The following is a 117,608-nucleotide window of genomic DNA, read 5'->3' as shown; positions in this document are numbered from 1 at the left end:
AAATCCGTTCAGCTTTAGAGTTATAATAGAGTAAATGATATATGGCGTTAGAGAAAGAATACGCAGGACTATCTTGTCCTTTCCATAAAACAAGAGTGAATGTTTAGAGAAAAACAAATTTTGCCTTTGTAACGAGTTGCCTTGATATTGCATTACTTTCGAACAGAGGTCTTCTCCAAAGGTTACTTGGCCATTGTTTATGAAAAATATATCATACATTAGTATAATAGGAGATGTTTCTTCAAAAGTGTATAGTCAAAAGAGGTCTTTAAACCACACTTTAACAGAGTGATGGATGACAAATAAGTATAATGTAAAATGGGATTTAAATAAAGTACACGTATTGTACTTGGAAATCACTTCCTCAGATTTGAACTTCAAAGAAGTTATATCATAATAAATAAAATATAAGTAATAAATAATAAAAAACATAATAAAATAATAAATAAAATATAATAAAGTTTTATTTATTATATTTAAGCATTATTCATGTATTTTGCGTAGTATTCATAAACCATAATTTTATAATTATAATAATCGTATGATTTATTATCCAAGAAGCTTTTCATCCGTGTAATATGCGTTCGATAGATAGTTGCGTTTTTTAATAAATGTACTCACTGACCAAAAAATTAGGACTGCTTTATAATTGGTGCCAACAAATAATTAAAGGTACGATATGCAAATGGCAGTTGTCACGTACCACAAGTTGATATCCCTAACAACGAGAATTTATGAAATGATAAAGGAGGGGTTACCAGATGAATAATTTTTTGTCCAGTGTCTGTGTGTTTTAATTATATGGACTGCTTCAAGAGATAGTTTGTACTAACAAAATAATTACCTCTCCATTAACTTTTTTTTGCTCTCCTTATTCTAGACTACCACATCATAAAAGGAACACAGCTGACCAGAACGAAATAACAAAGATATTTTGCGTTGATTTTGTTCAACCATCAATAAGATAACAATCAGAATATTGAAAAATGTTCATTGTTACGACAAAGGAGAGAGAGATAAATTGCAGAATTCACTTATTAATGGTGTGACGTCATAATAGTAATAGATATATCTGTCGATGGCGCGAGGAACTTTAGTGGGCTTTTTTCACTGAGTGGCTGAGTTAGCCGGTCTCAGGCGTAGATAGCAAGGTTTCCCCCTCAGAAACTAGAGCTTTTCGTCCAGAAAAACTGACAAATCGACCATAGACCACACACAATTAACAGACATAAGACAAAGAGTTTTTTGTAACACGCCGACGGATGTCTTTGTGTGTGGCCCTAGCAACACAAGTCCATGGACCCATCGTGCCTGGTTCCTACTATCTAGGCGGTGGTTGCTTAATATGGGGCATGTTTTGCTGGCAAGAACCTGGACCTGGTGCGAATGGACCAACGTTCTACTGGTGAAGTCCAGTGCCACAGTGGCATAGTATTTAGGATAAGGAGCCACCGTTGGTCACTCACATCTGAGCCATCAGTGCTCCAGGTGAGATCTACTGATAGCGCTTATGCGACCATGTGCATCCTGCCATGTTTCATTTTTCCCTTACAAAAAGCCGGATCTTCCAAGTCGATAATTCGCCGTGTTATCGGGCCTGCATGGGCATGAGTAATTCGAGGAACACTGAAGATATCAACCATCTTGATTGGCCTCCCAATTTGGCTGACCTTAATCCAATTGAACACCGGTAGGGTGTTTTGGAACGGGAAGTGAGGCGAATGGACAGGCAACTTGAGCAGGCAGTATGGCTACAGATCCCTACGGATGTCTTCAGACATGCCATAGAGTCAATGCCTAGTCTTGGCACTGACTCTACTACTCTGGAAACTAGGCACCTCCTTGAAGGTGCCTAGTCTCCAGACGCCGCAATTTACAAACTGAAGCTTTTCCTGGTAAGTTTTTTCTCCTCGCCAATCTTGTTGCTCTTTTCTGCATCCATTCCAGTGGAACCATTCCCTTCCTAAAATAAGGGGAAACTATGGAAAGAGCCCTACTAACCTGTCACGGTGATCGAATCCAAGCACCATTCCTACAGTTTGGAACAATAGAATCGTAGACGCTGGGTTCATAAAAAGCTAAAATAAAATAAATTAAAAATAAAAATTTCAGAATCAAACCTGAATCAAAAGATCCTGACTTACATCGGTAGTTGCCCCATAATTTATTGTAAAATTTGTCGAAAACTTAGGAAAGCCTTCCATCCAAAAATGATTCAGAAATTTTCACCACAGGATTTCCATTTGAACCATCTTTTGATCAGCGTACATTACACCCTCAAAATACATTCACCAAATCCTCGAACTGATCTTATGTTCAAGTGATTATCGGTTCTCAATATCGTTTTATACAATGTATGCAACTCACTTCTAAGTTAAAACTTTTTCCAATTCTTTAAATAAATTTTTATAAATTTAATTTTTTTTCTAAAATTCTCCGTACACATTTCAGTTAGAAGATCCCACATGATGCGTCCATTATGTGGTCCCCTCCAAAAACCAAGATTAATACGTATGAACATTTTTGGTACGAGTAGTTTTAAATCTTCGAATTGCCAGTTCAACGAAGAAGACTGCTGTTCCAGTGATGTACCCAACAACCAACAGGGTAAATGCAATGTGAAGATCATCCAGCGTCAGAACCTGCATGGTATCGACGTACGATTTTCGGAGTAGCTCTTTGACCCTCATCGTAAATCGAAAATCCATGTACCACTTAGTCCATAAACCAGCTTCTCGCAGAAGTTTTAACCTAAAAGATGAGGTAGATGAAACGAAGAAAGAAGTTTAACAATTGCTATAATAACTTCAAGGAATATTAAAATAATATATTTAATATCGATTATATACAGGAATCTTAAACTATACTTATTTCCAAAACTTTCATCATTACATTCTTTCAGTCTTTTTGACAGGACTCGATCCAATAATCTATATAAAGTCTCTGGTATTTTCAAGAGGAATAAAGATATTAGAGGTTTTCAATTTGGAGAATTAAAAAAATCATCTGTATGGTTCTTATTCTGTCAATGAGTGAATCTTTCACGGAGGTGGAAGAGGTAGATGATGATTGTGTTAACAAAAGGATCTAGGAGAAGAAGGAGACTTTTATTCACGACATAATTGGTATCTATATCTTGTGATTCATGTTAGTGCGTAGTTCATGGGATATTGAGTTTATCTTCCAACGTCTGGTTTAGTATCAAAATGTTCTTTGAGATGACTTGAGCTCTCAGGAAATTATTTCAAGAGTTATGACAAGAAGTGGTCTGCAAATGGTTTGGGAGGATGCCATTTTAAAGTTTTCGTAAAGTGGGGTGGACGGAGTTTTTTATATTAATCGCAGACCATTCTGAAGCTTGGTATGAAGTTGAAGATTCTTTGTTGATTATGCTCACTTATTATTGACTGATTTATATTAAACTTCAAGTCATTCGCATGTTCTGAATGGACAACAAAAAGGGGATCTAAAGTAACCACTAATGAAGTGGAGAAGATGTCTCCTGGATCTGCATTCATGGACAAGTCTAAGCTCCTTTTGGGTAAGAGGTCTGTTTTATGCGGTACGATTGCTGAGAAGTGCTTCGAGGACTTCATAATGGTATCCAGTACTGTTCAAATTTTTAGTATTTGAATTGGTGGATAGAGCCCCATGTGCCGTTATAACCTGAAGAAAGATCATAAGTAGTTAGGACTTACAGTTCAGTGTCCTTAACTGTAATTTTGCAGCGAGAGTTGAAGAATATTCTTGAATTTGGTAGTCGTGTGCCTTCAGAAATGCCACTTTCTTCTGTCGAAAGATTCGATTGAAGTAAACCGAAAGATTCAACCGCCAACACTGGACTGTGAAACAGTTCAAAAAGATCGTTAGTCTGAAGGGTCTCTATTTAAACTCTTTTCACCAATGGTGAGAAAAAGTATAGCGTGATCCTTATGAAGTCATGCATCCAGACTGTGATGCGAGCACCACTAAAGCGGATGGAAGCGCTATCATGGGTAATTTTGTGCTGGTACGGACTGGATCTGCTCATACTGTGTTATGTTGCCTCCAATGAGTATCTTTCTGTTGTATTGGACCAACATCACCCTGCAGTTCATTTGTATCCGAATTATGATGATTCGTTTAAGATGAAAACGCAACTGCCCACCTTGAAAAAATGATCTGAATGGTTCAGGGAACATTCCCAAGATTTCCAACTAATGGCCGCCTAATTCTCCAGACTCCGAAGCGAATTGAAAATGTCTGGAATGTGTTGGAAGGTGCTCTTCAGCTTCGCAGTTCTCTGCCGACTACAATACAGTAGATGAAAAATATCTTGATGGAAAAATGGTCAAATCTGGAGCTAGACTCCCTCAGACGCCTACTGGAATCCATGCCACGTTGTGCACGGGTTGTAATTCTATGGTGGGTTCCTAGATACTATTGTTATTGTAAAAAGATAAAAAAACATTTCAACTTTATTTATTTCTTGTTTTTCACTTACGTTTTTTCTACTGGTGCCTTAAGTACGCTTCCCTTTCTGAAAGTAGCTCCAGTTATTGCTTCGTACAAAGTATCTTTGGACAGAGAAAATTTATCTTCATCTCCTTTGACAAACACGGCATAGGTCTGTTCAGGAATGACAAAACAGAAATGTCCCCTTCTGGCCTTTTCCATGCCTTCCGGATAGGAATTCACAAAATTTTGAGTCTTCCAAATGTCAATTCCGATGTTTCTGATTCTTTTAATGTGAGACCGCTGAAAAAATTAACAAGAAAAAATCAAACAGAACTTTATTATTTAAAATAAAAATAATTTAAGATATTTCCGATTTTAATTTTAGAAAATTGATTAAAGTTTCGTTTTCAATCGAATCTTCAATTCAAATCGAAATGAATCTGAGAATTAAAATCACACGATTTTAATTACTTCAAGGAATCTGGCAAAGTTAGTGGCGCCTTTGAAACTTCCACAGACAATCTCACGATTGCTCAATGCTTTGGTCAAACGATCCACAGTGTCAATAGCAGGGATGTAGTGAGGTACCGAAAGCCCCGATGTGACCTTTGAACTGAAAGCAGTCACCAGTATTAACATACAGCAAAGCCACGTGCACACTATAAATCTCGAGACAGCGTACCGGAAAAGCTTTCCTTGTCCACCTGAATTAAAAAGGATATACAAGAGAGTATTAAAACGCTTTATTTTCCTTTACCATTCTGACAACATCAGCATTACTTAAGTGATGGTCCCATTCCGAAATAATTATGTTGATTAATTTAATAAATTAAAAATTTAATGATTTAAAATTCCCTTAAATATAAGAATAAAGCTTACTTAACTTGTATGCAAAAATATCCTGCAAGAAACCAGAAGATGTCACCTCGACGAGGTTTTCTTGATCTAAATATGTCTGCTTCGGCCCTCATAATACTAGTGAACAACAACCAACCCACAAGAAATGTGGCCAGGATACACACCCACACCTGAAATTGGGATGAATAATTGCTATTGGTTGAAGCGTTTTAGTAAAATTAGTTTTTTAGGATCTTTCATTCAATGCCTAGAATTTTGAATTTCCAACTTACCTCTACAGTGAAAGGCATGAATAAAATATCACTATTTGGAGCTCTCTGGGCAGCGCGAGTTACAAATTTAATATGAAGAACTGTGTGTGGTATGGTGAAATCAAGAACTTCCAGCCTGTCTCTTGTGAATCCTAAAGATACGGTAAAATCTAGCTCCTATTAGAGAGAGAGAGAAATTACTAATAATAAATAACATTTCATTTATCTTCAACAACTTGAAAAACAACCTTATTTACCTTTCTGAGGAGTTGATCAACGAGTCCAGTCCAGGATCCATTTTTCAACTTTATTCCATATTCTTTTGCAGGAACATCCACGACTCTATGTAAGACAAAGTGGACAACAAACGGAAGAATAACTGTCATGATTATTCAGGGGAATTCTAAGGAATTCAAGAAATTCTCACGTTCAGAAACTACTAACTTAGAACTGAGCAAAATTTAAGGTAAACCTTTATAGGTCATTATATTCACCCTACAAAAACAACTAACCCTCCAACATGCTCTAATATTATAAAAAACAGGACCGTTTATTCTATTTTCTTACCTCACTTGAAGAAGTTGGCCTATAAGGCATAAAATTGACTGACACCAGTCACTACCAAAACGTAAGTCACACTTTCCATTGTCCCAGTCATATTTAGAACCCTATTAGATAATTACAGTAGATTATTTCATCCAGAAATGGAAAATCTCTCAAGTTTATTAGAACTGTGGCGAATTAGAATAATGTCTTAGTACTCACGATTAAAGAGGCACCTCTTAAGGTTTCTCCTCTAAAAGAAGGCCAGGTTTTCTTTCGATGTGAGAGCATCTTCTTAAAGTTTCCTCTTGGAATTTCCTCTATTTTGCGAACAGTAAAGGTATCATTTATATGCTTCTTCAGAGAATGAACATATACGCTGCCATTCTTGGAATTCTGAAATTGGTATAAAGATAAATAAAAAAGGAGATATAGTAACTGTGGAACCACAGTTGGAATTAAACTAAAGCAATCGTAATTAAGATTAAGATTTACAGAGTGAAGAAATATGGAGTCTTCAGACATGTTCCAAGGAAGATCCTTCTCGATATCATTCGTCGATTCGAAAAACGCTACTAGTTTAGGAAAAGCCAATTCATCGGAAGCAATCTAAAATAAATAAAAACAAAAACAGTTTTCGAATTATGTGTGCTTAGCTTATAAAAGATGTTTGATGGAGTCAAAGTTTATGTATACTTCTCTAACCTTTCTTAAGGTGTTGAATACAGCTTTGACTGTTTCGTTGACACTCACGACTACAAGGGGTTTTGGCTTGGGGGCAATTGCTAGCTGATTTAGTACAGGAAGACGAGAAGCATCACTGGAGAGAAAAACCGTGCGAATTCCTATTTCTTCTAAGGCTTCCTTCAGATCAGAGTTTTCTGCCATTTTCAAGGAGTTAAAATGTTATTTAGATTATAGGAATGATTTATGAGTCACTAAGAAGGTACAGAAATATCTTGCCAATGTAAGATTATGTCAGAAAGTACTCACCACTGACAACAACATCAGGCAGGACAGGAAAACTTATGAGAACATCGGCAATCAGATGAATTGGTTCAACGAGTCTTCGGTTGATCTTCAGTTTTCGCAAACTTGCTGGAAAAATTACACATATTAAAATAATCTTCAATATAACAACGTCGTAAAATATATTGCAATGAAATGTTATAATGAATCCCTTTTGGTAGGCAAGGATATCTGTAGAAACATAAGCGGCTGTAATTGGAGGAACAGTGAAGAGATTCTTCGAGTCTTAAAGGATTAAAATAAAGCAGGTAACTGAGTTAAAGAATTTTGGAATTTTCCACCAGGATAGATCTTACCACGAATCTTATTTTATCCTCCCTTCTCTGTAACTCTAAATCAAGGGAAATCAAAACTTATTCGTCATATCCTGAAATTCCCTATAAATGAATCGACTTAATACTGTTTAATTTTAACTAAAGCTGTGGTCTTTTTGAACTTACTTTTGTCATAATCTTCTGAGAGAACAATGTCCAGGAGTATCACTAAATGTACAATACATTCTGATAAGCAATCGGCTACTTTCATAATTCTGTTTTTCAACACCAATGTCCCGATGAGTTGAAATTAAAAGAACGGTGGTAAATCTTCTTAAATAGCGCGTGCCCGTTATAAAAATACTGCAAGATTTTGTTTGCTGTTATGTTGTCTTGTAGCGATACAAACGAGATGAGACTGGCTTGCTATTTTGCATCAATGGACATTGATTTTCAGTATGAACAAGGTTAAAAAATTATTTTCCATGATACAGAGGGGGAGTGGTAAATGTCCCTATTTCTACATATACTTGAGTTCGCCTGTTTGAATCAGTGTCATGGCAACGGTACTATTGTTCCCTCTTAATGTTTGTAATTTGATTGGAATATCTGGGTCGGTACCGGGGCAACCCTTGGGACAGAGCACAGCGTTTTGTTTGGAGGTTGTTTACATAACGGTTTCATTTGTTGCGGAGAAAATGAAAAATATGCCCTACCTTGGAGTATTGCAGCGCCAAATGACCTTTAATATAAGTTACAAAAACTTCAATTTTAATGGCGTAAGTCTAACCAACTGCTTTTCACATTGAATTTCTTCGAGGCCTGCTCCAATGCAAAATGTCAGAAGCTTTGTTAACAAACTTAGCACATTACAGTCGCTCTTTCGTCTAGCTTAGTTCTATCTTATTTGCAATACGGAAACATGGCTCCTTGAGGTAAAGGAGTTGGAAATTATCGCGCAACCCATGCAGTGCACTGCTCTAATAAACTTGCGGATCTCATAAAGTCTAATAAACAAGTGGATCTCATCACCTATAAAATCGAAGAGCTTCATTTTTAAGACAAAAAAGGATCACAGGAAACTGATTATTGACAGGATGCAACACTCAAAAAGAATACACGCATTTACTCAAAAATAGTCTACAATGGAAGAGAAGACCTCCATGAAATGGACAAAACTGGCCTTCTAGCAGCCCAATGATCAGCATAATCAGTCCATCTTTCCAGTAGTAGGTCCCACTAGCAAACCAGAGTTCACTAATTTCACCATCTCGAGAGATCAACTGATCGAGATTATAAGGAAGGTACCTCTAAAGTCAGTAGAAGGTCTGGACGGGTTTCCGCGCTCCATTTTGCAACTGTGCAGCGTCTACTTTGTTGATATTCTGGTGTATATTTTTAATCAAATCGTCATTAGCACTGATCCTCCAGAAATTTGGAACATAGACATTGTGCGCCCAGTACCAAAATGTAAGCATCCGGACTGATGGACTACAGGTCCATCGCCATCAGCTGTGGATTTCTGCAACTCTTTGGGAAGGCCATTCACCCTGCACTAACGAACACTGCTTGAACCATAGGCCTCCTTACGGTCATCAAAAGCAGGTCGACTAGTAACAACCTTCTTGACACACTTACAAGAATACAAAGAACGCTCAGCAGCTGAGAGTAACTTGATGGCGTCTTTTTCGATATGAAAGCAGCTTATGACCTTGTCAGCATTGATGCATATCTTGAAGAACAATTTCAACGTTACTGGTAATGCTCTGCGAATTATAGAAGCAGTTCTAAAACCTAGACGGCTTCTAGTTATTTATCAAAACTTTCAGATTAGATGTCTGATCACTAGAGGAGTAGGGCAGGGAGGGATCCTTTCCCCCTTACTCATCGCATCAGCTCTTGATTCAAAGGTATAAATATTGGAGAAACTTTTCTGTTCCATTTGGTAAAGGTCTGGGATTGGCTACTGTCTAAGTGTACAAGTGTAGAACAGTTGTATAATCACCGTCCTCCGCACTCTTGGTGAAAAAAAAAGCTGAATTCGAATCCCGTTAAAGATCCGAGTAATTTTTATGGGTCTTTTTCAAACGGGGCCTACTTAGCCAGTCTCAGGTGAGAAACACCCATGTGGGTCGAATTTTAACAGAATAGGATAACTTTCAATAGAATAGTTTTCATAGGATAAGCTTCAATGCATGGGTTATTGGATGGCAAGGTCGGATTTAAGATGTCGACAATTCCACCACTATATTAAGAAAGGCGCTTTTTTTTACTAATACATATTTCAATATATGTTGATACATAATTTCCATTTTTATGGCAAATGTATAAAATACTGTAGGATTTATAACATTTAAACCAAAAAGAACACTCGGAACTTATTTGTGACCTTCAAACTTGGACGCTGACAGCAGTTTATGTAAATCGGGTCTGTTGGTACGATGAATGATTTTAGGTTCCACTGAACACGTGAATCAAGTTACGTTGTAGGATATAAAGAAATCAGTCTACAAATATTCACGTTCGGGGTGTGGTGTTTTAAATCTTTGAATTGTAACGGGTGCTTGTTACACTGAAGGAGCTAACGACAAAGGAAATGTGAAGGTCATCTGGCTCGGGCACCTGCGTGTGGTTGGTAAAGTGATTTGTGAAGTTAACTCTGTCGTGTAGAACAAAAATCCATGTACCGTTTAGCTACAACCTACTCGCAAAAAGTTTAATTTGAAATATAAAATACTTGAAAATGAAATTAAGAGGAGAGGAATGTTTAAGAACGGCCTTTTACCTCAAAGAATTTACATAAGACTCGATTGTGTATGTAGCTAAAAGAAACCTAAGTTTACTACAAAATGTATTGAGAATATTCTGAAGAAGCAAATTACTAAAAGTTGCCTCGGTCTTTCATTTAGAATAAACAGCACTGCTTCTTTTGTAATATGGGGCTATTACAGAGATTGTTCCCTCTTAATCGGTGAGTAAATAGGCAGCATCAATGGGTCATCTAACAACAAAGTGGTAAAACATTTCTGAAACATGAGAGTTGCTAAAATATGTATCTTGCTGTGAATGTACATATAAATACATTGTATATTACTTTATTTTTTTTTTTAGATCATTTTATCTCTGTGTATACATTGAGTTCGCTTTGCATTAGCAGTACCTACCTATTACCTCGAGGAGCCATCTTTTGCCCGAATTATTTTGGTATGGATTCCATAATCTGTTGAGGTGTCCTGTGGTAGTGCTATCATGCGTTGCAGGATGTGTTCAGTAAGGAGGTTGTCAGGAAGATGCAATAGCATTGAATGTTCAATTTCAGTAGTAGATCCCCGACGTGCTCAAATGGATTGAGATCGAGTGGCGAGTTGTCCTTCCATGGGAAGACAGAGAATTCATTGTAATAATTCTGAGACCAAATAGCAACTTTCTGAGTTTTGTGGGATTGCACGTTGTCTTTTAGATAGACGCCGGAGTTCTGTGGATGCACTATCATCATAAAGGGGTGTTCTTGGTCTGCGACGATACAAAGGTAGGAATTCCCTTCGAACTGTCAATTAATGATGACAGAAAATCCAGGGCATGCCATGAAAGCAGTTTCCAAACCATAAGTCCCAGAAAACTTATATAGATGCATCAAGACTATCTCCAGGACCAGCGAGTTGTCTTGTATGCTCCCCACTGCAGTGTCTCCAGACCAGTCTTCAGGGGCTGCCTTCAGGGTCTGTCCTGGGGCCTCTCCTCAGGAATTTGGTACTGGATGATTCCTTGAACACCAAACTCAACAATCCGCAGACCCAGTCCTATGTGGATGACCTCGTCATGCTCTTTTCTGCCAATAACAGAGTCCAACTGGAAGCGACTGCCAACCGGACCATCTCTACTCTAGCTTGGGCAGAGCATAACAACCTAAAGATCTCCCCGGAGAAAACTAATTCCATTCTACTATAAGGTACCCTTGATCTGAGAGACCACTCCAAATCAAGGTTAATGGTGTTCCAGTCAAATTAAAAACAGAGCTTAAATATCTAGGTTTGATCTTAGAAAAAAACCTTTCCTTCACCCCTCATCTAGACAAATCAGGATTAAGATCAGGAAGAAAGCTCCCCAAGTCTTAAGAGGAAGGACTGGAGCTTGAAGAAGAGAACGCTTACCCTCTTCTATAAGGCAGTTTTCATCCCGGTTATCGCCTATGCCTCTGGAGTCTGGTACAAGAAGGCCAATACAGTTGTAAACAGATCGCGCCTAGGAACTATCCAGCGCTTTCTTCTCCTTCTGTCCTCGTGTGCCTGTCGCACTGTCAGCACCCATGTCCTCCAGCTCCTCACTGGATCTCTTCCACTGGACCTGGAGATTGTTCGTCATGGGTTGCTCTACCAATTAGCCAAAGAAAGAGCAGTTATCTGAGCAGGTTTTACCACTGACCCAGCAAATAATAGCAACACCGAAAAGAAGAGACTTAATGAACATCTAACAGACGCTTGGCAAGAAAGATGGCAGACCTCAACTAAAGGCGCTATCACCAAAAGATTTCTCCCGGATGTCAGGGCCTCTTACCCCCTCACACCTGGATGGTTTTAACCAGGATTCTATGCTACCTACCTCCTCACTGGACATGGCTCCTTCCAGAAAAAACTACATGACTTCGGAATTTCAGACTCACCCCGCTGCCACTGTGGAGAGGATCAGAGGTGGGAGCACCTTGCCCACAGCTGTGAAATCTACGAGGACTTCAGGAGGATCCTAATAACGAAACTACGCTTCAACTATCAAAACCAAGAACACCTCACCCTACAGAATGAAGAAATTTACCGAGCTCTGACTCAATTTCCAATGGACCTGTTTAGCAGGCAGAAAGCGCGACCACCACCATAGTAACCGAATCAATAGGTCAAAACACCCATGGCTGCCAATTGTTGCTGCGCATCACTGGGCAATGGATGCTAACGCCTTGGACCAACTTGACCATCGGGAGTACAGAACCCAACTTGACCACTCACATCTGGAGTAGTCAACTGGTCTCCCCACTTGGTTGGGACAACACGTTGTAGAGCGGATACCATCTTTTAAGGGCACAAAAGGTGATATAGTTGTACAGGTTGGCACTAATGGTATTAAGAGTAGGAGACCGGCGGAATTACTTAACAAGTACAGGTCACTGTTGAACAAAAGCCGAGAATTAGGGTTGAATTTGAAAGTGTCTGCAATTCTGCCCAGACACGATAGGAGGGAGTATATGATGAGAGCCTTGTCAATCAATTCGGCCCTGGAAAGATTGTGCAAGGCTCAAGGGAGAGAATTTTTCTCAGCCTGGTCTGTACTTGTTAACAGGAGAGACTGCTTCTACAGGGATGGGATACATTTAAATAGACAGGGTGCAAGAATATTTGCTGATGCTATTGAGGCAGTGGTAGGTGGGTCGGAAAACTGATAGCTTGGGGGGATACAAGGACTAATAGTTTAACAGTAGCCACTGGAAGAGGTGAAAGTGATTCTTGCACTGCTTCTATTGGAATGAGCAGCAGCCTGGAAAACAAGATGTTTCAGAGACTGCTGGGTGTCATTGCGGTAAAAATAAACACATGGGTTGTGTTAGGGTAGCTAATAATAGAAACAGGCGCATGGATACTTGCGTGTACACCAATGCTAGGAGTTTGGTAAATAAATTTGATGAATTTGAGGTATTGCTCAAAACATCAAAGGCAAATATTGTTGGGATATCAGAGACGTGGTGTCACACAGATATAAGTAATGTGGAACTGGAATTTGGGGAATACAATGTGTATAGAAAGGATAGACAGGGTAGGAAGGGAGAAGGGGTTATGCTATTAGTTAAGAAACATATAAAATCGAAGGAAGTGAAGCGAGTCGACATCGCTGGACAGTGCAGTGTCGAGTCAGTTTGGTGTGACTGACATAAGCATTGGGAGATGAAAATTGAGGGTAGGAGTGTCTATAGGCCTAATGACTTTGATGAGTATAATTGAGCAATTGTGCAGAGAAATAGAGTGGGCCAATTAATCAGAATGTCTTATAATGGGGGATTTTAATTTTCCAGATATTGACTGAAACTTTTGGATTGATCACTCACACACTAGCAAGGCTTTTGTGGATTTATTGGATGATTGTTTTCTACATCAGCATGTTCGGGAGGCAACAAGAGGGAGGAATACTCTTGATTTGATTATCAGCAGTGATTCTTCATGCATTAAGAATCTACAGATAAAGGAACCACTAGGTGGCAGTGATCACAGTGTGCTGAAGTGGGATTTACTCAAAGAGGTAACTACCATTAGGGGTAAAGGGAAGGGTTATTGCTTCCGTAAAGGCGACTACGATGGACTGAGACAGTATTTAAATTCTATACAGTGGGACCAACTGATGATGTTACCAACAGCAAATTCAAAATGGGAAGCATTCAAAGAACTTATCTTGGAAGCTACTAGGCTTTACATACCAACTAAGAAATGTTGTTCAAGGTTTAGGCCAAAATGGATGTCAGATGAATTAATGAGGCATATGGCAGAGAAGAAAAATGCATGGAATACTTACAAATTAACACGTGACACAGAAGCCTATGATAGATATAAGTTGGTCTGTAACCAAGTTACAAAGGAGATTAGGCAGGCAAAGACAGATTATGAGAAATCCTTCGCAAAGGATGCAAAGAAAAACAGAAAAGAGTTCTTTACTTATGTAAATTTTAGAGGGAAGGGGATGAATCAAATTGGTCCACTGGATGTTGATGGTTCAACAGTTCAGTATCCTGCTCAGGTGGCCAACAAACTAAACGAGTATTTTGCATCTACATTCACCCATGAGGAGTTATTCAGGGAGGGGAATGCCAGAGGTGAGTTAAACTCTGGCAGTGAGCTGGATGATTTTGTAATAACTGAGAGTAAAGTGGAGGAGAAACTGTTGAAGATAAACACAAGAAAGGCACCCGGGGTGGATGGGATCTATCCAGTTATATTAAAGGAGGCAGCAAAGGAAGTAAGCAAACCCTTAGCCATAATTATGAGAGCTTCCTTGGACTCAGGGGAGGTACCCATAGTCTGGAGATGTGCAAATGTGACCCCAATTCACAAAGGAAGATCAAAGGCTGACACAAGTAAAAAAATTATAGACCTGTGAGTTTAACTTCTGTTCCGTGTAAAATAATGGAGTCACTGGTTAAAGAAACACTGCAGGATCATCTAGACAAGACTTCAGTTATAGCTCGGACACAGCATGGTTTTGTTAAGGGAAAGTCTTTCCTGACCAATTTGATTGGATACTATGATGCAATCACAAAGAACTGGATGCAGGGAATAACTTTGATATTATATATTTGGATCTTAGAAAGGCTTTTGATATTGTTGCACATGGAAGACTGCTGCACAAATTGGAGCAGTGTGGCATTGGAGGCAAATTGCTGCTATGGATTAAGGGGTGGTTGAGGGGGAGAAGACAGAGAGTGGTAATCAATGGACACTGCTCATCGTGGACTAATGTTATTAGTGGAGTCCCTCAGGGTTCAGTATTGGGTCCATTATTGTTTTCTGTATTTATAAATGATATTGATGAGTGTATATCAAGCTTAATGTCCAAGTTTGCAGACGATACGAACGTTGGCAGGTGTCAAGGACACTACTGACACTATGCTACTGCAACAGGATCTGGAAAGGTTGAGCAGATGGGCTGAGAGGTGGCAAATGAAGTTTAACATTGACAAATGTAAAGTACTACACATGGGAAACAGCAACCCCAGAGCAACGTATCAACTCTGTGGTACTACACTGACAGTTGTAGAGAATGAAAGGGACCTGGGGGTGGTTGTGCAGGCAGATATGAAGTTCTCTGAGCAGTGCAGACGGGCTGCAAGAGTAGCTCATGGTGTCTTATCAATGATATACAGGAATGTTTCTAGCAGGGATAAGGAGGTGATTATTCCCTTGTATAAGGCAATGGTCAGGCCACACCTAGAGTACTGGAGGCCTCATTTCAAGAAGGATGTAGAGATGCTGGAACGAGTACAGAGAAGGGCAACAAGATTAGTGAATGGAACAAAGGGGTGCTCTTACGAAGAAAGCCTTAAGTTTTGCAAATTACAGTGTCCGGAGACTAGGCACCGGCGAGGTGATCTGATAGAGCCCTGAATGGTTTGAGCATACTTAATGCTGATGGGAGTTTTCCTCTTGCTCAGAATAATCACCTGAGAGGGCATTAATTCAAATTGAGGAAAGACAGATATAGGTTAGATGTGCGGAAATTTGTCTTTATCCAGCGGGTGGTTGGTTGGTGGAACAGACTTCCATCCCTTGTTGTGGAAGTTGATAGCCTAAATAAATTTAAGGCTCATCTGGACAGGTATTTGGAAAGATCGGAGGGGGAAGTGGAAGTGGTTTTTTTTTTTTTTTTGGCTGATGCTGCATAAGCTTGTTTTTTTGCATCATATGCCTCTACTAACAATATCAAAGACAGGATCCTCACATACCTAAAAAATTCCTCATCATTGACTCCTGGACCAATTTCTACACATCTCATCAAGAAGAGACCTAACATCGGTCCCTGGACTTGACCATCCTATCTTGGACTCCCGGTTTTCATCTTTCCACTATTCATTATCATGGACTAACGGACCAGCCTTCAGTTTGGCTACGACACGGACTCACCAAAAGAAATCCCAATGACGACACCTGGACTAGACCTTCCCAAACATGACCGATCCACCATAGGACTCACTTTGCTGGATCTCCACGAAGTTGTCGGCTCCTACTGACTGGCCGTGCTAGTCGTACCTACTCTGCACTTGCTGGGTATCTTTCTCTCTTTTTTTTTTTTGTTGGTGGTTTTCCGCCCCCCCCCCCCGCCAATCCACTTTTCTCTCTGGTTAGGCATTGGACATGTCAAACTGTCAGCAGTGGACAACTTCCCTAACGGGCTCTTTCTTCTGTTTCCTACCATCCGGCTTTCTACTGCCCCCACCTTATTTTTCTCTTACATAATGCTTTTTTTTTTCTTTTTTATAGTGTGGAGGTGGTTTTTCGTCCCCTGCCACCCCACCGTTCCCTCTGGTGAGGCAGTGGGCATGCCACACTGTCATCAGGAGGCCATCTTCCCTGTCGGCTCCTTTCTTCTGTTTCCTACCCTCCAGTCTTCTGCCTTCCTCCCTTACTTTTCTCTTACACAACTGGTTTATATATATATATATATATGCCCCACAGGTCTAAATCTAAATACATCAAAATTATTGCCCGACCTATTTGGCCCTAGAACAAGTTATCAGCGAAGAACCCTACGCTCTGTTAAAATTACAACCGTTGCTCAAGAAACAGCGATCATTTCATTCTCAAATCTCGTCCTAGCCACTGAAATCCCAGGAAAGTACGTGCCAGAGTACTCTAATATTAGTAGTACACCCGGTCAGCCTCCCCGTGGCACTGTGTGGTAACGTCGGGTCCCACTAGGGGTTTGGTGGCTAATAGACCGAAGGAACAAAGGGCACAACACAATACACAGCACATGACCCCACACACCTTCAAATCTCTGGCCCAATACAATGTACACCCGCGGAGATGGGAGAAATCCCAGGAGCCGTTAGACACTAACATACCTTACACATTACACCATAACATCAGGGCTCCAGCCTGCCGAACATCAAAAGTGCATCCAGGTACCATAGTCTCATGCTGCTCCCTCCAAATGTGGATACGCCCATCAGAATGATGGAGTTTCAAACGGGATTCGTCAGACCAGGAGACAGATTTCTACATGTTATGCGAACTACCATCTTATATCAGGGTTCTCGACTTTGGGTCTTCACCAACGTTACAGAATAGTCCATTCCTACACAAAGGGGAGTTGCTAATGAAAAGCCTACTCATTATCTTTACTAAAACTGTTTTGTCGTTATGTTGTACACGAAATAAAAAAATAAATCGATAATAGCCTTAAAATGTCGCACACCTACAGTCCTTGCACTAGTATTGGGTTCTCCAAAAACTCATTACTACGCTTTTATCCACTTTAAATAACCGTAGGAACTGAATGCGTTAATTACGACAACCTTCTTTACATTCCATAATATATATGGCGATAAAGTCATACATTATCGATTGTCAACTTCCCCGTTGACTTTATAATCGAATTTCATCGGGGTATTATAGAATGTCAAACTTCTACGTGACATTATCGATGACATTCGATAATGTTAATATTATCGAATGTCAGGAAGGAACTATATAATTTAACGCTGGCAGCGCAGGATTTAAAATAGAACTGTTCAATCTTAAGTAACGCTTCGCCATTGACGCAAATCTTCTTAGGTCCCACTGGTAAGACGTTTTTAAGCAAATCTTTATTTAACAGTATTTATTAAGAATTTTTCGAAGATATCTAAATCATTATTTATATTTTTTACAGAGATTAGAGGGAAAATGTGTACCTGCTGCAGTTTCTTCATTTTGTCCTTTTTCTTATCCAGTATAGCAGTTGGAACAGAAGGCGCCTTCTTCAAGATGCCCAAGCTCCGTGTTTTTTGTCCTAAAAGTGTTGGTAAGTTGAATCTAATTCCAACTCGGGCAACTCTGCTGGATTTTAGTTTCCTTTTAGAAATAGTTAAATTATTTAATTTGTCTCAATAGATGTTTCATTATCGTAAGAAATTGCCCTCGTGGGTAGAACAGTTGGTAGGATCGCAGTCCATCCCCCACCGGTTGGAAAAGACTTGAGTTAGAGTCCCATCGATGATGTGAGGAATTTTTATGGGCCTTTTTCACAACGTGGCTCAGTTAGTCGATCTCAAGCGAGGGTAACATGGTTTTTCATCCCAGAAACTTGGGTTTTCGGTTGGTTGGTTGTTGTTGAGTTTTTAGGAGCATCGACAACTAAGGTCATGTTGCTCCGTGTTTATCGACTGTAAATTGCGAGTGTTTTGAGGTCAATTTTCTGTTTTGCTGGACTAAAACCCCGAGTTTCCGGGAGAAAAAACCACGATACCCTCTCCTGAGACCGATTAACACAGCCACGTTTGAAAAATGCCCATTAAAGTTCCTCGGGACTCGAACTCAGGGGAGGACGGCGATCCTATTAACTGTGCTGTTCACGAGGGCACTATATGCAGTAGATGCCTCATTATTAACTATCCAAATTTCTTCTCGAACAGAGAGATATAATAAGACAATTGGTACAAGGTTTCATTGCTTCACAAGAGCCACCCGTAATAAGCCAGTCAGCTATACTTTTGGGGAGAAGCAGTTCACTCTCCTACAATGCAAAGGGACTGGACCAACGTTCATTATAATCCACGGCTTTACTGATCCACCCGACTATGATAATCATTGGACATTGGTAAGTACGTTGAAATGTATCCAAATATAAAATTATATCAACAATTATTGTATAGTATCTTATAGGAAAATATTTAAGTAGACTCAGATGAATTTTATGATAAAAATTAACAATCTTTGGCTCTCTAGAGATTGAAAAATGAGCTTCTCGATCGTGAAGATGGAAGAGCAATTATTGTTGATTGGAGTAAGGGATCTGGAAAGTCTATGTTGTATCCTTACCGACGAGCAGTGATGAAGACAGGATCTGTTGGGAAAGAAATCGCCTGGGTCCTTAACGAAGCTATAGTGAGTGTTTATTTTTATAGATCTGCGCAAGTTTTCAAAACTAGCTAAGACATTTCAAGGTTTAAGCAGGATTTAAAATTGAGTTAAAAGAAAAGTTGTTGGGTATCTTTCTGACCTCATCTTTTTCTCCCTTATTGTAAGCCACTGTGAAACGTGTTCTATAACTAATATTTAAAATTAATTAATGTTTAATCGGTCTCACTAATACTTATAATTATAAGCGGGCATATTTTAGAAATGTATGTTTTTTTTGATGACAGGAAAAAATGTCAGTGAAACCGGAAACGGTTCATTTTATTGGACACAGTTTGGGAGCCCATATATCCGGATTTGCAGGGAAGAATATGAAGGAAAAAGGCCCTTATTCTATAGGTAGAATTACAGGTAAAATATTTTGTAAACCATCATTGGTATTCATGTATAGTTGGAGAATAGTTTTGATTTCGTTTCTCTAAGTCAAGATGGATTTTATGAAATGTGAATAAAATTAAAAATAGATAAACTAAAACTTTTCAAATGATTTCACAGCCCTAGATCCTGCAGGACCCTGTTTCACCCACGTTTCACCAGAATCACGTCTTGATAGAAGAGACGCAAACTTCGTAGATGTAATTCACACAAATGCTATGCAGAACATCAAGGGAGGTGAGTTTCTGATCCTTAATTCTTGACTAATTAACCACACGTCTTATTTCTTAGACGAAAGAAACAGTTGCTTCGTTTCCTTACGATTACAAGCTTTGTCTTTCGTTTATCTCTTCATAATATGTAAACGTCTTCTAGTAACTCTAAATGCAGAAGAATGATACGTCTCATGAACATTCACATCTGGTTAGGATGAAATAGTATGCACTTGAGGTTATGCGGATCAAAAACTTCAAAAAGTTGTGTATGTTCAGTAAACGAGTAGTTTAATAATTTATTTTATTTTTATTTTTTTTACTGGCCTGTAGATCTTGGAATCTTCAACTTACTGAATGGTGCAGGGCTGGACGAGCCGATAGGACACTTGGATTTCTATATAAATGGCGGCTGCACCCAACCTGGATGTGGTAAGTCAAGTTTAGTTCAGAATAATCCTATTTAAAATAACTTTGCGAATGGGAATTTATTTATAACATTTTATTCGCACCAATATTTGAACTATATATTTCCCGATGGACTTGGGAAGACCATTTCATGTTTCAATGGCCAAGAGATGAAATCAATGACAACTGGTCATCAAATTTCTGCCTTGAAGACTATCTGCGGAGATTTTAACTTTCCATTTACGCTGGAACATCGGATCCTTGAAGGATTTATAACTAGCCATCTGGAACCCCTGACCTAGAAATCGCCTTCGACATCAAACTACAGTTCCCTCAACAAATTGATCCACTCCAACAAAAATTCAGCCAGTGCAACCACTGGCTGAATTATTATTATCCACATGGTACAAGGTAGCCTTGAGGCTTATGCTGCACCAGCCAAAAAAAATTTCCCGAGTTACCCTGAGAAATCCAGCTCAGGACTCTGGGTTTCCCAAGCCCCTACTCACCAGATGTGAGCTCCTGGGGCAGTTTTTCATGTTACCAACTGCAATCTTGTATGAAACCACGTACAAACAGTTATATAACTGTAGCCTGTGGGGCAGAAATACAGGCATCAGCAGCCCCAGCCACCACATAGCTGATTTATGCTGCCGAATATTGCCTACTTTTGGCACCAAAATAATAATAATTAAACCATGTTAAATACCCGACTAGTAAGATATAAACTTGTTTCAACAAGTTTTGAGCATTTCCTTAGGTGCCAAGTACACTATCCTCCCAAAAGTAATGGGATATTTGTCTTGAAGTTTGGGAGGATAGTGTGAACCAGGTAAAATGCTACTAATAATTTTCTTGCTTTTTTATTTATTTGGTAGTATGCCATGCAAATTACTGATAATTCGAATTTCTTTTCCAGGTCATGTAAATGTTGTTTGCAGTCACCGACGAGCCATTTATCTAATGGAAGAGTCAATAAACAACGCAAAATGTCGGTTTATTGCAGTGGAATGTGATGATGAGGAATGTTTTAACAGGGGACTATGCAGTTGTAAAAATCACACTGTTTCAGCCATGGGATATGATTCAATACTCTACAAAGACAAGTTTCCTCCTGGCGTTCACAAATTATATCTGAATACCACAGAAGGTATGCCTCTTGCCCCTCATTATTGTAAAAAGAGTAACTGTTAAATTGTGCCTGCCCTTTTAGCACCACAGTTTGGATCGCTTTAATCTTTGTCCCAAAGTGTACACAAGTAATGTACAATGTGTTGTATGATAGAGATATCAAATAACATAAATAAAATCTCTAAAAATATGAATGATGTTCAACTCGATTAGAAAACAGATTGCAATTGAAAGAGTAAAACATAGTCTAGGGTTTAAACAAAAACAGGCCAAGGGAACACATCAGCGTAGAAATATTCAAGCATTTAGACCAGTAGTTTCTCAACTAGGATTTCGTGGAACTCTGGTTGAGAAACACTGGTTTAAAGTATTATTTAAGAAAAACACAACAAAATTAATGGAAACATCTGCCGTACTTGTCTGATCTTGTTCAATGTGACACAATTCTCTTTTGTTCCTAATTTCTATTCCATTAACAAGATTGACAAGTTGATGGAGCTGTGGAAATGATAGTTCATCATGTTTATTGAACAACAATGTGTTCCATTGCAAGAAATTTATGTAGGATATACTTGAAATTAAAAATCTTGGTCCAAACATGCTGCGCAACTATACAACTCTAATCTGGAACACGCTCCACTAACACAACGAGTTGCCTCGGTCGTGTACTACTTCAAATGGCACTTCCTTATATGACAAACGAGTTCTTTTTAAAAGTAATGCAGTACCAAAACAACTCTTCGTGAAGTGGAGTCCTCTGTATTTGAATAAACAGTTCTGCAACTCATTTCTGTGTCTTTAGGGGAATGCTGATTACTTAAAGCAATGCAATATTCATTTGGAGGGAAGAAAGGGTCCGTATTAAAATAAAAAGTATCTCCCCAAGTCAACAGGAAGTGATGTTTAAATAAATGAAAACAAATACTCTTTCTTTGCATCCTCTAGAACGACCACATAAGGTCAGAGGAGTTCGAAAGATAGAGAGAATACAATTTCTCTTACTTCTTTTTACCACCCTCGTATACTGTCTTACCAAAAGAATTGGGACACACATATTGGTATTTGAAAAATGGGCTTTTATTTATTTTTTAAATTTACATTTATCAAGAGTTCAGGATGCACAGTTAACAGATATTTAATGAGAGAGAGCAAAAGGAAGGTTCACCTTCTGTGGTATTCAAGTACATTCGGTGAATACCAGAAGGGAACCAGTTTTTGTAGCGTACAGAGTTAAACCCCATTTCAGCAACTCTACTGCTTTCACACTTGCAGATACCCTGGTAATAGTCTTGCACGTTTTCGCATTCGACTGCAGAAAACTTGCAGTTCTTGTTCCATATGGACTCGACAATTAGAGAGATAGCTCTTCGATGGCTGCAACCAATATTTAGTAATCCTGCAAAGGAAATGCGAATTATCATTAATAGGGCTGTATATGACCTATTAATATTTATTTCTAGTTTAGTGCCCGGATAAAGCTCTCAAATAGACTAGTCTACCAACCACCATTGGTCGACTTATGTATTTGAGAAATGTAGAAAGTAATATAAAACCTCCTACACACGCTGGCCAGAACATTAGGAAACTTTATTCAACATCTAGAAGGACCACCTTTTGCTCGAATTAGATCCCGTAGTATGAATTCTTCTGGATGCCTCAAGGAGTCTAGTTCCAGATTTGATTATTCTTCCATCAGGATATTAACTGACCACAAAACGGCGGCCCTTTCTAACATGTCCCAGACATCTTCAACTGGATTTAAGTCTAGAGAATTAGACGATAGGGTAGATGGAAATTTTGGGAATGTGTCTCGAGCCACTGAGATGCAATTTTTGCACGGTGGATATTTGCGTTGTTGTCTTGCAGAAAGAATCCATCGATTGCAATCCGAGTAAAAATAAAGCATTGCAGGGTGAAGCTGGTCCGATACGTAACATATTCATTGGTGGTAACACGACCTTTTAACGATATGAGTGGTCCCAGCCCGTATCAACAGGACATTTCCATACCAAGGTACCACTTCCAGCCGTTTGAGCGGTGGATAGCAGATAGCCTCGATGCATGATTTCATATTCACGCCACACGCTCATCCTATCATTGGGGAAAAGTGTATATCGAGGCTCATCAGACCACATGATCTTTTTCCACTGTTCTATAGTCTAGCCCTGGCGTTGGAAACAGCAATCCAGAAGAATCTTCCGATACTTAACAGAAAGAAGTGGCTTTCGTACATACACGACTACCAAATCCTAGATTACTCAACTGCCGTTGCATAATTCGGTTGGAAAGTGGTTTTATTTGTCTCAATTGATTTTTCAGTTATTTGCTGCATGTTGGAACTTTTATTCTGAAGTACCATTCTTTAAATTCCTGAGATATCATTTTTTAACACCAAATTTCTGTCGCATTTCTTTCTTTTAGAAAGAAATGCGACAGAAATCTTTCTAAAATCAGAAAGATCGCTGGAATTCCCCTTGGTCGAATCCACTAAGAAGCCCAGCAAAAGTGTACAGTATTCGTCTGATGCGAAAGAACTTGTGATTACACCATATAACATTTACGTACTGTAGGTTTAATTATCCGTTGATGTCAAATGGAAAAGGATTCTAATATTTTGTCCAGCAAGTGTATATGAATGCAATTTTATACAAATATTTCCAAAGTTAGCTTAAATACAGATTTTCTAAAGATTGGGAGCGTTATTTACCACATCCAGGCTGGACACATCCACCATTTACATAGAAATCCAAATGTCCGATTGGATCCAGTAGTCCAGCTCCATTTACCAAGTTAAACACTCCAAGATCTGTAGGTGAGAGATATAAAAGAAGACATATATGCAGTTGCAACAAAAAAAGGTTGAAATGGTCAATCACCATCTATTAAGTATTTTAAAATGATTTTAACCTAAATCATCAACAGCTGCAGGAACTCACCGGAGTTGATATTTTCCATGGCATTTGTGTGAATTACATCTACGAAGCTGGCGTCAGCTCTATCGAGACGAGATGTTGGCGATACTTGGGTGAAACAAGGTCCAGCAGGATCGAGAGCTGTCCAAAAATTGCAGAGACATTCATTTTAGTTTATTGAACATAAATTTTTACAATGAAAGATTTTTCATTATTACTAAATAACTATACCCTTAATAAAAGGGAGGAAAAAAGTTCCTATATCAAGGGTTTGCTATTAGCGCATTAAGTTATATGCTTTCTTTTTTTTATTTGAGCAGCCCTGAGTTTTCATCCAGCAAATGAAAAATCACCACAGAATAGATGCAGTTTACAAATCGGATGAAAAGTGCCTCATAGCCTCAATTGCCTTGGAAGAGAACAGTCTTCATTAACCAGCAGGCTTCATTAAAGTTCGTTATTTGTTAGTGCTAGGTCGATTCTGTATTCCTCGCTATACCTCATGTATATTTTTAATTCTGTTGATACTGATAATTTCCTCCTTAATTCTATCGATGGTGTTCATCTTCCCCTCTACTGAATATTTTTGAACGACTGTTTAGTAATAACCTTTATTTATCATATGTTATTGAAGGCGAGGGCTCAGTTCATATTACTTTGCACATGGCGTCCCACAAGGCTCACCCTTAGGTCCTTTTAATGCTATATCTACCTTTAAGAGTGAGATTATCGTCTTTTCCACTCCACGCAATTATTATTTACAGAATAGAACTGCAATGCAGGTCTCGGCGCCTCATTTTAAGAGGGATGTGGATCTGTTGGAAGGGGTGCGCAGGAGAGCAATGAGATTAGTGATGGGAACAAAAGGACATTCTTACCAAGAAAGACTGGGGATCTGTAAATAAAAAAGAGATTTTTCTGTATCATCTATAAAAAGCACTGATCTTTTACCTGTAATTCTGCCAATGGAGTTTGATCTCATTTCTTTTAGCTTCTTCGCCGCAAATCCTGCAACATGGCATCCCAAACTGTGTGTAATGAAGTGAACGTCTTCCAGTTTCAGTGACATCTTTTCCTGTAGGAACAAAAAATGAGATTAGCTCAGTGCGGGAGAGGTTTTTACGACTCCAGCTAATAGAGAAGTTTTTCTTAAAGTTTTACCATTTTATTTTCTTAATTGGCATATTAATTTATTTTCTGGAAGTAGTTTTAAATTCCTAGTTGCGATACATAGTTTACTTTGAACTTATAACTAGATAGCGTAATACGTAGCACTCTAGTTGGAATCTGTTAGCTTAGTAGAGTATTGGCAATTAATTAATTAAATTTATAAATCCTTTTAAATTCTATTGTTAATTAAATTGTATTTAATCATACCCTAGACTAGAGCAGTAAAGCAACGTGCGAAAAGTAACGAAAGAACTGTGGTTCGCGGGAGTACTGAAAGGGACGATTCTCCAACACATCACAGTCTCAAAACATGTGCGAAATGTGACATGTTTGCGGACGCCCTCGAACAGGAGAGAGAGAGAGAGAGAGAGAGAGGGTGTGTGTGTGCTAGGTGCAGAGAATGTGAAGAAATTAGGCGCCAACTCAGCATTCTGATGGGCGTCTATGAGAGCTTGAAGATGCCCTCTAAGGAATTAAAATAGGGGCTCATCAAGCTCTCAAATGCCCAACTCAACGCTAGAGCACACTCTTATGCACCAAGCAACACAGCGGTAAACCTTCAGGGCAGAATGCGCTAGTCCTCAGGAGCTAGTTATAGTTGGTGACTCTATTGTCAGGGAAACGGGAAATATATTGTGAAAAAGGTGGAATAGGACCAGGGTATGTCTGCCAGGGGCAAAAGTTGATGACGTAGAGCATATATCATCTTTTAAGGGCACAAAAGGTGCCCTTAAAAGATGCCCTTTTTTCTCAGCGTGTTCTGCGCTTGTTAACAGTAGAAGCTACTTCTCCAGGGATGGGATACACTTAAATAGCAGGGGTGCAAGAATATTTGCTGATGCTATCGAGGCAGTGTTAGGTGGGTCGGAAAACTGCTAGCTTGGGGGATACAAGGACTAATAGATTAACAGTAGCCACTGGCAGAGGTGAAAGTGATTCTTGCACTGCTTCTATTGGAATGAGAAGTAGCCCGCAAAGCCAGTTGCTGGGGATTTCAGGAACTGCTTGGGCTCATGAAACAAATATATGCATGGGCTGTGTTGGAGTAGCTAAGAGTAAGAACAGGTGCATCTATACTTGCATTGACACCAATGCTAGGAGTATAGTTAATAAATTTCATGCATTTTGAAATGCTGATTAAGACATCAAAGGCGGATATTGTTGGGATATCGGACACGTGGTCTCACACAGATATAAGGAATGCAGAACTGGAATTTGGGGAGTACAATGTGTACAGGAAGGATAGACAGGATAGGAAGGGAGGAGGGGATATGCTGTTAGTTAAGAAACACATTAAAAATCTAAGGAAGTGCATCCAGTTGACATGGGTGGATAGTGCAATGTTGAGTCTATTTGGTGTAACATAAACACTGGGAAAGGGAAAATGAGTAGGGGTGTGTAATAAACCTAATGACTCTGATGAGTACAACGAACAACTGTACAGAAAAATAGAGTGGGCCAGTAAATCAGATTGTCTTGTAATGGGGAATTTTAACTTTTCAGATATTGACGGGAACTTGTGGTTGATCACTCACACACCAGCAAACTTTTGGGGATTTATTGGTTGATTGTTTTGTACATCAGCATCTTAGAGAGGGAACAAGACGGAGTAACAAACTTGATCTGATTATCACCAGTGATTATTTATGTATCAAGAATTTACAGATAAAGGAACCACTAGGTGGCAGTGATCACAGTGTGCTGAAGTGGGATTTACTTAAAGATGTAACAACCATCAGGAGTAAAGGGAAGGGTTTTTGCCTTCGTAAAGCCGACTACAGTGGTCTTAAAGATTTTTTAAGTTTTATACTGTGGGACCAACTGATGATTTTACCAACAGAAAATTCTAAATGGGAAGGTTTCAAGGCAGTAATTTTGGAAGCTACTAGGCTCTTTGTTCCAACTAAGAAATACTGCTCCAGGTTTAGGTTCAAATGGATGTCAGATGAACTAATGAGACTCGTGGCAGAGAAGCAAAATGCATGGGATGCATATAATTATCAGGTGAATCAAAAGTCTATGGTAGATAAAAGCTAGTGTGTAATCATGTCACAAAGGAAGTTAGGTAAGCGAAGGCAGATTATGAAAAATCTTTGGCAAAGGATGCAAAGAAAAACAGCAAGGATTTCTTTGCTTATGTAAACTATAGAAAGAAGGGGATGAATCAGATTGGTCCACTTGATATCGATGGACTGTAGGTGATCATTCTCAGATAGTTTTCGAACTAAATGAGTATTTTGAATCTACATGCACACATGAGGAGTTATTGAAGGGGGAGAGGGCCAGATGTTTATCAAACTCTAACAGAGAGCTAAGTGATTTTGTAATAACTGAGAACAACGTGGAGGAGAAATTGTTGAAGTTAAACATAAGGAAGGAACCTAGGGTGGATGGGATCTACCCAGTTATATTAAAGGAAGCGGCAAGGAAGTAAGCAAACCCTTAGCCATAATTATGAGAGCATCCTTGGACTCAGGGGAGTTCTACACGGATTGGAGATGTGCAAATGTATCCCCAATTCACAAAGGGGAATCGAAGGGTGACACGAATAATTACAGACCAGTTAGTTTAACTTCTGTTCCGGGTAAAATAATGGATTCGCTGGTTAAAGATGCATTGCAGGATCATCTAGACAAGACTGCAGCAATAATTCAAACACAGCATGGGTTTGTTAAGGGAAAGTCTTGTCTGACAAATTTGATAGGTTATTATGATGTGGTTACAAAGGAACTGGATGCAAAAAATAATTTTGATATCATTTATTTGGATTTCAGGAAAGCTTTTGACACTGTTGCAAATTAGAGCAGAATGGCATTAAGGGTACGTTGCTACAATGGAAAAAGGATGGTTCAGTGGGAGAAGACAGAGAATGGTAATCAATGGACACTGCTTTTCGTGGACTAATGTTATTAATGCTGTCTCTCAGAGTTATGTGTTAGGCCCATTGTTGTTTTGTTTTTTTGTATATTGTTTTGTGTATACCTTCATCAATGATATTGATGAAGGAATATCAGGCTTAATGTCCAACTTTGCAGATGATACAAAGGTTGGCAGGGTTGTTAATGACAGTAAAAACAGTATGCTGCTACAACAGGATCTGGAAAAGTTGGGTTGATGGGCTGAGAAGTGGCAACTGAAGTTTAACATTGATAAAAACAAAGTACTGCGCATAGGTAGCAGTAACCTCAGAGAAATGTACCAACAATCCAAGCACGGTACTAAGTACTATAGGTTCTAATACCTCTCGTGTTTGGGGTTCACATTAAAAAAAAAAAAAAAAAAAACTGGATTGTGTTACACTCACGGAGGTGGAGAATGAAAGAGACTTGGGTGTAATTGGGCAGTCCGATATGAAGTTTTCTGAGCAGTGCAGACAGGCTGCAATAATAGCTCATGGGATCGTGTTAATTGATATACAGGAATTTTGCGAGCAGGGATAAGGAGGTGATTATCCCCTTGTATAAGGCAATGGTCAGGCCGCACCTAGAGTACTACGTACAGGTCTGGAGGCCTCATTTTAGGAAGGATGTAGATTTGCTAGAACGAGTACAAAGAAGAGCAACAAGATTGGTGAGGTGAACGAAGGGGTGCTGTTATGAAGACCGGTTTAAGTTCTGCAGATTGCAGCTTCTGGAGATTAGGCACCTGCGAGGCGATCTGATTGAGGTGTATAAGGACTTGGATGGATTGAGTAGGCTCAATGGTGATGGGATTCCTCCTCTTGCTCAGATTATCAACCTGAGGGGGTATAGATTGAAACTGAGGAAAGACAGTTATAGAATAGATGTGAGGAAGTTTGCCTGTAGCCAGCGGGTAGTTGATTGCTGGAATGAACTTTCATCTGTCTTTATGGAAGTTGATAGCTTAAGTTAATTCATGGAGGAACTAGACTAACATTTGAAACGAATGGATCAGTGAAATGGGAAGTGCGTGCTTTTTTTTATTACTTTTGGCTGCTGCTGAATAAGCTTGCTTTCTTGCATCATGTGCCTCTACTAATGCTAATTTTCCTTAAAAATGTGGAAAAGGAAATTTCTCTAAATCGAACTCCTATTTCTCCTTTGCAATTTGAATTAACCTTTAACAAGCCTCTCTACTCTGGTGGTTTGTGGTACTACAGATACCCATATGCATGTGCATCTTCTTCTTCTTTAATGCTGCCGAATGGCGTTTGCGACTTCGTTTTGATATTGTTCTCTGTCTAGCGCTACGTGTAGAATTTGTGCTGTTGTCATGTGAAGCCAGGTGTTGATGTTATCTAGCCATGCCATTTTCGGTCTGCCTGGGCGTTTCTTGCCTTCGATCTTTCCCTCCAGGATGAGTGGTAGTAGGTGATATTTTTGTTGGTTCCTAGCGATGTGACCTAGGTATTTGCATTTCCTGCTGATGATGGTTTTGAGCAGGTCCCGTTCCGTGTGCATGTCCTGCAGGACCTGTGCGTTGGTTATCTTGGCTGTCCACGGAATTTTCAGCATTCTTCGGTAGAGCCACATTTCGAAGGCCTGGAGCTTTTTTGTAGTGGCTGATGTTAGAGTCCAGGTTTCTACACCGTAGAGCAGTATTGGCCAGATGTAGCATTTCAATGTGCGTAATTTGAGCATGATGTTCAAGCTTCTGTCGGTGAGGAGGGTTCTCCATTTGGTGAACGCCTGCCTGGCTTGTTCAATTCTGCTTTTGATTTCGGCCTCATGGTTCAGCTGGTCATCAATGAGCACTCCGAGATACTTGAAGCGGTGTATTTGCTCTAATTTTTCGTTGTTTAGTTTGATCGTGATTTTGCTTGCAGTCCTGCTGACCTTCATCACCTTTGTTTTCTTTTTGTTGATTCGTAGCCCCCATGCTTGGCTTTCTATGTCCACTTCGTTCAAGATGGTCTGTAAATCTTGTTCTGAATCCGCTATTAGTGCTGTGTCATCGGCATATCTTAAGTTATTGATGTAGTGTCCGTTAACTTTTATGCCGATGTTCTTGTCAGCCAGTGTTTGGTCGAAGATCATTTCCGAATAGATGTTAAAAAGAATGGGAGATAATGGACAGCCTTGCCGGACGCCTTTTTTTATTGGAATTGGGTCTGTCAGATCGTTGTCATAGCGAAGCCGGGCTGTTTGATTCCAGTAGAGAGTTGTAATAAAGTTGATATCATTGTTTTCAAGCCCAAGTTTTCTCAGTCAGTCAATTAGGCGGTCGTGGTCTACTGAATCGAAGGCTTTCTCGTAGTCAATAAAACATATATACACGTCTTTTTGATGTTCATAGCACCTTTGTAGCAATATTTGTAAACAGAAAATTGCTTCTCTGGTGCCTAGTCCCCTGCAGAATCCGAACTGTGTGTTTCCTAGTGCACTTTCGCACTTACATCTTATCCTTTGCTGAATCACCTTGAGGAAGACTTTTAGCACCTGGCTCATTAGACTGATCAGCCTGAAGTCTTCGCATTTCCGGCTGGTAGCCTTTTTTGGTAGGGCCACAAAGATGGATTGGAGCCATTCGGATGGAATGTCGTTGTTGTTGTAGATTTGATTGAACCATTTCGTTAGTTGTTGGATGTTGCTGTAGTCTAGTTGTTTCAGCAGTTCCACATGAATCTGATCAGGTCCACAGGCCTTGCCTGGCTTTGTTATTCGGATGGCATGTTCCACTTCAGATGTTAATATGTGGAGATTGTCTTCCTGTGTTTGTTGTTGCGTTTCTGCCGGTTTTCTGTTGGTGCCGAACAGATTGTATATATAGCTCTTCCAGGTGTCGAGTTTGGCTTGTTTGCTTAGTATAGGTTGATTGTTGTCCGTATATAAACTTGGGATGGGAGCCGGTTTGTAGATGTTTCCAGCTTCTTTAAGCTTCTTGTGCAGGTTATAGTTGTCATTTTTCTTGATTAGGTCTTCGATTTCTGCACACTGATCTTCCATCCATTTTTCCTTCGCCTTCCGGATTTCCTGTTTGATCTTTTGTTGTATTTCTTTGTATTTTTCCCGGTTGTTGTTGTTTTTGAATATTCTCCGTTCATCCATTAGGTCTAGTATGTGCTGGGTCATCCACCGTTGTTTCTTTTTCGACGCCTGATGTCCTAGCAGGGTTTCTGCTGTTTCATTGATGCACTGTTTGAGTGAACGCCCGAATGCTTGCACGTCTGTTGTTACTGCTTCGATCGATCGGATTGTAGTGTTGAGATGAAGCTGTACTTGTCGTCTGTTGGCGGTGTTCTTCAGTTTCTCCAGGTCGATTCTTTTTGTTGTGCTTGTGCGTTTGACTGCTCGTAATTTGAGACGTAGTGTTGCTGTTACTGGGTTATGGTCTGATGATATGTCAGCTCCGGGGTAAGTTTTTGCATTGAGGACACTTGACTTATATCTGATGTTGATTAAGATGTAGTCAATTTGATTCCTGACGATATTGTTGTCAGAGTCTTGTGGTGAGGTCCAGGTGTATAGTCGTCGAGGTGGTAGTTTGAACCAAGTGTTGGCAATGCTAAATTTTTCTTCTTGGCAGAACTGGACGAGTCTGTCGCCTCGTTCATTCCGTGTCCCCAAGCCATGTTCTCCGACTATGTTTTGTAGCTTTCCTTGACTGATTTTGGCATTAAAGTCACCGAGGATGACCGTCATGTCGTGCTTCTTCAGCGACTTTAAAGTGTTGCTTAGCTTGTCGTAGAACAATTCAATTTCTTGATCGTCTTTGTCCGCTGTTGGTGCGTAGACCTGGAGCACATTCAGGTTGATCTTGTTGCCTGCTAGCTGTAGTAGTGCGATTCGTTCCGATATTGGGGTGAAACTGGTGACTTTGTTGGCCAGTTGTTTGTGGACAACGAAAGCGACGCCGTACGTCTGCTTGGTGTTCTCTTCTCCTCCGGAACAGAAGACGTGGTGGTCGTTTGATATAAACTTCTTTGTTCCAGGCCATTTGGTTTCACTTAACCCAAGTATGTTGATGTTAATGCGTTCCATTTCTTGTAAAGCATTGGCTAGTGCATGTGCATGCCGCAAAAATAAATAAATAAAATAAATACTTACTATAGCTTCATTAAGGACCCAGGCAATTTCCCTTCCAGCAGCTCCTGCCTTAAACATCGCTCGTGGATAAGAATACAGTATAGTCCTACCAGATCCCTTACGCCAATCAACAATAATCACTCTGCCATCTTCTTCTTGGTCAAGAAGAGTATTTTTTAGGTTCTGTATGACCAAAAATTATGCTGTTATCACAATCTTTAATATTATTGACATTATAATTGAATAATAAAAAAATAAAAACATATTTAATACTAGTGACTGTTTTGTAATGATTCTCTGTAATTACTATTAATGTAATATAAAAGATTATATGCATTTTAATATTAGTATAATAATATTCGTCACAAAGTGCAAGGAAACACAGGCTTTTGCTGCACTGGCCAAAAGGGAAAAAAACCTAAATAGAAAAGAAAAGACAAATTATATGATTCCCTCCTCACACAGGTAAATATCCAGTTGACCATTGAATTTATTCAAACTGTCAGCCTCAACTACCTGTGAGGGCAACTTGTTCCAGCAATCATCGACTCGCTGGAAAAAAGACCACTTCCTACAATCTAATCTAAACCTGAAGCCCTCAACCCCACCAAGTGTATAATTTATTTCTGGGTTGTTATTTACCAAGTGTAAGACCTTGCATTTAGTAGCATGAAAACAGAGCTGCCACTTCTCTGGCCATCTTTGAAATCTGTTAAAGTCATCCTGAAAGAGCGCTGCTTAGCACGATCATTAACGACTCTGCTAACCTTTACTCATCTGCAAATGTTGACATCACGCTCTTTATCCCTTCGTCGATGTCATTTATGAAAATGAGAAACAACAGTGGTCCAAGAACCAATTCTTGAGGGTCTCCACTGCTGATGCTACACCAATCTGAAGAATATCCATTAACCACAATCCTCTGCTTTTTGCCCTGCAGCCATCCAGCAATCCATCTTAGAATTTTACCAGTAATCCTAACTTGTTCAAGCTTACAGTAACCTCTTATGAGGGACCGAGTCAAACGCATTGCTAAAATCCAAATAAACAATATCGAAACTATTCCCCAAATCCAGCTCATGAGTAACTGTGTCAAAATAGTTTACCCAAGTTAGTTAAGCATGATTTACCCTTAACAGAGCCATGTTGCTTGTCCTTCAGAATGCCATATCTACAAATGTCCCTGAATTTCCCTCTTAATCATTGCCTCTAAGATTTTATCTACCACTGAAGTCAGCCTAACCGCTCTATAGTTACCAACTTCACTCTTAGAACAGCTTTTATGTATTGGTGATAGACTGGCACTTCTCCAATCCAAAGGAATCTCCCCTGAGTCCAAAGATTCCCTCATAATTAACCTAAAAGGTTCAATACACTCCCTAGTCCTTCCTACAGGGTGTATGCAATAAACTCCGGGACCCTTACTTATCTTTATGCTCGAACGTTTTTATAATAATACGAGTAAGTTGAATAATTAAAATTTTAAATAATAATAATTAACAAATTAATTCAAAATAATAAATTGCTAAAATACATTTTATAATTAAAATTATAAAATTAAACTAATTACATTTATATTAAAAAATAATACGTTAAAATGACGTCATAAATAAACATCATAAAATAATATAAAATTAGGGTCAGACGTCAACAGACTTACCCATGTCCAGTGATTTTCATCCAAAGGTGGATCAGTCCAACCATGGATTATAATGAACGTCCGTCCAGTAGCAGTGCATTGTGGGAGAGTGAATGGCTGCTCACCGTACGTATAACTGATTGGATTATTCCGGGTGGCTTTTGTGAAGCAAAGGAATCTTGTATCGAGTGTCTTATTATAGATGTCTGTTTAAGAATAAGAATATTTTATAAGGACAATTATTGCATCTTGTAGAAATTACTCACAAATATTATCTTACTACTTTAGATTAGTCTCTTAACTTTGTTACAGAAAAGACAGCTGGATTATACAGTATCTGACATTTTTCCTATTAAAATTGGATCAACTAATAATCCAGTAAAAGTTAGAACAAAGAAAATCGAGTTTTTACTCCAGTACAGCTTTCCTTAGCGCGAAAAGAGGTGTATCACAGTAAGGAGCGCAGTTTGGTGTCTGGAGAAGTCGTAGAAGAAAAATTGGGGATGATATTTGGCTTTTCATCTTTCTTTTCAAGGGCATGTGAGTACTGGTGGTGTCCAAGGCCTTTTGTTTTCGACTGGATTGTCCCAATACGTATCCACAGATGAGTGTGGAGATCTAGTACAACTGAAGATGACCCTCTTGTATGGTCATGAGGGTCATCTTCAGTTGTACAGAGGGTGATCCAAACCCGCTTGTTTGGATCACCCTCTTTTTTTGGTATGGTCTCAGACCCAAAACAGGTTTATACCATTAAACGAATGTGAAATTCAGTTTCATAATCTTGTAATTATGGTAATTATGGTAATCAAACATTCTAAGATGAAGAACTTGAGTCTTGAATTAACATAACCAATGCTGTTGAACTTACCAAGACGGTGAGGACACATAATACGGATTCTGTAGTTGATTTCGGTGTCTTCAGTTCCACTTACGATTCTGAATAACACAAACGAAAGCATGCAGGAAAGGCAGTAAAGAGCCATACTCTTTTTGACTGCTTGCTGAAAGAAACAGAAGTGGTAATTACTCATTTAGATTTTCGATAAAGTGAGAATGGTGTTTTTTCTAATTCATAGAGGATGTTTTACAAATGTGAGCGGTAATTTCAGGATTGAATTCAGGGCCTGGAAACAACGAATAAAGACATTTAAACGTGTGCCCAATTCCGAATCTCTTTTCTATATTATAAACTGACCGTGGCTTGTCAATTAAACCCTTCTGTGGAAAAAAAACATCAAAATTTATAAAAATAAGATGGTGAAATGAAAAATATATTGCTAATACTTACTTGAAGACAGGAATGTAAGAACTTAGACCGATGTACAAAGACTCCTGTATTACTCTTAGCACAAATAGAATCTTAAATTTCAGTATCTTTATTTTTATTACGCTTTTTGAGTCTGGGATGACAACCAACATTGACTCTGACAGACAATTTCTGACGAGATTAGAACTTCTTCCGTCTAGCCTTGAAGAGCCAGGAAGTCTCATGACGTAGACTGACTGTCTTTGAAGATAAAGCACACAAACCAACCGGATATGAGTACACATGATAATTCTTCTTTTTCTGGCTACGGATATGCCCTTTGGGTGACGTGCATTTCATTTACGAACGGGACAAGGCTGACTTTGGGATGAAAAAATAAATAAATAAGTATTTTTTTGTCTGATAAATTTTTCAAACTTTATGCAAGATGGGATTTATTTTATTTCCGCAGCTTTAGGTCATTGGGTTAGGTTTTAGGACATTTAGGTCACAGGATTCATATTTATTTTGTTCATAAATATATGGTATTCGTCTTTTGTTCTATTCTGTCTTTAACAGACAACTCTGTAAAAGGGACATCTCTTGTTTTGGACACTCAGGCTTGGGTCCCCTCCAGAAGTATTAAAGATTAGATGTTAGACGACTTCTCCAAAGGTCATTAGAGTAAAAATATATACTGTATGTATACAGTACTATAGCAAGTTTGTAAACAGGATTCAGTCTGTGGTATGTACATAAAATGACTGTACCAATGGACTGCGTAGATAATTTTGACCAGTAACTCATGAAGATTTTCCCTATCCACAAGACTCCTGTTTGTGTAATCATCTTGGTAGATATGGTGATCGAACAAAAGTTAGGGAAGGCACAGTGGAGATGATTCTAGGGAGTTTTCGCAAAGTCAGTGGAAATCTATACGATGGTCCAGTGGTGAGCTTAACATGCCAAGGTCAACAGTGTTATGTCAACGTCTGTGGATAGTAGAGCTCACAATACTGGTCAAAATTTTAATACCGGTATCCCGAAACTCTTAAGAAGAGTTTCGGGATACCGGCATTTGTACTTTGTATGACAGTCCCTCACTAGGGCTTACAATACCGGGATCCCGGTATTGTATGCCATAATGGATAGAACAATACAAGTTAGAGCTCGTACAGAAGTTGATCGATGGCAAAACCAAGAAAATGGAATTTTGTTGTTAATTTTTCCACGAGTAGTTTTAATTACGTTAAAGAATAAGTGAGCCAAATGATGAAAAGTAACTTACAGTGCTAGTCATCAGGAATGAAACTGTGGCTTGATGATGTATCAATTAACCTTTGCTTAGTCAAGCTATGATATTATTGATTTAGCGGTTCCTTTGGCCTCAAAATGGTGATTCAATGTCTTACACTAATTACCGCTGGTATTATAACCTGCAAATATGGTTGCCATACAAATAACTGAGATTTTGAGACAATTATACGATTGGTTCTGCTCAGACTTAAGCCTTGTAGTTTGGCCAGCTAAAGGAGGTCAGGGAAATCGCTCGTGGGTATCCGTTGACGTAAGACGTTGTTCAGCCAAGCATGAATATCTGACAAACAATATCAGATGTTTTTTGATTTTCAAGGATGGCAGAAAATGTTGTGAAATTTTTTAAATTTCTTGTTTGACTGGAAGGAGATTTGAAATACAGACATTAAGAAGTTTGTGTAATGCTTAAGACTGCGTTCAGAATTTTATATTCAGCCCACCAAAATGTGTTATTACCCTTTCATTACGTTTCTGCAAATACTTTTTGGAAAAAATCACGTGTGCGAAAAAGGGACAGAAGGATGATATTAGCTTTAAGGAAACAGGAACTAATCGTTGAGGTAGTGGATAATTTCTGAGGCAAACATTTAAGACGAGAATTATTGCAATACGATAATTCCATAATGTAAAAGGATGGAGTCACGTTTCAAGCTGGAATTCTATAATTACAATTTTCAAATATGCGCTGATTTTGGTTTATTTATAAAATTACAAATAAACAAACACTATAACAACATGGTATCCGTGCAACTACAATCAATACGCTGCTACAGCGTAAAAAATCAAATACGCAACCTCTGATGTTTGGATTTTCGGGTTAATACATTGATGAAAATTCTAACGACGAACGAATGGAAATGGTGAGTATTCTCTTTCTTACTCTCCACCTTAGAGGATCACCCATCTCGATACTAATAACAATAACTGCGAAACATCCTTCAAACTCTTGTATATTGATTTTTATAGCTTTCTTAACCCCAGGCTTTTGTCCTAAACTTATGTCATCTTTCTATTTAATTTCAGCCAAAATTCTAAAAGAAATATGACGGCCATCCTCATTTTGAGTGTTTTATCCCAATTAATCTGTAAGGAAGTAGCTGGATTTAATATTACAGAATCATCTGGTTTTGTATCCGGAGATATCCTTGGGCTAATACCAGGAATAAAAAATATCCTTGGGCTAAAACCTGGTTTTGGATCCAGGAGTATCCTTGGTCAAATTCTTTGTCCTGGAATTCCAGGTAGGTGTTCGTTTTCTGCTTTACTATTACTTGTGATTCCATATGACCTTACCAAGCGGTAGCTTACGTTTAAATCACATTTCTGTGGCCGAGTGTGCATGTTAAGCGTCAGAGGAGTTCAAAGGAATTTCCGCTTAAGGACTTAGGACACTAGAAGTGCCTAACAAACCACCATTAACATTGCATGACATAAAATCCTAAACGAAAAACTTTTCCGAAGATTTCAAGAGTACCATGACGGAGTTGAACTAACGTTGAGAGGTCGCCTTACGCAAGACCCGACACGACACATGTCCATGTACCTGAGCATTGTTTCGGACCAAGTTTTGCAATACCGGTGACTGGTATCAAGATGGCATGGGACTCTTTCATCAAGACAAGCTCCGTGTCACTAGGCCCGCATTGTGCAAGAATGGTTCCAGGATCACGTCCAAGCATTTTGGGTGTTTCCCTGTTCGCCATATTCTCCCGACATCAATCCCATCGAATATTTGTGGGATCTCATGGAACACAGCATTCACCAATACACGCTTGTTGTCGAACTCTGGGACATGGTTCTGTCTTCTGGTCCAGGATATCTGAGGACACCTTCTGCTGTCCTCAGATATCCTGGACCAGATAATGTTTTGGCTCATGAGTGCATATTCTGATATCCATGGCTTTCTCATCAGAAGTTGAACTGTTCATATGTAGCTAATTACTTATTCTAATGATGCTACTTATTATTTCTAAAAAAGACATTGTTTGTAATCCTGTAAGACCATTATGTGAGAGGACGTTACAGTTAAGTGCAAGTGAAATTAAAAATAAAGAATACTATCCTTTCCTTTTAAGATATTCTTTACAGTATACTGTTCATGTATTCAAAAGTATTTTAGATCTGGAACTGATAAAATGATAATTTAATATTCGTTTAATAAAATGTACGTGCAAGGAAGAAATTATATGGTTATTAAGAGGCAACCAGGATTCTGCGATTGATTTGTTTGGGATACTGAGGGCCAAAGTAAATAAGAGAATTCTCGTAATTGTGCTGGAAACTTTGGTTATTAGAATGTAAGCAATAATTCGAACATAAACAGATTGTTTTCTAGAAATTTCGCCTAACTGTTTACAAAAGTTATTTATTATTTCTTATAAAAACATAATATTTTAACGTTCGTTTCTACGTTCAGTGATGAGATCTAATTTGCGTTTATAATTAATATAGAAATGTTTTAATTTCAGTTTTATTTGACTACATGATGATGATTCTTACAGCGTGTATTTGAGTTTCTTTTTTTTTTAACAGGATGGTGTAATCGGCCATTAAACATAGATCTTCTTTGCTACACCAGACATAATCTAGATCATCCTACGAGCTACACTATTGGGACTAAGCCTTTGTCACTTCCCTTCTGTAACATCCAGCGACCAACGTACATACTCTTACGAGGCTATCTGGATGTCTTTGAGTTCCCAGTTCGTTGGAAGGTAAATATTTCTAATTTATGATTCATCGCAATAAAAGTTATTAAAAAAACACAAATGAGCGCCCTTGAAGCTGTATGTGGAACTGCTGGCCTTTAGGATCAGTGCAATGACAGTTCTGGCGTACATGAACCATAGAAGAAAATAAATCGAATTTTTATGCAATTAAGCTGAATTCATGAGCAGCCCAGCACTGCGCAGAAATTTCTGAGTGATCTGTATTCACGCAGCTGCAGAGATTGGTGTGATGCAAGCGAAACTGATAGAGTTTTTGATTGAGAGAGCCATGTCCAGTTTCCTTAGTTAAGGAGCACCAGGTTTCAACCGATTTAGAAAGTAAGAAGGTCACAACTTGATGCTAATTAGCTCGTTAAAACATCTGGATTTCTCTTTTTTAGGATCTTCATTTAAATTTAGCTGGATGCCAAGTAATTCTGAAGGTATTTGTTTTTTGTGTCGAAAGCAGAGGCCACGATAGATGACAAATAGATCCAATGGGAGGGACCCCGCAATAACTTGCACTGCAGCGGTGGAAACTGTTCTACGGACTCTGAGAATAGAAAGGAGCATGCTCCGCTGGATGGAATTCAGTTTTAACTTCATTTTGGAATTGGTGGCCCGATGAAACCAAGCCCCTGCTGCATGGGTGACTATGGGCAGGAAAACAGCATTATAGTAAATTCTGTAAATTCTAATAATTGACCCTACGAATTTTTTGATTTTAGTACTTATGTGAATCAGATGAGGATAGAAGGAAAGCTTATGGTGAATAATGACCCCAAGGAGTTTTGCCTCATTGACTATAGGAAGCCGCTTGCCAAAACGTTTGGCTTGGGGAGGCACATGAGATCCAACTTGGATTTAAAGAGCATCATTTTTGTTTTCACTGGATTAATTTTAAGTTTGTTAGCCAATGACCAGGTGGAAAAGTCAGATAAAATACGGTTTTCATTCACCTCTAACACCGCACGAGAACTGCTCGAGACCACAATTGTCAGGTCATCGGCGAAAGCAAAAAATTTTGCAATTCTGGAGAGAGCGGTCCAGCCAGTCTTGAAGGGCAATGTTCCAGATAAGGGACCCCAGGACTGTACCTTGGGAGCACCCTCAAAAAACCTTCCTAGAGACTTGGAGGAATTTTGACTTGGCAATTATTGAGCTGTCGGAGAAACAGCTTTGAAATAATTTGTACATATGAAAGGAGCATCTGGCAGACTGGAGACGTTCAAGATGTTCCTTCGACACTGTCCCACCAGACAGTGTCGAAGGCGCCCTCGAAGTAAACCATAATAGCTAGTTCAAATTTGTATTTAGAATTTATAATGTACCAGACAAAGTCAGACAAGGCCTCCTCATAAGAATGACCTGGGGTGAAGCCATATTAACAAGCAGAAAAGAGATTTTGTTGTTGAAACAGAGCTGTTATTCGAAGAGCCATAAGCCGCTCCAAGACCTTCCCTAGATTAGCAAGCAGCGCAATTGGTCTGCAGGCACGTGGCAGACTTATCTAGCTTTTTGATAAGACGGAGAAAGAAACCTTCCAAACAGAGGGAAGGATGCCGTCCATGAGGCATTCATTGAAAAGCAAGAGCAAGTAGAGTGGTCTTAATTTTAACAGCTGGAGAATGAACACATATTCAATGATATCCATTCCTGGACACTTCTTCACGTTGATCTTATTGACCGCCGAGGTAAATTCCTCTAAAGTAAATGGCTCGGTACGTTCCCCAGTGGTGTACTTGTTATTTGCCTCCCGAGTTGCCATATGCCCTGGAGAATCTTCTGAAGGATTATCCATAGGAAATAAGTTGTCAAGAATTTGGTTTATAGAGTCTGTCCAGTCAGAGGTTTCATGAGTCTCAGTGGTAACAGTGCCGAGGACATCAGAGGTAAATGTTCTCTCCCGAGCTATCTTGTACATGAGGCTCCATGAGTTTTTGCTGTTGGATTCTTTTACAAAGATGGTCCAGGTTTCTCTTTTTCTCGTTGCAATTGCTTTACTGAAGGCACACTTTTTGGCAATGTAGTCATTATATAATAGCATAACATCGTCAGCAGGACAGTTGCGGTGTCGCTGATATAACCGTCGAGCGGGTTGAACTGATTTGCGAAGAGTAGTAAGGTCCTGGGACCACCAGGAGCGGACTTTAGAGCGGATAGTCTTCTTCTTTGCTGATTTATAGGAGGCTTTTGTAAGAGATTGTTGAATAAGTTTGGCTAGATTTTCTGCAGAAGTTAAGCTGAAGCTGTCTGGAGGGTTTGATGGAAAGTCGTTAGTGATGGAGGCATCAAAAGAGTCCCAGTCAACAGTTTTTGTGTAGAACCGGACGAAGTCTGGTGTTCAAGGTGAGTTGCAGTTGTTAGGTGCATCGACAGAGGTGTGGAACACAATGGCTCTGTGATCGCCGAGCGTCCAAACTGGGATTGTAACCCAGTCACTGGTGGTGAGTGTAACGTCAATGTTCGACTCACCGGCTCAGCTGAAATAGGTGGAGAGCAGGCCTGATCAATTATGGACTGCAAGGTTGTGACTTAAAATAAAGTCCTCAAGAAGAAGACCTCGAGCGTCAGAAACAGCACTGAACCATAAATGGGACTTTGCATTGATATCCGAAGTAATCAGGATATTCCTAGAGTCGAGGAAGTTAAGCGCGAACTCAAAGAAGTTTAATGAGTCGTTGATGAACAACAACAACATCTAAATCTCTGTTTAAAATGATGATGCATGTTTAGGGTCTTGGGGCACTGGTGTGCCCCTCGAACATAAATGGAATAGCCCATAATCTTGAAGATATGCCCAAACTGATCCTTCGAGAAGTAGGGCTCATGGATGGAGATCAAGTCCACAGCGTTTTGCTCTGCAGCAAGCCGAATCTCGTCCGCGACGATTCCGGACCTATGTCTATTGATTTGAAGAACTTTAAGTTTAAGGTTTTGCGGAGTGCAGGAGAAAGAATGAGGGTGATCATCATCAGAAGACGTTTTATTCTGATTCACTGAAATGCAGAGTTGTTCGGGTTATTCTCCATCAGCAGTTCTGAGCCGTATTCAGGCACGTTGCTATTCAGGGCAGCTTGTATCTCTCACCGAATGCTGTGAAGCTCTTTTGCGCCTCTTACAGTTAATTCAGACAGACTCTTCCTCTTTATGTGGGCACTGCAATAATGTGCTCACTACGGGCACAGTGACTACAGGTTGGAGAGCTGTGAGTGCAATGTTGTGTTGTGTGCCCGTAGCCTAGGCAAAGAAAGCATTTGGTCACTATCGTAAATGATTTAAACTTGTGGGAGCCACAGCCAAGGAACACCCGCTCACGGGATAGTACTTCTTTATAGACCTTTGAGTAAAGCTGACCACCATATGATTAGTCGAGGATCAGTTTGACTTGGTGTTGAACTGGAACGTAGTAGTCTCCTTTATTTCCTCGTATGACAACCCTAAATCAATGAGTTCCTTAAAGTAAAGGTCCTCTAAGAAGTCCTCATTTGTGTAGTTTTTGGGAACGCCATAGAATATAATTGCAGGATCTGATATTTTTGGAGCAGAAGTGACGACGCCAGCAGCAGAGTGACGCAGAAGAGGAGATAGTATTGAGATCTAACTTGGACGCGGTTTCCACGATGACCCCGCGATTTCTTATCGCTCTGAGCGATTTTACTTTAACCATCTTGAAGTCACTTTTGAGTGTTTTGGATACAAACTCCTTCACCTTATGGCTAGTTTTCAGTTCGTTGGTGTCATTGGGCCTCAGTAGAAGGACATTCTGTGGTAGTTGGGTTTTGGGGCCAAGTTGAAAGTTGTTTGAAGCTGAGGCTGTGGAAGGTTTGTTGGTTACAGAAAAAGGTGGGAAGATGCCCTTCCGCAGAGCTTCTGCAAATGACGGAGTGGGATCTGGGATATATGAAGATGTAGGTGGGCTTATAGTGAAAGTGCTAAGACTTTTTCGAGGATGATCGCTCTGGATCGTAGCTCATCGTTGACGGCGCGTAGCTTCTCGTTGTCGATTAGCAGCTCCATGGCAATTATCTCCAGGTATGACCACAAGTCATGGATGTAGTTCGCTGCTGTTTCAGTGAGTCTGTTTGCATTGCAATTAATAAAAGATATCAGTTCTTTATGCAGCTTAGAGATGATCTGGTGACGCTGGGGAGCATCCTCAAGACTCTTATTTTTTGCACTCTCAGACTCGGAAAGAATTCCCAACCTGGAGGAAGAACTGAGGCCAGAAGCAAATGGCGGTCCAAAACAGATGCCACAACAGGAGGAGTTGAAGGGGCGATCCTTGGAAGCAGCAAGGTTGATACCAGGAGAGTCAGCATCAGGACATCTCGAAGGACTTTCCACTGCCTCTAAAGACTTTAGCTTAACTTGTTCATCTGCAGAAGCAGCAGTCTCACACCGGGACAAAAGGAGCTTAAATTTGTTCTTGCTCTTATTCTTTTTTTTCATATGTGAAGGATGGGGAGTCCTCCGTGGCGCCTTAGGCGGAAGAGGTAGAAAATTATCAGATTCATCCTCACCGAATGAAGAGGAGCTGAAATTTTCCAGAATATCGACTGCTTATTTTCTGAAAACACTCAATTAGTGGCCCACACGAGTTATTTTATTTTATTTATTTATTTTTTCCTTCTTTTTCGCGTCGAGAAAGGCAGTATCCGGTCAAGAGAAGAGGCAGGGAGGAACAGTCTTGAAGAAATTAGTCAGGTCAGCAGCATGATGCGCGGGCCAGTCTCGTAAGCCAGACTGGTGCCAGAAATAGGTCAGAATTGTAAAATTTGCACATTTGAAGTGATTAACTGAGGGCAAACTCACAACGTGGTGGAACTGCTTGACCTTGTGGTATAGCTCGGAGGTGGTGGAAAGTTGACGAGCAGTGAAGGCCAGTAAATGTGAAAGTTAAAATTTGGGCCTTGAAACAAGCAAAGGCAGTAAATATGAATACATGTAAGAAACAGATCATGAAAAAATCATGATTACCTAAAGGTTTAGGGACGCAATCTTCCACTAGAGGTGCACAGTATAATCAATCAGGTCACGATACAAAAAAATTGGTGTAACTCGCATATTAAATACATGAAAACACTGTAAACTTGAGGAGCACAAGATAAGGCAGCCTTCACAACGAAGCGCACGCGCATTCTTTGTAACTAAGGCTATGGGAAGTCTTCTGTCTGTAGATTGCGTATATTCTGTGATCGGTATGTTTGTTTGCTGGATGAAAAACCGTTCATTCCTCTCTGAGACCGACTAACTCATTTCTATACAAGGTCTTTCTGTTTAAAATAATGCTATGGTGATGAGGGAATTTTTAGGGGCATTTTTCCTATGATGAGCAAGTAACTCAGTCACGGACGAGTACTCCTTTTTTTGTTTTTCTTCATGGAATTTCGAATCGATTATTCATCCCCAACATGACATCTGCAGAAAGGATGTATTGTCTAGTAATATCGATGCTTATTGGAAAGAATCCAACGAATAAATAGCATTATATTTTCTCTTAAAATAATTATAGTGTAACCTTGAATTGCGAAAGATGTAGATCTTACTCCAAATCATAAGCAGCTTTATTAATAATCGAAGTCTTTTTTATTATATTCTCAGGAATTGATAGATATCTTGCTGACCAACGAAGACTGTAATGTACTGCTTCTTGATTATCCTCTTATATCACTAATGCCTTATACCCAAGGAGTGGAAGATACTAGGTGCGCTGGCAATTTAATAGCTAAGTACATCAACGAAGCTGTTGTAAGTAGGCCAAATTATTAAAGTTTACTAACCATCTACTCTTAGTTGCGTACTAATGACGCAGAAATACACATTACTGTCTATATTTTGTATTGCAAATAACTAATTAGAAAGTCTTTGAATCCAAATACACCAGAGCTGCAGAGTTGCAAATTCAATGTTGTTTGCTTTCTGTTATGGAAACCAATATTTTCATGGTTATGTAATTTTGACAGCGTGCTACTTATACTTCCTCGGATAACTGGAAATGTTATTTTTGTTACAGAATCATGGGTGGATTAAACTGAACTCACTTCATGTGATTGCTCATAGTATGGGATGCCACATTGCAGGATTTGCAGCCAAAGAGCTCAGAAGATTGAGACCAAAGGATCCTACCAAAATAAGTCACATTACAGGTGATTATCGATAGCTATTTCTAAAGAATATTTCATGTTCAGAATGAAATTTTTGGTTTAAGAACATTATAAAAAAGTACTAAAATCTTTTGTCTTTGAGCTTAGTATTGGTTTTCATATAGATCTGTATATCTGTTGCTGAATTTTGGCAGGTTTAGATCCTTCTGGACCTTGTTTCCAGAATAGAGGACCTGAAAGGAGACTGGATAAATCGGATGCTAGATTTGTAGTCATCATCCATACCAACGACAGAAAACAAATAATCAATGAAGGCGAGTGTCTATCATTTTGATAGCATTGAAATAATGATGCAAATATATTTATTTTCTTTTTAACTTTTAATTGAACATTTTAGGATGGTAAATTGAATTAAAAATATGGCACATTGAGTGTAAATGAAACTATAAACGTTTAAGGACTGTACCACTAAATATTTTCATTAGAAAGATCGTCGAACTTCACTTTCGATGTTCAGAAATTTAGAAGCGAGTGGATCTGCATTTCACCACCACCACCACAACACATCCACCCTCTTCGAAATATTTTCATGACACGGCAGTAAGTAGTTGATATATCCTTCCATTCCACTTTTGAACATGGTTACTTAATAGTCGGAAAAAAGCATGCCATTGGGTATTAGGATTTAAACTTATCTAATGATAGTCAAAGTAATTCAAGAGGGAATTGACTTCCTTCTGGTTAGACCGATTATTGACGATCTCAAATGAAGTGTCTACAAGTCATATACAAGATGTATTTTCATATAATTAGCAGTTGTATAAACTGTATATAGGCGAACCAGGACCTCTAGATTGCAACTGCACACTGCCAAGATCATCATTGCATACTACCAAATATCTCGGAGGATCACCACGAAGCTCCAAACCCACAATATCACGGGCTTTGTGATTTATATGTATTCCATTTGTTGAAGCTACAATGCCAGCCCACTTTATTAGGACCATGGAGGTATTTGCAGATTTTGGGAAGCGTCTGGTTCTTTTGGTTCTCCATTACCGAAGGAGGTATGACTCAGAGATTCATCTCTTGATAATGTTGACCAGAGGGGAGCTTATGACATGGCCCGAATGACTAAGGTTGGTGTGCTTTCAGGACTGGAGATGCAATCGTAGTGTAGTGCTTTTAGTGTTAATTTTTATTGCTGGATGGTTGATTTGCTGACCATTTTACTCAACAAAGATCGGCAAAGAAATTCTTCCTTTTTTAATGGTACCAGGATCCCTACGAATCGTAAATATACTGAAAATTTAACTCAGTACAGAGACAGATAATAATGTAATCAGATTCGTTTTTCCATCTGCTTGTTTTTATTCACCTTTGAACGTTATATGGGGTGGCAAAGATATGTGTAAGTATCGATATGTGTAGGAAAGAGATGTCGACACGTAGTGTGAATTTTGGGAATGTAATTGTTACTTCGACTATGTTTTAATTATAGCGTCACTTATTAAAAATTTCATTTGTTTTGTTTCGTTTTCCAAGTTAAAGGTAAATAAGTATTTTCACTACTGACAGAAGAGTCTTCCACAAACTATGTCCATGTGGAACTTGTCTAATTGCTCATTTACATGCTAATAATTCATTTTTTGTTGTATGTTATTATTTATTTTATCTTTGTTTTTTTCCTTGTATAGATTTGGGTCTACTGGATCTTGCTCTTGGTTTGGGACACCATAAGCAAATGGGACACGTTGATATCTATGTTAATGGTGGCTATAATCAACCTATGTGCTTTGGAAGTAAGTTGATTCGATTTTTAAAAATATTTGATTTTAATCAAGTTGACTACAGGAGAAGTTTAAATTTGACCTGGATTTTATTTTATCTTCTCTTTTTTGTGTAGTTAAAACGACAAAATAAAATTTGTTTTCAAAGTACTCTCCATCGTTCGATGTTTTGTTTCCATCAAACATCCTTTGTTTGATGTCAGGAATTTTTATGGGCCTGTTTCACAATGTGGTTGTCAGTCGGTCTCCAGCGAAGAAACAATGGTTTTTACTCCAGGAAACCCGGTTTTTTTCATCCAGAAAACAGCAAATGGACCACAGAACACGCAATTTACAGACATTATATATACTGCGCAAAATGGCCTAAGTTGCTGATGCACCTAAACCTACAAGAACCAACAATCATCTAGATTTCTTGCCTCCTAAGTGATATTTCAGCGAAAACAGATGGAAGTCCAAATTTTAAAACTTAAAATTTCACGATATACGGGTTACTGTTAACGTCAATCACTGGAATATTTGGGAGTAATGGGTTCAGAAATATGGGATTTATTCTTTCGATGTCCAAAGGAATATGCTGTCTATAAATTATTCTGTGATCGATTTTCTGTTTGCTGGATGAAAAGTCAGAGAATCTGTTAGGAAAAACCATGATATCCTCGCCAGAGACCTACTAATTCAGCGACATCGTGAAAAAGCTCCATAAAAATTCCTCACCCCATCGACGAGACTCGAAGTCTTTTCTACCCGTGTGGGGATTACGGAAATTCTACCAATTGTACAACCCACGAGCGATTATTTAGATTTTAACGTATCGATTCTATAGCTCTCTTTTTAGTAATGAAGTTTCGAATGAACAGTCTTTATTTGTTTTCATTTTCTCAGACTAAACAAAGATTATTGTTTTCAGTATTTTTGTGCAGCCACATACGTTCTGTGTTTCTGTGTGAGGAGTCAATCGAAAACGAATGTTGCAACTTCACAGCTGTGGAATGCGACAGTCAGGAAAGTTTCGACAGTGGATCTTGTACAAGCAGAAACAGCCGGTCTTTTGTGTTTAAATGCAACCAAGCGAACAACGATAGTTATTTCCAAAAAGGTACTCATAAAATGTATCTCACAACCAAAGAACTCTCTCCTTACTGTAAACCGGTTTCTCATTAAAGAGGGTCTCTTTTATCACCCTGTTTGTTTTAATGACAATCCATTAAACGCATGTTTTTTAACTATTTGTTTATCTTGTAATGAGCAGAATAAACTACTGAAATATTCAGAAATAAAACAAGATATGTCCAGCGCTTGACTGGATTCAAGACCAGGATTTTCCGGAAGAATTTATTTATTATATTAATTTCATAATTATGGGACTGTGAACCGCCTTTAAACTGCTGGACTTGTATGATTACATAATCAATAAAATATAATGTTACTTCCTGGTTGCATTATTTCATTATCTACTGGATATCACAGGGATCCTCACTGAGACCATTGAAGAGTAATATGGTTACTCTTCAAACCTGGGTTGGATGGGATCTAGCCAATTATATTAAATGAGGCTGTAGAGGAGGTAGGCAAACCTTTAGCCATAATTGGGCATTCTTCGATTCAGGAGAGGACTCTGTGGATTGAGTTTGTGAGAATGTATAACCAGTTCACAAAGGGAGGGATCAAAAAGTAACATGAGCAATTACAGATCTGTTATCTTTACTTCTGTTTCAGGAAAAATTCAGTGGTGTACAAATTGGAGCAGTGCAGAATTAAGGGCAAGATACTGCTTTGGATGAAGGCACGGTTACGTGAGAGAAGACTGAGAGTTGTTATTAATGGTTACTGCTTTTCGTGGACTACTGTTATTAGCGAAGGCCCTTAGGGTTCAATACTTATCCTATTATTGTTAATAAATATATAAATATTTATTAATGATATTGATCAGCCATGTAACGATTAATGTGCAAGGTTTGAGATGATAGAAAGGTTGGCAGGGTGGTTAATGATATTAATCAAGGTAAGATTCTGCAGCAAGAACGAGAAAAATTAGGCAGATGGGCTGAGAAATGGCAGTTGAAATTTAACACTGATAAATGTAAGGTTCTGCACATAGAGAGGAATAATCCCAGATTAACGCTGTACCTGCGTGATATCACACTCAGGGTCGTGACAAGTGAAAAAGACTGGGAGTTAATTGTGCAGTCAATTATGAAATCTCCGAGCAGTGCAGACAGGCTGTTAGAGTAGCTCATGAGTTTTTTTTTCCATCGGGGATAAGGAGGTGATTATCCCATAAGGTAATGGTCAGGCAACATCCTGAGTACTGCGTGCAGGTCTAGAAACCTCATTTTAGGAATAATGTGGATTTCTTGAAACGGGTGCAGAGAAGACCAGTGAGGGGAACAAAAGGGTTCTCTTACCAAGATGTTCTTGGTGTAATAGGGTTTTGGAGCATCAGCAACTAAGTCCCTATTGCTCTGTATAAACTATCTGTAAATTGTCTGTGTTCTGTAATCGATTTTCTGTTTGCTGGACGAAAAATCCGAATTTCCGGGAGACAAATCATGCTACCCGCCCCTGAGGCCGACAGACTCAGCCACGTTGTGAAAAAGGCCCATAAAAAATTTCTCACGCCATCGACGGGACTCGAACTCAAGTCTTTTCCACCCGGTGTGGGGAAACTCTTATCAAGAAAGACTACCGTTCTGCGAATTGCAGTGTCTGGAGACTAGGCACCTGCGAGCAGATCCGACTGAAGTATTTAACTCTATTGAGTAAGCTTAGTGCTGATAGAATTCATCCTCTTGCTCGGGCAGCATACATGAGAAGGCATAAATTCAAATTGAGGAAGGATGGTTGCAGGATTGATGTATTAACACTTTCTTTGAACCAAACGGTTGTTGATTATTGGAACAAGCCTCCATCTGGTGTTGTAGATCGAGATAATTTGAATAAATTGAAGGAAGATTTAGACAGACTATTAGAGGAAGATGGACAAGTAAAATCGGAAGTTTTAACAAATTGTAGTTCTAGTTCTAATCGGTGCAAGATGACTATTATTAAGGCAAATAAACAAACTGACACAAAAATTACAACCAGATGGATATCAGAAAAGAAAATTTAGTTGTTAGAGGCATTCTTCTCTGTACTTCCAATAGCTTATTTTTAATTCTAGAAAAATATTTTATAACGATTTGTATTTTTATATTTCATGACTGACAATAACCAGTTCATAAACCATGCAATGATTCAAAATCTGAAGGATTAAATGCAAGGACGTGTTCAAGTATTTCTCACCGTAGAAAAATATCCTACCAAATACAAAATGTAAATTGAAAAGTGTACCTTATGATGATTTTGATGATTAAAAATAACTTTGTTATTTTTAATTTGATTGTAAAATCGCGTCATCCAGAGGAGATTTTTGTTGTTAACATTCATGGGATCATGAAATGCAATGACATGAATCCCATCTCTCGGAAACTCGGGTTTTACTAGACGAAAAACTCGAGTTTCCGGGAAAAATAAAAAAATATATATATGCTACCATCACCTGAGACTGATTAACTCGGCTACATTGTGAAAAGGCCCATAAAAATTCCTCGCGTAACTGACGTCATTCGATCTCTGGTTTTTTTCACCCATTGGTTGAGTCGAAGAGAGATACGTTTCTTTCTCGGAAATCGGCGGTTTTCTTCCAAAAAAGGCAAACCGACCAGAGAATACACGCAGGTTTATACACCCAAATGGATCCGGCTGGAGATTTTGCATTTGCCACCGTGTGGAAATATAAATCGTTTATTACAATTGAAGAAAAAGAGTAATAGAATAAACATTAGTTCTTTTATTGAGAATATTCTTTATTCAGCATACGACCATATATGTTAAATACACTTCTGGTAATTCGTTTCATTCTTTAATGGTTCAATACTTTATTAGAACAATTCTGTTGGAATTATATTTCAAGATAAACAACCAAACAATACAAAACCATCCATTACTCTTACAGTCCATCACAATATCATAATAAGTTTGGTGGTGCAAGTGATCCATTTACAATTAGGGCTGTTGGCAGTAGGGAGGTTGGGCATTCGTATCAAAGGCCAATTCATGAATACCACCATCTAAGAAAGAACTATCGATGTTTGATTGGTCGCATTTGTACACCAAAGTTTTACCGGTTGTGCTTGTACATCCTTCGCAGTCTTGACGACCATTGCATTCTACAGCTGTAAAGTTGCACTGGTCGCTCTCTATGGACTCTTGACAGTAGAGCACGGATCGTTGGTGACTGCACAGAACTTCTATAGCTGAAAAATAAAATAACATTCGTTACTCTTAGAAAGAGAAGAAAGCAAAGAGAAAACTTCATTGGACTGTCACTCACATACTCGTGGGAAGAAATCAAATGGAAGGAATCGTAATATTGTCAAAATGTTTGGAAATACTCAGCAACTATCTCGCTTGAAAGGTCCGACTTATTTTGTAGGATAATTCAGAGAAACCATTTCGCAGAATAACTCAATAGTCAACACACAAATTCGTGTTAAGAGTAATATTTCACATATTAATAATTTCTCATTAAAAATATATTTCGCTGGAGTTATTTTTAAACACATCACTCGCTTAAAAAATCAAATTAACTTACGATTGCATCCAGGTTGGTAGCAGCCGCCATTAACGTATATATCAAGATGTCCGATTGGCTCCCAAAGTCCAAACCCATTAGCTACATCAATTACACCAAGATCTTTAAAAGAAATAACTCAAGATAAAATAAATTACCCAAGAATAACAATCGTCAAAATATGGAAAGTAATCTCATTATTGAATTCCCAACTCAAGTTGGTCACGAAGAAATATTTCACATTTTCATACGATATTAGAAAGGCTCAAAGAAATTTTACGATAAATTTAACTTTTTAATATACATTTCTTTGATTTCTAGAGAGGTAAAACATGAAATTAATTAATAGATATGTTTCCAAATAAGATACTTTACAATCTCTTTGTGTTTCGTCTTTCATCAATCCTGCCATAGTTTGCAATAAAGAACATGGTGCACACTAAACCTCAGGGCCTGCACGAGAAATATATAAACAGGTTCGATAATTGTTTTATTTTATATATTAAGGTGAAGTCCTAGCTGCAGACATCAAGATGGCTAAGAAATAGCCTCGTTGAAAACAAGTGAGAAATCCCTTTGAACTTATAAATACTGTAACCATGTTATGAGTTTGATTATAACAAAATGGTACGTGTAATTGTTCCTTCTAATTTACACTAAGAATTGTGGTATCTTAAACTTATATATCTCAGAATGTAAGTTTAAAGACAGCATAGACAAAACTTAAAATCTATAAAATTATATTTAAGCTTAAATTACAAGTTGGTATGAACAGCAAGTTGTTTTAATATTCAATCTCGTTGTTCATAATGATTCCATGAACAGTAGAAACTCACCTGCATCGACTGGTAGTCTCTTTCCATTAGTATGGAGGACTACAACAACGTTGGCATCGATTCGATCTAATCTCTGATCAGGCGTTTTGTTATGGAAACAAGGTCCAGCAGGATCTAGAGCTGTCAAAAATTAGTAACGGTTTGACAATCTTCTTTATGTGATCAGCTCCTAAGTAATTTACACTTTAATTCTATATTATTACTTAATATGCTAAGCGCACAAATGCAATGCGATTTAAGATATCAACCAAAAATGATACATTTTTATCAAATATAAAAATAATAATTAAAAACAATAATAATTACGAGAGAAACGAGACACCAGTAGCAGAAGGACAGAAAAAAACAAGGAACCCCCAGCATAGGAAAGAAGACTTCAGCAGAAGGCAGAAGAATTGAGTCAAGACTGGCTAATTGACGCAGTACCAACTGGATAATAGGAGTAAGAAAGTGTTTGGAAAAGTGAACAGAATCATCAAGAGAGACATCGTCCACAGCAAACACGAGATCACAAATCAAAGAATAGGAGAATACTTGGACACACTTAAGCAGAACCCGTATAATAAATCAGAAGCTAAAGCAAAAATACCATGTGGACATGTATGGTGCCTAATGTATTGCGGCACCTAAACGTTAGTTCAACTATTCCATGGTACACTTGATAAATACACAACTCTGTAATATGACCAGATATGAGTATGGTATAATGTTTGCTAATTGCGTGTCGTGTTCTGTGGTTTGTTGTTTCTGGCCACTTAGCTACTAGGCAGCGACGATCGCCAGGAGAGTTGATCCCTAGTACTGGTTGATCAGATCAAAGAACATGTGCTGTATTAGCAATAAAAACCACACGCTGTTCTAGAAATCCCTAGTCACAAACTATACTGGGATCGCGTTGTAATAACTGACAAGATAATCCCCCACAACACACCAGACATAACCATCATTGAGAGGAATGAAATAGCTACCTATATGATAGCACTCAACCCACTGTTGACACGGTGATCGAGATGGTCAACCACTGGCATGGTGCCAACAAGCCTCCATAAGAACCTAGTAGTAATAGGCCTCCCAGAGAACACTTGCTGGTAACTCCAGAAAGCCGCAATTCTGAACACCTGTAGATTGGTCAGAAAGTTCCTCGATCAATAGTAATAATAATACAGTAGTAACCAAACACATCCACCCACCTTATGCATTTGGTACCGGTATCCGTCTCGGGGTGGGGAAAATTCCTGCACGGAGAAATCGTCATAACAATCATAGTAAAAAAGAGAAAAAAAACACAGAAAATCCAATAGATGGTGAAAGATAATTCATGGATTATCTATTGGTAGTAATGAAGGCATGAAATCGACCAATCCCGTTGGGTTTCGAAAGAAGGCTGTTGATGATCATAATTGCATCGTCATTAATTGATTTAAGATTATTCTAAAACATCCAGTTGCAAATAACTATTAATAAATCACCTGCAATGTGAGCTATTTTGGTAGAATCATCCGATCTAATTTCGTACAGCTCTTTGGCTGTAAATCCAGCGATGTGACTTCCCAAACTGTGTGTAATGAAATGAGTTGTATCCAGGCTAATCCATCCAAGGTTCTGTAAGAGAAACGTTTAAAGTTATCAAGAATTATTAATAATATTTCATGTTTCCAAAAAAAAATGAAATAAATAAAAAGAACATTTTCATTCTGCAAAAATAACGCACAGAGCCACCAACGGTGTCCCAGCATTTGTAAATCTCTCAAATAGAAATCGAAAGGCTACGGCCCAAACCAGACTTCTGCTACTCGTATGGCATCATCATTTAGTATCTGATACCATTTAAAGGATTTTTGAGATTTGGGAAGGGGTAATGGTCCGAGGGTTCAGGATCTGGTGATTATGGAGAATGACAAAGAAGTCAGAAGCCTTGTTCAGGTTATTTGGCACGTGTTTCATGTGCTGTGTGTGCCGGTGCATTGCCCTTTTGGGTCAGTGAGTGTAGCTGTATTGCATGCACATGAAAATGAAAACAGATTGATTAAAATGAAGGAAGAAGTTGGTAAAATTGGTGTTTTTTGACATCACTACGAAAACAGATTATTAATTACTTACGATAGCGCGATTTATGAATCCAGCGATTTGCTCAGCACCACACTCGATTTGTTTAACACCTTCGGTATAAAACTGTAATGATATCAAAGGGTAGTCCAGAAGCAGTACGTTGCAATCGTGTTTCTTTAAAAGGGCGTCTATTACATTCTGTTAAGGGAAAAAAACGTATAATAATAGTCATATATTTGCTACATGCAGTTACGTTTCAGTCTTTCAAAGTTTTATTGAAAAATAACTAAAAGAAAACATAGAAGTTTGTAAAAATCTGGGTATTAATCATTGGAAGGAAGCTGGTCATGCGATTAATAATCGAGTATTATTCCTGTGAACATCTCTGGTGTTGTCTATCTTTCTTTTAGAGTAAGTAAAACAGTTTCTATAAACCACACAATTCAGTGGAGTTTGCAACTAATGATCTTTACACTCGGTACCATATTAAGCAGTCACGCGATCTCGAACCGCGGGAAACTCTGCCGCAGTACACCAAGTTTTAATTTGAGATGGATACCTCTTACATCGGGAGCAAAGAAAAGAATCGTCTGTTGAGCATGCTTTATCTAGATTCTAGAAGACTGACACCACAGTACATGCCACAGGCTATACAATCAACGAACTCCTGACTCACATCAGAAATGTCCTTGGATTTTTTGCATTTTTAGTGGATCTTATAACTGACATTATTTAGTTAAAATTTGAACTCAAGGAAGATTACAAAATTTAAATTTCAATCACAGAAAACATTCACTTTATAGACATTATATACGGCGCAATATGGCTTAAGTTGGTGATGAGCCTAATATTCTACAACCAACCAACCAACCAACCAACTCCGTGGATAGTATACGCATAGTTGTTTCCCACTTCCTCGCGGCATGCCTTCCTGGTAGCAAAGTGGCCAAACACAACAACAACAACAACACAAGCCAACACTACACTACCGTCATTCCTGGATATTGTAGAGTTTTGAATATCATCCGAGATTAACAAGGTGGAGCTGAAATAACCCTTAGGGACAGCCCTACACAAGAGATTGCATGTCCATCTCCACTACAGAGACGCATACAAGGGACTGTACCTCACTTGTATGTTGTAGACTCCTCTGGTATCATGGAGAGGCTTTGCCGTAAATTCGTTCAGCTTATAAGCAATTATTTGGTGGAACAACGGTTTAGTATTCACGAAGTGGCTTATTTTGGGTTATAATGCTAACCCAAGTACATTTGCTGAAGAGGAAAAATATAATGGCAAGTGTTACGGCCGCTAAAGATTGTCTAATTCTGCTCTTTGTTGGTATTGAAGTATCTTGTTATAGAGTCATCTTATGCTGAAAAAGAACACTGCTTCGTAGTCAACTCTCGATAAATTTATGAAAAGGTCGAACAACCATGTAAAATTTTAATATTCTTATGAACTCCTTAAACCTATGTTGTATTATCTTCCGCGTCAACCACGATTATAGACTGCTGGACAAAATTAACAGAAAGCGTGGTGTAACTCATGCAGCTTGCGACGAAGCTTGAAAAAATTTGGTATGGTGGTGTACCACAGAACAACGTTGAAATGAGGAGATAGCCAAAAACGTCCGACAGCTATAAGGGACTTTTATAGGGGTTGACAAGAATTATCAAAAAGGTTACATTACCGATTGATACAAGATGCTCAGAAAGATGGCCACATGACATCAGCACGACGTATGATCCCCTTCAATGGATAAACAGACCTGACAGCGGTTAACCATGCTCGACATTACGGTGTCAATAAGATTCTGTGGCAACAAATCCATTCTTCCACCACCGCAGATTTTAGCTCACCAAGTGACCGAAGAGTTGGCTGTCGCCGTGCAATGGGATTGCCAAGGGCGTACCACACACATGTTCGATCGGATTTAAGTCTGCTGATCGTGCTGGCCACCGCAGCCATTAGATATCTTCAGTTTCAAGAACAGTTTCATGCATGCGTTGCCGTGCATGAAAAGAAAATCTAGGCAACTACACCTCTAAAAAGTTGCACATTGGGTTCGAAGATCTCTTCTAGGTACCTCTGCGCAGGCCGTCGATCATTATTCAACCCACACAAGAACACCGCCTCAACCGTAAGTATCCTTTACTTTGATGATGGAGGGATGGAACCGTATTCCTCGTTGTCTACAGATGAAATAACTTCTAGAGTCTATTTGAAGGCTAAAATGGGACTGATCAGAGAACAGAACTGCACCTCATTTGTCAGGGCTCCAGTTCATACGTTTATGGTACCGGTTTCGACGAGCTCTGCAGTGGTTTGGGGTTAATGGATTACCAACCACTGGCTTCCTTGCGTAAGGCCCAGGCTTCTTAACGTAGTCCGGTTGGAAATGTTTTCACCTATAGTTGATAGGACATCGTAAGGTTTCGTCTTGCTGTTAGAGCCAGATGGCGGTTGGTTCTGGTTGACGAAGTCTTCGGGCGACCTTGGCCAGTTCTTATTGTAATGGTTCCTGTCTCCTGAAACTGTTTCCATAGTGCCAAGACGACACTGCAATCTCAAAGAATTATCTAAAGGACGATGACTTGCCATCCTGAGAACTGTAGATGTAGATATCCCACTGATCAAAGTGAAAAAAGGGGAATCAAGTGATGGGATCACAACCCGTAGGCATTAATAATTTGCATAATACGTTGCTCTGTAAGGTGATAGATCGAGGTATATTGAACACTCGTATTCGCATGCCAGGAAGATGCCTATTATATCAAATATTCGCAATAAATATTCGTGAAAAGCATTTTCTGTAAATTTTGTCGAGCCGTGTAGTTCACAGCTTGCGTAAAGCTAACAACTCGTGTCAGGACGAGCTCCCAAGGTCATCATACTTACTTCTTTGTTCGATAAGTGTGCACGTGTCTGGTCTACACAGTCGAAGTGTAATCAGGTAGGTTTAAAGACGTCAGCAAAGTGTATGAATGGGTGGAAAAGTAAAACAGACAGATTACTCTTTTTGCTGTTACTCGAAGGTTGAAATTTTTGAAATTGAATGGAAAATTTATATTTTAAACATACACTTACTAGAAAAAACTAGAAAACACTTACCTTCCATTTAAGTGGAAATTCAAACTCCTCTAACCAACCACGGAATAACACGAATGTCTCTCGCTGGGTGTCGCAGTGGGGAAGTGAGAAGTTTGGATCACCAATCTTATAAGTTGTATAATTATCTGGATTATTTCTTGTGTAGCATCTAACTTCGATATTGAATACTAAAGGACACACTAAAAATGAAGAGCAGCTTCATTAGTTACATTATAATATCCTACAAGAAATAAAGATTTCCCGTCTAAAAGATTCCAAACTTTTAGACACTCCCTTCTAAAAGTTTGGAATCATGTTTCATTTTTCTTAATTTTCAATCAATTTATTAAAATAGGACCAACTTGCTTACCAATTATTTTTATGAAAATATATTCTATTATGTATAAAAATAAAAATAAAACGCTAAGTAATATTTAAGAAATTTCTAGAATCTTCGAGATAATTCCAGAAAGGTGTGTAAGACTCCTGAATTGGTAAGACGTTGTAGATAATTCTAGAATATTCTAGAAAGTGGTTGTTGTTGTTGTTGTTGTTATTTGGTTTTTAGGAGCATTAGCAATTAAGGCCATATTGCTCCGGGAACATGCGGTGATCATTCCCTGACCTTTCCGCATCCTCCGTATTTGGTGGTCACGGGCTCGAACCCCTGTCTAATCAAGAAGCGATAATGAATATATCGCCCACTGCATGCTCTGATGCTTTGTCTCTGGATCGTCCTGAAATACCCCACACTCATCTCCAGTGATAATACGGTTGAGGAAATTAGGATCGTCTTGACAAGTTTGTATGAAGTCTTCGCATGATGACACTCTTCGTTGCTTGTCCTCCCAGGTGAGGTTGTCCGGTACAAATTTTGCACAGATCTTCCTTTTCCCTAAATCTTCACGCAAAATTTGATGAATCGTCTCATTCAACTCATCAGCCATCACTTTGAGGGTCAAACGACGATCTTCTGTTACAAAATTCCCAAACTTTTGCAACTTTTCCTCATTTCGTCCGGTTGACGGATCCTCACTTGTTGGCTCATCGCGAACCCCTTAGCGTCCGTCTTTGAACTGGTTGTACCATTCAAATACACTCGTTCGACTTAATGTTTCATCACCATAAACAGTTTTCAACATTTCTTACTTTTCTATTGCAAGTTTTTGCAATTTGAAGCAACAAAATTTGATATCCGTTTGCTGCTCCATTGCAAAATCGCGACAGGGAATTAACGCTACTAACAGAATTGGCTGTTACTTGGAATCTGTCAGCTTATTGGACAATCAATCTGTTGAATTTTTAGTTTTACAGTTAACACTGCCACTTATTGCTAAGGTTGAAAAGTCACGTAGGTGGAGTCTTTGATTCGGCTGTGGAAAGATAATTGGAATATCTCCTTAAAGGACGGGTAACTTACAAATTCATCCCAAATTTTCTTTTTGCATCTATGGAAAATAATTATCGCTGGTTTACTCCGAATTTGTGTATGTTATTTATCATTTCTGGGCATGGGATCACTTAATGACAAACTAGCTGAACTCCATCTTACAGCTTCACCTCTGTGCATTTTTGTCGATACTGAAAATTTTAAAATGTCCTTTTCCATTTTCACATTTATGCGGATTTACGGTGGTCTATGACACAACCTTTTTCCTTCGCTTCCTTCTTTGGAAGAATCTCTGCTAAATTCCAAGCAGAACTACCTTCTTCTTCAGGACTTCGTTACCAAGGTTTTCTTTCGCGGAAAACAACTGCTTCGATCTCCACAACCGTCTATTGGCCATTGTTGATGTTTTGATCCAACTACAATCGGATTCTTTCTCATGGATTAGCCTAAGGTGGGATTTTCACCAAGCCTAGTCCACAGATAATGATCATTCTGACAATGATGTTGTCCACCAAACTATTTTCTTTTTCTCCGTTCCCTCTTTATACATCCCTTTTTTTCCTCTTTTTTTTATTCCTGGCCTTCAGTCTTGTGCTAGAGGCTGGATTTTTTTAGCTTCTTGAAATGGCATGGCCCAAAGACGTTTACCTCGAATGGTGAGATTGGCAGAAGGACGGCTGTATGAGGAAAGACTCGGATTATGTGGTCTACATAGTTTGGCAACCAGGCACCACAGAGGTGACATGATTGAGGTTTATAAGGCCCATAGAGTCATTAATAAAATTAATGAAAGCGGAATTTTCACTGTTATAGAGAATTCCAGAACTCGTGAGCATAAATTCAAATTACAGGGGAAGAAGTTTAGATCAGATTGTAGGAAGTTTTCTTTTGGCCAGCGGTCGTTGACTGCTGGAACAAACAGCCTTTGCAGGTAGTTGAGGCTGACAGATTGAATAAAATCAAAGGTCAACTGGTAGATGCCTGTTGGAGGAGGGAATCATATATTTTGTGTTTTCTTATCAACTTGTTTTTTGTTCTTTTTGCCAGTGCAGCAAAAGCCTGTGGCTTCCTTGCAATATGTGGTGAAGATTATTGCTATTATCCAACTCTACAATGAAATTTAATTATATTTTTTGTTTACTCTTTCCAGAATGTAACGATGAACATTGAATTGAGAACAAAATTTCTAATATAATAGTTGATTCTCAACTTAATTATGTAATCAAATGAATGGGAAAGATTCAATTTATTTCAACTCGTGGTAATAAGCAAATTAATTAAAGAATTTTGAAACATATAAATCGGAAATAATATCTGGAATTGCGTAGACATCCTGCCATTAAATATTTTAAAATAAATCAAATGCTACGATAGATGTGACTCAATCAACTCTGTGCAAATACTGTTAATGAACATGTCGAATCAAGTTAGAAATGAATACTTACATTGAATTCCCGGACAGAGAAGGTTTCCAAGTATATTTCCAGTGGATATTACTGGCAGATCCAGACAAAGGTACAGGGGGAAAACACTTAATAAGCAGAGGATCTTCATTTCTCTTCGGAATATGGACTAAAAAGAAAAAGAAGAGCATTGCCAACCCACAAATGTAAAAAAATATTCGACAAATTTCTTTTCAATGTGAAATGTATTGTAGTAATACTGGTTTCGATGCCTTAACTTCTCTTGGCGTTCCCTACCACCCACACCAATATTTCAATCGGAAATATGCTCATAGTTGTTTCTCGGTTAAAACTATGAACTCAATTACATTTGAGACTATGTTTTTAATTTTGTATTGTGAGGATACAATATATCAATAAAGTATAAACTCTGTGTATACTCATGTATTAGCTTGATGTGGTAAGTTTCAAATTGAGGGGCACGGTTCTGTAAGGAAATGCTCGACCATCTGAAACATTCAGGAGGAAAGGTAATCAGATTCATACTGGTTTGGACTGTTTTGTTTTTGATGTTATTGTAGAAGAATTTTAGGAGCGACAAAGGGCATATTACGCCATGTATATTGTCTATAAATTGCGTGTGTTCTGAGGTCCAGTTTCTGTTTGCTGGACGACAAACCCAAGTTTCCGGGATAGAAAACCAGGCTACCCTCGACTGAGCCTGACTGACTCAGCCACGTTGTGAAAATGGCGCATCACAATTCCTCACGTCATCGACAGGACTCTGACTTAGGTCTTTCCCACTTCCGACCCGGTGTGGGGAAGACAGCGATTCTACCGATTGCGCAACCCACGAGGGTTTGGAAGAGAGAGAGCGGGAATTACAGAAGCCAATTCAGAAGAACAGTTCCCATGGAAGTATCTGTTGAAAAGACATGCAGCAGAAATAGAATGTTTATGAAACAAAAGAGTGGAGAGATGAGTCATTAATTAACTTTAACTGCTCCTTTTCGAATGGAATCTAGAATGGAATGGAATCTGGTTTTAGAGGCACCGCCCCACATGCGGAAACAATATTAGTGTAGAAGTTAGAAGACAGGGAGCCATTTACCATTATCTGGAGTGAGTGATCAGAGAGAAAACCGGATACCAAATTACAAAAAAAAAAAAAAAAAAAAACGGCTGTCAAAACATTATATGGAAGCTTCTTTTGGAAGACCTTTATTTATGGTAAAAACGATAAAGGGCGTTTGAAATGTCAGGAGGAACTAATTGAGTTTCACCAAACTTTTCCATTGAATTTTCCCACAAATGGGAAACAGAAGCTAGAATATCATCAGTGGATCCACACTGACTAAATCCATACTGATGATCATTGATCAGATTGAAGGTGACCAGGTAGTTTAAAAGTTTCCGCTTAATTGATTTCTCAATTACTTTAGAAAAAGTAGAAGAAATTGTAATGGGACGATAATTGGATGGGAGTGATTTGTCGCCGTTTTCAGGAACTGGCTGGTTATGAGCGAATTTCCAAGCAGAAGGGAAAACACTTTTGGAATAAGAAAGTGAAAAAAGGCGGCAATGAACAGGAGTAAGTTCAGTGGCACAGGTTTTGAAAACAAGTGAAGAATTACCACCAGGACCTGGAGCTTTCTTAGCATCAAGATTCGTCAAGATTCCTACTGACATCCTTTCGACGGTAGACCACAGGAGGCACCGAATAGAATGTACCAGGAATGGTAGGAGGTGGTTAAACAGAATCATCAATACTCGACTTAAAAAAAGATAAGATGCTAGCAGGTCAACTTTATCTTTGGCTGAAGTGGTAGTAGAACCATCTGGTTTTGACAGATGTGGGAATACAGATGGGAAAAAAGCTGCGGCTAATAGTTTTGGCAAGAGACCAGAATTTTAGACTACCATTTGGACAAGAAGCAAGTTTTCTATTCTTAGCCTGTTTAAAATCTGGTTTGGGCTGATTAATAACTGTTTTGCAATTTTTTCGAGCTTTGGTGTAGGCAAAAAAACGAATGTGGTGATTTAGATTCAAGCCACTTGCAATATGCAATTCTTATTTTGAACAGCCTTAGCACATTTATTAGAACACCAAGGTTTAGATAAAGGACGAGATTTTAAGGGGAAGTGTGAAATAAAGGATTTCATCTTTACAAGAATAATTTCATTGACAGATCTGAGCAAACATTGACATCAGATGACGTGAAACCAGTAATCCGACCAAGGAAAAGAAGAAAAGAAATTTCGCAGATCATTCCATTTTGCATTCTTGTAATGCCAAACAACACGATTATGATAATGGCCACGAGAGAACGGCTCTATTGGAGAAGAGACCATCACGAAGTTGTGTTCTGAGGTGCCTAGAGGACCACTGATCTCAAGAATGGTTGTTTACGAGAAAATGATCAAGCGTGTTGGCTGGTGTTAGGATTTTCTAGTATTCTAGCAGGTAAATAAACAGTCTATGCGAGCGAGGTCATTAGTAATTGCAAAAGCCTCAGCATCTCCACCAGATTGATCCGTGAGAATAAAAAACGGAAGCCAGCTGGAGTTATGAACATTAAAATCACCAAGGAAAATTAAATTACCTTACTGTTAGTAAAGTTGGATGCGAGGAAGTCAATGAATTCCAAGTGATTAGGGGATTTAGGAGAACGATAGAGGCAACAGGTAAATTTGGTAATGTGGTAGAGAGATTTTAAGCCTCAAGAGAGCGAAAAGAGGGGAGTCCAAGTTGATAAGTCTCTGACAGGGAATGTTAGAACGGACATATGCGCAAATACCACCTTTGAAGGGAAAGGAATCATACAGTAAATAAATAGGACAACTGAGATGGGCAGTTCGATAATTGGGATTATGTGGGGGGGGGAAAGTACATGGGATTTGGCAGACTAGGTGGAAATGGACATCATTTAGTTTAGAATTGAGACCATGTATACATGATATGTGAACGAGGCGGTGTTTGGTGGTTTAGATCTCTTCGTAGATAAGTTTGTTCTATTAGTTTGACAATTCATGATGTTTTCAGTAATTAAGTTATGTGGGAGATTATACATTGGCTTATGAACTTTCATAGAGCTTGAGAAGGCTTTGCAAATTCCTTCTGCATTCATTTTACCAAAATGAATGAAGAAGGAATTTCCACTGTTATAAATATTTCCAGACGTGGTCCTAAGCAATTAAAGAGCTTCTACTCTTGGTCTTTGGGGTTTTCATTAAAAAATTACACATGATGGGACATTCTGCATGAGGGAATATTATAAAAGTTCATATATTATGAAAGAGAGAACGAAACCGAGGCTTTTTCCACATGGTGTGTGGTACAGGTTGAACGTCACACGTATGTATCACAGTCATAAAATATAAAATAAACCATCTCGTGTTTTAGAGAAGTTTTTACACAGTTATAGAGATGAGCATCAATTAACACCGGTGTAGGTGATCGCTTTATGACAACACGTTAAATTTTCGCAATGGTGCATTTATGGTCTTGCTGATAGAGGGACATCACTTGGCTCGTTTTTGATTAAGTGCTACAGACTTGCTAAAGTTTGACTTGTTTCCAACGAATCAAACTTATTCAGTTTGTTCTTCATGCATGTATTTGCCTTTCCACTTGCTATCCTTTTCAGACAGCGGTGGCGCATGTCCTATAACACAAACAATAGCGTGGACCTAATAGGGGCAAATAGTTTTGTTTTAATTTCCAGAAAAGCATTTTGGGTATTTTTCTAACTGGCCATCAATGGTGTTTCCATTAGAGCTTTACTTAAAAGATTGGAATAATTATTATATGGATCATTTATGTTTCAACAGACAACAAATTTTTAAAAAAATGCAGTTTTTATTTCTGGTCAATTGAACATTGGATATTGCTCTTCCCCTTATTATCAAGTTATGTGAACAGTCCCTGTCTATGGATCGTTGCATGTAGCATCGTTGGTGTAATCTAAGTCTTCTCCACACAGGGTGGAAGAAGACCTGAGTTCGAATCCTGTGATGACGCGAAGAATTTCTATGGCCGTTTTTCATAATGTGGCCGAATTAGTCGGTCTCAGGCGAGGACAGCATGGTATTTTCCTCGGAAATTCGTGTTTTTCCTTAGTTATTCTGGCCCCTTTTCTTTCCACAACGCACTAAAATTACCTCGGAAACACCCACTTCTGGACTAATAATGTGTTTCAGCCATCTCTTCATCTATTTAATATAAAATTTGAATACTTTTGTGATTAGTTATTTGTTTTATTTCCAATTCATGAATAATTGGTTAAACATAACTAATGAGATTTTCTTTCACAATTCCGTTGTGAATATCATTTCTATCAAGAATATGCTAATAAACAGAGTTGTTTTTTTCTGAATCTCTCGTTTACTTATTCCGAATCTTGGCTTATTAGCCGAGATTCGGAATAGCCAAGGATATCCTTTCAGTGGATATTTTCAACTCAGGCGTAGTTGGTTCTCGCTAATTCCACAATAATCTTCTTTGCAGGAGTGGTAGGGTGGGGAAAAATCAGACTAAACTGTTTTCGAGGCATTGCCACTAGAGGCAGTACCTTCACTTCATTAATTATTATTTGCGTTACGAAGAGCTCAAGGTCATCTTATTTACAAAAATTCAGCTAGTCTTTCGGTCCTGTACGTATGCATTTCCAATCCGTCTTGTATTGATGTTGGAAAGTATCACGAGGTAAACGTAGAATTTTCTAAAAGATGTATTCGTTGAGAAGTTTAAAATAATTGGGAAGGAATGACACATATTATCTTCAGAAAAAATTGTGAAATATCATAGGAATATGAAAAAAAGTCTGCACACATGATTTTCGTAAAATACTATGACAACCAATTTTAGGAAGGATGTGACTCTGATTTAACATGTGCATAGAGAAAAAGAGTGTCGGAAAGAACTGAACCTTGGGGGACACCAGCATTAGTAGAGAAGTTAGAAGAGAGAGAGCCATCTGCTATCAACCTCAGTGAGCGATCAGAGAGAAAACTGGATAACCAATTACTAAAAACAGTTGGCAAACCATAAGATGGAAGTTTGTTTAGAAGACCTTTATGCCAAACACGATCGAAAGCCTTTCAGATGTCAAGACCAACTACTTGTGTTTAACCAAACTTTTCCATTGAATTAGTCCATAAATGAGTCATATAAGCCAGAATATCACCAGTGGATCGACACTGGCGGAATCCATACTGGCGATCATCCATCAGACGGAAGGTTTTTAAGGTAGTTTTAAGAGTTGGCGGTTAAATCGATTTCTCCATTACTTTAGAAAGAGTAGAAGTGATTACAATGGGACGATAATTGGATGGGAGGGATTTGTCACCCTTTTTAGGAACTGGCTGGATATGAGCAAATTTCCAAGCAGAAGGAAAACACTTTTGGAAAAAGAAAGTGAAAAAAGGCGACAAAGAAGAGGAGTAAGTTCAGGAGCACAGGTTTTGAGAATAAGTGGAGAAATACCACCAGGACCTGGAGCTTTCTTTGAATCAAGATTCGTTAAATTCCTTCTGACATCCTTTTGACAGAAGATCACAGGAGGCATTGAATGGAGTGTGTTGGGAATGGTGGGAGGTGTTTACCAAGATCATTAATACACGAGTTGGAAGAAAAATGGGAAGCTAGCAGATCAACTTTATCCTTGGCTGAAGCGACAACAGAACCATCTGGTTTTGACAGAGGTGGGAGCAGAGATGGGCAAAAGTTGTGGCTAATACCCTGCAAGAGGCCAGAATGCTCGGCTACCATTAGGGCAAGAAGCAAGTTTTCTACTCTTAGCCTGTTCAAACTCTAGTTTGTACTGATTAATAACTGCTTTACAATTGTTGAGAGCTTTGGTGTAGGCAGAAAATGAAACTGAAGAATTGGAAACAAGCCAATTACGATATGCAACGTAAACAGCCTTGAACAGCCTTAGCACATGTATTGGAAAACCAAGGTTTAGATAAAGGACAAGATTTTAAAGTGGAGTGTAGAATAAAGGATTCCATCCCTGGAAGAATAATTTCACTGACACGATCTGAGCAAACGTTGACATCAGAAGTTTTGAAACAGTAATCCGACCAAGGAAAATAAGAAACGAAATCTCGTAGGTCATCCCATTTTGCATTCTTGTAATGCCTAACACTGCAAGGTTGGGAATAGCCATGAGATAAAGGCTCCATTGGAGAAGAGGCAATCACCAAATTGTGATCTGAAGTGCCTAAAGGACCTCTCACTTCAACCTTGTACTTAGAAGGGTTGTTTGTGAGAAAAAGATCAAGCGTGTTGGCTGTATGGTTAGGATTGTCCGGTATCCTAGTAGGTAAATGAATAATCTGAGCAAAGTCATTAGTAATTGCAAAAGCCACAGCATCTCGACAAGCTGGGTCGGTGTGACTAGAAAATGGAAGCCAGCTAGAGCTGTGAACATTAAAATCACCAAGGAAAGTTACCTCGCTGTTAGGAAAGTTGGACTGGAGAAAGTCAAGTTGCAAAGAGAAGTCAAAAAGCTCCAAGTGATTAGTGGAGTTGGGAGAACGGTAGAGACAACAGATAATTTTGACAGAATGAGGTAGAGAGTTTTTAAGCCAGAGAAGATCGAAAAGAGGAGATTCCAAATGACCAAGTCTTTGACAGGGAATATCAGAACGGACATATGCACAAGTACCACCTTTGAGGTGAAAGGAATCATACAGAGAATAATTCGGACAACTGAAATGAGCAGTGGTTGAATCAAACGATAACGGAGATTCTGTCAGAAAAAGTACACGGGGTTTGGCAGACTGCAAGTGGAAATGGACATCGTTGAGATCAGAATTGAGACCACGTATATTTGTGAAATGAACTAGGAAGTGCTTGGGCGGTTTAGATCTTTTCCCAGATAAGCTTACTGTATTAGTTTGACAATTCATGGTGTATTCAATAGTAAGAAAAAGTGGGTGGGACATGCTGTATGAAGTAATGAAATTTTTGGACATGGCGTACACGAGGTAAGAATATACCTAGATCCTTGACATAACGTGGCCTCGACAATGCCCCCAGCATACATACTAGTCGGACTCCCTCCAGTCACTATCTGGCAGAGTAGAGGTAGCGAGATAGCAAGAGGTAGCACTAGCTGATCCGGAAGCCTCCTAGAGTGTTACCAATAGGTTCGGTCCGGTGTACTAACTAGCGGCCGGCCTGTGAACACCGTTTTAGAGCTGTACCCTCGAAATGTAAGGAAGATTTGATCTCGCCATGATGTTCATCATAAACTCAAAAATCATCAGTCATACTGCATGATGGAAGAGGTGGGGAAGGGTTGTCTGGAACTTTGCTCTAGAGACTAAACATGGGTTCCACCACGTCAAGCTTCCAATAAGCAAAGTGGTGGTATTGCACCGGTTGATGAGAGTCATCTACCACCTAGTATTGCCTGGTAACACAGAGGGGCGGCATTCCTTCATGTAGCGCCACACCTTGACCCCTGCTTACGTTGGTTCCCAACTAGGTGATCACCCACAGTGAGCTTCTGGATGGAGGTTATATCCAGGATTAATAAGAGTCCCACCATCTTAGAGCTTTTCCCATCTTAGAGCTTTTCCCATCTTACAGTCTTTCCAGTAATCCCAATATGCTCCAGCTAATACAGTAACCTCTCCTGAGAGATTGAGTCAAATGCCTTTCTAAATTCCAAGTAAACTTATGTCGAATTTGTTCCCTAGATATAACTTTCCCAATTTCACAGCATGTGTGACTTAGTCGGTCTCAGACGAGGGTAGCTTGATACTTTTCAAGGAAACCCTGGTTTTTTGTCAGCTATTCTGGGCTTTTCATCCTGCACAGCTCGTGAACAGAGACTTAGCATCTTAGTAAATGCAACTTAGCTTGTGAACACAAAATTCTGTCTCTGTGTTCAATTTTCAAAAAATGATGCATCTGCTGTTAAGGACATGATCACGTTTTGCAAAATTATATGAATTGGGTATTGTGGGACCGTTCTGCATGCGTCTGCAGGAAAGATGAATCTTGAAGACACCTCTTACATGACTGTTATGAGTACTATGATCTTATGGTGGAATCAATAGCAGGAGTACCGAATCAACATGCGTTGAACACTAGATGTGAACAACTTCCGGTGGGAACAGAGGCGGATTTCATATCCTTCCAAGAATTTGCCGATCAGGTAATTCGAAGAAGATTAATCTTATTACAAATAGAAGAGCAAGGAAATTAATTGTTAGATCATGGAATGAGATTTTGTGGATGACTGGAGGGCAACCAGTTTCTGTGCACCTGTTTGGAGTGCATGTTAAATTTAATGTCTAAGTTTGTAGCTGATACGAAAGTTTGCAGGTTGGTCAATGACAGGAATCAGGGTGTGATGCTTCAAGTCTTAGAAAAATTAGCCAGTAGGGCTGAGAAGTTTTCTTCATGCCCTAGTTTCTAGAGCCTGCAGAAAACTTGAGGTACCAGAAGTTACTGCTGGTGTCACCAGTTCTGCTTTTGTCCGCAAGGAATTTCTCTTTCGGTATTGTTGGAGTTTTTATAGTAAGAAACTACTGGCGCTCATAGAACTTCCACTACCATCTATGTATGCGGAATTTATAACTAAATGTCACACTAGGTCCACCAGGAATATCATTTCATCTGCCATGCGTATTATGTTCATAAAGTGCGTGTGTTCTCCGGTTGATTTGCCTCCTTTGCTGTACGTAAACTTTGCAATCTACTCCTGACACCGACTAACTCAGCCACAGAGTGGATGTTGTATTTAACAAAGTGAGGACGGTACGTGTATAGTTTTGGCCCGCCTCTTCGTGGCATGGACGGTACTGGGAAGCAGCCTTTTTGATTTCTGCTGCATCTTCCTTATGAAGTAGTCACCAGAACAACTGCACTTCATAACAACACCTACACTGCACAAACAAATCACTACACTCTCTTTGCCAATTACAGGGTTCTGTGTCATCACCGTATCAGGCGGAATTATGGGCTTAACTGCCACGTACCAAATAATGCAGCTATCTACGTTAGTTGGCACGTGGCTTCTGAAGAGATAAATGATGCTCTATTGAATTTTCAAACGGCTGAAATGAGGGAAGTTTCATTCCATTACATTAAAGGGTGGTTTTAAAAAGCACACGCAATATTTGGCTCTAGTACACTGAATACACGTTGTTCGCGCTTCAAGATCGTTTAGATGGTGTTCAAGTGTAAATATCAATCAACGTGTTCTCGTTTCATCATGTTTCTTAATAGTTCATTTATAATTAACGAAAATATTAAATTCTATTCTCTGAGATCAACAGACCTCAGTTTCATGAACAATTATTGAAAGAAAATCTGCTGTAGCTGAAGACAGCGATTATCTATCGTTCTGTTTCTTTGTTGCTTTCAAAAATTTGATGGGAAAGCCTTTTCTGTAAATTTGTTATCATGCATGGAGAATTTGGTTGAGGACTCGACAGGATCCACCTTCTATGTTTGTGTTTACCGTGATTAACAGAGTGCGCATCTTAGCATAGTGGTTACAATCGTCTTCTTCTCCACACCGAGTGGAAAAAACGCTGGTTCGAATCTCCTTAGTGACTGGAGGAACTTTTATAGAATTTTTTCATTCCGTGGCCGAGTTAATCGGTCTCAGATATAAACAGCAAAGTTCCGCCCACAGATTCTATTTTTTTTTCTTTCACCAAAACTGACAAATCTACCAGGGAATGCGCACAATTTATGGACACAATACACAAGGAGGGATGAAGCAATTCTTGGGTGTACCTATTATGACATTTTTAGTTCCTGTGATTGCGGAAGGTGACCAACGAATCATCTCACCTTCCTGAGAGTGCGGAAGGTGAGATGATTCATTTGTCTTTATTGGTATCATCAGAGAAAGCAGTGAGGCAATCCTGATTTTCAGTTTTTTGCTTTGTATTAGTTCAATAGGATTAATGTCAGCCTTCTCGTTTCAAATTTAAGGCACATGTCAGCTTGTACGAACAGACCATATCTCTGCTGCGATTCAATGGCATAATTTGTACTCATATTGCAAGTTATACCGAAAATGATAATATTAAAATCACAAAATAAAAGCAATAATAAAACTATATAACGTAAATATTCACAGACGAATGATACTCACCTCTCCAAAGGATAAAGCGGAACAGGATTGTCTCAGCTGTCTTGAACGTACTGTGAGAGGAAACAGTAAACACGTCTATCTAAAATGCGCCTTATATTGAACCACTGTGGGTGTTATCCTACAGTATACAGCTACTGAGACGTGTGACTACAGTACACGTGTAGTCACGCATCTCAATGACTACACGTATTATTTCCGAAGCACCAGTTTCCTGTTATTTAACTGAAGTCCAAACAAAAGGTGGCTCTCCATCCTCATCCGGTCATGCACCAATCAAAGCAACACATTGCTATGCTCTCCTGAAACCGACTAACTCAGCCAAGGAGTAAAAAAAAGCCCATCTTTTTTCACTCCTTTTCCACTGGTTGTGGGGAGGACAGCGATTATAATCAAGCCGCTATCCACAATGACACAAAGTATCAGAAATGGGTAGATTGCAATGTTTTTTGCATTTTAAATCTTAGGGGAAAATTTCGCTGCACGAGGATTTCTGATAGGCTTTGTTTCAAAACGCGGCTGAAGTTAGACAGTTTAAAGGTTTGACCTCTTAGTTTTATTCTTCTGAAATCCCCGGTTTTTCATCCCACACATAGAATGCAAACTATAAACTACAGGATAATGGGATACAATTTAGTTTTGACTATATTTTATTTCTTCTTAAGTTGACCTCACCTGGCACAGGGTCATCTCACCCAGCAAATGTAATAATATATTTAAACACTTTGAATTTTAAATTTAACCACTTTTTTCTCGAAATTTTGAAAAGACAGTCTTTGCCTAACACTGCTCTTCAACACCTTATTACGTTCTTTCTTAAGTCATTTCAGATTGCATTTTGGAGGATAATGAACCTGACATAAGTTGTCGCACATTGGAGGGCTGTCACAAGGTCAGAGCGAAAGACATCGGTCACGGCAATAAGGTTACTTTACATATCGATGGATCTGAAATAAATTAATACGGGAATTGTCTAATGTTTATTGTTCCAGTTCTTCCATAAAAATGTGTAGATCCAAATTTATGTAAAGATAAATGATAAATATTTGTTAATACCACAGATGTATATTTTTTAATGTCGGTTTATCTGACAAAACGAGCAGTTTGTGCGAAACTCTGACATCGAACTGCTGCGCATATTTTATGCGATACACTGACGTAGAACAGCTGAACACATATTGCACCACTGATTTTTCAAACAGCCACAACAGCCAATTTTCAAACACCTACACCGATATGTTCTCGTTGTTTTCAAATGAAAGAGTTTGCAAATGTTTCGGACTGACAGCAGCTCGTGTGACTCATCTAGGAGCTACGCTAAATGAGCACACTTAGAAGGACACACGGGTCATTTGAAAGTGGAATTTTAATGAAAGGATTAATAATGGAAACAGTAACGTAGGTACTCTAGTAGAAAAGCTATAATCTTGATAAGTTTTGCGCTATGCAAACCTTCCCCGCTGTTAGTACATTTGTATCCTTAAAACAACAGATATTAAGTACACCGGCTGATCGTTTAATTCGCCAAATGGTAGCGCCACTGTACAATCACTCAATCATCGGTGGCCGGCCGACAGATATCCAACTACACAGCCATTTGCAAGTTCTGAGATGTTGTCTAATTTTTATTAGTAGAGGAAAATGATGCAACAGGACTTCACAAATCAGAAATTTTTGGATCCAAGCGTAGAGTTCGTGTGAGATGATCAACTGAAAAAAAAAAAAATGGAGCCACATTGATCAGGGCCTACAGTCCAATACAGTGGTGGAGGTTCCATCATAATGTGGGATGGCGTCTGTCTTTCTGGAATGGATAACATCGTCGGAATTTTAACCAAAGAATGCTACATTTTCAACATAATTCTGTGGACTTCGACTTTGTACAAGATGATGACTCGAAGTACAGCTCTAAGCTGTGGAGGGACTTTCTGGCAATTAAACAACAAAACGGCATATTGCGTTGTGGCCACCTCAATTAATTCCAATACAGCTATGGGATCATCTAGAACGTCAATACGCGTGGTCTGCCATCTTCACAAAATTTAAGGAATCTTGCAAATCTCTTGGGGTAATATTAGTCAAGACAGTATTATAATAAAGTACATAATCTTTCTCTTTACTTTCGGTGTCTTTCTCAACATCCTCAAATATCCATCCGTGATGAGCAATGTGAATGATGTCCACTTTACATCTTTTTAATGCTCAATCAACTATTGCCACCAGTCACGACATCACCGTAAATGAATTCGACTGTTCTACTCATATAAATCTGGTTTAAGTAGTACCATACAGCCGATTAAACCCATTATTTTCAACTTCTTCCATGCCATGCTGAAAAGATTTGGGCTATTCAAGTAGTGGGCATAGCGGTCATTGATTAAACACCACTGATGCTGACTTGCATTGATGTATTGATTTACTCTCCGTTTGGTCCTGGTAGCCAATGACCCTAAAAGCTGTAGGGACAACGTCGTTAAAATGTGCCTATATCTAAATATAAATTGGAGTTTATATTTTGTTAATTCTGCAGAAATTTTAAGGCAAGTTTTGAATAAAACAGACGCGTTGTCTAAATGTTAGAATTACACTCACTGAATAAAAATTAGAAACATTTATTTAATGTCTAGTAGGGCCACTTATTGTCTTTATTCAATATCTAGTGGGGCCAGCTCTTGTCCGCATTGCAGCCAGTAGGATTCCGTGGAACTCTAGCTCCAGATTTGACCATTCTTCTGTCAGGAGATTTGTCAGCTGCTCTATTATGGCCGGTAGAGAATTGCGAAGCAGAACTGCCCTTTCCAACTCAACTTATCTCAATTGGATTCAGATATAGACGGTCGAGGGTAGATGTTGAAAATCTTGGGATTATTCCTACAACCATGTGTATACAATATTTGCACCTTGAATAGTTTGGTTGCCATCTTAAAAGAGTCCTTTGCAATCCGGGTATAAATGAAGCATTCCAGAGGGAAGTTAGTCAGATATGTCAAGAAGATATTCATGGGAGTTAACATGACCACTAACGGCATGAGCAGACCCACTCAGAAAGAAATCGCTTTCATATGGGGACACGACTGTCAAATCTCAGATTCTTTAACTCCCTTCTCGTAATTCGGTTGCAAATGTATTGAGTTTTTTATTCATTCACTGAACACTGGACTTTATATTCCGCCTCATAATTCTCTTGAAATTTCTGCGCTCATGGTCTCGCTAGAAAGTAGACAACTTTGTGAGACATCAGCGCTTACTTTGCATGCTACCGTGGACTTTCAAATTTAAGGTAAAGAATTCTACTGGACAAAATAGATCTTAAGAAAATAAGGGCATTGCCTTTGATTAGATATTAGTTCTCACAGAAGTGGAGGAGGCTAGCGATGCTGACCATGTCTGCTTCAACATAGATAACAAGAGACGGTCTGGATGCATGGCTGGCTTTTCGATGTCCACGCCGCCAACTGTGATCTCGGAATTTTCTTAGAACTCTTTAAGACTGAGCAGGTTAGAAAAGGAAGGATTGTTAGAATCAATTGCCGTTTTAGTGAATATGTACTTGAGGAGTGTTTTATGGTAGCATTTGTGCTTAAGGTTAGGTATTACTCAAGCTCTCTCCATGAGCTTGAGTAACGCTTAGTATTTTAAATTGGCCTAAATGATTTATGGCATTCAGTGCATTACCCTTTGGAACTGGTATGACTTGGTATATACTCCATTGAGATAAAAAACAATTTTCTTTTAGCATCTCATTATATATGTCAAGAAGGACATCTACGATAAATGACTCAGATATTTAGGAAAGAATTGAGGTGCATTATATTAACCAGAGGTTGCTGCCATTTTTAGAGAGTTGATGGAATTTATGGGTCGTTCTCTCTCTCTCTCGATATGAATGTTTATCAGGAAGATTGTACAGATCATTCTCCAGTTTCGAATCATAAGAATTGAGTTGCTTGTAATCTAGTAATTTATTCAAGCCAGATTTTATCTCAATATATGTATCTCCTACCGCATTTTCAAGTAGTAGTAGCAGTAGTAGTAGTGGCATGTGATGCAAGAAAGCAAGTGTATGAGCTTATGCAGCATCAGCCACAAAAAAAAAAATCACACCATTCCCTCCAAATGCCTGTCCAGTTCCTCCTTAAATTTATTCAACCTATCAACTTCCACAACGACAGATGGAAGTTTGTTACAGCAATTAACCACCCGCTGGCTAAAGGCAAATTTCCGAACATCTATTCTACATCTGTCTTTTCTTAATTTGAGTTTATGCCCCCTTAGGTTCGTAATCTGAACAAGTGGAAGGATCCCATCAGAATTCAGCGAGCTCAACCCATTCAAGGCCTTATACACCTCAATCAGATCACCGCGCAGGTGCCTAGTCTGCAACCACTGCAATTTGCAGAACTTAAGCCTCTCTTGGTAAGAGGATCCCCTCACCAATCTTGTTGCCATTCTCTGTACACGCTCAAGTAAATCTACATCCTTCCTAAAATGAGGCCTCCAGACCTGTACGCAGTACTCAAGCCGTGGCCTGACCATTGCCTTATACAGAGGGACAATCACCTCATTTTCCCTGCTAGCAAAACTCCTATATATCATTAACAAAAACCCCGTGATCTACCCTGGCAGCCTATCTGCATTGCTCAGAAAACTTCATATCTGACTGCACAATTACTCCCAGGTCTTTCATTTTCTACCACCTTAAGTGTAGCACCACACAGTTGGTACGTTTCTCTGGTGTTACTTCTACCCATATGCAGTACTTTGCAATTGTGAAGGTTAAACTTCAGTTGCCACTTCTTAGCCCATCTGCCCAAATTTTCTAGATCCTGTTGCAGTAGCACACTGCCATTACTGTCATTAACAACCCTGCCAATCTTTGTATCATCTGCAAACGTCGACACTAAGCCTGATATACCTTCATCAATATCATTGATAAATATACAAAACAACAGAGGACCCAACACCGAACCCTGTAGGACTCCACTAATAACATTAGTCCACGAAAAGCAGTGTCCATTGATTACCACTCTCTGTCTTCTCCCACTGAACCATCCTTTTATCCATTGTAGCAACTTACCCTTAATACCATTCTGCTCCAATTTGTACAATAGTCTTCCATGCGCAACAGTGTCAAAAGCTTTCCTGAAATCCAAATATATGATATCAAAATAATTATTTTTTGCATCCAGTTCTTTTGTAACCACATCATAATACCCTATCGAATTTGTCAGACAAGACTTTCCCTTAACAAACCCATGCTGTGTCTGAATTATTGCTGCAGTCTTGTCTAGATGATCCTGCAATGCATCTTTAACCAGTGACTCCATTATTTTACCCGGAACAGAAGTTAAACTAACTGGTCTGTAATTACTTGTGTCACCCTTCGATCCCCCTTTGTGAATTGGGGACACATTTGCACATCTCCAGTCCGTGGGAACCTCCCCTGAGTCCAAGGATGCTCTCATAATTATGGCTAAGGGTTTGCTTAGTTGCCTTGTCGCCTCCTTTAATATAACTGTATAGATCCCATACACCCCAGGTGCTTTTCTCACGTTTAACTTCAACAATTTCTCCTCCACTTTGCTCTCAGTTATTACAAAATCATTAAGCACACTGCTACAATTTGATAACCTTCTTCCATTTTCAAATTGTAATAATTCCTCTCGTGTGAATGTAGATGCAAAATACTCATTCAGTTTGTTTGCTATCTGAGCAGGATCATCAACAGTCGAACCATCGATGTCAAGTGGACCAATCATATTCATCCCCTTTCTTTTAGAGTTTATATAAGTAAAGAAATCCTTGCTGTTTTTCTTAGCATCTTTTGCCAAAGATTTCTCGTAATCCGCCTTCGCCTGCGTAATCTCCTTTTTGAACTGATTACAGATTAACTTATATCTGCCATAGGCTTCTGAGTCGCTTGATAATTTATATGCATCCCATGCATTCTTATTCTCTGCCACGAGTTTCATTAGTTCATTTGATAACCATTTAGGCCTAAACCTTGAACAGTATTTCTTAATAGGTATGAAACTTTTAGTAGCATCCACGATTAATTCCTTGAATGCTTCCCACTTAGAATTTACTGTTGGTAACATCGTCAGTTGATCCCACTGTACAGAATTTAAAAACTTTCTGAGACCATTGTACTCACCTTTACGGAAGCAAAAACCCTTTCCTTTACCCCTGACGGTAGTTACCTCTTTGAGTAAATCCCACATCAGCACACTGTGATCACTGCCACCTAGTGGTTCATTTATCTGCAAATTCTGACTAGTGTGTGAGTGCCCAACCCACAAGTTCCAGTCAATATCTGAGAAGTTAAAATCCCCCATTATAAGACATTCTGATTTACTGGCCACTCTATATTTCTCTGTACAATTGTTCATTGTACTCATTCGAGTCTTTACGCCTATAACACACTCCTACGCTTATTTTTGCTTTCGCAGTGCTTATCTCACTCCAAACAGTCTCAATAGTGCAGTGTTCATCTATGTCAACTGGCTTCACTTCTTTGGATTTTATGTGTTTTAACTCACAGCATAACCCCTCCTCCCTTCCTATCCTGTCTATCCTTTCTTTAGACGTTGTACTCCCCAAATTCCAGTTCGGCATTCCTTATATCTGTGTGACACCACGTCTCTGATATCCCAACAATATCCGCCTTCCATGTCTTGACCAACACTTCAAATCCATCAAATTTATTTACTATACTTCTAGCATTGGTATACATGCAAGCATACATGCTCCTACTCCTATTCTTAGTTACCCTAACACATCCCATATACCCACCTATTTCAGGATGACTGCGATCCGTCCCCGGAACCCCCAACACCCCTCGCTCCAGGTCGCTACTTATTCTAATAGAAGCAGTGCAAGAATCACTTTCACCTCTGCCCGTGGCTACTGTTAATCCATTAGTCTTTGTCTCCCCCCAAGCTAGCAGTTTTCCGACCCACCTAACACTGCCTCGATAGCATCAGCAAATATTCTTGCACCCTTTCTATTTAAGTGTATCCCATCCCTGTAGAAGCAGTCTCTCCTGTTAACAAGTACAGACCAGGCTGAAAAAAATTCTACCCTTTGAGCCTTGCACATTCTTTCCAGAGTCGAATTGATCGACAAGGCTCTCATCATATACTCCCTCCTATCGTGTCTGGGCAGAATTGCAGACACTTTCAAATTCAACCCTAAATCACGGCTTTTGTTCAACAGTGACCTGTACTTGTTAAGTAATTCTGCCGGTCTCCTACTCTTAACATCATTAGTGCCAACGTGTACAACTTTATCACCTTTTGTGCCCTTAAAATATGATCCGTTACATCACTGAATCCTTGAACAACCTTCATGATACAACTTCAGTATTACCAGTCACGTAATAGTAATGATTATTTGCGAATGATAGCTTTTGTAATAGTTTCCTGTTTCCTGTTTCCTAGATCAGTTTTCGCAGCACGTGAAAATTGGGACAGTACATGATGAAGGGTATTAGAGAAGGCTGTGATGGGCGGGATTTTTTCTGGGACCAGGTGGCATCGTCGAGATGTGTCATCTGTCACTGTGGGGTCCTTGGCGATGCATTCCGGTAGTTTCTGGTGTTCACTACCTGGTTTCGGATGGTCGGCATGAATGCTTCGGCCTCGTGGAAGAGCCGCCCACTCGCGGCTCTTTCACGAAGAGATTAAAGTCATGATTAAAGGTATGGTGGACAGTAAGTAGAGCGTTAGACTGAGCAAGCATTGTGGTCTTAGGGCATTTTCCTGGAAGATTCCTCTTCTCATGGGGATCTGTCTGGTCGTCATAGTTTCAACCTTGGCGGGTGTCTTCCATTTCGCCATGGTTGGTTTTATGAAGTGTTTCAGTGTCAGGTTGAATTTGTACATCATCACCTGCACTCAGTACTTCTATAGAGATCGACCATCACCAACCTCATGGGGACACTGCTAAGGATCCAGCAAGCAGCAATTGGATATAGTCTTTTTAGATGTGGCATCCTCATATGATAACATATCCATCCCAGCTCTCATAGTCATTCTGCGGACTACTTTCTCATTACAGGAAAATGCCCTCCGTTAAAGAGCACTCTTCGGCGCAGACAAATTGTGGTGACAAACGAAAACATGTGTGCAACGTATGAGGTTGATAAAGGTGTCCCGCAAGGCGGAGTCTTGTCTGCCACACTTTTTGCCGCGGAGATGGGGGAAACCCCTGGTGCCGTAAGACAACAACACACACTTACTTACACACTTTTTGCCATCGCCCTCGAACCCTTCTTCGCCCTGAACAAGAAACACTTCGTCACATACGCCGATGATATAAAATTTTTTATTGCCTCAGAAGATCATAAATCAGCTGACTACCACAACCAAGTGGCTAATACTAAAATAAAAGAACTTCAAGAGTATTTAGATTGTATCGGGTTGCAGTTGAATGAAAAAAAGACGGCACAAATGACTTTCACAAACAAAATGGAAATATTTGTGAACATCATCCTCGTCCAAAAGTTGCAGTCACACGTTGATCTTGGTCTCAAGTGGGACGAAGGCCTGACCTTCCACCCGCACTTCGCATACATCCGTAACAAAACATACGCGGCGCTTTGGGCAACCAGGCAGGAGCTCACCGGTATTAGAGACCCCGGGTCTGATGAAGCAATACATCAACAGATGTGTTACTCCTATTCCCCTATACGCGGCGCAAATCTGGTCTTCAGCTCCCGAAAGCAGCATCAAAGCCTTTCTAGGACTCGAATACTGGCTCTTGAGATGGCTGAACAGAATTTCAGCTAAGCCTTTTACCATCTCAAGATACTATACTCCAATTTAGAGGTCACACCCTGGAAACAAATTTGTGTTTATGTAAATATGGTGAAACTCCCACTTCTGGGTGTTTAAGCAGAAGGTATGATAAATTGTCACGGTATTAAGTTATACCGTGACAATTTAAGCGTACCAGTTTATACTAGTTAAGTACTAAAAGCCTTAGCGGGTAATTAATAACTGAAGTATTTTATATTCCAGATAAGATGTACTTATAAATCAGATAACATGTATTTTATAATTGTATTCCATTTTGTAACAGGTGTATATGTAGCCCTGTATAATCGAAGTAGGAAGGTAAGATCTTCACCAGATAGAGCTCTAAGTAATTTTATCTTTTTTAGACAAGTAGTACTTACTTTTGTAATATGCTCTAAGCAATTTAGCGGTATGATTATTATGTCCGGTGGTACTGTTAGTTCTTGGGTGTGCCACCAGATGGCGCCACTATCCACCCTAGCCGGCACTCTGGGCTTGGGGAAGGTCGGTCCGCTGGTACAACTTTCGCGATGTTTATTATTTTATAATAATAATAATAATAATAATAATAATCATAAGATAATAGTGATTTCTTACACAGAAGCCAGAGGAATCTTACAATACGTTGTTTATACAATTTTTTTTTATTAGAAAAAAAAATAATGAGAAAAATAAATAAAAAACAAAAAATAATAATCAAAATCTAATAATGAAATAGTAATTAAAACGAAAAAGGACTACAAGTTGAGCATAACATGAAATGACATCGGCTAATTAGGACCGGCACCTACATAACTACTAAAGAGGGCAGCCACAGATGCGTCCTTCAAAATTGAGTGTGATGAAAAAGATATTAATAATGTTGCCGCCACCTCCTTCTGGTCAGTGGGAGCTCTCATCAGGCCATGGGCATTTTATCGCAACGGCCATCCCAGATTAAAACCACCTCGCTATGTATTTCCCAGTAAGCCAACTACAAACTCACAAGTATGACGCTAAAGGAAGGAAACCAGGCCATCGCAGAATATACGCACCCCGTCAGTTACACAGGATAATGAACCTCTACCGGATCGCCAGTCAGATGTCAATTGAATTCCTACAATAGTCATTACCCGACACATGATACAAAGCAAGACTATACCCCGTAGAAGACCTACTAGGATACAGATAAAACCATTATCCATGGAGAAGATTTTTTATCAGAATGTTAGGAGTGTAAGGAACAAGTTGGACACGCTGGAACAAATGCTCCTGTCAAGGTCTGCTGATGTTATCTGTCTTACCGAGACCTAGCTCCAGCCACTTCACGAGTCTCTAGTCGCTGCTGACTACAAGGACTACTTCGAATCCAGATCTATAACGAGGGGTGGAGGAGTAGCCCTGATTGTGCGTGACATAGCAGTTCAAATCATCTCGGTCGCCTACTGGGATTCAGAGCTTTATGAGACATTATTTGTCACTTTAAAAGTCCACACAGTACTCTTAGATATAGAAATCGTTTCCATTCCACTTGTCCCTCGTCTAGAAATGATAAATAATGTAGTAGACTGGCTTCTTAACAAATTACATGTGCCAGCCACCCATATAGTATGTGGAGATTTCAACCTTCCACCGCAGCTCAATAACCTGCTGGACACCATGTTAAATAGACTGCAGCCATGCTCCGTCTCTCTTATCAATGACCAACCTACAAGAGGTGAAAATGGACTTGACCTAATTCTGTCTTCTGGTAAATGTATAATTGATATACCCCCCCCCCCCCGAAATGTTCTTTCCATCCGATCATAGCCCAATTGCAATGCTCATAATGCTACCGTATGTGGACTTCAATGTCAAGGAATAAATTAAGAGCCAGCTTGTCACTTCGCCAGCCTTTCTGGACCCAAATAAATGCTTATTTGCTGCCAGCTGTATCCCGTGGGAATGTCTACTCAAATGTGTGATGCCTTATTTGCAACAACTCTCTTAACCAGTTGGATCAACTCTATTACAGAATTTGCGGCTTCCAAAGTAGAAAGAATATCATCAAGATTGAAAACCTGGTGGAACTCTAGCCTAACTGCATTGTTTAAACTAAAGCAAACTCTGCACAGAAATTGGAAACTTTCTAATGACACACAAAACAGAATTAACTACTCGAGGGCCAGAGCAATATTTAACAGGGAAAATTCTAGAGCAATCAACCGCTACACGAAAGACACACTTGACAGGGGAAAGATACCTCGTTGCACACATAAAAGTGACACAAATCAGGGACTTGACAAAGAAGCGTGGATGGACCACATCAGCAGATTCTCCGGCATATATCATGAGTCACAAGTCAGAGATATTGAGTGGGATCAATTAGTTGACAATAAGTTGGAGTCTGTTCTTATCACAAAAGAAGCACTAATACAGAGTATTAACTCCCTCAGGGCAACTAAGACAGCTGAAGTGGATCGAGTCCCCCATTTCAAGGTAAAGTGTCTCAGCTCTTACCCAATTGAATCACTCCAAGCAATTTATAGCTCTATCCTTGCTTACCGAGTTTTCCCTGAGAACTGGAATAAGTACGCTGTAATTCCAATGCCTAAAATTACAAAGCCGAATCTCGTGAAGCACTATAGGCCAATATCTACTGCCTCTACCCAGTTAAAAGTACTGGAGAAAGCTCTACTATCAAAGTTGTCGAATTAGATACTGGCCGGGCAGCCTCAACAAATTCATTATTCAATAACTACAAGATCAACAATTACTAACCTCCTTACAGTTCAAGCTGCGATATTAAATGCAATAATAAATGCTGATATAAAAGCAGCGTTCGATAGTTTGGATGTACATGCCCTATTTCATCTGCTCCAACACACCTTCCAAATAAAAAGAAATTTGCTGAAGTTCCTACAGGCCCTGCTTACTCGTCGGTCCATTTATTACCATACAGACAATCAGATCCTCCAATGGCAACTCCATGCAGGAGTTCCACAGGGTGGAGTCTTATCTGGACTCCTCATTACCGCCATGATGATCCCGTTCTGCAAGGGTAGGGATGATGCACTTACGCAGTCGATATTAAGATCTTAACGTCCATTGAACCGTACATGACCAATAGTGCATTGTGTGACCAGATTAATCATATGCTTCTGAACTTATTCGTGTACTTAGATAAATTTGGATTGGCCCTAAATCCGCAGAAGACTGTAATCATGGTGTACTCGCTCCAAAAATCGCCTACGCTTGTACACCCGAAACTAAATGGCAAACCCATCCCAGTTGTTGAGACGCATAGAGATCTGGGAGTAACATTTGATACTAAACTTACGTTCAAGTCGCATATTGACCTGATGGTAAAGAAAATGAACTACTTACGTTGGTCAACCAAACAGCACCTCTTGCACGTGAAACAGACTACAACAACCGCACTATATTTAAGAACCACAGTGTATTCGGCCATATACTATGGCGCCGAACTGTGGGCGTCAGCCACCCCTACCCACATTAGGAGAATATATGCGAGTGAATTCTGGCTGCTGAAGTGGGCAAACCATAAGCACCATCTTCCTCAACAGTTAAGAACCACGCAGCTCTCCGAACAGCTTAAACTACAGCGTTTACCAGACATTTTCTGGTATTTTCTGCCGTGAAGGGAATTTTTCATTTACCAATGTACACCTGTATTTTATATTTGGTAGAACAAATAAAGGTTTATTTATTTATAATTGTCTTTTACAAACAGAAAGACAAGCCAAGATGCCATCGCTATATGCCTTGTCAATTGACTACAGGTCGATGTTGATGTTGAGCGAGTTGAGAGTGTCCACAGTCACATTTGGGAATTGTCTCTTGAAATTCTGCAACCTCTGGGGGTACTGCGGAGACGTCTGCCTGGCAAACGCCAACCGACCTTGTTCCAGATGTTGATGTGGTCATGCTTAGCTGAGCACAGATGAAGGAATGCCTTTGTTTTTAGCACATGGGCTCTATGGACTGTGGGCCGTGAATTGCAGGTTGGAGCAGAATGCAGATTTAGTTGTCATGTAGATCTGGTACGCCCACAAGTTGGCCCACTTCAGCACCCAGAATTCGAGGCCCCATAGTTTCCTGAGGCTGGTGGGTGATGCCGCAGACAAAATCTTCCACGGCAGAGATCACACTACAGATGTAAGTTGCGAGGTATTTCCTGATTATTTGTTTATGGTGCATTTTGCACAGATCTATTTTTATTCCCCAGAAGGCTCTCAGCACTTTGGAATACTGAGCTTGGATTTGTTGTTCATAGGTCAGGTTGGCATCAAGAATTACTTCTAGGAATTTGACATTGTCTGTGGCAGTCAGAACATTTCCTGTCAATTCCGGACGTAGAGAAGATGCAATATCACCAGAAGTCATCCGACTTGGCGTAAAGATGAGGTAGTTTGACTTCTCTGGATTGACTGGCAGGCCAAAAAATTTAGCATACTTATAGAATGTATTTAGGTGGCTGTTTGCAGATTCAGAGGCGGTTTGTCTTTCTTGTGAAGGACAAACATGGCGTTTGCATGGCAAGTAGCAAACAATATCATCAGCATACGATAGGAAAGCTGGAATTTGATCCATTAGTGGAACGAATATTGCTACAAATAGCAAGGCTGAGAGAGAACCACCTTGTGGGATCCCTACTTCGACACTTTTAATGCCATCGCCTTTGAAGTGAAGCATTCTCCTACATAGCAAATTATTGAGGATCTCGAGAATATTTCCGGATATCCAGTAGAATCTTTCAAGTAACGCAAGAAAGGGTGTTATTTGGACTGAGTCGAAAGCAGATTTCATGTCCAGAAAAATCATATGAAGATCTTCGTTGTCATTCCAGGCGTGAGGTATTTTCTGTGATAAGGATTGTAGGCAGGATACAGCAGATCTATTATGCATCACATAATGGGTATGTTCGGGTCTATGCGCAAAGATTGCGTGTGCTACATCATTATAGATGCACTTCTCGAGGCAATTTAGGAAGGCAAAAGAAACCGATATTGGCCTAAAATCAGCCGGTCTTTTCGCACGAGGCTTTTTCGGAACTGCCACGACTCTGTATGATAACCAGCTTGAAGGCACCTGTGCAAATTTGAGTACTTTGTAGAGTTGAGTGAGCTCTTTTCTGATGAAATGAGAAGTAATTTTTAGACTAAAAAGAAGTATTGCGTTAATTCCTGTGGTGGACTTGTCATTTAGTGAATTTATTACTTTTATTAGCTGTTCTTCGGAAATTTCTGTATTACTAATAGATGAAGAAACGTTAAGCGCTTCGTTCCTAGGATATACTATGGGCATACAGTGATTTCGCTTAAAACCCAGCATATGCTCACACCTTTCCTGAATATCTAAAGAGAGAGGAGTGCAAGTATGACTTTTGGACCACACACGTTTCTCCCTGGACAGCAGGCCGTTCATGAAATTGTCAATAGCTGATTTTTTACTCTTCTGGAAATCCATCCTTGCTTTAGAATATTTGGCATATGAATCTTGTGAAGGCGACTTCTTGTAGGTGGCATGGGCTACTTGTTTTTCCCTAAAGGTCTTAGTCAGGAGGTCATTCAACCATGGCTTTGAGTGGGGACTCAAATATGATGAGATTACTCTCCGAACAGTATCTGCTTTTCATGTAATGATCTGAAATCTCGTCAGGGGACCGATGTCGCGTTCGATGTGTCCTGTTGCTGGATATTCTAACTGGAGTGCAACCAGTCTGATGTTCATTCGTCATCTCCATGCTAGAAATCCACAAATTGCACTCGCTCCCAGATATAATTTGAGAGACTCCGCTAGAAAGAACAGGTAACCATGCTGGCGTAGTTATGCATTGTTGTGGAATGGGGTTCGGGCTTGATAAGTTCTTAGCCTTGCCTTTAGTCTACCATAGTATGGCATCACCAAAAGGCCTCTGGGCCAGTATTCGGCATTGAGGTATTGTTGGTAATTGGGCCCATCAGTATGAATCCTTAAGGAGGCATAAGAAGGATGTTTGGTATTGATTTTGAAAGGCTTACCGGGTAGGCCTAGTTCCTTCAATAGTGCCTCTATTTGTTCAACTTTGGTCAACGGATCCAGTCTGCTAATGAAAATAGTTGCGTGAGTATTGCTGGTCGCTTGGTGATTTCGTATTCTGAGGCTAGTATTAACTACTCTTGTGCCAATCAAGGTGGTCTTGCTGTTTCTGGAATGCCGTTGGCGTGAGGATGTAGCATCGGTGCAGGTCCGGGCATCTGACATTGCTGTGCTCCATTCGTGTCTGCAGTATCAGAGTTCCGTTTTGTAGATTTTAGCATGGCGCAATAGGAGCTGTCTTTAGAGAGTGGAACTATTTCTGTTTCAGGTAGCAGCGATGACTCAGGTGAGGGAGATGGGAGTTCCCGCGTGACGGGACAGGGGAGCCTAGTTCACGGGCAAGAGATCTTGTAGTAGGCTCAAGGACTTTCGTTGATAATCTTCAAGCTGGCTCAGAAGTTCCCTCAACGAGCAATTTTCTGAATGCAGTTTTCTTAGAATGCCTTCAATGGTTTCAAATTTCTTGGTGTTACACCTGCAAAAAGCGCAGTTGACTGAAGCCTGCGATTCCGTTGTTGGAGTTAAATTATCCAGGGAGAGATATGGCAAAGTTGCTGACAAATTAAAAGTATTTACAGACCAAAAAATATTCCTTCAGGCTAGGGTTCAGGCTGGTGTGAAGCTGATCGCTTACTTTTCGGAGTATGTGGGCTCCAACGGGTGAAAGAACACACACACTTTACTCACAATGACGAACAACAAGGTCCAATTCAACTTTAGCAATACTGCCAGGAAATCCGAAATTGCTGGACGAATTAGTAGCAAAAAGCACTTCGATAGTCACTCATCACAAACTGCGAATATAAATCTAAGACATCAGAAGAAAATTAAGATTGTTACGCTAGTTTAAGAAAATAAAACAATTTAAATAAACGGAGGGTGTAAATCACTCGACCCGAACAATCACGCGCACGCCTTATTATTAATTAATTTATTATTATTAATCTAATTTATTATACCGGTCTTCCAGCGTGATGGAACCGCGTCCGCTTCTGCCCAAGCGTGATCGGCCCGGGTCCACCAAGGTGAAAGTCCAGCGCCATAACCACTGGGTCATCGAGTCCCTTCCCTTAATGTTATTATTATTGCTGTTGTCGCGTGATGAAGAAAATTTCTTCTTCATACACACACACACATGATTTTTCCATAATAATACTAACATGTTCTAACCCCAAGTGCTGCCTCCCAAAAGATGGCAGCACTATACACAGTACATTGGGTTTCCGGCAGCATCCCAAGTAGTAGCGTGTGTTATAGTGAAGTCAGCACAATTTCCTTCCATAGTTGATGGGTTGGACAGCAGGTGGATCTCTCTGTACAAACTGGAGATGCAATGTCTGTCTGTCTGTCCAGGGAAGTATATCGGTACCCTACCCAAAACGTGGGTTGCTTGCTGCGCGTACCTCCTCACACTTTACATCTTAGGACAGTAAATTGACTGGAGAGGGTTACCAGTGGTTCTGAAGGAGACGTTTATCCGGTTTTAGCAGAAACGCACACAGTGGATCTTCTTTCCAGGACAAATCTTCTTCTTTCCAGGACAGATCTTCTTCTTTCCAGGACAGATCTTCTTCTTTTCAGGACAGGTCTTCTTCCTGTAAAGACGCTCATTCGTGTTCATTGCATTATTGTGAAATATTATCCTCACTTCTGTTCACGCTGTCGATGTTTTTCCACTCCATGCAGCTTCAGCATATTTCTGCATTGAAATTACTTATATAATGTGTATTGCATCCCCGCAGTGCATCTTGCTGTCCAGTGAAGGGACATTTGCAGTGGACGTATTAGTAAGCGCAACTCAATACCCATCGTGTATAAACTACCCACATGATTCTCTTCTCACGTATCCAGCTGGCGTTTAAATTTCCCGTGCTAATTTACCTGGAAATTCCAGTCACAATATGCTGGCTAAAAGAAGACTTCCTACAGTCTAGTCTAAACCTCTCTTCACCCCATCTCATATGACTTTAAGGTCTCCAGTTCCGCTATCATTTATAACGGTAAAAATTTAATTTTTTTTAAAATTATTTATGAAAAACAAAAACAAGTTCTCATGGGAAATATGTTCAAAAACTCAGATGTGTGCTTAAAAAGTTCTAATATCTTCGATTAATGACCGAAAACGATTAGGAGAATTCTAGAACATTCAGGAGCTTTCTACAACGTTCGAGAATGTTCCGGAATGTTCTAGAATATTGTTACGTGTGGAAGAAGGGTCGTGATGTTCCTGGAAAGTTCTAATACTTTCGAAAGAGTTCTCTAGAAATATTGTGAGACTTCTAGAAACTTCTCCACCGGTATATACGAGTGGGTTCCTCACAATCAAGTATTTTCGTACTTCAAAAAAAGTGTACGCTTTTCAGAGAGCGAATGGTGAAGAAGTCTGTTAGTGAATTAGTATTTTCCTGCTGCTTGGAAATTTGCTCATATCCAGCCAGTTCCTAAAAAGGGTGACAAATCCCTCCCATCCAATTATCGTCCCATTGCAATTACTTCTACTCTTTCTAAAGTAATGGAGAAATCAATTAACCGCCAACTCTTAAACTACCTAGAAACTTTCTGTCTGATCAACGATCGCCAGTATGGATTCCCTCAGTATCGATCCACTGGTGATATTCTGGCTTATGTTACCCATTTATGGACAAATCCAATGGAAAAGTTTGGTGAAACACAAGCAGTTGCTCTTCACATCTCAAACGCTTTTGATCGTGTTTGGCACAAAGGTCTTCTAAGCAAGCTTCCATTTTATGGTTTTCCAACTGTTTTTTGTAATTGGTTATCCAATTACAAAAATTAGATAACCAATTACAATTACAATTTTCTCTTTTATCGCTCACTGACGGTGATGGTAGATGGCTCTCTATCTTCTAACTTCTCCACTAATGCCGGTGTCCCCCAAGGTTCAGTTCTTTTCCTCTTGTATATTAATGACCTTCTTCCATTGACTGGAAATCCTATCCATAGTTTTGCTGATGATAGCACATTGCATTCTACTTTCCATTTTGAGAAACCTTGTCCTGCTCAATCAGCTTCAACTTCTCGAAAATCTGCTACCAATTCTTAAATGCCGATCTTCAGGTAATTCTCCAGTGGGGCAAAGACAACTTAGTTTTTTTCATCCTTCTAAAACTCAGTCTTGTCTTGTATCTCACAAAAAGGATTCTTCTGCTCCTATGCTTATCTTTAGTGACACTCCGATTTCTAGGCAAAATGATATATCTCTTTTGGGGATTACCCTGACTTATAATCTCTCTTGGCACAAGCACATTACTAATATTGCTTCCTCTGCATCTAAAAAACTTGGTTTTCTCTTTCGCTCTCAGCGTTACTTTTCTCCCAAACAGCTGCTCACTCTGTATAAATCGCAAATCCGCCCTGCCATGGAATATTGTTCCCACAACTGGGGCGGTGCCCCCAAACCCTCTCTCAGGCTTCTTGATTCCGTTCAGAAGAGGGCAGTTAGGTTAATTAATGACTCATCTGTATCAGACACGGATTCCACTCGCTGTCTCATAGACGTACTGTTTCTGCTGCATGCCTTTTCTACAGATACTTCCATGGGCACTGTTCTTCTGAATTAGCTTCTATAATTCTTGCTCTCTCTCTTTCAAAACAGTCCGAACACGTGCCGCCACCAGCCAACATCCATTTACTGTCCAACTTCAAACTCACAGAACCAACTTTTCATCTTCCGCATTTAGTCCTGTCGTTATTTAACAAGATCCTTAATCAAAATTTTTTTCCTCCTACGTGGCATGTCTATCTAGTAAGACCGCTGCCGAAAACACGCTCTGCTTTTCAGCCCAATCACTTTCGTCCAATTTCCTCTGCATCATGCCTATTAAAGCTCTTTGAGAAATCTCTTCTGAGAACACTAACCATCCAAATTATGCCACAACAGCTACTGCAGATCCACTTAGCTACGCGGTCAAGATCCACCGCTACAAATCTAGTCATCACTATTACCAAGATCCTCGAAGCATTTGGGCACCGTTCGGAAAATACCGTTACGTATATCGACATCCAAGCAGCATTTGATTCCAAATCCGTTTACGCGTTGGCAAGGCTACTATGAGTATTACCTCATTGGTGGAAACGTGCTCTGGTTTATACAGACAATCTTGAGAACAGTACCATTATTATTCGCCACGGCAATCTGCGCAACACCAGGACTATTACAGCTGGAGTCCCACACGGCGGGGTCCTGTCCGGAATCTTATTCTCGGCTGTTCTCGTGCCATTCGTCACGGGCCGAACTGATATCCTTACCTTTGCTGATGACATAAAACTATTTACTCTCATCAGCCCTGGAGGCACTGCTGAATACATCAATGGCTTAATCCTTCAGAAAATCCGGAAACCTGAGGCCTTCCTCTCCGGTTTTGGACTTGACATCAAGTGAAAATAGTTGACTTTCTCTATCAAAAGGAACCCAACAATAGTGCAACCCATTTTAAGTGGATCCGCGATTTCTGTCACATACAGATCTGGGTGTTATTTTTGATCAAATGCTCTCCTTTCTACCACACATAGACCACTTGCAAATAAAGTTCTGTCGACTCCGGCAGATGATCAAACAACAACTCATGCACGTCCATGACCAGACTGTTGGGTGCAGATATATAAAGGCATGTGTTTATCCGGTCATTCTCGATGGCGCCGAAGTTCAACTGCTACGACCCATCTTAGACGGATTTTTGCGGGGGAATTATGGCTACTTAAGTAGGCCATATTGAACTTTCGGCTTGCTCCTGCACCAAGGACCACCCAGATGGCGGCAGCTCTCAGCATCAGACGTCTTCCTGCCATCATTCACGAGAGAAGACTCGTCTTTGCCATCAAAATGATGGTCGGCATTATTTCAGTACCAGATTTCTGGGCTAACTGCGGTTGGAGGATCCCGGTCCCAAGCCTTAGGGCTAATCCAATCCTACAGGCCATTCCAAACCTGTTAAAGTTATCTGATCGGTTCCTACCTGTGCAAATAAGGAATAAAAAATGCCCAGGCGCAAAACTTCTGGAGCCGGAAATTATTAAAAAGGTAGTAGACATCTCTTCGCAGACTTCACTAAACCTCTTCAACACATGCCTGAAGACTAGAATCTTTCCAACCCACTGGAAAATGGCCAACGTCAAATTAATTCTAAAAATCCTATGAAGCCACCTCAACAACCCGAATCATACCAACCAATTGCCCTGCTCCCAGTTGCTAGTAACCTCCTTGAAAAGATGCTTCACAAGCGGCTCCTGCACCACTATGGAGCTGCAAATCTCGTGATGCCCACACAGTTTGGGTTCAAACCCGGAACCTCAAAAGTGGATGCACTCCACAGCCTCCTGAATTCGGCTGCTGCCTGCGATAGGAAGTACATCTTGATTATTTCGGTCGATTTTGCTGGGGCGTTCGACACCATCTGATGGCCGAGCGTCCTGGCTAGACTGCGGAAGGCAAAAACACCCATCAACCTTTACTAAATAATGAAGTCATATTTATCCCAGAGAAAAATACCAATAGTGACTCCGTACAAGAAACTGACCACCAGGCCTGTTTACAGGTGTTTCCCCCAGGGCTCTGTACTGGGACCGCTCCTCTGGATTATGGTATTGGATGAGTTTCTGGCCTTCGACCTGGGGGAAGTCCATTCACAGGCATTCGCAGATGACCTGATACTGACTGTTGCCACAGACAACCGACTTCAATTGGAAACCCAGGCAAATCGAGCAATTCAAATTCTACAAGACTGGATGAAGATCCATTTTCTTAAAAGATCTCACCGGGAAAAACCTCCTCAATGATACTGAGAGGAATATTAAATCTCCGTAGACCACCGCAAATTAAAGTAGAAAATGCAACTATCAAACTACTCAGTGAGATGAAATACCTAGGAGTCATACTGGACAGGAACCAATTTTTCAACCCACACTTGGAACATATCTGAGTGAAAATCAGGAGATATTCTGCCCTCGTTGCAAGAATAGCTAAAAGGGATTGGGGACTCAAGAGGCACACCTTGGGACTGTATTACAAAACGACATTTATACCAGCCATAACTTACGCGTCACCTGTCTAGTTCCAGAAAGCAACTACTGCAGTTAACAGATGGACACTAGATTCCATTCAGCGGACAATACTCCTCTCTATTACATGGGCCTGCTGCACTGTGAGTACACATGCTCTGCAGGTTCTGGCTGGAGCACTCCCCCTTGACCTTGAGGTGTTGCGTTGTACCATGATGCAGCATCTCGCAATCGGGCTTCCCTGCACCTTCCTAGGCCACTCCATTGACTGTACAGGAAACCTGAAAAGAGAGAAAACAAAACTCGCCACCCACCTCAGCAGGTCTGGCAGGATAGGTGGCCAGAATCCACAAAAGGGGAAAAAACGAGTAAATTTCTGCCTAATATCGGAAGATTATACCCTAAAGCACCATCATGGTTTCACCCTGGACGTATCACCCACAACGTATCTTTTAACAGGTCATGGGGCCCCAAATGCCAAACTAAACAGTTTTAAATTAGTAAACGATCCCCGATGTGTCTGTGGTCTCACATGGTCTCACATAATGTACAACTGTGAAAACTATGAGGATCTCCGCTGCCTCCTGACAACAAAACTGACTTACTTCCCTGGCGACAGGGAATCAAACCTGTTGGACTCGCAAGAGGAGTATAAGGAGTTGACAAAATTCGCCCAGGGACCGTTCACCCGAAGGAGCACACTTATTGCTATCTACAGGGATCAAGAACAGACACAACGATAAAATTAACCATCGTTCGACCCAACCAAACTGCTTCTCACCCAGATACAAGACCTTCCTTTGGGACTGAACTATCATAATAAAGGACTCGCAGGACCCGACCCAAGGTAGAGAAGGAACCCGCTAAAGATTAATACTACGGACTTGACAAACTACAGATGGACTCCAAACACCTGACTGCAAGGCTGGGATTTATCCCACGAATGACCTTATAATTGGTTTGATCGCTGCTGGGATCAGACTAGGACAACCCGGACAGATCGCACCTCTGCTGCCAAATGCTATTTGGCGATCTGAATAGGGTGCTCTAACCCTATTCACTTTTAATTACCAAAACCCTGGCAGGGGAGGAAACTTTTATCCCTCCCTTCCCTGCCGTTTTTTTCCCTCTCCTTCCTTAGTCATGCTCTCTTGCGTGGCAGGATCTACTAGAGTAAATAACTATAATAGTGGTGTACCTGGTCTGCCTCCACGAGACAGAGTGTGGACAACGTTGGATCCCATTAGGGGCCCAGCGGGTAAATGGTCGGAATGGACAACGGTACACGACTCTAAACTTGTACAAAATCCATGCACTTTTAAACCACTGACCTCTACAGTGCTCTGTATCACACCCACAATGTATAGCATGCGGAGATGGGGGAAACCCCTGGTGCTGTTTGACACTAAACACACTCTTCCAGGGCAAATACTGCAAGGCATACAGTCCTTGGACAGCGACCTCTACAAATTCGCAGTCGATAAAGAATATAGGCAGAAAGTACTCGGTCGACTTCCTTCCCAGTACCAAGTTAGCGGACATTAGAACTTGCTCCCGGGGACCTATCGATCACTGCCATAGATTCATCACAGCAGTATTCAAACATTTCTGGAGTTATAATGCTTTTTTTTATCATTTATTATGGTGTATAATTTCTTTTATGTAAACCCCTGGCTTGTAGTCGTGAAGGGAGTTGTATACAAAAATATGCGTTCTGTATATAATAAAGAGTTCTTCTTCTATTCATTTGAACTGCCGTTTTCTGAAACAACCTTCCTTCGTACGTATTTCCTGAAAATTACAGTCTACAGAAGTTCAAGTCCAATGTCAACAAATATCTTCTTTCGTCTTCTCAACCTCCAACCTGTTTAATCGATGACTGCAATACCCCCACTGCTTGAATGACCAAATCCTTTCAGCACGGCTTGTAAGAAGTTGAAGATAATGGGTTTAATTAGTTGAATGGTACTACTTAAACTAGTTTTGTGTGAGTAGAACGGTCGAATTCATTTACAGTGGTGTTGTGGCCGGTGGTAGTGGTTGATCGAGAACTGAAAAGATGTCAAGTGGACATCATTCGCATTGTTTATCACGGATGGATATGTGAGGATGTGAGAAAGACGCCGGAAGTATAGGGTACTCAGAATATGTTCAGTATGTTTTGCATATACAATCCCGCCTAAAAGTTTGGAAACAAGGAGCGTGACAACAGTTTCTGTTAAATTTTTAATCATCTAGGATAATATAAGATTTAACATAGAACACAACACACTACAAAAGTATTTTAAGATTTTTTTATTAAGCATTGAAAATTCTTCAGCAACAAATATTGAAATGATTAATGTTAATAACTATACTAGTTTTTCATCAAAATATCCTGGATGAAATTTTATCTTTGTCTTACGCAGACGTGGCATGCCGCGAATTGATTTTATAATAGTGTTTTGACTAATATTATTCCAAGGGATCTGCAGAGTTTCCAATAAATTTTGTGAAGATGGCATTGGCAGTTTAGATGATCCCATATAAGATCTGTTGAGATTAATCAGGCAATTGGGATGGCAATGACACAATACGTCCTCTTGTTGGTTGCTAGAAAATTCCTGCACAGCTTAGAGCTGAGCTGTGCTTCGGGTCACTGATGAAGTCCAGATGATATTGCATTACGTTCAAGAATGTTTTTGTAGCCATCTTTGCGTAAAATTATTTCAATTCTGGCGTTGTTATACACTCCAGAAAAACAGAAGCAATCCCACATTGGGAAGTAACCTTACTTACTGTACCCCTGTTAAACTTTCGCTTCCCAAACTTACTCTCATCTATCTCCACAATCGCTCCCTCACCACCAAGCTTACCATTCTCCTCCATACAAACTTTCATACAAACCTCTCGGCTAAAACTCTTCAATCACACACCATATGCTTCGCAACATTCAACTCATCCATAATCCTTGCATTCGAATCTCCTTGCAGCCACAAAGACGTCACCAACAACACGTCACACAAAATCATTTCACTCTTGCAGAACCAAGATCCACTTCGCACAGACCTCTTCACTCGATGGCCATTCTCAACACCCATCACTGGACAAGACCATTCACATCCATTACTTATATCCTTCCTATCAACCAGTTCATTCCTCTCCGACAAACAGGACACTCGTACTCACGCTCAATCAGACCAACACCCATGCACCGCTGAACCGCAGCCTTTTGCCCATCTCTTTCCAAACTATACAAAACCTTCATATCCACAACAGCATCCATACTAAATACAAAATTAAATAAATAAATAAACTAAAAACTCACGAAGAATTAAATATGTAATAAGGAATAAATTAATTAGTAAAAATTAAATAAGAAACAAAAAATAATTAAAATAATTTAAAAATGCAATTGGAAACTTATCTTTCCACTTTAAGACAAACAAGGCACACCACGTTTGACCAATTTCTGTTAGTTGTACCCTGCACAAGGTATCTGAAAAAGCGTTGCTTTCCACCATCAATCATCACTGCTTCAGCCATAGACCACCAAATTTGCACTCAGTCAATTCAGGGAGATCAACAACAACAAACTGACTGGAAACCCTCTTTGCCGTGCAGAAAGCACTAAATGAGAAAAAACAAATGGATATATACTTTTTTGATATTTCTGCTGCCTACAACAACATCTCAATTCCAGCGCTGATTGGGATTTTAAGGAATTATTTCAATATAAGATGAGATTTGTTAAATATGATAAGCAGCCTGCTCGAGCAAAGAAAACTTTCGGTTAAGCACCAAAAGCTACAATCTTGTTTTACCATCTAGCGAGGAGTGCTACAGGGGGAAGTTCTTTCGGCAACCTCTTCGTAGCCACCGTGGAGCCGTTTCTTGATCGATACTGCAATTTTATAACGTAGGTCATTTGACTTGCCACGTTGTGGGACAAACCATTTGTGTGCACAGCAGGGATGTACCTAATAAAGTGGCAGCACAGTGTAGACATAGATGTCAGACAGAATTGCAAACTCCTTGCTTTGAATACAGTGAGAATATATCGGTGTAGGAGTAGGGAAATCTGTTATTGTGGCTGCTGTTTGACAATTGAGTGATGCAATATATATCATTTCTTCTCTGACAGCTCTTCTCTGTCGAGTATTCCCTGACAGATATCTTTCTCTTTGACCTTGGGAGAGAATGGCCTGTTTAAACATATGCAACAACACGTGTCAGGTTCTCAGCCTCAGCATTGAAATCTGAGGAGTATATTTCTGAATAAATAACGTAAGAAGCTGTTGAAGAGCAACGTTAGGCAAAATATTATGAATTTATATTCAAACTTTAGAGAAAACGTGCTCAAATAAAACAACCATTCCATTGATAATAAAATTAACAAAATTTTATAAATAAGGGAAAATCAGAAGTCTTGTTTTGAATTTTTCATTGATAAAAATTCACTTAATTTAAATTAACACTGGATTTGTTTTTTTCTTATAATATATATCGATACATATTTTAAATATATATTTTTATTATATTGGAAAAAAAAACTGTGATGGCAACAGACTATTTAAGTATTTAATTATATTATGGCATTTGTTGGGTGAGATGGCCCTGTACACAGTGAGGGCAACTTAGGAAGAAACAGGACGTAAAACTAAATATTCCTTGCTCAGAAATATTCAAAACTAAATTGTATTCCATTATCCTGTAGACCTCCGATTCGATTCGATTTTTCATTCTATGTGTGGGATGAAAACCCAGGAATTAACGAAGAAGAAGAAAACCAAGTAATCAATCCTTCCTTGAAACTTACTATCTTCAGCTACCCACTGTGACTACAACTGACTAACTCAAGATCCACTATGCCCAGCGAGTATTGAAAGACAGCATCTTCCTTACCACCTCATAAGTTGAAAAATTTCACTGGAATCCAATTTTCTGTACATCCAAGTAACTGGTATTTATTTTATTTTTTAATTTGTTATTTTGTAAAGTAATTCATATTTCGGACACTGTTCCGAAATATACTAAATCTATTCGTAACATCTAAGAGTTCCACCGGAATGAAGGCAATCAAATCTTTGCACAATTCCATGGTTCTTCCAGGCGGCGATTAAGTGTTTTTAACCCATGAGGACTTTTACACCTTCAAACACTGCGTTGCATTGGGTAGAGGATGACGAATGAGAGTATTTTGGCCTTTCTGCAAACAAGTTAAGGTTGTATGGTGTCAGTTTAGTTTCTGATTTCAATTTCCAAGTATTCTAATCGCTTTGGTTACTTTACTGTGTGGAAATCCCAAGCTTCCACAGGGAGAAAGAACAGCGAAATCTTCCGCTGAGGCCGACTATTGCAATAACATTAAAACACTCGAATCTGCCCCTGTCTGACACTTGTGGGTAACGCCTTGGTTATAATCACTGTCCTCCTCACAATCGCTGGAAAAGGTCGGAGTTCGAATCTCATCAATGTCGTTAAGGGGCTTTTTGGGTTTCTTTTTTTACTCTTTGGTACAGTTAGTCGGTTTCAGATGAGCATTGCAATATTTATCTCTGATTTACATATGAATGGATGAGGGTCGAGAGTTGTATTTCGCTTTCGTTTGTTTACTTTCGTGTTCACAACGAGAGATTGGTGTTACTGCATCAATACGTGACGTAACATGTCATTGAATAACTGTACACGCACCCACAGTGCTGTTATATAACGCGCACTTGGCAGCAAGTCTTTATCTCACATTCTCCCAGTACCTTTTCGACATCTGAGACGATCCTGGTCAGCTTTATCCTTTTTAGAGGTAAGTATCACTCATTTGTGAATATTTAAGTTATATTATTACTTTTATTTTGTGATTTTAACATGGCCATTATCGATATACTGATATGGAAGTCTCATGTCAATGTTCCCAACGAGTTGTCCCATATAACGTTTTGTATAAAAAATGCGAATGACATATTAACTTAACTGATAATCCTACTGTATGTACAGTATATAAAATCGACTGGTCGAGATTTCTTCGGTGCATGGACTATGGCATCTAGACCGCAATTTATTGTAGTTTTTTCACTTTCTTATTCTTCATGTATTTTCTCTTCTGCTTCGACATTTGCTCTTATCCAACCAGTTTTATACTAAAAACAGTGACAAATTCACCTATTGCAATTACTTCTACTATTTCTGAAATAATGGAGAAATCAATTAACCTCCGACACTTAAACTATCTATTAAAGTTTCCATCTGATCAATCACCGTCCATATGGATACTGTCAGTTTCGATCCATTGGTGATATACTGGCTTATGTTACCCGCCTGTGCATAAAATTCAATGGAAATATTTAGTGAAATTCAATCAGTTCTTCTTCACATTTAAAACGCTTTTGGTCGTGTTTGATATAAAGATCTTCTAAATCATCTTCCATCTTATGGTTTGCCTTTGTGTTTTTCGACTGGGTATCCCGTTTTCTATCTTACTGCTCACTACGGGTGATGGTAGATAGCCGTCTGTCTTATAACTTATTCACTAGTACTGGTGTCCCCAAGGTTAATTTCTTTCTCCTACTCTTTACCTCTTGTATATAAATGACCTTATACCACTGATCGGAAATCCTATCCATAGTTTTGCCGACGATAGCACATTGCATTCGACTTTTCAGTTTGAGAAACCTTGCCCTGCTGAATCAGCTTCAACTTCTCGAATATCCGCTACCGAATCCTTAAATGCCGATCTCCAGATAATTCTCCAGCGGGACAAAGACAACTTAGTTGATTTCAATCCTTCTAAAACTCAGTCTTGTCTTATATCTCGCAAAAAGAACTCTTCTGCTCCTATGCTTATCTACGATGACACTCTGATTTCTAGGCAAGATGATATATCTCTTTTGGGGATTACCCTGACTTCTAATCTCTCTTGGCACAAGCACATTACAAATATTGCTTTCTCTGCATCTAAAAAACTGGGTTTTCTCTTTCGCACTCGGTGATACTTTTCTTCCAAACAGCTGCTCACTGTACAAATCGCAAATCCACCCTACCATGGAATATTGTTCCCACATCTGGGGCGGTGCCACCAGTGCCTCTCTAAGACTTTTAGATTCCATTCAAAATAGGGAAGGTAAGTTAATTAATGACTCATCCTTAACAAAGTCCTTCTCTCTTTGCCTCATAGACGTTCTGTTTTTGTTGCATGCTTTCTCTACAGATACTTTCATGGGCATAGTATTTTGGGTCAGACGACTCCGATGGATTCCCACATTTGCGCTACTTTCGTTATGGCACTGTTCCTTTGGATTGACTTCTATAATTCTCGCTTTGACTTCGATCCCAGTCGAATATTTCTTGGGTAGCACATTTGGCAGGATCATAATCCTCTCCCACCTGGTGGGAAAGACCTGAGTTCCAATCGGTGAAATTTTTCTGAGCCTTTTTCACAACGTGGCTTTCTTATTCAGATTCAGGCGAGGGTGGAATGATTTTATTGTCTTCTGGAAACTCGGAATTTTCGCCATAAAACAGAAATTCAACCTCAGAACACACCCAATTTACAGAGATTATATACAGAGCAAAAATCCTCCTCCTACAACAACAAACCAGTCCAAACACATGCCGCAACTAGTCAACATCCTTTACTGTCCAACTTCAAACTCGCAGAACTAACTTTTCTTATTCCTCATTTATTCATTCAACTTCCGTTTTTTTCTACGTATTTCTTGAAAATTACAATCTACAGAAATTCAAAACCAACAAGTACCTTTTTTATATTCTTATCTTTCAATCTACACAAGGATAAGTACTACAAAGGGTACTAGGAAAGTTTTGCAATATGACGCAACAATGAATCACAGGAAGCTGCTTGTTGCTGCATGTTGAGACATGTTCATACGTGCATAGTAGCCGCCGCGCCAAGTCAATGGGCTCAGTTATTCATTAGTAGTGAGAGTGTAAAGTGCTTGCGATGGCATCGTGGTCACGAAATGAGATAAGGACAGTTTTGCGGTATAATTTCGTGCGTGGTTTAACCATAGACCAGTGCTTAGAAGAAATGACTCTTGCACTAGATGATGATTGTCCACATCGTACAATGATATTCAGGTGGTATAGAGAATTCCAAAGGGGAAATTTCACTCTGGAGGATTCTGAGAGGCCGGGAAGGCCACAAACGTCAGTTACGGAGGAAAACGTTACTGCTGTGAGGAAAATGCTTGACGAAAACATGCGAGTGACCTACCAACAGATAGAGGATACTTTGGGCCTAAATGCACCAGCAATTCGTTCGATTCTGCAAGATCATTTGCACGTGAAGAAACTTTGTTCTCTTTGGGTGCCGCATCAACTGACTGAAGAGCAGATGACACGACGTGTGACTTGGTGCCGGGAGATGTTAAAAAAGTTTGATAAGGGACAATCTCGGTATGTGAACAACATCGTGACAGTGACGAGACTTGGCTGTACTATTACGATCTGCCGACCAAGGCTCAAAACAAAGTTTGGGTCTTTGATGATGACGACACACCCGTAATTGTCAGAAAATCCCGATCTGTAAAGAAGAAAATGATAGCTGAATTTTTCAAATCGAGTGGAATTGTGGAACGTGTCGTTTTGGACACGCAGAAGACAGTCACAGCTAAGTGGTATACTGAACAATGCCTGCCTAAAGTCATTGGATCTATGAAGAACCTGCGGCCAAAGTCAAGAATGGACACCTGGTACCTCCATCACGATAATGCTCCAGCTCGCCGCGCCAAAGCCTGCACCGAATATTTGACCACGACAGGACTGAAACTTCTCGAGCACCCTCCCTACAGTCCAGACCTTGCTCCCTGCGACTTTGCACTGTTCCCGCATGTGAAAATGAAGCTAAAAGGGAGGCGGTTTTCCAGTGATGAGGACCTTCTACGGGCTTGGGACAATGAGTGTGCTGTACTCCCTAGTGAAACTTGGCAGAACTGGTTTAAAGATTGGTTTCGGAGGATGGAGAGGTGTATTAAATGTAGAGGAAATTACTTTGAAAAAATTAAATAAACAAAGCTGTATTGCAAAGCTTTCCTAGTACCCTTTGTATAAGTTCATACCTATTGTGCTTGAGGTAAAAAAATAAAACATGCTGAGAATGTGGTGTTGATCACACCCTGTAGAATAACACTCTAGATCCGAGACCAATGCAGATTTCAATATGGGTGTTATATCAAATACGAATCCATCATGAAACGTTTCGATCCTAGAAGATCACAATCGGAAACTGTGTGAATCTGACTTTTCCTTCGGAATGTACCAGGTGGGCGAACATTGCTCTACAGAACTGGCCCCTCATTTTGAAACATACCACATTCAAGTTAGTACATGTGTAAACACAGAGAAGCTACTTTATTATATTGTATCCTCAGAATACAAAATTAAAAACGTAGTCTCAAATGTAATTGAGTTCATAGTTTTAACCCAGAAACAACTATGAGCATTTTTCAGATTGAAATATTGGTGTGGGTGGTAGGGAACGTCTAGAGAAGTTAAGGTATCGAAACTAGTATTACTACAATACATTTCATATTGAAAAGAAATTTGTCGAATATTTTTTTACATTTGTAGGTTGGCAATGCTCTTTTCTTTTTCTTTTCAGTTCATATTCCGAAGAGAGATGAAGATCCTCTGCTTATTAAGTGTTTTCCCCCTGTTCATTTGTGAAGATCTACCAGTAATACCCACTGAAAATATACTTGGAATCACCACTGAAAATATACCTGGAACCCTTTTCTGTCCCGGAATGGAATGTAAGTATTCACTTCTAATTTGATTTGAAGTATTTGCAGAGTTGATTCGGTCATATCCTCTTGGGCATTTGATTTATTTTAAAATATCTAATGGCAGGACGTACTTCTGTCTACGTAATTCCAAATATTAGTTCAGATTTATATGTTTCAAAATTCTACGAAATAATTTATTATTGCCATTAATTGAGATAAATTGGATCTTTCCAATTTATTTTTTTATATAAATTGAAAATCAACTAATACATTATATATTACAAATTTCTTTCTCCATTTATTGTTCGTCCTTAAATATTAGAAAGAGGAAACAAAAAATATAATTAAATTTATGTTGAATAGCTTAAACCTAAGTAACATGAATATAAACTGCTTTCACCCTTCATTATAGAGTTACAATTTTGAAAATTCTGAACACGCAAAATTCGTTATTAGGGCTGACTGTCCAAAAGTTGTTCGAATAGTCTAAGGATCAAAAGCTTTATTTTATCAGTCTAATAATGTTTAATACTATGCGGTCCAAGTATTAACTCCTTCCGGATCACAGAATAATTGAGCTGGTGGATCTCGTGAGAGGGATAAGGACAATGACAAAGTATCGCCAACACCATCCTAAGGCAGTCATCGAGAGACTGACCATATCCCAGAAAGAAGGAGGAAGGGGTTTGACAGTTCTCATCGAAAGTCACAGTGAAGTGTTCGAGATCCTTAAAGATTACTTCCAGATAAAATCCACCTTACCCCAGGTAAAATCTGGCATATTACCGCAGGATGTTGTATGACTACTAGGGAGGAATGCACTCAGAGAGGTAATCAGGTCGCTAGAATAATGCATCCAAACTAGCGAAGAAATACCAGGTGATCAAAACAATTACACCGTATTACAAGTATGTACCTTAGGTTGGATTATAAATGAATTCCAATAAGATCTGTGACAGCGCCATAAGACCGAACACGATAACAGACCATACATCAGGCCAAACATATTCCTTAGTGAAAAGAAAGGAATGGCCATCTATGTGATCATCGTAACGTCTGCAACACCAACAACCTCAAAAAAAAACTCACAAGGAAAATATCAGGTAGTCAAAGAGATATGGCATTTATAAAAAGTCAAGGTACTGGTAGAAAACTGGCAGCATAACAGATAGTCCAAAAAACAGCAGACCAGACAATTATATACAGTGTGTGAGAAGAGAGTTGTGATGGGGTATTCATTAAGCCGAGGGTAAATTAAGTGAACAGAAAGGGAGGAAAATAGGAACAGACAGTTCTCCAATCGCCCTCGAATTGCTCTACGGTCATGGAGTGTAAGAATTAGAAGAAGAATACAAAAAATACAAAAAGCTTTAAAGAGAGTAGCAAAGTACATGCCAAAAAACTAATACCAAAATAATAGTAAGTCGCAGGTTTTTAAGTATTTCTAAATGTGTTGAGGCTGCCTCTGTCAACCCATGGACAGCCTTAGAAAACTTTGACCTAGAAATTGCAGTGAATTTGCTTGCTATCTCGCTTAAGACTATTGCGACATTTGCATCATCAAAGAGAATTTCCATCATGCCTCTGTCCAGAGCATGGTGGACTCCCCATCTTAACATGAGATTCAAGTTAAAGCAGCATCTGCACAAAATGTGGACGCAGTCGCATAGTATCCAAGAGAGGATAGCCTACTCCAGAGCTCGCGCAACATTTAATATGCAGAAATCAAAAGCAATTAAGCATTATATGGATAGAACCTTTCGTAGCGGAAAATGCCCCTACTCTGAGCGGCCTTCTGATTTCCCCTAAATCTTGAACCTGACCAGTGGCTTGACTTCATATCTAAATTTGCTTCGAACACGGAACAATGCCGTGATCTTCATACTCCAACAACTAGAATCCCGCCTGACACTCTGTCAGCAGTATCAATCCAGGGAACAGCTTATCTCTACCATTAATTCTACATCAGTTTCAGCGACGGCAGGTGCTGACGGAATCCCCCAATTCATTATTAAATGTCTTAGCCCATATATTTTGGATCCACTTCTCACTATTTTTAATGCTGTTTTGTCAAGCCACTTCTTTTCCCAGCAGTGGAACATCTACCTTGTGAAGTCTGTCCCCAAAATTCAATCTCCTTCACTTCTTAAGCATTACCGGCCAATCTCCAATGCCTCAAGTCTTCTAAAGCTCTTTGAGAAGGTACTTCTCCCCGTTCTAACTAAACGACTTCTTCCACATCAGCCTCCTCAAATCCATTACTCCCTTCCTCATAGATCCACTGTGACTAACCTCTTAGCCACCACCAGCTCTATCCTCTCTGCGTTTGAATCCCAAGCAGAGCTTGCAGTCACCTATGTAGACCTTGAAGCAGCTTTCGACTCTATAAACGTTCCTGCAATGCTGAAGCTACTTTCAGACCACTACCAGATCAAGGGAGACACTCTACAGTTCCTCACGTCACTCATTCGAAACAGAATAATCCAGATATGTGTCCATGGTCACGAATATGAGCGAAGTACCTCCTCAGGCGTGCCACAGGGTGGTGTCTTATCTGGGCTCTTGTTCACAGCACTTATCTCTCCACTTGTTGAGTCCAGGTATGATATATTATGTTATGCAGATGATATAAAGCTCCTCACACCGATTTCTCCATACGATGATCTTCTCATGATAACAGGATCAATTAATAATACACTGACGGAAATTGAAAACTATCTCAACCAGTTCGGATTAAAAATAAACCCAGAAAAATCTGAATTTATGATATTCTCTTTAAAGAAAACACCTTCTTATATTCAGCCCATTCTGTGTAATTCTCCAATTCCCATCGTCAATAAGCATACTGATCTCGGGGTTGTGTTTGATCCTAACCTCTGCTTCAGTTACCACATAGACAAGCTCCTCACCCTGGCTGCTCGACTCCGATGGATTGCCAAACAGCATCTACATTATATAAATGAAGTCACAACTACTAGAAAATATATAAAAACCACTGTATACCCTCCGCTTTTATATGCTGCAGAGATATGGGCATCAGCTGCCACTAGCACAATCAGGCCACATTTTTCTGCTGAGTTTGGGCTCTTAAAATGGGCCATAAACAAACATAAACTTCCTCCACAGCTAAGAACAACTGAAATGGCCAGCTTGATTGAAATTCACAGGCTCCCCACGCTGATTAGGGTGAAACGTCTTAACACGACTATCAAAATGATGGTTGGCGAGATTTCGACACCATCATTCTGAGACCTGTGCTCATGGAGAGTCCCTCAGTCTTTCTTCAGAGCGACTCCAACTCTATGCCCACATCTCAGCCGTCTCCACCTATCCGATAGGTTCCTGCCTTTTCAGCTACTTTCGTGTGCCCAGTCCTTGGATGCTGTTTTTTAAAATTTGTTTCCGCCAATATCTTCTTTATATATTGTATTGTAAATAACTGTATGATTCTTGAAGTTTTGAGCTGTACTTCCACATATGCATTTCCTATGTTTTATATATCAATGCGCCCTATTTATATTGTATTATTACTGTTAACCCCTGGCTTGGTGGCCGTGAAGGGCAACATTGCAATCTATCGAATTGTATTATTATTATTATTATTATTATTATTGCAATAAAGATTTCTTAAATAAATGACATAATACCTTTGATGCAATAATAGCAAAGGAATTTGCAGAGTTTTATTGGAATTATTATGAACAAGAGGTAAGGTTGCTCTTCTCTTGCTGAAGTTTACTGATGCTGTTGTTATTGCATATTCTCTTTTAAACTGTTTCATGTTTAACAGATTTTATTCAAACTTACATTTTTGATGCTTTAAATTGCAACAATCCGCAACAGAAACGTGAGAAATATTAAAAACTGTTTATGGTGATGAAACGTTAAGTCGAACCCATGTGTTTGAACGGTAGAAGCAGTTCAAAGAGGACGTTAAAGTGTTTGCGATGACCCGAGAAGTGGGGATCCATCAACCTCTCGAAATGAAGAGAGAGTTTCAAAAGTTTGGTAAATTTTAATAAAATATCTTCGTTTGACCATCAGAAAGATAGCTGATGAGTTGGATATGAATAAGGAGATCATTAGTCAAAATCTGCATGAAAATTTAGGGAAACGATAGGTCTCTTCTGTGAAGCACAAATTTTGCTTCGCATGATGACTTCTGTACGAAGTCATCATGTGAAGACTTCATACAGACTTGTCAAGACAATCTTAATTTACTAAACTGTAATTTCACTGGAGATGAGTGTGGAGTATTCAGGATATGGGCCTTAATACCTGAAGATCTAGAGACAAAGCGTCAGAGCACACGCTACACTTCAAATTTATTGCCAAGACTCTAAAAGTTTCTTAGAAATCCAGGATCAAGAGATTGCTGATCATGTGTTTCGAGAAGCAGAGGAATATTTTTTACCTAAACTGCGCTGCTTTCTATGTACAGATCCTTCAAAGGCTATTGAAGCGCCTTTCCTGGGCGAGGCCGCAATTTGGAGAGAAAGGCAGCCAGTTCTTTTGCACGACAAGAATCAACCAGCATGCTCCCACCCATTCCGCACTTGTTGTAAAGACATGGCTTGTACAGATCAACCGTCCGATCTAGCACCAGTGGACTTCTTCCTCTTTCTCAAGATGAAAGCTAACCTCAAAGGAAAGACATCATTTCTCTGGATGCACTCACTGACTCTTTTTAGAAAAAATTAAAACGTTGTGCATAAGTGTATAAAACCATATTTATGTATAAAAAACCATTTTGAGTTCCTTCACTATGTCTTCTTTTTATTGCGCCAGGTCTCTTAAACATTCTATATTTGTATTGTGAAATTTGCTTTCCTTTGGTTTTCATAATGCTTTAATGGGCATTATTTCATCATCTACAATCTATTAAAATATTGAAACAATACTCTCCCTTTCTAGAATATTCTAGAATCATCTATAACGTCCTACCGTATTCAGGAGTTTATACAAACCTGTCTGGAACATTCTAGAAATTTTTCAATAACATTTAAGCGTTTTTGATTGTTATAAATAATAGAATATATTTTGATAAAACTATTTGGAAAGCAAGTTGGTCCTATTTTAATAAAACCTTTGTACTTTATAATGTATTTCATGAAGCCCTCATTCATTTTAGTGTGCCCTTTAGTATTCAATCTCGAAGTTAGATGCTACACAAGAAATAATCCAGATAATTATACAACTTATAAGATTGGTGATACAAACTTCTCACTTCCCTACTGCGACACCCAGCGAGAAACATTCGTGATATTCCCGGGTTGGCTAGACAACTTTCCAGTTCCTCCTCATTGGAAGGTAAGTGTTTTTTGATTTTTTAAAGCTACCCATGTTCCACTGTTTGATACTAAATGTATGTTTAAAATTGATGAAGAAATGTTCCATATATAAATTTCCCATTCATTTTGAAAACTTTCAACCTTCCAGTAACAGCAGGAAGAGTAATCTGTCTGTTTTACTTTTCTATCCATTCATACAATTTGCTGACGTCATTAAATCTACTTGACTACACCTGGCCGTGTATACCAGCCACGGGTAGATGTTCTTTTTCATCATAAGATAACACCATAACAAGATGCTTCAATTAACACCAAAGAGCAGAATTAGGCAATCCATAGCGACCTTAATACTTGAAAGCCTTTCTGGCAGCATGGCTGCAGTTTCCTGTGGACGTGTTCGAGCATCTAATGGATTCAATGCCTAAAAGAATAGCGGCTGTTATCCATGCGAACGGTGGTCCACCATGGTACTATATAGGTGGTTATAATTCAGTGATGACTTAGTGCATGATTCTAGCTATCAGACCCAACCAGACAATGAAACGGCCTAATCAGCCATGTGTCAAGACCACTACTTGCTTCAGCATACTGCAATCCCCGTGAAGACTTTCAACCTGCACAATAATTGTGCCTTTACAATGCAGTCTCAACATCACCTCCATCTACCATGACTGCCACTCCGGCTTCGCCTCCCACCAAGTTGACTCACCACTGAAATGACTCCACTATCTGGACGGGACTTCTTTGACCCAGGATTGACACTACTCGGATTTGATGCTCTCGGATTGACTCTACCAAATATATCTTCATGCAGCTCACTACTGAAATGACTTCACCACCTGGATGGGACCTGTCTATCCCAGGATTGCACTACCTGAATTTTACCTTCTCCGACTGGACTCTGCCAATTATGACTTCATGCAGCATTGCTGCCAATGCCACGTGGCGATACTGAACCCGTGCTCCCTTGCACGGCCCTGTTTTACTCCCCTGTCCTGGCGGGCGGGTAGAAGGTGAAGGTACCCTTGTCTCCTCCTCGCCGCTCCCTCTTTCTTTCTGGTGTGGCATGGGCCTGCCTCACTGATTTTGGGGCCATCTACTGTGTCGACCCTATATTTCTGTCTCTCACCCCCCAGCCTTTAGTCTCCCCTCCCCTCTAGCTTTCCAACTAGCGTTACATCCCATGTCAAAATTATCCTAGCCCTACAACCAAAATTCTTAATTCCACACTGTATAACTTAAAATTCCTTTGGCCTGACCCAAACTCTAGCGCACCCACGCCCCCATTTTTTTTTTTTTTTGGTCCTAGCCACTGAAATCCCAGGAAATTAGGTGGCAGGACCTGCCAGAGTACTTATTTAAAAATACTGGTGTACCTGGCTTGCCTTTACTTTAGTCGGTAGAGAGAGGAGGTAATAGAACGATCAAAGCGAGTCCAACAGACATTTTCAAGAGAGTGGTGGATTAGGTCTCGTAGGTATAGCAGAACTACCGGCCATGGTTCTAGAGAGAAAACAGTGGCACGATTATTGCTAGTTGTGTAACCAGAACAGTCGAGTTGGTTGTTGTGAGTGGCAATATTGTTGGTGTTCATGGACATTGAAAAAACAGTAAACCGTCCTCAACAGTAAAAAGGTGCCTGTAAACAAATAAGGTCTATGGACTGTCGTCAACAACAAGACGTATTTTGACTATATCATGTGATCATATGACCAGTTTCCTTCCAATGATTAATACCTCGATTTTTACAAACTTCTATAACTTTTCTTTTACTGATTTTTTAATAAAACCTTAAAAGACTGAAATGTAACTGCATGTCGCAAATATATGCCTGTTATAAGTTTTTTTTCCCTTCACAGAATATCATAGACGCCCTGTTAAAGAAACGCGATTGCAATGTTCTGCTTCTTCGATACCCTTTGGTAACATTACAGTTTTATACGGAAGCTATTCAACAAGCAAAGTGTGGTGCTGACCAAATCGCTGGATTCATAAATGGCGCTATCGTAAGTAGATGCAATTAATAATCTTTTTTCGTAGTGATTCTAAAAAGCACCAATTTTACCAACTTCTTCCATCGTTTTAATTAATCTGTTTTCATTTTCATGTGCATGCAATACAACTGCTCTCTGACCAAAAATTAGAAAGCATTAGGGCCACGTTTCGGCTGAATTACATGTCGTGGTATAGATTCCACTAGGTGCCTGAGGGAATCTATCTCCACATTCAACCATTCTTCTCTAAGAAGATTTCTCGGATGCTGTTCTGCGGTTGTTAGAGAGCTGTAAAAAGCCGAACTACTACCATTTCCAGCATATTAGAGACATTCTGCATTGTCTTTTCTTTTTCCACTCATTGAATACTTTTGAGATGGTTGCTTAGAAGAAAGACAGTTTATACTCGTATAATTTTTAAATCGTTTATTATGTGGCCAGAATGTTACCAAGGGAAATTCATGCTGTTAAGTTGGCAACGTTAGGAGAACAGTGTCCATGCAATTCAACTATCAAAAACGAGTTGGCAAAATATAATGGGTTTGTTTGACACTGAGGATGCACAAAGGACGGGAAAACCATTTTTTACGATAATACCTGAAGACTATATTAGAGAGTATCATTCACACCATATTTGAACAGCATATTTTATGCTGTTCAAAAGCGACTGTGTGTCCTGTCTTCAACTACCATTCTTCACTAATTTGAGTCAAGCGCCAATGATTTTAAGGCGCGAATTGTTATTATTGATGAAACGTTTTCATCAATAATAACACTCCTTCGACTGTTCTTTGGTTTCTGGATCATTTTGATCCAGAGACCAAAGAACAGTCGAAGGAGTGGATGCACAGTGGTTCCTCCCGTCCAAAGAAGTTGCGTACCCAGAAATCTGTTGGGAAGGTAATGATCGCTGTCTTTTGGAACATGGATGAGATTTTCTTTAGTGATAACTGGAAAATGGTAAAAAATAACTGCTGAGCATTATTCATCACTTTTGGACCATTTAAAGGAGGACTAGAGGAGTGCTATTTTTGCAGGGCAATGCCCCGGCATACAGAGAACATCAAACTGATGAGAAATAAATTGAACAAGGATTCTGGCTTCTTCGACATTTCTCATAATCACCAGATCATGCACCCTCGGACTATCGCCTCTTCCCAAATCTCAAAAAACATTTAAAAAATATCAAATTTGCACAAAATGATGATGTCATACGAGTAGCCGAAGTCTGGTTTGGGAAGGAACCTTTCGATTTCTCTTTGAGGGATTTATAAATGCTGGAACACCGTTGTAAAAAGTGTGGGGTTCGAAACTGAAGATGTCGATTGAAATTTGCTCCTCCGGTCTCCATGGAACACTCTCCACCAGTTTGTCTTAAACGTCCTCGGATCTTTTCTGCCATTTGCTATTCAAAGCAGCGAAGAGATTTCTATTACTATCGGGATCATGTTTAGTGGATTACATCCAGCCTGCTTTAAAGTCCTTAAAAAGTTTCATTCTTCAGGTTCTAATTAGTAGAGTGCTCTGTGCATTTTTGCAGAATGAAATATTCTTTTTATTTATTTCATGTTTCAGGAATCTTGAAATGTTATTAATAATTCTTGATAACTTAAAACGTTTCTCTTACAGCAACGCGGGTGGATTAGCCTGAATACGCTTAATATCATTGCGCACAGTTTGGGATGCCAAATCGCGTCATTTACAGCCAAGGCGATGTACAAAATTCGATCAGATGATCCTACTAAAATAGCTCACATTGCAGGTGATTTATTAGTAGTTATTTGAAACTGAATATTTTGGAATAATCTTAAATTAATTAATTATATTACAATTAGGCAGGAAACTATAATTTATCAAAATCTTTAATGATAATCAGCAGTCTTCATTCCTCAGCATGATTGGTTGATTTGATGCCTTCATTTCTATCAACAGAAATCACACACTTCACTAGGGCATATTTCCATGGATTATCTTTCACCATGAATTGGATTTGCTGTGTTTCCTTCTCTCTTTTATTACTATTGTTATAACGATTTCTCCTTATGGGAATTTCTCCAACCCTGAGAGGAGGAAACAGACCAAGTGCATGAGAGGGTCGACGTGTCTTGTTACTGTTATTATTACTATTGGTCGAGGAACTTTCTGACTGTCCTACAGGCGTTCAGAATAGCAGCTTTCTGGAGTTCCATGCAAATTGCTGATAGGCCTATTGCTACCAGGTTCTAATGGAGGCTCGTTGGCACCATGCTGGTGATTGACCATCTCAATCATCATATCAACTCTGGATTGAGTGCTATGAAGTTGGTAGCAATTTCCTATTTGTTGATGAGGGTTATGTGTGGTCTGTTGTTCGGGATCATCTTGTCAGTTATTAGGACGCGACCCTAGTATAGTTTGAGACTAGAGGTCTATAGCACAGCATGTGGTTTGTACTGGTAACACAGCACCTGTTCTTTGATAAACTCGTACTCATATAGGTTTGTTGTGATCGCTGCTCCCTAGTAGGTAATGGTCAGAAACAACAGAACAAGAAAAGCCTTCGCAGACATGTATCGTATCGTTTGTAATGTGCTCCCAAACGTTAGCTCAACTCCAGTGTGGTAAACTGTGATATGATACAGAAACTCTTCAGAAAGGCCACAGTTGTGTCTAATGCTATACTTGTGCCGTGTATATGTTTGCTATATTGTTTAGTTATTTTTGGACACTTGGCTACCAAGAAGCACCATAGAGGTGCTTCCTGATACCCATCTACGCCACGAGGAGACGGGCCACAACCGAGCGCGAACAGCAGCAAACATCGAAGATTTACCGCGGTAAATCACGTACTGAATGATGTCCCAACCATTCAAAATATGAGCAAATAAAAATAAATAAAATAGTAAATTAATAAAATTATAAAAATAAAGGGAATAAAAAAATTAGAAAAGAAATTTAAAATTTCCCATAAAAATAAATAGATGAAATAAAATGAAATTAAGAAAAATAAATTAAATAAATATAAAAATAAGTAAATAAAATTAAATGAAAATTTTGCACAAGTGCAAGTTGGAGCCAGCAATGCGAAACACAATAGAGGAAAGAATAGCAGCAGAAGAAGAAAGAAGAATAGAAAGTAACAAGTAAACATATGATACACGGACGAAAGGAAAAGATAGAATTAAAAGGTGAGATAAAGACTCCACTCACCTGTGTCAGCAGATGATCCCGTCTCAGACCCTGGAATTGAAGCACTACTCATGAATTGTCCACGGCTGGTAAAGACGTCGAGTGCAAAATCTTGCAGATGATTAAATTTTACTTTGGAGTCCAAGAGAGACGACTGATTTCCTGCAGAAGATGGTTGACACACAGCACACAGAGGCTGACGAAGATCTAAATTATATGGAAAGGTGAAAAGAACATTCTGGTAGTCTTTTGGGCTTCCACAATTACAGAGTGGACAGCCAGAAATGTTAAACATAGCAGATCTAGCACGAAAGGAATCATGGCCAAAGGAATAAGGCAAAGAATGGGGAGGCTCAGACTGAACCATTTTAGGACAGAGTTTTCTACGGACAAAGGACACAGATGGAATAAACTTTCTTGTGATCATAGCTTTGGAAGAAGAAGATTACCGATCGTGCCAGAGTTGAATCAGATGATTCCAGCAATGATTTTTTTCGGTTTTTGGATCGCAATGAGTATTAACAGTTTAGTTTAAAACGTAAACTGGAACGGCATGTCTAAAGCAATAGGAAAAACATCGATTAGCGATTTGGAGATCCAGAGGTACACAACCGTTTAAAACCTGGAGAGTTGCTGTCGAGACAGCGTGACGGTTACGACTCATCATTAAGAGCATACGTCTTTGGATAGAGGAGAGTTTCTTTTGGATGGCAATCTTCTTAGAATACCAAAACCAGGCGCTAGCGCCATAGGATTAAATAGGAAAAACATCACTTTGTACAAAAGACGAAGGGTACGATGGTTAATATCCCAGAATTTATGCGAAAGACGAACAAGCATAGAAGTATACTTGACTATTTTATCATGAAAGTGCAAGACACGTTTCTGTAGGTTTAACTTACTATCTATAAAAATACCCGAAAATTTATGTGAGTCAACAAGGGAGAGAGAACGACCAAAATGTTTAACAGTCGGAGGCCTGAAAATGTTTTCCTTATGATAAAGAAGCTTAGTCTTGTCAGGAGAAATGGCAGGTTTATTAATAACGGACCAAGAGCACAGATTATTCATGATGCTACTGGAAGTACTTTCCAAAGAGGAACGAGAATTATCAAGGACAAGAAGGGTTAGGTCATCGGCATATCCTATTTTAGAAGCACTGGGAGTTGAACGGAGAAGCCACTCATCTAGAACCAATTTCCAGACGAGTGGACCAAGCACTAAACCTTGTGGGCATCCTGGGGAGACAAAGCGGTCTAGTTGCTCAATACTAGAAATGACTCGGACCGAACAGTGGAGAAAGTAGTTGCAGGTTAATTTCTAGAGTTGTGAGGATTATTGAACAACCCTGAGGCTAGAAAAAAAGGTGTTCCGCCAAAGGGAGTCAAAGGTTCCAGAGAAATCTACGAAAATAGCCATAGTATATTTAAAAATGCAGTTGTTTATTCTGGAAAGAGGTTCAACGAAGGCCACCTCAGTTCCACGCCCTCGACCAAAATCAAACTGGTCTGAGGGCTTTAAAGGGCATTCAGCAAATAGACAATCTAGATGGATAGCAGTAAGTCGCTCAAGGGTTTACTCAAGTTGGATAATAACGGAATAGGCCGATTGGCCTTAGCAGAAGTAGGAGTAGCAGGTTTTGAAAGTAATTTTAATAATGCTGTCTGCCAAAGGACAGGAAAATTTGGCTTGTTAAAGCATTTATTATAACTTTCCAGACATAACACCATACTCATATCTGGCCATTTAACAGAGCTTTGTATTCATTAAAACTGCCATGACCAAGGTGAACTAACGTTTAAGTGCCACTGTACATAAGAAACGACACGTATCCACACGCGTGTTCGAATGGTATTTTTGCTCTAGTTTCTGATTTATTAGTTTTCTCGAGTAGCACAGTGGTATCGTCACCGTCCACCCAACACCGGGTGAAAAAGGCCCGGCTAAGAATCCCGTAAATGAAGCTAGATACTTTAATGGGCTTTTCTCACTCAGTGGCTGAGTTAGTCAGTCTCAGGCGTAGATAGCAAGGTTTATTGCCACAGAAACTGGGGTTTTTTCGTACAGAAAAACAGGAAAATCGACCACAGAACACACGCAATTTACAGACAAAACGAATATATGGGTAGATGTCATCATTTACGGGTGAACCTACTATCATATATATACATTTTTTTTCCGATTTATTTTCCTAGTGAACTGGTCGAGTCAATGAGTGTGATCCAACTGGATGATCATCCTGCACGCTGATGTGTTGTATTGTTTTTGGGCCAGATGTAATCCTCAACATATGGGACGGCGAGGTCCTTTTCGATGCATTTCCTATAGTTCATTGTGTTAAATGCTTGGTCTTGGATAGCGAGCTTTGGTCTCGGAGAAGAGTTCCCCCCTTGTGATCCGTGCTTTCGTTGCCATTTTGTCTGGGGCCTTGATGCAGGTCCCAGTAGTCTATCATGTACTGCCTTTTTTCGCCAACATTTCTCGAAGTAATCCCTTAGCGTCTTAATCGCCTTCTTCTGTTGGTCAATGACGTCTGGAAAATCCCTCCTTCCTCCTTCTTTCCTGGCTATGTCGAATCTCCCGATGGCTGATGTTGATTGGGATTGGCGGCTCTTGGTCTTTACTATCCAGGTCGATCTCATAATCTCCTCTAGGTTGGTACTGGTCCAGTCGATGATTCCGACGGTGTAAGTTAGTACTGGAATTGGGTAAGTGTTTATGTCTCTGCCCATTTCTCGCCACTCAGTTTTGCTTTTAAAAAATCCTCGGTCTCTTATAGTATTTTTCTGTGAGGCGGACCTTGATCTCCTTGTTTTGTAACAGTTGAACCCGCACCATCCCCAGTTATTGGTAGATCTCCCCCTCTGTCACAGCTTCAATGTCTTCACGTGTTTTCAGTTTGAGTTTCGGCCGAATGGAATTTCCTTGTGGAATCCATGGATTTTCATTTTGAGTAGGACAAATTGTATTCTGATGATATTAGCGCTTAAGTCCTTCGGTGATCCGATGCAGCTACAGGAGTTCATCCTCGGTTGCCACATAGAGTTTGATGTCATTCATGTACATAGAGAGAGAGAGAGGGTGTACAGGTTCTTCCTCCCTTCTTTCTGGGTACATCAGTACCTGCTGTTGTTGAGCATGGTAAAAAGTGGGATCAATATTTGATAGAAGAATAGTGGGTTTATTGGAAGATTGGAAGATTCCTGTTCTGATGGAGATTGTTTTGGTGGTGATATTCCTGACCTTGATGGTGGTCCTCCATTTAACCATGTCTGCTTCTCAGAAGTGTGTCAGTGTTAAGTTGAATTTTTAAACCTTCAGTGACTCTATTTGATAGCTATGGTGTACGTAGTAGAAGGCCTTTCGGTAGTCGATGTATGCCGTTTAGAGGTTGGGTGCTTCTTGTATATTTTCCCCATATCTTCTGTGTCAATGTGTAAATTCTCGTTACATCATTTGCGCCTCTTCTTACATCCCTTCTATTCATCGGCAGTGATGTTCTTTTTAGTTATGTAGTAAGATAGGATCTTGTATATTGTTGGAAGACAGGAGATCAGTCTGTACTTTGTCGGATTTTAGATGTTTTATTCTTACTTCCTCTCCTTCTCTTGTGCAATGGTCCTGTAGAAGACCCTTTGATTTGCAATGAAGTCCCATTGTTTGTTTTAATCTAGGAATTCTCCCTGTGTTGGCCTAGTCTATTGTCGAATGCGGCAAGGTTCTTCTTCACAGTCTCTAGGTATTTTTCAATCTTCTGATTCTTCGTCTTGTGTTTGCTGTGGGTGTTGGCTTTTCCTAGGAGACTCTTCATTTTAAGATGAGATTTTTATTTGTATTTCCTGTTTTTACTAGATTAGACTTATCTTGACACTTTGCTTTTCTGTTTGCTACCCTAGCTTTCTGTCCCATGTTGGTGGTTTCACTGTTGCCGGTGGCTGAAACATTACTAAAAGAAAAAAATAAATAAATAATTAAAATTTATTTTTTGTGTCTTTTATTTTTAGTTCAGTGTTTTTAATTCCTTTCGTTCTGTCATCTTCCTCATTGGTGCAATATATGGTTCGGCGGATGATGTCTTTATTTATTTCTTTGCTGTTGAATTATAGTTATTTCACTGTTACTGAAGGACTTATCAGGTGTTTCCTGATAATGGTTCGTCTCTGGTGCTCTATTCGCTGTTTGTTCACATAAAGAGACTATAATCGTTCGAACCACTTGGTGTGTGGTTTAGTCCTGCTCATCTAGGTTTCGGTCTCTATTTTGATTATTTTGTAGTATGTCCGCATGATGGACATATTCATATCGTTGCTACATTTCATGTGTTGGTGTTTCTTCCCATTCTCTGTGGTCACTACCGCAGCTGCGCTGGATGGACTTGCCCTTTCCTTGTGGTAGCCATAAAGGGAAGAGCACCACTTGCTCCCCTCTGGAGACATTATAATTATTATTATTATATTATTTCTCCTTGATAGGGGTTCCACGTAGCGACGAGTACTGGTATCAAGTGCACAGGGTGGTTGTTACTCTGGTGTTAGCGATGGTCGGGAATTCTCTGATCCTCTTAGAGGGGCTCAGGATTGCGACTTTCTGGAATTTCTTGTAGGCGTTCTCTGGGAGACCAATTTGTGCTGGGCTGTTAGGTTTTGTTGTCTTTGGCACCATACCGGTAGTTGATAGGATAATCGGTATGGTCATTACTTGTATATCTCTTTGATCTCCTGTCTCTGGTGCTCTGGTTAGTTGTCTTTTGTGCTGCCATCATGAATACTCCATTCTGGATTCTGCCGTGCTGGATCAGATTCATTGCGTCGGATCTGGTGTTCTAAGGGGTCTATTATCCATGGCGTACAGTTGGAGATTGCTGGATAATACCGTTATTGGTTTTGGAGGTTCCAGTGCATGTGAAACAGCAACTGAGGAAATATTAAGTTGAACTGTGATTTTTGAAGTTAATAGTTGTGCCATCCAGACTATTGAATATTATTGTTGTTTTATTATATATATATATTATTATTTTTTATTTTTTATTTTTTTTCCCCTGCTGGCTCACTGGTATGGGCAACCCGGGGCGCGGGATTGCTGGCACTCACTGGTATTGCATTACCTCCAGTGGGTGCGGGATTTCAAGTGCGAATAGCGCTACAGTAAAATCAGACTCAGGTAATTTAACATACTTTTTAAGGGCTGCTTTGTAAAGACTATATATTCCCAAGTTCTCAAGGTAGATTTGGGCTTATGCCTGGGAGCTACCCTGAATAAGAACACACTTGCACACACACACGAGAGTTTAATGTTTGTCAGAGCATATAATTATATGTAAATATATCTTGTATATAAATCATGTATATACTTTTATGTACATAATGTTGAGACTATATTGTGTGTAATTAATAATATGAATGAAAGAATGAAATGAATGTCTTAGGTCCGTGAACTTCCTGAGCTTTTGCTGGTGAGTTTTATGGAGGTTTCAAGTTTTGGGCACGACTATATCAGTCAAAAAGGTAGCTGTTTCTTCTTGTTGACAAAGATTATGTCCAGTCTGTTGTGCAATATTGTCTCGTCCATTATTATGGCGCTGCCTGAGTACAGCTTCTGGATTGGTGTCTGTAATACGGCTTGGAGTTTCTACTTCTAATATGGTACACTTTATTTGATCAACTGGTATATCCTCGCTAACTTTTGATGGCCACCTGGCTTCCTGAACTCGTGTACTCTGTCTGGGTGATCATCCTACATTCTGCAGTGCATTCTGAGGCCAGGTGGCATCGTAAAGTTGTATCATTTGACACTTGCTCTCTCGAAATGTATTTTGTACAGTTTCTGGTGTTGATTACTTGATTTTGGATGGCGAACATGAATCCTTCAGACTCGGGCAAGAGCGTTCCTCTTGTGAGCCATGCGTTGGAAGCCATTTTATTTATCTGATCATGATGGAGGTCATTGTAATGACTACCATGCAGTGTCTTCTTTGCCCATGTTTCTAGTTTTGTTCGTGTCGTCTGGGCGGGAAGGGACTTCTCGCT

At 39.5% G+C, this 117,608-nt stretch overlaps 4 protein-coding genes across 4 annotated transcripts in view; 3 read left to right on the top strand and 1 right to left on the bottom strand.

The window, feature by feature from the left end:
- Nucleotides 1–9,065: 9,065 nt before the first annotated feature.
- Nucleotides 9,066–21,209, top strand: LOC150082664 (putative endothelial lipase). Its single transcript, XM_090377698.1, has 8 exons — nt 9,066–9,130; nt 17,835–17,905; nt 18,516–18,700; nt 18,829–18,987; nt 19,248–19,371; nt 19,516–19,632; nt 19,941–20,039; nt 20,935–21,209. Exons 1-8 carry the CDS (start codon nt 9,066–9,068, stop codon nt 21,207–21,209), a joined length of 1,095 nt encoding a protein of 364 aa, XP_090233824.1.
- Nucleotides 21,210–37,461: 16,252 nt separating this feature from the next.
- Nucleotides 37,462–48,188, top strand: LOC150082663 (lipase member H-like). The gene is made up of 6 exons (XM_090378235.1): nt 37,462–37,660; nt 38,952–39,133; nt 44,732–44,878; nt 45,632–45,635; nt 46,932–47,036; nt 47,935–48,188. The coding sequence occupies exons 1-6, from the start codon at nt 37,462–37,464 to the stop codon at nt 48,186–48,188; spliced, it is 891 nt and encodes a 296-aa protein (XP_090234361.1).
- Nucleotides 48,189–50,909: 2,721 nt separating this feature from the next.
- On the bottom strand, nt 50,910–70,652 carry LOC150082662 (lipase member I-like). The gene is made up of 8 exons (XM_090378733.1): nt 70,538–70,652; nt 60,453–60,579; nt 57,639–57,817; nt 54,576–54,722; nt 53,945–54,077; nt 52,476–52,595; nt 51,661–51,762; nt 50,910–51,322 (listed from the first exon to the last, which is right to left on the bottom strand). Exons 2-8 carry the CDS (start codon nt 60,559–60,561, stop codon nt 51,072–51,074), a joined length of 1,041 nt encoding a protein of 346 aa, XP_090234859.1. The 5' UTR covers nt 60,562–60,579; nt 70,538–70,652; the 3' UTR covers nt 50,910–51,071.
- A 42,478-nt stretch (nt 70,653–113,130) lies between these two features.
- LOC150082661 (lipase member I-like) overlaps nt 113,131–117,608 on the top strand; it is a 6,785-nt gene continuing 2,307 nt past the window's right edge. Inside the window, exon 1 of the mRNA XM_090378234.1 lies at nt 113,131–113,227. Within this exon, the coding sequence (XP_090234360.1) occupies nt 113,131–113,227 (97 nt within the window). The remainder of the gene's footprint in view (nt 113,228–117,608) is intronic.

This window comes from Mastigoproctus giganteus, chromosome 7 (assembly GCF_048544385.1).
Source record: "Mastigoproctus giganteus isolate SK-2022 chromosome 7, ASM4854438v1, whole genome shotgun sequence".
Lineage (NCBI taxonomy): Eukaryota > Metazoa > Arthropoda > Arachnida > Uropygi > Thelyphonidae > Mastigoproctus > Mastigoproctus giganteus.
Note: the sequence above shows the minus strand (reverse complement) of the source record. Positions and strands in the feature narration are given on the sequence as shown.

Coding starts and splice junctions, on each gene's coding strand:
- LOC150082664 (XM_090377698.1), top strand. CDS start 9,066: ATGAAAGCAGCTTATGACCTTGTCAGCATTGATGCATATCTTGAAGAA. Junction 9,131..17,834: donor GAACAATTTCAACGTTACTG/GTAATGCTCTGC, acceptor TTTCTTATCCAG/TATAGCAGTTGGAACAGAAG. Junction 18,988..19,247: donor GGGTCCTTAACGAAGCTATA/GTGAGTGTTTAT, acceptor TTTTGATGACAG/GAAAAAATGTCAGTGAAACC.
- LOC150082662 (XM_090378733.1), bottom strand. CDS start 60,561: ATGAAGATCCTCTGCTTATTAAGTGTTTTCCCCCTGTACCTTTGTCTG. Junction 54,723..57,638: donor AATTTCCACTTAAATGGAAG/GTAAGTGTTTTC, acceptor TTCCCTTAACAG/AATGTAATAGACGCCCTTTT. Junction 51,323..51,660: donor CTACCAACCTGGATGCAATC/GTAAGTTAATTT, acceptor TTTATTTTTCAG/CTATAGAAGTTCTGTGCAGT.
- LOC150082663 (XM_090378235.1), top strand. CDS start 37,462: ATGACGGCCATCCTCATTTTGAGTGTTTTATCCCAATTAATCTGTAAG. Junction 37,661..38,951: donor TCTTTGTCCTGGAATTCCAG/GTAGGTGTTCGT, acceptor TTTTTTTAACAG/GATGGTGTAATCGGCCATTA. Junction 47,037..47,934: donor TCAACCTATGTGCTTTGGAA/GTAAGTTGATTC, acceptor TATTGTTTTCAG/TATTTTTGTGCAGCCACATA.